This window comes from Oncorhynchus mykiss, chromosome 14 (assembly GCF_057628025.1).
Source record: "Oncorhynchus mykiss isolate SJ-2025 chromosome 14, ASM5762802v1, whole genome shotgun sequence".
Classification (NCBI taxonomy): domain Eukaryota; kingdom Metazoa; phylum Chordata; class Actinopteri; order Salmoniformes; family Salmonidae; genus Oncorhynchus; species Oncorhynchus mykiss.
In genome coordinates this window covers 14,704,141-14,848,319 of record NC_143035.1, presented here as the reverse complement: position 1 = coordinate 14,848,319, position 144,179 = coordinate 14,704,141, and the positions used below count along the sequence as shown (strand labels likewise).

General features: G+C 42.0%; 1 long non-coding RNA gene across 3 annotated transcripts; it reads right to left on the bottom strand.

Moving 5' to 3' along the window:
• Positions 1-27,855: 27,855 nt before the first annotated feature.
• On the bottom strand, positions 27,856-136,496 carry LOC149978296 (uncharacterized). 3 transcript variants are annotated; one of them, XR_016486298.1, is made up of 5 exons: positions 135,128-136,495; positions 134,803-135,021; positions 134,565-134,624; positions 29,707-29,836; positions 27,856-29,429 (listed from the first exon to the last, which is right to left on the bottom strand). It is a non-coding gene; the product is annotated as an uncharacterized LOC149978296 (long non-coding RNA). The 3 variants fall into 3 exon arrangements; XR_016486300.1 differs by lacking the exons at positions 27,856-29,429; positions 29,707-29,836 and adding an exon at positions 119,502-119,565 and having other exon boundaries at positions 135,128-136,496; XR_016486299.1 differs by lacking the exons at positions 27,856-29,429; positions 29,707-29,836 and adding an exon at positions 133,085-133,290 and having other exon boundaries at positions 135,128-136,496.
• Positions 136,497-144,179: the final 7,683 nt, after the last annotated feature.

Here is a 144,179-nt window from a genome sequence, read left to right as displayed (position 1 = left end):
AGTGTCTTCACTGTCATTTTCAACCTCTCCCTGTCTGAGTCTGTAACACCAACATGTGAACACGAGAGGTCCCTGTGCCTAAGAACACTAAGGTAACCTGCCTAAATGACTACCGACCCATAGCACTCACGTCTGTAGCCATGAAATGCTTTGAAAGGCTGGTCATGGCTCACATCAACACCATTATCCCAGAAACCTTAGACCCATTCCAATTTGCATACCGCACCAACAGATCGACAGATGATGCAATCTCTATTGCACTCCACACTGCCCTTTCACACCTGTACAAAAATAACACCTATGTGAGAATGCTATTCATTGACTACAGCTCAGCGTTCAACACCATAGTGCCCTCAAAGCTCATCACTAAGCTAAGGACCGTGGGACTAACACCTCCCTCTGCAACTGGATCCTGGACTTCCTGACAGGCTGCCCCCAGGTGGTAAGGGTAGATAACAACACATACGCCACGCTGATCCTCAACACGGGGGCCCCTCAGGGTTGCGTGCTCAGTCCCCTCCTGTGCTCCCTTTCACTCATGACTGCACAGCCAGGCACGACACCAACATCATCATTAAGTTTGCTGATGACACAACAGTCATAGGCCTGATCACCGACAACAACGAGACAGCCTATAGGGAGGAGGTCAGAGACCTGACCATGTGGTGCAATGACAACAGCCCCTCCCTTAGTGTGATCAAGACAAAGGAAATGATTGTGGAGTACAGGAAAAGGAGGACCGAGCACCCCCCCCCTATCCACCGCCATTGTTGCAACCCCTATTACCAGCCTGTTCAAACTCTCTTTCATATCGTCTGAGATCCTCAAGGATTGGAAAGCTGCCGTAGTCATCCCACTCTTCAAAGGGGGAGACACCCTGGACCCAAACTGTTACAGACCTATATCCATCCTGCCCTGCCTATCTAAGGTATTCGAAAGCCAAGTCAACAAACAGATCACTGACCATCTCGAATCCCACCATACCTTCTCCCCTGTGCAATCTGGTTTCCGAGCCGGTCACGGGTGCACCTCAGCCACGCTCAAGGTACTAAATGATATCATAACCGCCATCGATATAAGACAGTACTGTGCAGCCATCTTCATCGACCTGGCCAAGGCTTAAGACTCTGTCAATCACCATATTCTTATCGGCAGACTCAGTAGCCTCATTTTGTCTAATGGATGCCTTGCCTGGTTCACCAACTACTTTGCAGACAGAGTTCAGTGTGTCAAATCGGAGGTCATGTTGTCCGGTCCTCTGGCAGTCTCTATGGGGTGCCACAGGGTTCAATTCTCGGGCGGACTCTTTTCTCTGTATATATCAATGATGTTGCTCTTGCTGCGGGCGATTCCCTGATCCACCTCTACGCAGACGACACCATTCTGTATACTTCTGTCCCTTCCTTGGACACTGTGCTATCTAACTTCCAAACGAGCTTCAATGCCATACAACACTCCTTCCGTGGCCTCCAACTGCTCTTAAACGCTAGTAAAACCAAATGCATGCTTTTCAATCGTTCGCTGCCTGCACCCGCACGCCCGACTAGCATCACCACCCTGGATGTTCCGACCTAGAATATGTGGACATCTATAAGTACCTAGGTGTCTGGCTAGACTGTAAACTCTCCTTCCAGACTCATATCAAACATCTCCAATCTAAAATCAAATCTAGAGTCGGCTTTCTATTCCGCAACAAAGCCTCCTTCACTCACGCTGCCAAACTTACCCTAGTAAAACTGACTATCCTACCGATCCCCAACTTTGGCGATGTCATCTACAAAATAGCTTCCAATACTCTACTCAGCAAACTGGATGCAGTTTATCACAGTGCCATCCGTTTTGTTACTTAAGCACCTTATACCACCCACCACTGCGACCTGTATGCTCTAGTCGGCTGGCCCTCGCTACATATTTGTCGCCAGACCCACTGGCGCCAGGTCATCTACAAGTCCATGCTAGGTAAAGCTCCGCTTTATCTCAGTTCACTGGTCACGATGGCAATACCCACCCGTAGCACGCGCTCCAGCAGGTGTATCTCACTGATCATCCCTAAAGCTAACACCTCATTTGGCCGCCTTTCCTTCCAGTTCTCTGCTGCCTGTGACTGGAACGAATTGCAAAAATCGCTGAAGTTGGAGACTTTTATCTCACTCACCAACTTTAAACATCTGCTATCTGAGCAGCTAACCGATCACTGCAGCTGTACATAGTCCATCTGTAAATAGCCAACCCAATTTACCTACCTCATCCCCATACTGTTTTTATTTATTTACTTTTATGCTCTTTTGCACACCAGTATCTCTACCTGCACATGACCATCTGATCTTTTATCACTCCAGTGTTAATCTGCAAAATTGGAATTATTCGCCTACCTCCTCATGCCTTTTGCACACAATGTATATAGACTCTTTTTTTTCTTTTTTTCTACTGTGTTATTGACTTATTTATGGTTTACTCCATGTGAAACTCTGTGTTGTTGTCTGTTCACACTGCTATGCTTTATCTTGGCCAGGTCACTTGTTCTCAACTAGCCTACCTGGTTAAATAAAGGTGAAATAAAAAATAAATACAAATAAATTATCATCTATGGGGCTGTAGTGGGGTAGGTTGAGAGCTTCAAGTTCCTTGGTGTCCACATCACCAACAAAGTAACATGGTCCAAGCACACCAAGACAGTAGTGAAGAGGGCATGACAAAATCTATTCCCCCTCAGGAGACTGAAAAGATTTGGCAAAGTTTTTTCAGCTGCACCATCGAGAGTATCATAACGGATTACATCACTGCCTGGTATGGCAACTGCTCCGCCTCCGATCACAATGCACTACAGAGGGTAGTGCGTACGGCCCGGTATATCACCGGGGCCAAGCTTCCTGCCATCCAGGACCTCTATACCAGGCGGTGTCAGAGGAAGACCCTAAAAATTGTCAAAGACTCCAGCCACATTGTCATAGACTGTTGTCTCTGCTACCGCACGGCAAGCGGTAGCAGAGCGCCAAGTCTAGGTCCAAGAGGCTTCTAAACAGCTTCTAACCAACCCCAAGCCATAAGACTCCTGAACAGCTAAACAAATGTCTACCCAGACTATTTGCATTGCCCCCCCCCCCCCCCCCCCTTCTACGCTGCTGCTACTCTCTGTTATTATCTATGCATAGTCACTTTAATAACTCTACCTAGATGTACAGTACATATTACCTAAATTACCTCGACACCGGTGCTCCCAGCACATTGACTGTGTACCGGTACCCCCTGTATATAGCCCCACTATTGTTATTTACTGCTTCTCTTTAATTAATTGTTATTCTTTCTCTTACTTTTTTTTGTTATTTTCTTAAAACTGCATTGTTGGTTAAGGGCTTGTAAGTAAGCATTTCACTGTAAGGTCCAAATGTACAAATACAATTTGATTTGATTTGATTAATTAAACCGATGTATAGTGCAACGAGTGATTGCTTGAAGTACCTAGGAAACTGTTGTCGTGTCTTTGGCTATGCCGGATTAAGTGATATGACATGCTATTCTATTAAATAATTTCTCCGCAATTAATAATACCTGATTGAGCTAATCATGTAAATGTAATTAACTAGAGAGTCGGGGCACCACGAAATAATATTTATAGAGCTGTTATCTTCTGAATAACCTCTTAAAAACCTAGTAATATTTTACATCAATAGCAGTCAATATTAATTGTCATCTTAATTCAGTCTCGTCTGAAAGTTGTAAATGATTGGTTATCTGCACGAACCCTGGCTAACAAGTTGAATCAGCAATAGAAAATTGGGATTAATTATTTATTTACTAAATACCTTACTAATCACACAGAATTACACATACACATAATTAAATCATAACTTGATTACAAATTACGTCATAAAGGAAAACGTCCCTAGTGGGGGGAACAGATATGACAGCTTATTACACAAAAGAAAAGGGGCTGGGTTTGAGTGAAAGAGCGGGAAGACTGAGGAACAAAGGGCGAAGCTGTGCTATCGTAAATACAGTATCTTATGCATTCTAAATTACCGCCCATTTGGAAAAGGAAAATGCAACAAATATTTACTCTGAGCTGCGCTTCAGTAGGTTGGTGGTAGATGGAAGGCCGTGTTGCCCAACCAAGTCCTTTGTCCTTTGAAGAATGTCTCTGCTGGTAAATGTAATACTTTGTAGTAACGTCGTTGTGTGGTAGACGGGATACTCTGTCTGTTCCTTCCTAACCCTTGTTTGCAGCGGCTGTTGCTAACTCAACGGCTAGGCGGTATCACTTCTGTAGTGAATAAGAGTTCAAAGTTCATACCATTCGCAACCAAAGCTCACGAATTACCAAAATATAGTTCATTTCCCCCCACCTTCTGATGTTCTCAGAATCTCTATGTTAACCAAGGGTTTTTCAAATGTAACATCAGTAGGGTAGAGAGAGGAAAAAGGGGGGAAGAGATATTTATAACTGTCATAAACCTACTCCCAGGCCAACGTCGTGACACTGTGGTACAATTTCGATTGAGTAGTGTCCCCAGTTACGATGTTCTGTGCTAGGTCTTAGCAGTATTGACTTGGTCTCAGTCGTCTCTTTGCTCTATAGAAATTCCCCCACAAGGGATTTAGCCCACATGTTTCTACTTGTTATCTTATGTTCGGTCTGACTGGTTATTGCTTGTTGACCATTGCTTGTTGACAATCTCTTTTTCTATGTTTTTGTCTTGAAGCTGAGTTCATTGATAATTTGAAGGAGACCTCTCTCTGTGATGGGTTGAAGACACTGTCCACTGTAGATACTGGAGTCATAGCTGATTGTATCTCATCCTAAATCAGTGTCAACCTGAGAAAGAGATATGACTATCTTTCCAAGTCCAAGGAAAGATGACAGAAAACCCCATGGCAAATACAGTACAGAGTGTTCTTTTTTCCCAGGGGACACTACTTCAACCTTTTGCCAAGCACGGAGAGCTAGGTGGCACTTAAGTCAGCATCCCCCTGAATTAGAAAACAAAAGAAAGTGCTGAGCCAGTAATGTCACATCGTTTGACTATGTAGTGGCACTGAAATGGGATGTTTGGTACTAGTTGATGTTCACTGCTTAGCACTTAACAGACACTTCTGTTAACGTTTTCAAGAGGGTAGCGTATAAGCCTACATAATACTACCCCTTGGACTAGAAAATGTGCCAAGTCATAGAAACAATATATATTATATTCCAAAGATGTGCAGACATAGAAAAGTATGTTTATTTTTCCCTTTCCCTACAGTTTAATTAATTGATGCTTTCATGTCAGTTGAAAGGCATTGACTTGGCTGCAGTACGCACAGCATTGACAAACACTTTCGAAGGCAACGACACAGCTTTGATGCAGATGTGAACATGAACACTCCTTATTAAGATGAAGCAATAATTTGTAGATTAGTCTTTTGCTGTTATTTCACGTGCACGTATTTCACGAATGAGCCAATGATTTGTCTTCCATGTATCCATCAAGGCCTTAAGATTCTGTAAGGATACCTGAACAAAAAAAAAAGATTTAGAAAAAAAGATAGTCATTGTATGACGTTTCAATTAGTAGATCATCATCTTCAGCTTTAAAGACATGAAAGATGCCACTTCCCGGAATAGGATTTAGGATTGACCAACAACTCTTGACTCTTGTTAGTGGATAAGGATCATGGTCATATGACGATGCTTTTAATTAAAAGCCACGTAATTTAAGCTGTTATTGTTTAATCAAACACCATGACGCCCGGAATTTTAGGAATAATCAATCTTTATAAACAAACTCTGGGCAGATTTTGAAGGAACTGGATGAATTAAGAAAGGCAATTTCGCCACACCACATCCTCTTATAAACATGGGGGAGAAGTCAAAGTAAACAGAGAAGATATCAAAACAATTTTAATTTGACTTTTATTCTATGACACTTGTGGATTTAAAAATAGTTTCGCTCAGCACTAAGCTACAGTTGAAGTCGGAAATGTACATACACATAGGTTGGAGTCATTAAAACTAGTTTTTCAACCACTCCACAAATTTCTTGTTAAACAAACTATAGTTTTGGCAAGTCGGTTAGGACATCTACTGTAATTTTTCCAACAATTGTTTACAGACAGATTATTTCACTTATAATTCACTGTACCTCAATTCCAGTGGGTCAGAAGTTTACATACAGTAAGTTGACTGTGCCTTTAAACAGCTTGGAAAATTCCAGAAAATTATGTCATTGCTTTAGAAGCTTCTGATAGGCTAATTGACATCATTTGAGTCCATTTGGAGGTGTACCTGTGGATGTATTTCAAGGCCTACCTACGAAGTGCCTCTTTGCTAGACATGATAGGAAAATCAAAAGAAAATAGCCAAAATTGTAAATCTCCACAAGTCTGGTTCATCCTTGGGAGCAATTTCTAAATTCTTGAAGGTACCACGTTCATCTGTACAACAATAGTACGCAAGTATAAACACCAAGGGACCACGCAGCCGTCATACCGCTCAGGAAGGAGACGCGTTCTGTCTACTAGAGATGAACGTACTTTGGTGCGAAAAGTGAAAATCAATCCCAGAACAACAGCAAAGGACCATGTGAAGATGCTGGAGGAAACAGGTTCGAAATGATCTATATCCATAATAAAACAAGTCCTATATCAACATAACCTGAAAGGCCGCTCAGCAAGGAAGAAGCCACTGCTCCAAAACCGCCATAAGAAAGCCAGACTACGGTTTGCAAATGTACATGGGGACAAAGATCATACTATTTGAAGAAATGTCCTCTGGTCTGATGAGGACTGTTTGGCCATAATGACCATTGTCATGTTTGGAGGAAAAAAGGGGAGGCTTGCAAGCTGAAGAACACCATCCCAACCATGAAGCAGGGGGGTGGCAGCATCATGTTGTGGGGGTGCTTTGCTGCAGGAGGGACTGGTGCACTTCACAAAATAGATGGCATCATGAGGATGGAAAATTATGTGGATACATTGAAGCAACATCTCAAGACATCAGTCAGGAAGTTAAAACTTGGTCGCAAATGGGTCTTCCAAATGGACAATGACCCCAAACATACTTCTAAAGTTGTGGCAAAATGGCTTAAGGACAACAAAGTCAAGGTATTGGAGTGGCCATCACAAAGCCCTGACCTCAATCCTATAGAAAATGTGTGGGCAGAACTGAAAATGTGTGTGCGAGCAAGGAGGCCTGCAAACCTGACTCAGTTACACCAGCTCTGTCAGGAGGAATGGGCCAAAATTCACCCAACTTATTGTGGGAAGCTTTTGGAAGGCTACCCAAAACGTTTGACCCAAGTTAAACAATTTTAAGGCAATGCTAACAAATACTAATTGAGTGTATATCAACTTCTGACCCACTGGGAATGTGATGAAAGAAAAAAAAGCTGAAATAAATCATTCTCTCTATTATTATTCTGACATTTCACATTCTTCAAATAAAGTGGTGATCCTAACTGACCTAAGACTGAATTTTTACTAGGATAAAATGTCAGGAATTGTGAAAAACTGAGTTTAAATGTATTTGGCTAAGGTGTATGTAAACTTCCGACTTCAACTGTACGTACAGTCTCTGTGGGGACGACATCATCGATGCACTTATTGATAAAGCCACTGACTTATGTGGTGTACTCCTCAATGCCATCGGAAGAATCCCGGAACATATTCCAGTCTGTGCTAGCCAAACAGTCCTGTAGGTTAGCACCTGCTTCATCTGACCACTTTTTTATAGACCGAGTCACTGGTGCTTCCTGCTTTAATTTTTTATTGTAAGCAGGAATCAGGGGGATAGAATTATGGTCAGATTTGCCAAATGGAGGGGGAGGGAGAGCTTTGTATATGTCTATGTGTGTGGAGTAAAGGTGGTCTAGAATTTTTTTCCTCTGGTTGCACATTTAACATGCTGATAGAAATTAGGTAAAGCTGATTTAAGTTTCCCTGCATTAAAGTCCCCAGCCACTAGGAGCGCCGCGTCTGGATGAACGTTTTTCTGTTTGCTTATGGCGGTATACAGCTCAATGAGTGAGGTTTTTATGCCATTATCTGTCTGTGGTGGTATACAGACAGTTACAAAAAAATACAGATGAAAACTCTCTAGGTAGATAGTGTGGTCTTCAGCTTATCAGGCGAGCAAAAACTCTTCCTTAGAACCGTGCACCAGCTGTTTACATATACATATGCATATACATATGCCCCCGCCGTGTGTCTTACCAGAGGCTGCTGTTCTATCCTGCCGATAGAGTGTATAAACCGCCAGCTGTATGTTCTTAATGTCGTCATTCAGCCATGACTCGGTGAAACATAAGATATTACAGCTTTTAATTTCCTGTTGGTAGGATGTACGTGCCTTCATTTTGTCCCATTCATTTTCCAGCGATTGAATATTAGCTAGCAGGACAGAAGACAAAGGCAGATTAGCCACTCGTCGCCTATTCCTCACAAGACACCCTGATCTTTTTCAGCAAAATCTCAGTTTCCTTCTCCAGCGAATGAGGCCTGGTCAGGTGTCTGTAATATATCCCTCCCGTCTGACTCATTGAACAAAAACTCTTTGTCTAATCTAAGGTGAGTCCTCTCAGTTCTGTTGTCCAGAAGCTCTTTTCAGTCATAAGAGACGGTAGCAGCAACATTATGTACAAAAGTTACGAACAACGCGAAAAATCATTGTGTGAATTTTTTTATTTTTTATTATCACACTCACGGTTAGTCCTTTTCCATGTACTTTTCCCAAAGAAGAGACCAGTTTTAAGCGAGGTATACACAGTCTCATTGTAAAATATATCTTTATAATATTCCCTTTTTTCAGTGACTGTGAGGCCCAGACCGGACAGCTCTGAATTATGAGTTGCTGATTTGTTCTCTCAACTACAATAAGAAATGTAGAAACAGCTGCCTTCTATGTAATCACCATGTATTTCAGTACAGCATGGCTGTTATAATGTTTATGAAATCATTCTATAGGGTGATTTTACACACACTGACCTTCTGGGCAGCAACTCTAAGCAGCAACTCTTCCAGAAGACCTTTTCAATACTTCCTGTGGACTTAGAGGAATTGGATGATGGTCATAATGTAAAATACCACCATTTAATAATGTATTTCCTCGTTAGAATTTGGCTGCACTGGGTGGCATCCCAAGTAGGACTTTGGAACTCAAGTAGTAGGAGTATGGATCCCAAGTAGGACTATGGATCCCAAGTTGACCTAATTCTGTACCTGAGAGGATTTTGTACTTCAATAGTTTTAGTCTTTTTCTCTTTAACAGGCTTGCATGTACATATAGAGGGGATAAACAACATTCATGTCCAAATAAATGCTTCTCTTTAGTGTGAAGGAATGCACAGACACTTGGCAGCTGTTTCAGGCACAATAATTTTCACAAAAACATTCTTTGCCTAAATGTCCACCTTCACTCATTGCGTATACTTCAGCCGCTCCGTATCCCCTTTGGACTTTCCCATGCCCCCACTATCTTTTCTCAAGTCTTCATCTTTTCATGCTGTCAGGCGAGCTCTCGGCAGCCTCATTGCTTGTTCCAAGGTCTGGGCTTCATGCTAATTGTGTGTCAATGGCTGGGTTACCTCCCAGCTACATAATGCACCTTGTTTCCTCAGCTCAATCTGGACTGAACCATTTGTGGTCTCATTAAAATGCAGGAGGAGAAAAAAGGGACTGTATACGGCAAGCCATGCTCCGAGCATTTGATGTAAACTACGATACAAGAAAAACGTGATTAGTGGTCTTGTTTTGGAGGGAAATGGATAGCACAATTCCGGATGGGGGTCAATCAATGTATTAAGTTCTTTAAGGATGAGATTGGACATACTTTACTTTAATCCATAAGGAGTTTGTTGTATTAAAATCATCTGAGCATATCTTATTAAAAGTGCTTCACTTGTATTGACCGAATCTGTCAGTTTGAATGGCAGTGCTATCATGCACTTGATTTTGACATTATCCTTAATGACTGTATAAGATAACACTCGGAAAAGGGCTTTACCTCTTGTGCTAAGTGGAAGTTCCTAAGTGAATGGCACACATAAATTGTTCTAATTGTGTCCACATAAACCACAACCACTCAGCATGACCATCTAGTCAAGTGGGCTTCCTTTGATCTTCTTAGAAAGAGAGCAAGGGGAGAGCACAGGGATAGCAAAAAATGGAAGAGAAAAAACATCATCAACAATTAAAATGTGCCCAATTATTGGACCATAAATAAAAGCCTAATTAGCATAAATTGCTTCCACATTGTTGCTATTTTTATATTATTATTATTTATTTTTTGGGAACAGTCTCTAAAGTATTCAACATTAGTGTAATGTTTGCTTGAGTTATGATGGAGATGCTTCATTTCATAGTGAAATTGCTGCCTAATGAAAGCTGGTGGGGAAATATTTACTTCTCCCATTGCAATATCCACATCTGTTTTCGTTTTTTGGGACACAGCGAGCATTCACAACTCGTGTTGACTCAATTGCAAAAAACAGATGATTGTGTTTCTCTGATTGATGGTCAGAGTGTCGTCAAGGGTGATTGTTACGATTTTGATTCCTATCAGGGAAAACTCAATGACGCATCTGTCAAGGGTGTGCGTACTGGTAGCGAAGTCCGGTGCAGGAGAGCAGAGGGTTGTGAACAGGCGCACACTTTATTGAGGCAGGAGAAACCAACAGATGTACGCCACTGTGTCGAAACCTCCAGCCAAATGGCAGAAGTGCAAAAACACACAAAAAGTCACAAAATGTATGTTTAACAAATAAACATAGCTCGTGAACAACACGGAATATAAGAACACCAGTCAGGTGCATCACAAAATAACACAAATAACAATATCACACAAAGACATGAGGGGGAACAGAGGAATAAATACCTGCTGTGTGATTGGGGAATGTAAACCAGGTGTGCAGGGAACAAGACAAAGCAAATGGATCAATGAAACATGGAGCGGCGATGGCTAGAAAGCCTGTGAAGTCGACCACCGGACGCCGCCCGAACAAGGAGAGGAGCCGACTTCGGTGGAAGTCGTGACAGCATCAGTGACTGTGATGTATTTCTTCTATGATGTCATGAGCACGGAGGCAATTATAGAATGTTATGAGAGAATCTGTGTTGACTCAATAAATGTTCCTGATTGTAGCTCTTACCAATTGATGAAGAGCAGAGGAGACTTGCTTAAATATAGATATGGAGCAATGTGAAAATTCCACTCTCACCAATTAGACTAAAAGTAGGTGTGAAGTTAATGGTAGGCTGCTATTAAGATAAATAGGTGTTCTGTTAAGCATGATGTTATGACCATTCTAGGAGAGAACATTTAGAGTACATTATGGGTTACTTGGTTGGGATGTGAAGACACCCGTTCTATTGATTACCAAATCACCATGGTAATGGAACTTTTTTTCAATGCAAAGGCCTGTCCAAACAGAAATGTCCTCAGTAACCTCTTGTTTTCACGGACTTAACTATGCATCCAAAAATTGATAAAACATCTTAGAAAACAACTGTTTCCTAGTGATGAATTGTACTGGATATCATTAATGATAGGGCTATATAGTTGCCTCTCCTCAAAAAGCGTGGAGAATAGCATTACGTTCTATGAAGACTTCCTTTGACGCCATTCGGTTGAAACCTCAACCCAAAGGGATGGTCCAATGACTACTCCCAAACACTTAGATGGACTGGGCTGAAGTTTCAGCCTTCGACTTCCAGTGTCTTTTGTTCTCTGTTGTGGGTTTGGTTGATTTAGTTTTTATTACACGCCTCGATTCATGTAACTCCAATTTATAGTCACCAGTTCCAGCATGGCAGTATACAATAATAAGCCGTAATTCTTTTCTCAAGTTTGAATGTTTTCCTTGGTGGCTGTTGATGTCACCGGGCCATTAAAATGCCAAAAATGACTTAATTGTAATTTCCTTCCAACTTTGAGGGGAAAACCTTGCTGTTGTCCCTATTATTACTCTTCTGGCATGATATTTCAGGTCGTTCTGGATTGTAAATTCTATAGGTGTAGAAAAATTGCCTTTCTAATTTCTCATAAATTGGGATGTGGCTAAATGTGCACGAGGACATTGAGAATACATATCCTATAGGAGCCTCATTCACCTCTTGACCTTGTGATTGTAAGATAACAATGAAAGTCTGCTAAACAATGGCTTTTGGTTTGTGCCAGAAACAAGAGCCAAGAACATGAAATAGAATAGGGGACCTTGTGTACGGCATGCTTGACATTGTACACAAGGGCACCTCCACGTGTTTATCAATGAAGGCAAACTAAATTATTACTTAATTCTCTAGTATAAACGTTTAAAGTTCAACACGTCTCTTGTAGCTTCCACCGTGGCTGGCCTGAAGCTGAACTCAATTCTGTCCCATCACGATTGCCAATACAAGCAGATGCCGCTCAGGATACTGTATAGCTCTGCTATTTCAGAAGAGGATGATAAATACATATCCAATGTGATACTCTCCAATGTAATAATAACCCATGATGCTATAAAGAGCACTGCTTTATTTTCTCTATAGATTTTGGTTGCCACCCAGAATTCACAGCACCGCAGTTAAGCCTCGACTCAGGCCCACACAGTATGGAACGATTCTTGGTCCTCAATCTGCTGGTCCTGGATCAGGTCTTCATGTCTCCAGCTGGGAACACTCAGTCGTCCAAACTGCTTATGCGGGCAGCTTTAGAGAAGATCCGTAAAACAGCATCTGAATGAAATCCTCTCTCCATGGTTCCATAACACAGGTTTTATGGCATGAAAAAAGCATAAATCTTTTGTTAGTGCTGCAAGGGGATACTCTTTTATCAAAAAAGTACCCTGAGCTATAAATCAAAGACAGTTTTAAAAAGTCCCAATTAGAAATGTAATTGTTGCGGAGTTAAAAAGAACAAAACAGTGATACATGATACTGGGATGCATGCATGAATCGAAGTAAACAATGTGAAATGAAATCCTTGTTGACGTGTTTATCCACCCAAATTTCTACTCATTCACTGTACTGTTGAAGTTTATTATCATGCTGTCCTCTCTTGGCAAGGTAGAACAGACTTCTCTAAGATATTATTTCAATTCATGTTTTTCCTCAGAATCATAACAAAAAAAAAAAAATGCTTAGCCAGCCTACTTACGTCTAACTATTCCAAATTCATAGCATGTGTCATTAATGACAATGTATTTACATAGTAATTACATCTGGAGAGATACAGTGTAACTACATTGCAGATGGACATTGTTTCTTCTAACTGAGAAACCTGTTTGAGGGTTGAATAACATTTACATGTGTACGTGCTCTGTGCTGTAATTACGTTCTACCTACTTATGTAATTATTTAGTGACACTTAATGTAAAGTGAGACCAAATGGGGTACTAAAACAAGGCTACCACAGGTACAGTAAAAATATATATATTTTTTGTCAATGTTGGCTTTGGCTGTGGTATGATTCTGAAAGGCGGCGGTTCATACAGTAATTATCAAATAGCTCCGTAACGGCAATGAGCAAGTAAGAGGTTTGCCGCGGAGTTGTGTTGAAGTTCAGCAGGTTAGTCAAGGAGGCTTAGCCTGAATATTTCCAGGCTATTAAATTCAATGGTGAGATTCTTGTGAAGAGCCTCCAAACTCCAAACCTGGTTCCTATTCCACCTGGACAATCTGCTTTCTTTGGACACCACATCTTCCTCTTATTTGATTTCAGCTCTTTGAGATATAAAATACATGCTGATACTTAAGAGTGTCTTAGGGGACATCTCGAGGTAGAAAGCAGCGTTTTGAACCATTTGGAAAAGTCATTTATTATATGCTTTGGCTTCAGTGTGAATAATGCCAGAGTTAGAACTGTTCTGGATGAGAACAGAAATGCACACAGTCGTCTGTGTTACTACACAATTACTGGGATCCATTAATGCTTTTTTGTACAAGTACATCTTGGAGTCCATTCAGGTATTTTTATAAAACAGATCAAAAGATTTATGGCACCATATTTTCCCCTCACAGTTCTCGTCTTTGCGGAAGAGTGTCAGCGAAGTCATTATCTGGTCAGTTGTACGTTGTACATTAAGATGCAGATATGTACAGATACTGTATCAATGTGTCACAGTTTAGATCCTCCATAATTTCTCTAGCATGTAATGGAAGTGTCTCCAAGGATAACTGATTGCACTAAATGATGATGCTTGATGTTGTTATCTTGAGTTAGGGGGCAAACACCACATTGAGATTGGTTACGCTCCCTACTCTTGCTGGCTATGTGTTAGAGTATACCTACTCTGATAATCAATGCATAGTGAACAACTAAATAAATGCCTGTATGTGTAAATTGTACCAATCTAATCAATGCTGTGTGTTGGCCTGGGAACTGCGGTGACCTGCTTGTCTATACGTTCATTGGATGGTAAATCTGTAGAAGATACTCAATGTAGACATCTGAGAAAATAGTTTTAAAAAATAGCCTTTGTGGTTTACTTCTTAGAAAATGTAGTTGTACATTGACCACAATGATGCAATCATACAAATGTGGTCCAATAATTGGGGATACTTGGGCAGATATTATGTCCCATGAAGATTTAGCGGGCTCTGATGGTTTTCCCAAACTCTCGTTCATTGGCTTCTGAGACTAAACTCTCAGTTTCTGAGAGAATCCAACTGAACACCCAGACCATGCAAGCCAGGCACAAGCCCTGAATCCAGCTGAATACCCAGACCATGCAAGCCAGGCACAAGCCCTGAATCCAGCTGAATACCCAGACCATGCAAGCCAGGCACAAGCCCTGAATCCAGCTGAATACCCAGACCATGCAAGCCAGGCACAAGCCCTGAATCCAGCTGAATACCCAGACCATGCAAGCCAGGCACAAGCCCTGAATCCAGTTGAATACCCAGACCATGCAAGCCAGGCACAAGCCCTGAATCCAGCTGAATACCTAGACCATGCAAGCCAGGCACAAGCCCTGAATCCAGCTGAATACCCAGACCATGCAAGCCAGGCACAAGCCCTGAATCCAGCTGAATACCCAGACCATGCAAGCCAGGCACAAGCCCTGAATCCAGCTGAATACCCAGACCATGCAAGCCAGGCACAAGCCCTGAATCCAGCTGAATACCCAGACTGTGCAGGCCAGACCAAGTCCTGAGTCAGCAGTCTGGCCACTCCGTTGATGAGGTGCATCAATGAGATATTTCCTCATGAAGGCACTTTAAGGAAAGTGGACTGCTGTTTTCCTGAGTTGTTTTTCTTTTTAGCCATTGAACTTCCCCCACAACATAGCCTTTCCGTGACAGAAGAACACACTTGGTTAAGACTGTTCAAGAGATTGTTGTTTCTCTGGTAATGTAGTTGGTGGTACGAAGTACTCCACTTAGATTGTGTGAGGGGGCTGCTCTCAAACGGTCTGTAAGAGGGGCAGGACGTTTGAGAGCAGCCAAGAGGCCTGCGTTTTCCTGGCACACAATGACAGGAAACACTGCCACACTACAAATGGAAGCCAAAAAGTGGTAAAACTCAGTCAGCAGGGCCTCGTCCATTATTATAGAGGATTTATTGCTTTCTGCCACTCTTACAACAGTTCCATTGTGATGATATAAAGAGATAAAGAGAGAAGCGAATACCATGAATATTATACATGCCAACCTGGTTAGTCGCTCTCCGTGACCATGTGTGAGTGCAGATCCTCACCTTGAATGTAATTTCTTAGGGCCCTATGAAAGTCGTTATCAATGTCACCAAGTCTTATCATGTACATTGGAATAACTTCCTGCCATGACCTTTGAATGACTCTGCCTTACTGTATACAGACATCCCATTGAGTTTTGAGGCATCGCGTTTGCTTTGTTGAGCCTTGTCTCTGGCCGACGTCTCTGCTTTATAGTTTAAAGGTGTGTGGCATTCTCTCAGGAGTAGATGAAAAACCTCACAGCCACCCCAAATGTCAAGGACAAAACATAGTGATGGCGGCAGGCTAAGGGAGAGAGAATCTCCTCAGCTGAGTAGCACAGATTGAAAAATACAAGGTCGAAGACAGAGAGTAGCAGGTCCATGATTCACAACAAAAATCAACAAACATACTTTTGTTGAGTTAGTAAGACTAAATCCAAATTGCACTGGAGGGATGCTCAGAGATGTTCATGTGACCAGTCAGAGGTCTCTGTAGGGGAAAAAGGTAAATCAATTTAAGTGCCTGATATTTATCTCATCCCTATCCCTGGGATTAACCTTTGACCTTCTATGAAATGGACAAGAAAATAAGTACCATGGTAAATAATAGTTATTTTCATAATTGTATGCATTTCAGAATTCATTTTAATTCTCTGGACAGCTACTGTAAATTACACATTTGCTATCCAGTATAATATTATCTTACAATCCAAAACGTCAGTGTACTTGTGCTGTTGCATTCTTGTGTTAAAACTAACTAACTTTTGATAAATCACTGTACGACCACCGAATCCAGCAGTTTATTCCCTAGGCCTCACAATCATCTATAAAGTCAAATTATTCTACATCCATGGAGGAAACATAATATAAGACAATAAAACCATACAGCAGCTTTAGAAAGTTGAATTAAGATGTTGCCATAACAGATAAGGTGAAACGAAATGTGGCATTTCTTTATTCTCAATTACCTGAACATAGTGATGGAGACTTATCCAGGCCATCTGTTCGGACAGCATCATTCTCCGGGTTCCTATCTGCAGACCAGAGAGTTAGTTTTCCACTTTGAAACTCAAGTGGCAAATCAAATGCTGGCAAGTAGCTGCCTGCAGCCAGTGCCAAGGGTAGGTCTAGGTCAGTGGGTCATCTTGCCATGTGGTGGCACAGCGTGTCAACCAGCTGTTCCAAAGGAAACTAGTAACCAAGTACATAGGACTGACCAGGAAACTGGTAACATTCACTTAATACCCTTCAAAATGCACAAGACACCTTGTAAGATTTTACTTATTTGCTACTGTTATCACACATTATCTGCAATACATCAGTGACCATGGAAAGAGACCAGTGATGCATGAAAACACAGCAGAAAGTTGGGCCTACTGTAAGATTTATACCTTATCTCTTGAGGACATAAATCCCCCCCATCTGTCAAAGACATGTTACACTCCTTTCACAAGTCTACTCATTTTACAATAATTTAAAAAATGGTCTGCACTGCTTCACTGTTTCCTCTCCATGAATCTACCTTAGTGCCTCACTAAATGACTTCCTGTACTGGCAGGAAATGTGGGCCTATTAATCAAGGTTCCTATTGTACAGACAATGTTGAGGAATTGACCCCTCCCAAAAAGGACATGTTCAACAAATGTTCCACCACAAGTAAGATTGGCTGCAGAAACATTAATCTACTGTGTTATGCTTATAGCTGTGAAATGTTTGAACTTGATGCAAAGAGAACTGTATCATCAGCATACAAATGAACATGTGAATCTTCATTAATTAGAGATAGTTGAACATAGAACAAATAAGGGGGGCAAAACTGAGCCTTGAGGTGCACCATAACGGTGTTGGGAATATCATTGGATATTGACTCAAAGTCGCACCTGTCCTTACAGCTTCAGATTCATCCTGACAGTTTCCTCCTGACTGAATCTTGTGTGGATTTACTTTATCTGAAAATGATTGAATTGAGGCCCAAGTTAGTTCACATTCCCAGTCCGAATAAACTGCACCTGGGATTGAACCAGTATTTTTTTGTGATCAACTTTTTACTTATTTTCAAAGGAACACAGACAATAACAAAAAGCAGGTAGGTACTGTAGGTATATGCAACTACAATAGACCACATAGGCTATACACATAATACTGTCCACCCGAGCTGCATCAACCCACCCCCAACCCCTCCTGGTGACCACCCCAACACATCCAACCAGATTTCCATGAAATGAAATACAAAATCCAACAATTGTGATAGAATCATCTGGGTACACTTTTGTACATGAGACAGAACATTTACAAATGAAGAACATGCAATCTGTTGGGAAATAAACACCCTACAGTACTTATTTGATGGTTTCAGCTGCAGATAACCAAATGTCAATTGTTGCTTGGCTAGCCCCATGGATCCTAGCAGTGGATAGCTCTAAATAGATGATCCATAAAAGTGTGGATCCAATGGTGCATAGCCAAAGAATGTGGTGGTTGCCATCTTAGTGCCAACATCTTTGTAGCTGATGTCAAATCTTACAACATTATACATGTTTTCTGTCATGACATGATAAGTGATGAATTATTAAGTAATAACAATTTGGTGATATCAAGTACATCAGATAAGACAACATGTATCCACACCTGGGCATTCTGAGTTCTAGCACACATGCATAAAGGAGTCCAAGGCAACATGGTTACATAGAGCACACAGAGGATGTGTTGTGATGTAGGTGTAAGGTATACCTTGTGTATCAGCCGATGACTGGGATTCTCAGATGAACCCACTAAGTTATTCCATAATGATGTCGTCAGTAGATAGTTCTCTTATCCATTGATTCTTTACTGATTTGTAAGCTGCAACTAACAGAACCGTATACAGATCAGTAACCAACCCCTTTGTTACCATGTCTATCTAATATTCTATGTAGTTTATGCTGTGGGAGGGATGAGCCCCAAGGGACAGTAGTGGTGGTATGGTGATAAAATAATAAAGACGAACCAGGTAATTGAAATATTGCCCTAAGATCATTAAAGGCTTGCAAACCTTCATCTCTAAATATACTGAACAAAATTATAAACGCAACATGTTCATTTTTGATACACACAAAAAGCTTATTTTTCTCACATGTTATGCACACATGCACACATTTGTTTACATCCCTGTATGTGAGCATTTCTCCTTTGCTAAGATAATCCATCCACCTGACAGGTGTGTCATACCAAGAAGCTGATTAAACAGCATGATCATTTCACAGGTGGACCTTGTGCTGGTGACAAAAAAGGCCACTCTAAAATGTGCAGTTTTGTCACACAACACAATGACACAGATGTCTTAAGTTTTGAAGGAGTGTGCAATTGGCATGCTGACTGCAGGACTGTCCAACAGAGCTGTTGCCAGAGAATGTCATGTTCATTTCTCGACCATAAGCCAATCCAAAACATGAACACCCATATCCTCCCATTGAGTGAATGAAAAGGGGATACCCCCAGAAAGAAGGGATTGTGAAAAATTGGTGACTGAGAATGCCACTACTGTTGTGTTCGATTACTTTTCTACTAAGCGTCATGTTGTGAGGAAGAGGGAAATGAATGGACCAAGATGTAATTGAGCATGTTTTAATGCTCCTGCAGAATAAACGATATCCTGAAGTCTGGGTGGTAATGCCAAATTGTCTTCTATAGGTCTCCAGGAGACTAAAGCGTTCAGATCAAACCATGTTAAGAGTGGGCATAGCACAAATGTCCAAAGGTCAAAATGAAAGTTAGTCAGAGAAAGCCCACTATCTTCCTTGTTACACTGCATAGTAGATAGTTTAATTTGAGGTCGCTTTCCTTTCCATACAAATGTAGAGACTAATGAGTGGATATTGTCCCAGTATTTCTTAGGTGGAGCTAGTGGACTCATTGCATATAAAAAGTGAATTCGGGCAAGAATATTCATCTTAATGATGGATAGTCTAGCTTGTAGAGAGTTTGGAAGCTGTGACCATTATTAACTGACATATTCCTTGGAGAATCTTTAATGTCGTGTAGGAAAATATCTCGATACCCAGATATTTAAAGAGACCAATGAGATGTGATTGGGTACCACTGACGGACTGAGTCCTAAGCTTAGTGACATTATAATTTTGTACCCTGAGAGGGCGATAAAATCATCAAATGTAGAGAGTATATGGTCATGAAGAGACAGTATTATCAGTATACAGACGCGTGCCATCAACAAGGGTATGTGATGGGAGGTATTATTAAAACTATATTGGTACGGTCTGATGTTCTGTGCTAGCGGTTCGATGGAAAGAGCGAAGAGCAAAGGCGAGATTGGGCATCCTTGGTGACAGCCTCTGGTTATGGGGAATTGCGTAGAGCAATTGCCCCCTGTGGTCACCATGGCAGAAGGATTTGCATATAAAACGTTAATAATGCTGATAAACTCAATTCCTTAATTAAAGCGCTCTAATACCGACCATAGAAAATCCCACCAACCTCTCTAATGCCTTCTCAGCATCCAAGGAGAAAACGGCACATGGAGGTTTAATGTCATTAGCGGCATTAACAACATGTAATAAACAACACATTATCTGAAGTATAATAAACCCTGTCTGGTCGTGATGCTTTAGTGTAGTCATATACGACTCTAAATGGGCTGAGAGAACTTCAGCATACAAGTTAACCTCAGGACACAACAATTACATAGACAAAGGTCTATAGTTACCAGTTAGAGTGTGATCTTTATTGGATGTACTGCAATCATTGCAGAGTTGACAGTACATCATTAGGAAAATATCCATTTTCAACCGAAGTCATGTAAAAATGGCCCTCATCTTTGTTAGGGCATAGAGTAAAAATAAACAGATAGCTCTAGCTTAAACTGACAGATTTGTATGTCATTTTGGTGTTATTATGCTAATTAGATCTCAGCAGGGGCGTGGACATTGACTCTAGGGGTTTAAACAGGTTAGCTGTTAATAAATCCACTGAAATGGTTCAGAAAAAAATAAAGGTAAAACTTAGAAAAATTTGGATGCAAGGTATAGTCTAATGCAGGTCACGTGACTCCCTGGGACTGAACAAGTCTAATGCAGGTAACGTGACTCCCTGGGACTGAACAAGTCTAATGCAGGTCACGTGACTCCCTGGGACTGAACAAGTCTAATGCAGGTCACGTGACTCCCTGGGACTGAACAAGTCTAATGCAGGTCACGTGACTCCCTGGGACTGAACAAGTCTAATGCAGGTCACGTGACTCCCTGGGACTGAACAAGTCTAATGCAGGTAACGTGACTCCCTGGGACTGAACAAGTCTAATGCAGGTCACGTGACTCCCTGGGACTGAACCAGTCTAATGCAGGTAACGTGACTCCCTGGGACTGAACCAGTCTAATGCAGGTAACGTGACTCCCGGGATTGAACCAGTCTAATGCTATTCCTCAGAGTTGCTCTTCCAACATCAAGAGAAGACTGTTATGATTACTGCTGCTAATACTTTAAATAGAACCGAAGCATAAGGATTCTTGGACAGTGTGTGGAATGATAACACTATGAGGGAGGGCCCCCTCCCTTGGGTAAACATTAGCTTTGGTGAGATATTTTTAGTGAAGCACACCTGTGTCACTGCCTAATTCATAACGTGTTCATGTATTACTGAGCTATGTTAAGAACCAATTTGAAACTTAAACAAAACCAAATAGACCAATAGAATTGTTGACAAGATTTCAGTAAATATCTTTTGTACATTTTTACATCATTGACTCCATACCTCTCTGTAAATGGTCTCAGATCTGATCTGACCTATACACTTGCTTTGAAAACAGATTCCCACAATAACATGAAACAAAAACCTTCATCGCTAATAACTTAATTACTTATCTGTACTTTTTTTGCAAAGCTTTTTCTGTAAGGCGCTGTGCATTGTAAACAACACATTCTGTAGAAGGACAACCGCTGTATTTCACAGGCCTTATAAACGGCTAGTTCTAATCATCTTGTAAGGTGCTCAGAACATCAAACCCTAGCAGGGCTTCTCCACCATGTGTGAATACTTACACCTCGCTTGATGTACAGTAATGTATTGTGCCTGTTCTTGAGGCTCTTAAAAAACTTGACTGGTTCTTAAACAGGGGAGCGGATCTTTCCCAGACACTATACAGTCTGAATCTATTTGTGTCAAGAATGTTTTCTATAATAAACCCTAAAAGTACAGTTGTTTTTTTGCAGTACTATAGTTCACTTTTTTGTGTGTTTCTTCCACCTGCATGAAATGGTCTCAAGAAAAAAGTAAAAGGGGGAAACATACACACAGGTAGTGATGCTAACTTGGAAATCCTGTCCTATAATGACTCTAAAACACCTTGAATCTCCCGACTCCTGAGCTCAGTCCTACATTAGGGCCATGCCTAAAGTTTAAGCACATTGCTAGACTAAAACAAACTCATTATTTCAATTTCCCATTGAGCCCCGCTTTCTAAGAGACAGCCCAGCGTGGTCCATTATTTAAATATTTTGCTGCTTTAATTACACGTGTTAATTACCGTGATAATACACTGGCACTTATTTTCACACATGACTAGGCTTGTCATGGCAATGGTTTTCACTTCATTTGGTCTCTTCAGTCCAATCTAAAGGGAAAACAATGCTCCATCCTCCTTCAATGACTTTGAACTCCTCTCAAAACACGTTTAAGATGCTGGTTCTCACACACGATGGCCTTGGAGGGGAAATTTGTGAACGGAGACTTAGATTGAGAGCCTCCGGAAGGGAGTTCTAATTAGCTCCGATGTCCAGGACACTACAGGGCTCCACACCGCCTCGGGATGCTGAGAGGAGAAGAAAGGCGGGGGTAGCATATGAATACTAATATCCTGTAGGACTAGCTGGTCAAAGTCCAAAACATACTAAAAACGGAATGGAAATGACGATGAAGTGATCTGTTGACACGGATCAGCAAGAAAGTTGGTGTAGATTAATTGACAGGTCACAACAGGTTTACAGCATAAATTCACACGGGATGCTTTTAGACAGGGGAATTCCTGTGTTTGAACTGTATCAAGCAGTGGAGGCCTCAGGCCTTCCGAGTGGCACAGCGGCCTAAGGCACTGCATCGCAGTGAGGCGTCACCACAGACCCGAGTTTGATCCCAGGCTGTGTCACAACCGGCCGTGACCGGGAGTCCCATAGGGTGGTTCACGATGGCAAGAACCTGGAAAAAAGGGCTGAGATGTGTCATGTAATGTGGAAGTGATGTCTGGCTCTTCTGTTATGCGGTCAAGCAAAGTCAGGGGAATGATTTTTCACTTATAGGCCAGTATCCTCTCTCATTGACTTTGGTTCAGTGTAACATCGAATCAACTACATTCTCCCATTAGGAAGGTATCCTTTTTAATGTTCTTGGCTTCCAAGGCCATAGAAATTACATTTCTCAAAAATACAGTCAGAAGGACAATATTGCACGATATGCACCATAGGTCGGGGTTCCGTAGGTCGGGATGACTTGTAAGGATCCAATGGCGAGTGGGTTATCTGCCTCTGCCATCAGTCCTATTAGCCAATGTACAATCATTGGATAACAAAATATACGAAATACAATCACGAATATCCTACCAATGGGACATTAAAAACTTTAATAGCTTATGTTTCACCGAGTCATGGCTAACATGCAGCTGATGGGGTTTATGCTGCATCGGCAAGAAAGAACAGCCACCTCCGGTAAGACAAGGGGTGGCGGTCTGTGTATATTTGTAAACAGCGGCTAGTGCACAAAATCTAATAGTAAGGAAGTCTCAAGGTTTTGATCGCCTGAGGTAGAGTATCTCATGATAAGCTGTAGACCACACTATTTACCAAGAGAGTTTTCATCTATATTTGTCATAGCTGTCTATTATTCACCACAAACCGATGCTGGCACTAAGACCGCACCCAATGAGCTGTATACGGCCATAAGCAAACAGGAAAACGCTCATCATAGAGGTGGCACTTCTGGTGGCCAGGGACTTTAATGCAGAGAAAATGATATCTGTTTTACCTAATTTCTACCAGCATGTTAAATGCGTAATCAGAGGAAACAAATTCTAGACCACCTTTAATCCACACACAGAGACGTGTACGAAGCTCACCCTCCATTTGGCAAATCTGACCATAATTCTACCCTCCTGATTCCTGCTTACAAGCAAAAACTAAAGCAGGAAGCACCAGTGACTCAGTCAATAAAGAAGTGGTCAGATGAAGCAGATGCTAAACTACAGGACTGTTTTGCTATCACAGACTGGAATATGTTCTGGGATTCTTCCAATGGCATTGAGGAGGAGCGGGACTCTAACGCAGAAGCTTATAAGAAATACCGCTATGCCCTCCGATGAACCGTCAAACAGGCAAAGCGTCAATACAGGACTAAGATTGAATCGTACTACACCGGCTCCGACGCTCGTCGGATGTGGCAGGGCTTGCAAACTATTACAGACTACAAAGGGAAGCACAGCCACGAGTTGCCCAGTGACACGAGCCTACCAGACTAACTGAATTATTTCTATGCTCGCTTCAAGGCAAGCAACACTGAAGCATGCAGTGTTGCTATAACTATGTATAGTCACTTTAACTCTACCTACATGTACATATTACCTCAATTACCTCGACTACTCGACTATAATTACCTCGACTAGCACTTTGACTCTGTACCGGTACCCCCTGTATATAACCTCGCTACTGTTATTTCACTGCTGCTCTTTAATGATTTGTTATTATTATTTATCATTTTAACTTATCCATTTTTTATTTAACACTTATTTTTCTTAAAACTGTATTGTTGGGTAGTAAGGGCTTGTAAGTAAGCATTTCACTGTAAGGTTGAATTTGAATTTGGCGCATAACATTTGACTTGATCTGTACATCACAGTTATTCTTAGGTTGTTGCTGCTGATTGTTGCAAATCATCCAGCAAAATAATGCATTATTTTCATAGTACTGCAGAGAACCTTTGTTCGACTCCATACTTTGGATTAGACACATTCTTCCGGTTTGAGAATGCATGCTTGTGGATACCTTGTGGATAGTGCAACAACACTTAATGGGGGCTGCTGTTACTCAACATAGTTTATTGGAAAACCAGCTGTCTGAGTGTGAAAACAAAACAAGAGCACATACGATGGTGGTGTTGAAGAGTTCAGTTTTGTCATGCTTATGTCCCTACAGGTTAAGACAATGAATGTGCTGCTTAGGCTCTGGGCAAGTCTGTTCTACCAAGCCTACTGTGATAGCAGCCAAGGGGATTGGACCAGGTTGTATAACCAAAATACAAATAAATGTTGCCATTTAGCTTCGCTACGGTGATCAATCAAAACTTGAAAACAAGTCCAATTGTGAACGAGTGTTTCGCAGTCTGGCTTCGTCAGGTTTGGTCTCTTTTGCTCATTTTCCCCTCTCAAAAAATACTCTTAATACTACTATGATACCACAGCTATTTATGCTCTTCGAATTTGACAATATTTAAATATATTGCTTTTAGCATATTGTTTCATACCCGTGAGCATAGCCAAGTTGAACAATAAACACAATAACTTTGATGCCTCTCAAAAATTCTAAATGAGTAATTCTTCATTCTCAATTATTAATTACCCCCTTGAACCTTTTGCTGTATTCAATTATATTTTGACGACAACATCTGAAAGTTTCCTAAGTAAAAAATGAAAATAGCTAATAATGATTATAATCTAAATTCATCTAGGTCAAGTCCCTGTTGAATTTTCCCACAGAAAATATTACAACTGGGCTTTGATGGTAGTTACTCACATGCATAGGATTTTTTACTATTACACTCGCCAGAGAATGGGTGCTGATATGATCTCAAGCAGGACAAACCTTTTTAGAAATGGACATGGGAGAAAGTTAAGAACTTCTCTCTCTCGAGGAGCCCAAGGAGCATCATGTTTAAGTAAACTTAATGTTTTTCCGACGTAATGCTTTTACAATTATTTTCAGACATTTTGTTACTGGTCAATTCATTGTTCATCTGAGGTACACAGTTGTGCCGTTCTCATTGGTCACAAAGTGTCAGCTAACAATCACCGACACTGATTGAGCAGGTGTTCATCAGAATGTTCTGTACTGTTCTATATTGATGTAACTAGCACCAAAGCTAATCACTAATGGTCCTAGTAAAAGGACTGCATCAGAATGACCCAATGATGATTTACATAAACATGTGATCACACAGAAACACTCTCACACATCACCACCAATTCTTAGTGACTTGGACACCCAGCTGAACACAGTTCAACTCCCATGAAGGTTTAATAAAATGGACACCGTACATGTTGGTATTGCATGGGTTGAAATGTTGTCAATGTTTTGGGGAGACTTTTTAATGTTTCGCTCGTTCTTTCCCTTACGTTTCATATTACGTAAGATGAGGTTTGCGGTGTGTTACAGTCTGCAACGGTCTTAAGGTCAAACAAAAGGTCAAAACATTAAAGGACATCCTATAACCAAAAGCAGAATTTCTCAAAACACTAAGGGTCATATTCACCGTCATCCTCCGGTTGATTAGCATAAGGCCATTATATTCCTACGGTTAATATGAATCCTGTAATCCTTGAGGTGCTTATTTAGCATTTCTTAATTTGGGTAGTACAATTAGAATCACCCTGAACCTAATCAGATTTAAAGCTACAGAGTTCCTTTTGAAGTTCATGAAAATATGGAATCCATTAAAGTGCACACCCATTCATTTGTGCGTTCCTGGAGTTGCTGTAAATATGTCAGTGTACACGGTCGCCCTGTTTCTAGCTCGTAGCCAACTTTGCGGTATTTTGTTTTTCTTTGTGTTCTGCTGTTTACTTACTGTGTATGTGGGTCTTTCTATAAATATTGAGGTCAATGTGGTTCAAAATGGTTTAAAACCCCCCCAAAAGGATTGTCATGCAGTTCCACATGTCTACCAGAGGAATGAAAGGGAATATATGCAAATTGGCCCATAACTCCACCTATACAACAACATGAGCCTAGGAATATACATCCTTTAAGCAGGGTTCATAAAGACATTGGCAAGTCTAATTCAAAGACTTTCATGGACTTTTTCAAACACTTCATTGTACTTTTCAAGGTCCACAATGTTATAAATTTGTATAATTTAAATAAGCGTACATATTTTGGGCCTAAAATTGAACATCCCCCCCTCGTTCCCCCCAAAATTATGCATTTTTTTTTTTTTAAGTAGGCTATTACCACTTTAAGAATAATTACTTTTTAGACCTTGCCAATGCATTGATATTCAAGGGATTATTACATTCTGAAATATGTTTGAATAATGTAGACATTGCCTGACTAAATAGATTGGATGCATGGTCAGACTCTGGCGGCTCATGACAGACGGGAGACTCTGGCGGCTCTGGACAGACGGGAGACTCTGGCGGCTCTGGACAGACAGGGAGACTCTGGCGGCTCTGGACAGACGGGAGACTCTAGCGGCTATGGACAGAAGGGAGACTCTAGCAGCTTTGGACAGACGAGGCGCACTGTAGGCCTGGTGCGTTGTGCCGGGCGCTGGTGGTACTGGGCCGAGGGACAATTCCGATGGGACCGGGGACACCATGCGTAAGGCTGGTGCCATGTACGCCGGCCCAAGGAGACGCACTGGAGACCAGATGCGTAGAGCCGGCTTCATGGCACTTTGCTCGATGCCCACTCTAGCCCGGGCGATGCGAGGAGCTGGTATGTACCGCACAGGGCTATGCACCCGCACTGGGGACACCGTGCGCTCCACAGCATAACACGGTGCCTGCCCGGTCTCTCTCGCTCTCCGGTAAGCACAGGAAGTTGGCGCAGGTCTCCTACCTGGCTTCGCCATACTTCCTGTGTGCCTCCCCAATACATTTTTGGGGCTGACGGAAGCCCCGCTTCCGTGCTGCCTCTTCAAACCGCCACCTCTCCGCTTTGGCTGCCTCCAGCTCTGCCTTGGGGCGGCAATATTCCCCCAGCTGTGTCCAGGGTCCATCACCGTCCAACTCGTCCTCCCATGTCCATTCCTCCTTGTGCCGCTCCTGCTGCCGCTTCTTCTGCTGCACCTTGGGGAGGCGACACTCCCCTGGGCAAAGGGTCCTCTCCCGTCGAGGATTTCCTCCCACGTCCAGAAGTCCTGATTGCGCTGCTCCTGATGGCGCTGCCTGTCACCACGCCGCTTGGTCCTGTTGTGGTGGGTGATTCTGTCATGGCTTTCTTCCTGGGAAGGTGAGGCGGACCAAAACGCAGCGTGGTTATAGTTCGTGGTTCTTTAATAAGAAAACTCAAACAAACGACAAACCAATAAACGTGAAAACAGTAACAGTCCTAACTGGTGCATAAAACACAAAGACAGGAAAAAATCACCCACAAAATACTCAAAGAATATGGCTGCCTAAATATGACTCCCAATCAGAGACAACGATAAAAACCTGCCTCTGATTGAGAACCAATCCAGGCAACCATAGACACCTAAAAGAACACAACCCCATAAATCTACAAAAACCCCTAGACAAGACAAAACACATAAATCACCCATGTCACACCCTGGCCTAACCAAAATAATAAAGAAAACAAAGATAACTAAGGTCAGGTCGTGACACCAACAGCTACATCCAGGGTTCAAGTTAAATATCTATTTTGACTAATTAATGCTTAATAGATGATATAACGACAACTTACACTGCCATAAATGCAAGGACAGAAAAGTTGGATTTTATGTCACGATTTCAGACAAATCCATCAAGACACCAACCATGATAAAGGGTTAAACAGGGTTAAATCAACTCGTGAATTTGATTGAATATAGCTATGATCCCCCATTACATCCTAATATAGTGACATAAAAAATAAGCTAATTATCAATGACTTATCAACATCTGTAACAAGTTGTCCGGTGTAGGAAAGCCTCACTGGTGCCCTAATTTAACCCTCCTGTTGTGTTCGTTTCATGTTAATTCATTCTGTGTTCCCGGTCCAAAATGACCTCCCCATTATAGCTGACTATAAATCCATGATAATACATATATTATTACCTAATGTTGTGTTAGATCTTTTTATCAACTTAAGTTCTTGTGAACATTACAAGTTCTGAACTTCATTGACCTGAGCTCATACAACTCGTTTTTAAGTTTAAAAAAAGCATAATGTATGAATTATTTTGACTATAACAAACACTCAGATGAAACATATCGTGCTATTTATCACAGACTACTTTGCGTCAAGGTTTAACAAGGACATTTGTTTTAAAACAAATTTTCACATCTTTAAATAGTGGCACAAAATCACATCTGTTGTGTTCCCGGTCAAAACTGACCAGTAGGATTTTATTAGTAAAGAAAGGACATAGGCCCCAAACTACACATGAAAACTTTACTATATTACAAAATTAATGTCTGAACACATTAAAGAACAACAGTAACAATAACAGCATTTCTAAATGTTCACAGTCTGTCAATCAATGTTGGTTACATTTGGTGTGTCCTCGTACACATGTTGGACAATATGTGCCTTGCAAATATATGCACTGCATTTATGGTACATAATGCTCGCTTTGACATCGCTTGGTGCACACAGATTGCAACTCTTCCTTTTGTCTCTACTGTCTCTGGCGGCTGTAGATCTTCTGGCCCTTGTATATCTCTGCCACCGTGGCTTTCCCCAACTCTTCTAGGAATAGTCTCCTCTTGAAGAATTTCCCCTGCTTCCAGCCTGGATTCACCTCCATCAACACCACAAATGTGTTGTAGGCCGACACATCCAGGATGTTGAAGAACACCACCATGGGCCAACGTGCCATCATTCTCTTACAAGTGTATGTGCCATTAACCTGCAAAAGTGCAACAGTCAGTCAATAAAATAATAAGTACATACAAGTGATACTTCATGTCTTGCATAGTAACATGAAAAATTGCATCAAAGCGTTGTTTTAATTTATCACATCTAAAACATATTTACATATTCAAATGAATATAATTGACTCCATATTGTTCACAAACTCAATGAGCATTTCACCAAACAACATGTCTTATTTTTATGGTGCAGATAAAACAATCTGGTAATAGAAAGAAAAGTACATGAGACTTGAAAGATCAAAAGTAACATACCTTATGAAGGCTGTCAACTCCCCCTTTGTTCCTGTTATAACCCAGGACAGCATTGGGCTTCTTGTCCTCCCTGGTACTCACAGCGCCATCCCTGTGAAGAGTTGTCATCAGGAGCACATTCTTCTTTTTCCTAGGGCAGTAGGACACAAGAGTGTGTGTATCAGTGAAGGCAAATTTAGAGGAAAAACGATCCCTGCCCTTGGTAGTGAGTAAGGCAGGAGGCAACTGAGGCTTGTACCTTCTGACCGTCCCCACCATGGTAAAACATTTTTGGAGCAGCTCCTGACCAAGAGCATATGAGGTGAAGAAATTGTCACATGTTATGTTGTGCCCCTGGAGACCTGCAGTCATTTCCAGGATGACCCGCTCTCCCTGGTTCCTTTCGGGAACACCGTCAGCAGGTTTGCCAGTGTAAGCCTGCATGTTCCAGGCATAACTTGCTGCCCATATCTTTATTCCACATTTAGACGGTTTGCTTGGCATGTACTGTTTGAATGGTCAGCATCCCCTAAAAGCAACCAGATACTCATCCACTGTGATGCCCGGACTTGAGTTATAGATGAGTAGCAGGCGCTCCACCCATTTCCACCAAACCTCTCTGATTGCTGCCAGCTTGTCTTGTTGACGTCGGCCTGGTCTTCTATTACTGTTGTCTTAGCGAATGAACCAGGATTTTATGTCATCAACCCGGGATATGGCGTATCTCGTTGGCCCTGGGGCCGCCCTGAGAACATTTTCAACTGACAGCCGACCTCTCCTCTCAGGTGGGTATGAAGACCAGGACAAATTCCCATTCTTTGACCGGAATGTAACAACAACCTCAGCAGGGCCCTCTTCCTCATCACTGGATTGTTCCTCATAGTTTGTCTCTTGGTCTGGATAATTTTCTGTGTTGTCTTCAACTTCTGACACTTCCTCCTCTAATGCATCTTCACTGTCGGTTTCCTGGCCTCTCTGTAACGATATTCTTCATCCTCCTCTGACGAGGAGTAGGACATGTCAGACATGTGGTATGTGTTCATGATGTTTATTAACTGAACACTGAAAAAACGAAATAACAACGTGAAATAAACAACAACCGAAACAGTCCTGAAAGGTGCAGAAAACACTAGACAGAAAATAGAACATAGAATGCCCACCCCAACTCACACCCTGACCAAACTAAAACAAAGACATAACAAAGGAACTAAGGTCAGAAGGTGACACTCTCTCCTCCTCACCAGTGTCATGATCAAAGATATGATCAAGAGCCTCACATAGAGTATTTCATTTGGTCATTGTGCTGCCACAGAATTAATTGTGAGCAAGGCCTGAAAAAAGCTTTATATACCAGAGCGAGAAAAGTTCTACAGTATATATTATTGAAACAATGTTGCGATTGTTTGTGAGAAAGCCAACAGGTGTGGTTCCTGTGGGGGAAAGATTCTATTGGGGAAAGATTATATTGGGGAGTGAGGTATATGTGTGTGTGTGTGTGTGTGTGTGTGTGTGTGTGTGTGTGTGTGTGTGTGTGTGTGTGTGTGTGTGTGTGTGCGCTCAAACACAAATGCATGTGGGGGTCTGGGAGAGGATGTCATGTATTGTCATGTTGTGTCTTGTTTCTGTCCTTTCCCTTCACCCTGTCTCCCTCTGCTGGTCGTTATTAGGTTACCTTTTCTCCCCCTCTTTCCCCCAGCTGTTCCTTGTCTCCTCCTAACTACCTCGTCACCACTTTTCCCACCTGTTCCCTTTTTCCCTCTGATTAGTCCTCTATATCTCTCTCTGTTTTTGTTCCTGTCTTTGTCGGATTCTTGTTTGTGTTTTTCATGCCTGAACCAGACTATCGTCATGTTTGCTGCAACCTTGTCCTGTCCTGTCGGAATCTGCCGGTCCATCTGAGCCTACCTATGTTTTGTTATTAAAGAAGTTCTGTTTACGTTAATTCGCTTTTGGGTCCTCATTCACGCACCGTGACAGAGGAAGTGTGTCAATCTGATGAATGGGCATGTGCATCGTTGGCATCAATTTTATACACTAATTGTAGTCTCACCCATTCATTTCTAATGACTGGTCATTTTTGACCAGGAACACCACAGTCAGATTAAATTAACTACATTTTTCAGAGAGAACTTGTAAATCGGTCCAATTCGACTGGAATACAACAGGAGGATTACAGAAAGACCAATGTTTATACTGTATTCTCGACATTGCTCATCCTAATATACCTACTACTTTACATACATTACCAGTTATTTTTCTAATTATGCACTCTCTATACACACCACATATTTATATTCTGGATTCTGACACATGCTCACTCTAATATATCTATCAACCTCTGGATGATTCCTTGAACTCTGTCATTTCTTAATTTCTTGTTTAGATTTTTTTGTGTGTGTATTTTGTCACGCCCTGACCTTAGAGATCCTTTTTATGTTTCTATTTGGTTTGGTAAGAGTGTGATTTGGGGTGGGTATTCTATGTTCTATTATTTGTATTTCTATGTTTTGGCCCGGGTAGGGTTCTCAATCAGGGACAGCTGTCTATCGTTGTCTCTGATTGAGAACCATACATAGGTAGCCCTTTCCCCACCTGTCTTTGTGGGATGTTGACTTTGTTTATGGCACATAACCTTTAGCTTCACGGTTTGTTTTGTAGTGTTTATTGTTTTGTTCGGCGTCTTTTCTAAATAAAATAATATGTACGCTCACCACGCTGCACCTTGGTCCAGTTCTTTCAACGGCTGTGACATATTTGCAAGACATTGTACTGCACTGCCTGAGCTAGTAACATAAGCATTTCGCTGCACCTGATATAACACCTGCAAATTTGTGTACACGATAATAAACTTTGCTTTGATTTATACTCTGGGATTCATTCTCTTCGGTACAGACAGAGGCCGGCCTTCCAAAAACCCTTCCAGCTTGTTAGTACATCCTGCCAAGTCTACTTAATGTGCCCACCTGTTCGTTTGATAGCAAAAACACCTCTTTTTCATCTGTATCATGTTTACAGTGCCTGGTAGGCTCCAATTTCTGCTTGGTTTTCTTCACTTCCCAGGCACTTTGGATTATGAAGTAATGACCTATTATGGCTACTTTATGTCATTGACCCTCAATTTACATAGTGCTCAGTTCTCTGTCTTATGGAAATTATTTTAAGGGAGGAGACACTTGTTTGGTGATAGAACAGGTACAAGTTGTGGTGGCGGAAGTCCAACAAACAGAGGAACTGAAACATCAATGGGTAGTGTCAATGTTTGGTGAAGCAAACCTATAATTGCCAAAGAATTGTAGTATGTTTTGGCTTGTTTTATCCCCCATCGATAATGATGATGTTACTTGGATGAAAGGGTGTCCATCTTTGAAAGCAACAGAGATTAAAATGTGAAAGGGCATTACCAGCACAATTCCACATCCTTCCCCGTGCCATCTCAACTGTTTCAAAACAGTTCAAAGGTTTGGAACTGTTATGGCAGGAGGGTTCCTGCTGAGGTCTCGTCTGAACTGCACGCAGATCCCTAACTCAAACAGACATGTTAACTTGGGCAAAAGCAAAGATTTGACTACTGGCTGTATGAGCTATGAATTGAAAGCTCTTTCTTCTCCTAATTGTACATTGTGAGTGATAGAGGAGGAGACTTATGCCTCATGAATTGTTCATGCACACAGACTTTGTAGTTTGGTTTGACACCTGTGTAAACCACAACATAATTCAGGAGGAAGATATAGCCAAATCTGGCGGGTTACTGAACCAGTTGTGGTGCGTCAACATCTGTCTTTACTAATAGAATACAATATATATATATATATATATATATATATATATATGTGTGTATATATATATATATGTATATATATATATATATATATATATATATATATATATATATATATATATATATATATATATATATATATATATACCAGTCAAAAGTTTGGACACACCTAATCATTCAAGGGTTTTTCTATTTAGAAAAATAGTGAAGACATAAACTATGAAATAACACATGGAATCATGTAGTAACCAAAAAAGTGTTAAACAAATCAAAATATATTTTATATTTGCGATTCTTCAAAGTAGACAACCCTTTGCTGGTTGAGAGAATGCCAAGAGTGTGCAAAGCTGTCATCAAGGCAAAGGGTGGCTATTTGAAGAATATAAATATAAAATATATTTTGATTTGTTGAAGGTTACTTTTTAGGTTACTACATAATTCCATATATGTTATTTCATAGTTTTGATGTCTTCACTATTATTCTACGAGAGAGAGAGAGAAAGTGTTGTTTTTTGGAGGGGGGGGGGTGTGGTGAGGAGGGGGATTATTTAAGATACTCTATGAAGAGGTAGCTGTTTTTGGAAGATGGGCAGGGACTTCAGGGGTAAGCTGGTTTCATCATTGGGGTGCCAGGACAAAGCTTGGACTTGGCTGAGCGGGAGATGCCCTCCCATAGGGGTGGGAGGGTCATAAGATCAGAAGTGGCAGAATGGAGCGCAGGGTTTGAGCATGGCCTGAAGGTAGGGAGGGGAAGTTCCTCTATCTGCTCTGTAGGCAAGCATCATGGTCTTGTAGTGGATAAGAGCTTTGACTGGAAGCCAGTAGAGTGTGTGGAGGAGCGGTGTGAAAACCAGGTGGGCTGCAGCTTACTGGATACATTGCAGGGGTTTCATGGCACAAGCAGGGAGCCCAGCGAACAGCAAGTTTCAGTAGTCCAGATGGGGGATGACAAGTGCCCGGATTAGGACTTGTACTGCTTCCTGTGTGAGGTAGAATCGTACTCTATGGATATTGTAGGGCATGAACCAGCAAGAGCGAAGCAATACTTTGATGTTTGCAAAGAACGACAGGGTGTTATCCAGGGTCATGCCAAGGTTCTTTGCACTATGGGAGGGTGACACTGTGGAGTTGTCAACCGTGATGGAGAGGTCTTTGAGAGGGCAGACCTTCCCCGGGAGGAAGAGCAGCTCCGTCTTGTCAAGGTTGAGCTTGAGGTGGTGGGCCGACATCCAAGCTGAGATATCTGCCAGGCACGCAGAGATGCGTGTCGCCACCTGGGTGTCAGAAGGGGGAAGGAGAAAAGTAGTTGAGTGTCATCTGCTTAGTCATGATAGGAGACACCATGTGAGGATATGACAGAGCCGAGTGACTTGGTGTATAGAGAGAAAAGGAGAGGGCCTATAACCGAGCTCTAGAGGACACCAGTAGTGAGAGTACGTGGTGCAGACACAGATCCTCTCCACATCATCTGGTAGAAGCTGCCTGTCAGGTAGGATGCAATCCAAGAGTGTGCAAAGCCTGAGACACACCGTGCTGAGTGGGTGGAGAGGAGGATCTGATGGTTCACAGTGTTGAAGTTAGCAGATAGATTTCGGAGGATGAGAACAGAGGAGAGAGAGTCAGCTTTGGCAGTGCGGAGAGCCTCCATGACACAGAGAAGAGCAGTCTCGGTTGAGTGACCGGTCTTGAAGCCTGACCAGTCAGGGTCAAGAAAATAGTTTTGAGAGTGATAACGAGAGAGTCGATCTGAGACAGCTCGCTCAAGTGTTTTGGAAAGGAAAGGAAGAAGGGATACAGGTCTGTATTTTTTGACGTCAGATGAGTCAAGTGTTGGTTTCTTGAGGAGGGGAGCGACTCGGGCCATTCTGAAGTCAGAGGGGACACAGCCAGTGGTCAGGGATGAGTTGTTAAAGGAAGTGAGAAATGGGAGAAGGTCTCCAGTGATTCTCTGGAGAAGGGAGGTGGGGATGGGGTCGAGCGGGCAGGTTGTTGGGCGGCCAGAACTCACTAGTCGCAGGATTTCATCTGGAGAGTGAGAGGAGAAAGAGGTCAAGGAGTAGGGTAGTTAAGTGTGAGTGGGACCAGTGGTCTCAATAGGCTGAGTGATTGAGGAGCAGAGGAGGGAGGGGGTGGAGGATTAAGGAGGTAGAAGGTGGAAAAGAGTTTCCTAGGGTTAGAGGCAGAAGCTTGACATTTAGAGTGATAGAAAGTGGCGTTAGCGGCGGATACAGAGGAAGAGAAGGTAGAAAGGAGGGAATCATAGGTCCTCTGGAAGTTTAGCTTTCCTCCATTTCCACTCAGCTGCCAGGCCAGGAGGAAAGGGGACAGTGCAAGTCATAAGATGTGAAAAGGGAGGAGAGAAGGGTCGAAGAGGCAGAATCAGAAGACAGAAGGGAGAAGGATTTACCAGAAGGGGGAGATGATAGAGGGAGGAACGAGAGCGAAGATTGTGACGGCACATGACTTGGGTGACCGTATTACCGCCACATGGCTGGAGTAATGGCTGGAGTAAAATTCTATGTGACGGTTTGAGTCACTGTAATCTCCTTTTATGCACTCTGGACATGCTTTGGTAGTAACCAACATGCTAACTATCTTCAGGTCCAAATGGCCTGGTACTTAGGGATCTATTGTCCCTCTGACCAGTCTGACATCAATGCAAATGCATCGAAAATCACAACAAACACATCAAAACAATAGGCCTACCTTACTTTTAAAACTCACTCACTGTGATGATCAATATGAAGAAAGAAGTTCAGCAGCAGGTTGAAAAAGTGTAAAACATGGTTGTTGTGGATGTTGTTTCAAAAGCCTAACACAACAGAATGGACAGCGCTTTCTAAGGGATTCATTCAAAACATCCATACGCATATTAGAGTTTATACATAGCCCTGAAAAAAACGAAACAATTAAAATGAGGATTGTGCCGTTATAAAATATGGAGCCTACCTGATATTATGCTTGGCAGAAAAACATAAAACAAAATTGATTTAAGATGTCTTTGGTACATAATTGGTCTAGCCTTTGATTGTGGACTGAGTTATTATGCAGACTTGTTACCTTATAATTCCAAAAGGTCTATCCATGAGTCTGGGAGAGAACTCATAGCCCTAGGCCATGCTGTTGGTTCATTTATTTTGCAGGTTGGCTTACAGTTAGCCTACAATTTGTGAATTTGTATTTGAACAGCCTAGTAATAGGGCATTTTTAATATTTTTATGATTAATTGGGTGACACATTACCTTTAGCTATACAACATAGCTCACCATCATGCGTTTCCACCTTCCACCTCCACCTCCCCTTTATTCCTTTTTGGAGTACGCAGACGGGCTGTCAACAGTTTAGGGAAATACGTTTCCTTGTGAAAACACGTTACTATCGATGTTCCCAAACAGATTTCACTTGCTCTCCCAGCTTCAGGAAGAAGGTTGGAGAGAACATGGCATACAGAGTTTGAGCAGAACATCACCTGTTGGGCAGCGAAAGCATGCTCCTCAAACAGTGGTTTATGGCGAAGTAAGTGTCCTTATATTTAATTATCAGCTGCTCATATTAAGCACATGCTCCGCTATAAAAACCAAAGTAGCCTACAAAACAGACCGTCGTAAAAGCGCATACAGTGCATACAGATGAAATGTATTTTTTACCCTGCCCATTAAATTAAATTGAGAACACTCTGATGGGTGAAAATATGACCACTTGACAAGAGAACAGCTGTGCAGCACGGAACAGAGAAAAAGCTTTGTTTGCTACTTTCTCAAATCATCAATAACCTATTGTCGCACCATGCAGCCCATATACGTTTTGATTTCTAAAACATTCTAAAGTTTATATCCTTCACAACTAAAGTTGCCAAGTAACTCTAAATCTAGCATATAGGGCCTGTTTCAAATTATCACTTTTACACTCAACATAGCCACTTCATATGTACACACGCTCCTTAAAACTTCTTAGGGTTACAATCCCGTTAACGGAATTGATATGACAACAGCCAGTGAAAGTGCAGAGCACCAAATTCAAACAACAGAAATCTCATAATTAAAATTCCTCAAACATACATGTATCTTATACCATTTTAAAGGTAATCTTGTTGTTAACCCCACCAAAGTGTCCGATTTCAAATAGGCTTTACAGCGAAAGCACCACAAACGATTATGTCAGGTCAGGAGGAGTCACAAAAAGCACAAATAGAGATACAATTAATCACTAACCTTTGATGATCTTCATCAGATGACAGTCATAGGACTTCATGTTACACAATACATGTATGTTTTGTTCGATAAAGTGCATATTATATAAAAAAAATCTCAGTTTGCGTTATGTTCACTAGTTCCAAAAACATCCGGTGATATTGCAGAGAGCCACATAATTTTACAGAAATACTCATTATAAATGTAGATGAAAATACAATTGTTAGACATGTAAATATAGACACACTTCTCCTTAATGCAACAGCTGTGTCAGATTTCAAAAAAGCTTTACGGAAAAAGCAAACCATGCAATTATCTGAGAACGGCGCTCAGAAAACAAATAGAGATATCCGCCATGTTGGAGTCAACAGAAATCAGAAATAACATTATAAATATTCACTTACCTTTGATGATCTTCATCAGAATGCACTCCCAGGAATCCCAGTTCCACATTAAATGTTTGATTTGTTCGATAATGTACATAGTTTTTGTCCAAATAGCTACTTTTGTTAGCACGTTTGGTAAACAAATCCAAAGTCATGAAGTGCGTTCCCTAGTTGCAGACGAAATGTAAAAAGTTATGTTACTGTCCGTAGAAACATGTCAAACGATGTACGGAATCAATCTTTAGGATGTTTTTCACATAAAACGTCAATAATATTCCAACCGGAGGATTCCTTTGTCTTCAGAAAAGTAAAGGAACGCAGCTACCTTTCATGTGAAATGCACGTGACCGGCGTGTGACTGTTGGCAGACCTCTGACTCATTCCTCTCTCATTCGGTCCCACTTCACAGTAGAATCCTCAAACAAGTTTCTAAAGACGGCTGACATCTAGTGGAAGCCGTAGGAAGTGCAACATAACCAATATCCCACTGTGTATTCAATAGGGGCTGGGTTGAAAATCGACCAACCTCAGATATCCCACTTCCTGTTTGGATTTCTTCTCAGGTTTTTGCCTGCCATATGAGTTATGTTATACTCACAGACATCATTCAAACAGTTTTTATCCAATACTAATAATAATATGCATATATTAGCAACTGGGACAGAGGAGCAGGCAGTTTACTCTGGGCACCTCTGGGCACCTTTCATCCAAGCTACTCAATACTTCCCCTGCAGCCATAAGAAGTTAATGGGAGAAATATCCTTTCTATTTTATTCAGCTATACAATCATATAAAATAATGTCACAGGACTTAAGCATATCTTGGTTTTTCATATCATAATGTTTCTTTAGAGCTGACTATAATAAATAATATAATAAATAATATTATGATGGTGTTTATTAAATTGTGTCACGTATACTCCCTCTCCGGCCTCTAGGTCATCAGGCTGCTGATTATCCTGCACACCTGTCACCATTGTCTTGCGCATCTGCGGCTCATGACACTCACCTGGACTCCATCACCCACTTGATTATCTTCCCTATATTTGTCACACCCCTTGGTTCTTTCCTGAGGTGTTATTGATTCTGTTTTCATGTCGGTGCGTTGTTTGTGTTTCGTGTTCATTGTTTATTTTATTTATTAAAACACTCACTTCCTGAACTTGCTTCCCGACTCTCAGCACACTCGTTACAAATGGATTTATTCAACTTTTTTACATTTAAATGTTTCAAAGGTGCATCAGTGGCTTGTATGCATGGAGGCCTGGAGATGCTAAAGGTGTTTTGCATGACAATAACCGGTTGACCAAATGTCATGACCGCCACAGCCCTACACATGCCCATCTGGGTGGGGGCTGAGTGGTTAGGGTTGGAGGAAAGGGAGACAGAAAAGGAAACAAAGTAGTGATCAGAGACCTGAGGGGGGTTACAGTTAGATTAGTAAGCGAACAGCCTCCAGTGAATATGAGGTCACGCATATTGCCTGCCTTGTGAGTGGGAGGGGACTGGGAAAGGGTGAGATCAAAAGAGACAAGGAGGGGAAAGAGTGAGTTGGAAAGAAATTAATCGATGGGAGACATCAGGAGGTTGAAGTCGCCAAGTACGCCATCATCAGGAAATTAGCTTATCAAGGTGTCAAGCTCATTGAGGAACTCTACAAGGGCACCTGGTGGGCGATAGATGACCATGTTCAGCTTGAGGGGACAACTGACAATGACAGCATGCAGTTCAAATGAGGAGATGGACAGGTGAGAGAGGAAGTAAATATAAAATCTCCAGTTAGGAGAAATTAGTTAACCAGTGCCACCACCGCTATGACCAGATGCTCTTTGACTATGAGAGAAAACAGACGAAGAAAGAGCAGCTGTTGTAGCAGTATTCTCTGGGGTGATCCATGTCTCCGTCAGGGCCAAAAAGTATAGGGACTGAAGGACAGCATAGACTGAGATGAACTTGATTTGATTTGATTCTTGACCACATTTCGGCAGTTCCAAACTCTGTTCCAAACTCTGCCAAAGATCCAGAATCTAACATGGGTTGCACAGGGTACACTAAACTAGAAGGGTTTCAGCCAAGGAAATGTCTGTAAAGCCTACAGGAAGAGGAGCCAACAGGTATAGAAAGTTGCCAAAACTAGAAAAGAGTCTAATGAGATCATCACAAAATAACTAGGTAAGATACTCAAGTGAGAGATTGATGTGGAGCCTTCATCAAAGAACTCTGCAGAACGGTCTTAGTTTCGGCAATGGTCTTGGTTTTTCCGACGAGACGGCCACTGACACGACCGCCGCTTACAGCTGCCGCTGAGAAACCAGGGGAGACTGAAGCACTAACATTAATTGTTAATAGCCTAACAGAAGTGGAGAGCACACATCCCTGTACTAATTGCAGATTTCCTAAGAGAGGAGAAACCACTCCCCCTCCAATAAAGCCACTGATTACCAAAACAAGTCACAAATGGTCCTGCCCCTTGATCCTGGTTGATGTGTCAACAACTATCTGCAAGTTATGAACAGTTAGCAGTTTACACACCATGAAGGTCACTGGGAATACAGACAGCACTTAACACTAGGTTGCAAAAAGACTGTACCAGACCACAACATATTAAAACAAAAAAGGATAAGTTTTCCTCCTGGAGATAACCAGGAGTCCTCAAGCTATAGAATGAAGCATATATATTTGTGTACATGAACTTGCCAGTTTTTCCCCATATGCAGACTAGTGTGACAGGAGTTCATAGTCGATTGTCTGTTAATGAATACTTTGCCCAGCACAACAGGGAGAGATTTGCTACAGGCATAGCCCTGTAGTACACAACAGATACAGATGTGGTATAACTAAGTCATGGAGCATCAGATCAAACTGTACTCAACCCTAAAGAACATTTTACATAAGGAACAATCCTCTTGGAGATCGTTCTCAAGCTGCATCATTTTATACTGTGATTTCTTCTCTCGCAAAAAATTGTTGACATCATCATCTAGACGTATCATAATGGGTATTAGGTGGTTGCTTGGAGATGCTAGCGCTGTAGACACAGGCCTCTCCATTAGTCTCATATGGTTTCATATACAGTAGATACAATCTGTAACTGGGATCCAAGAGAAAGATCTCAACCCAGTAGTTAGCTAGTTCACCTTGTCACCCTGCGTCTCTCCTGTTTAGATACGTTGTTTAATGTTCGTTCTAGTTAATCCAGCTCTAAGTAGTTTATCCGGAATACTTCCACTGTGAAATCAGAGTAGTAGCACTCAGTAAGTCAGTAAGCTACGAATGAGCATGGACATGGGGTTCATTTATCACTCTAGTCTTCAGGCCAAAGGGAGAGCACATGGACTTCCACCCTGCACAAGAGCTCAGTACAGGTGTCTCACAGCAAATGGCCTGCTATCGCTGACATGCAATTCCTACATTGAAATAGTGCATGTATCACTTGAGTCAATGAAAGGCAATGCAATAATTCAGTATTATTTGTTAATGACTGGACCTTTAGCCCAAGTGGACACAAATGGATCGTATTTCAAAAACGTGCTAAATTTGAGGTACCAGTATAACTTGTCTACAGTTAGCCACTGACTTAAAGTACACACAAGATGCATCGTTAAACACAAAAACCCTCAAAGGGTCATAGGGTCTTAGAGTAGAGAGAGGTCATATTGGATCCATCCAATATTTTGAGAGCAGTTCAGCATAGATAACTTCCTATTAAGAAAAAACATTCTAAAAGTAAAATCAAATGTCTTGACAAGTGGCATACAAAAGGAAACATGAGTCTTGCAGTTCAACATCATTTGTTACTTCAAAGAGATTAATAACTTTAGCAATAACAAGACCCACCATGACCGCCCATTAGCTCACGCTTGACTGAGATAGCATAGAGGAGATCTAGTTATGGTGTTCTGAGCAACACCCAATGTGTGGAGTGTCCTAGTGTGTCTCGCTATGACCGAGCACAGTAGTCTTCTATGGAAGCTCAACCAACTCCACATTTGAGGGCACGGATCGTTAACCTTTCAACAGGCTTGTTTTATACCACTTTGGGGACGAGTTTGGAGACAAAAACACACATGCATATGGTATGCTGACCACCTCTCTTCCACAATATTAAATCACAATTCTGTATTTGCTTGTGGTTACTCTAAATATCGGTACATCTCAAAATGATTTGGTCTATAGAGTTCATGTTGACTAACCACCCAGTAGCTCAATGTGTTGTTGGGGACAGGGTTCACTTGTGGACCCATTTCAGAGGGTCAAAGCCAATGACTCTTTACAGTGTGGAACATTAAGAAAAGGAGCCATCAGTCAAAGCCTGATTACTGTTGCTCATGGAAGTGCATGATATATCATTGCCACAGGTGTAACCCAATGTAACTGTATTGTTCAGGCTCACTAGTTCATCCATCTTACAGGGAAGGAAGGGTAACGGCCTGCCTGATTACCCAATGTCAATGTTTTTCATTCATTCATGGGAGCATAGACCCATCCTATCTCCTTAAACCAAATCAACGTTAAGGGCTAAATGAACCCTTGACTGAATCAACGTGAGACCCTTGTCTAAGTCATGCATGAAAGGGTTAACCACTCAGGTGGAATGAGAACCAGAAGGACATGGTTCATGATGAGAGTCACTCAGGGAAAGTACTTATTTCTCATTAACACGCCACCGAGCGAGGACTTAACTTCCACCTTTTGCCCTACCTTACCCTGCCGGACACCTGACATGACGCGTCCCTTATCCCCTGTCCCGAGGGAACCCAATGCCAGGTGTTACCCTGCACGCGCGTGATGCCGCTGCTCCATATAACTACCATAACGCTCCCTCTTTATTGCCTTCCCCTCAAGTAAAACAATGTGTTTTTGACCAAATTTACTGAAGTCAAGCCAGCGTGACTAGGATTTCACACATGCTCCATTGTTAGGGCCCTGAGCGGGTGATCCAGGCAGGATATACCCTGGCTAGGCCGGAGGAAATCCCTGGCGAACTCATGCACACATCTTCCATTCAGTGGGCGACGAGGGGCTTATTTTTGTCAAAGGGTGCCCACACACACGTAGCATAGCATGCGTCCTTGTTGCATTGCATTTAGGCATGAGTCTCATGAATAATGAGTTTGCAGGTTCAGTGCTGGTTTGATTTGAGCGAAGCTACTACTTTAACAGAGAGAATATTGGGCTTCTAATTTAGTCAAGCATATCAAGGCTCAGGAGAAGACCCAGATGCAGACAGTTCGAAGTAACAAAAGTTTATTACAAAAATAGGGGGCAGGCAAATGACAGGTCAAGGGCAAGCAGAGGTCAGTAAGCCAGAGCAGAGTCTGAAAGGTGCTGAACGGCAGGCTCAGGGTCAGGGCAGGCAGAGGTCAGTAATCCAGGGCATTGTCACAAGGTACAGAACGGCAGGCAGGCTCAGGGCAGGCAGAATGGTAAAAACAGGGACAACTAGAAAACAGGGACTAGATAAAAACAGGAGTATGGGAAAACCTCTGCTAGGCTTAATGAGACAAGACGAACTGGCAACAGACAACACAGGTATAAATACACTGGGGATAAGGGGGAAGATGGACGACACCTGGAGGTGGGTGGAGACAAGCACAAGGACAGGTGAAACAGATCAGGGTGTGACAAAGCCATTACTCTAACAGGGAGAATTGGGCTTCTAATTTAGTTAATCCATGACTCTAACAGAGAGAATATTGGGCTTCTAATTTAGTTAATACATTACTATAACAGAGAGAATATTGGCCTTCTAATTTAGTTAATCCATTACTCTAACAGAGAGAATATTGGGCTTCTAATTTAGTTAATCCATTACTCTAACAGAGAGAATATTGGGCTTCTAATTTAGTTAATCCATTACTCTAACAGAGAGAATATTGGGCTTCTAATTTAGTTAATCCATTACTCTAACAGAGAGAATATTGGGCTTCTAATTTAGTTAATACATTACTATAACAGAGAGAATATTGGGCTTTTAATTTAGTTAATCCATTACTCTAACAGAGAGAATATTGGGCTTCTAATTTAGTTAAGCCGACGACAACACCTGATTAAGACTATGATTCACGGCAGGTCTCTTGGACCTACCGCACAGGGATCATGCATAGCAGTGGGAATAATTCCCCCAATGTTGTTGTAATATCCCTGAGTGAGGACCAATACTGTGTCCAAAAGGCTGCGAAAGCAGTGAGGACTTCAGCCACAAAGAACAAAAAACAGTACGGGAGCTGTGCTTTATTTTCTCATTTGAAAACAGAAAAAAACTTTGGCCCTGAGAGCTTTACTGTTGTTACAAATGAGGCTGATGCAGAGCACAGCAATGTTTTCCATGCGTTTCTAGAGTCCCATTTCCTCTGGTCTGTGTGACCTCCGTTCACCCCCCTTTATTAGAAGTGAGACAGCCCGCCCAGTGGTGGTAGCGGAAGCCCATTCAACCCAATGGGGCAGCAAGCCAGACTCTCCAACCACATGCCAGCTGCCCCAACTCAATTTATCAGATGATTCCTTTCAGCAAATTATTTTGGGAGAGATAGAGATTAAACCAGAGACTTGAGCTCCAGCAACTCAGGACGTCGGGGAGATTATGTTCCTGTGAATGCCTGGAAATAGAATTCATCCAGAAAATGACAATGTCTCTAGATCATTAAGAGGTAACAGGTAATGTCATACCTGAGGTCTCCCTGTTTGTCCCCACAGACTTAAACATTTATTTTAGACTTCCCCTCTAACTGTTAGAGAAATTAGGGGGGGTTGTATGTGAGAGTATATGACATATTTCTGGGATTCTGGGATTCAATGCTAAGGCCTTTTAGTGCAGTGCACTATACAAAATAATCCTTAAGAGTTTATTGACGAACCCTAAGTCACATAATAAAAAAGTCCCCATCAAAACCAGTCAGTTTAAGCTAGAGATATCTGTTTTTTTTTTTTTGCATGGGCTGCGTCTCAATCCACCACATCCGCCTATGTCGGCCTTCCTCATCTGTGGTGGAAAGTGGCAGAGCTACAGTGTTGTTATTCAGACCAGGAGACATCCCGAAAATTGGTCTTCTTACGAATCCTCTGTAGCGTCCGAACGATGGTGTTCTCTATTTTGCTCTACGACCCCTATAAACCCAACGGGACTCGTCTGAAGGCGGTCCCACTAATGTGACATATTCTGTCTGTAGTGTCTGAACAGTTTGGGCTACAAACTAACACAATGGTGTTCTCCGTTTTGCTCTAGGACCCCCACAAGTGTCATGGGACTCGTCTGAAGGTAACCCAGTACCGTTTTTAAAAAATGTATGGAAGTATGGAGGTAGTTTTATGGCCCCCCCCCAAAAAAAGGGGTTAAATATGTGCCCCAAAAAAACTAAAATATTTCCTGAGCTGTCTTATATTTCCTAGATATAGGACAGACACTTGAAAACCTCAATGACTGCCTGTTTTGCCATTTATGAATGTGTTAATTAATATGTTCAATTTTATTTTATTTTATACAAATTATTATATTTTTCGAGGATACCTACAGAATAAAATAGCTAAATGACCATCTTAAAACAAATGCATACGTTATCTTAGTAGAAACGACTCTTCAAAAGCTTTTAGAAGTAAAGGCATTTTCCTCGCTGTTCGTGGAGATCGCATTCATGATAAATGCTGCGCATGAAGGCTGAAGTGTAAATTACCTTTAATAGTCTGTTATAGTGCACTGCGCTATAATGTGCCTTGCATTGAATTAGTGTAGGCATAAACCCCATAGGGCTATTGACTGCATTCACTGGTAAAGCAGCTGTGAAAGCAGTGACACACAAGTATTTCTGCAAGTGAACACTAAGGACATGACCTTTTAAAAGGTGTGGAGTTTGGAAGATTGTTTTTCCCCACTTAAACTGTAGAGGGAAAAAAACAAATCCATTTTCCATTGGTGGAATACAAACATAGTGTATTGTTTTGGTTGGCAAAGTGGAAGAGAATAACTTACGCTTAGATTCTTAGGTTTCTATGCACAATCACTGTTCAATGACTATTTGAGTATCAACACATTGTTCTGAAAGATATGGGAATTGATGTTGTTAATGAAGGACAGTTCCACTCATTTTGATAATGCTATAGCATGAACCATCACTGATGGTCTGAACTGTAAATTAAACGTTTTCTCTGTGTGCTTATATACAGTATGCCAGTTGATATACACTTAAAACATTTCAGAACTCATATGTTCAAGATGCTGCCCTCATTTAGACATTTCTTTAAAATGCTTCAAGCAATTGGAACTATTTTTCCAAACCACTTCAGCCATCAGCTGTTGCCCCCTTTCAAATGTGTCTCAATGCTCAGCAAAAAAAACAGATGTTTTACATTTATTGTACAATTTCTGTTTGTTTTTGTTTCTTCTGATAAATGACTAATTCCGACCTAAGAAAATTAGAATAGATAATTGTACTGTTTTCCAAACCCATTTGCAGTTCTGTGTGTTGACCGAACCGAATTTAACAGACAGTTTGTATGAGTTCGCTAAATTGCTGTTGTCTCAAGTATCATACCTCATGCCAATTATGTAAAAACTGTAAACACACCCAGTAGGATAATGATAATAGGATAATTGTGCTGTAGATCTCTTTAGAATAACACACATCCTGCAAAGGGAATGCCTCCATCATCACAGAATTGAAGTGAAGCACTGTCCACTATTCTCAAAAATGAAATTAAAGGGAGTTGATGGACAGGACGTGTTGAGAAGTAATGAAGGACTACTACAATAAAATGTTGGCAACACTTTACTTTACACGCAGTGTCATAACACGATATGGAGCGGTCATAACCATGTCATAATGTCACATAACGTGTCATAATCTGTCATAATATGGTCATAACACTGTCATGACCCATATATTTACTCATGTTGTGACATATATTGTGTTATTTGGGTGACTGGTTATGACACCTACTTCAGAGTGTCAAAAACCACATTCATTCAAATGTGTTTTTTCCCTGCCAAGAAGTCTCCTTTCGTTTGAAAGTTTGTTTCTTAAATACTTTGTTGTTGCTGTAATGAATTCTTTACAGTCACTTTTTTTCCCATCATATTTTAAATACACGTTATGACACTGTCATGAAGCATTATGACCATCAGAATCATATAAGCCAGATAGCCCGTTATTGCACTTATGTCAGTCATCAGTCAAAAACAAGGTGTCTTGTCCTGCTCCTGAAATCTGCTCCTGCACTCATTCCAGTCATCAGCAACAGAGCATTGGGGTAGGTGCATGTCTGACATCAATGTGTGCACAATGATTATTTAATGTGGTCAATAAAATACAATTATATAACAAAGCATACTGTTGACACGTAGGCTATGGTGTAATGGAGTGTTTTGCCTTGTGTGGCACTGTAGGTTTTGTGTGTTTTGACACCCTTATGTGGGTGTTTTCTAAAATTCATTTCAGCTTTATTTAACCAGGTAAGCCAGTTGAGAACAAGTTCTCATTTACAACTGTGACCTGGCTAAGATAAAGCAAAGCAGTGCGACACAAACAACAACACAGAGTTACACATGGAATAAACAAGTGTACAGTCAAGAAGAAAAATAAAGTCTATATATAGTGTGCGCAAATGGCGTGAGGAGGTAGGCAATAAATAGGCCATAGTAGTGAAATAATTACAATTTAGCAGATTAACACTGGAGTGATAAATGAGCAGATGATGATGTGTGAGTAGAGATGCTGGTGTGCAAAAGAGCAGAAAGGTAAATAAATACTACATGGGGACGTGGTAGGTAGATTGGGTGGGCTATTTACAGGTGGACTATGTACAGCTGCAGTGATTGGTTAGCTGCTCAGATAGCTGATGTTTAAAGTTAGTGAGAGAAATATAAGTCTCCAGCTTTAGTGATTTTTGCAATTCGTTCCAGTCACTGGCAGCAGCGAACGGCGGAGAACGAAAGGCGGCCAAAGGAGGTGTTGGTTTTGGGGATGACCAGTGAGATATACCTGCTGGAGCACGTGACCAGTGAACTGAGATAAGGTGGAGCTTTACCTAGCATGGACTTATAGATGACCTGGAGCCAGTGGGTCTGGCTACAAATATGTAGCGAGGGCCAGCCGACTAGAGCATACAGGTCGCAGTGGTGGGTGGTATAAGGCGCTTTGGTAACAAAACGGATGGCACTGTGATAGACTGCATCCAGTTTGCTGAGTAGAGTGTTGGAAGCTATTTTGTACATGACATCGCCGAAGTCGGGGATTTTGGATTGGAGATGTTTAATATGAGTCTGGAAGGAGAGTTTACAGTCTAGCCAGACACCTAGGTATTTGTAGTTGTCCACATATTCTAGGTCAGAACCGTCCAGGGTAGTGATGCAAGTCGGACGGGCGGGTGCGGGTAGCGAACAGTTGAAAAGCATGCATTTGGTTTTACTAGCGTTTAAGGGCAGTTGGAGGCCATAAAATAACGCAATATATGTCACATCAGGTCTAAATATCTGTGTCATGACAGTGTTATGACCATATTATTACAGCTTATGACATGTTATGTCAGCTGTTATGACATATTACAACATGGTTTTGACTGTTTCATAGTGTGTTATGATGCTAGGCGTTAAGTACAGCGTTACCAAAATGTTAATACAGTAGTTCTAGGCATGTTAAGAAGCTGCATTTCCTATTAAGCCATTTGATTGCATGTCCAGGGCAGCTCTCGTCCCGCCTCCCAGGGAAGTGGCTGGGACTGGTGTGTTTTCCTAATCAGTGGTTTGGATAAATATGAAGTACGAGGGAGAAAAACATACTTTAGTCCTAAGGTTGTGTCGTTATGAAGATCTTGGGATCTCATTTTTGGCTTCAGATCCATTTAGAATTTCATTTTCTGCTCTCTGAATGGAATGGGCCTCTGAAACTGCCACTGGGTGCATGTCACTGGAAGGGTCACTCGCTGGGTCAAAATATGACCAACAAGGCACCAAATAATTTAGCACTATCAGATCTTGGTCCAACACACACAAGGATGAACAAGTGATACAAAAAAAGTGGTAGTTCTGGGGCCATTAGGCTAAGAACAAAAATGAAATGCCAAACATGTGCTCAGTATTAATGACCAGCATCTGTGATGTTGAGAAGATACATAAACCACTTGCATATTAAACAAAGACACGTACATGGCAGAGGGTTAGTGCAACAAGTTCAGCCAAACATACAAGCCTGGCATTTTTCACTGGGCATTTAAAACAACCATGGTCTGTTGGAAAGAAGTGACTCAACACGGGGCAGCTGCTTACTGATTCAACTCTAAACACTCAAAATCCTGCTAAACTGCTGTTTAGCCCAAACCGAGTTTCACCCCCAACCGTTATTGTTTGCCGTGAACCAGATTGAATGTGGCCTCAATCAGCATATGAAGTCACTGAGTGATAATGAGAAGCACGATGGACTCATCATTTCAGACAACTGCAATGTTCATCCTCGTGTTGAGAGAGAGCGGGGCAAATGACATGAATGTGCACTTGTTGAAAGTGTTCTTCTTTCTTGATGTTCTGTTCCAACAATGTGATGGCCATATCAACATAGCTTTAGACGAGATAGTATCAATGTCAATGATCAGCCGTTTTTTGTTGAGAGCAATGTTGGCACGGTCTTTGAGAGTCTTGTCAAATTGCATCAGAAATAACAGCAGAGAAAATCGCATCTGACTTTTTTAAAGAGGGACATTTATGTAAAAGGCATACTTTGTACTGTACCAAGAAAGAAACCATGGCTGTAGTTGTTTTTTCACATTTCAGAAGGGCTTTCATGATCTCACTCAGAAGCACCATCTCTCACTGCAGTTGGTTGCCATGGACTCCTCTTACTTCGGACATGAGTAACAAGTTGAGTTAGGTTTGTATCAAGGCTGTTGTTTTTATCGCTTTCCAAATGTGTTACCATAGACCCCCATACAACTCTAGTAGGCTATAGCACCCGTTTCACCAAATGATGGACTGACTACCATCGATCTTTCTAGTTTTATCCAAAATATTACATTTTTTGTCTTCCATGGAAGATGCCGCATGGCTAAAACGGGATCTAGTGGGATCCAGGGAGGATGAGAAACAGAATAGTCTGGAAAAAGAATGCCAGCTGGGCTAATCTGGTCCTGGATCAAGAGCCGCACTCCAAAGCATAACTGTCTAATTTCTCAAAGCAAGTCACCACATCTTGATACCAAAATGATGCGTGAGTCTCAATGTGAACATTCTCATATTAGAACATGATCTGGTTCCCATCACTGTTCAATTGAACTTGATGGATTTTGTTGTCAAGGCACTTGTCATAGAATCCACAAGTGTTTCGCAAAGAGACTTTCAAGACCTATGCAAGAATACAATGGAGAGGCAGTCTTGATCTGAGTCCTCTGTTGTGATACAATTTTGACATATCTTTGTTTAAAGGTGCAATATGCAGAAATTGCTCTGCCATTTCCTGATTGCTAAAATTCCTTTACCAACACCTACTAACAGTTACTGTGTTTTCACACAGTTTTCACAAATTTGCACACTGACTCGGTACCGGTACCCCCAGCCTCGTTATTGTTATGTTATTGTGTTACTTTTTATTATTTTTTACTTTAGTTCATTTGGTAAATATTTTCCTAACTCTTCTTGAGCTGCACTTTTGGTTAAGGGCTTGTAAGTAAGAATTTCACGGTAAGGTCTACACTTGTTGTATTCGGCGCAAGTGACGAATAAAGTTTGATTTGGTTTGTGTTACTAACAGTTCCGGTGCTATTGCCAGTTACTGTGTTACTAACAGTTACTGTGTTACTAACAGTTACGGTGCTATTGCTAGTTACTGTGTTACTAACAGTTACTGTGTTAGTAACAGTTACTGTGTTTCTAACAGTTACTGTGTTACTAACAGCAAACTATTGCCAGTTCTTTTCTGTGTGGAAAAGCAGAGTATTGGACACCATACAAACTCCCTTCATTCAGACATGCAAATAGACCTATCCCCGGTGCTTCATTTTTCCCCTTCCTTCGAGTGTCCCACATGCTTTCTTTTTCAGTGACCTCTCTTTCAGTCCTCTTTCAGACAAACTTTTCTAACAGACTCTAGACAGTTTTGGCTGTTTGTAATCGTACAAATCTCATCTTGACAAGGCACCTCTGTAAAAAAAAAGAGAGAAAAAAAGGAAAGTTATCGCATGTTTGAAATTAGTCTGAATTCTTCCCCGGCCAGCAATTTTATTAAATGTACCCTCAAAAGTGTGATCAAGTGAGAGAAAAATCTTACAGCTACCACATGCAGTGGACAAAGTCCAAACCAAACACTCCCACCGGTGTGTACACCAAGACAGATGACTATAGGACTCAGGGCCTGGCTAGCACAATGTAGCCCTATTCAGTATTTATTTTCATAGTTCAAAGCACTGGCAGCAACCCACTTGGTGTCTGCAGTCCAGACCAATACACTCCTGATTGCAACAGTGAGCTTTTACAGGCCACAGAGGAATATTCCAAGTCTTGTGCCATCTACCAACACTGCACCTACCCGCTCCCCAAAACATGTAGGGCTTAAGGGTAGGGGGTAAAGGGATTCCATTGTAAACATACGTTGCTGTGGGCAAAACGTCTGCTTTGAGCAGTTTGACATAATCACAGAAACCACATTAAAGGGAAAGGTCAACAAAGCAATGATAAGTAATGTCTCACAGGCTTATCCCTGTACACTGTACTGGGTTATCCACACAATCCTCAACTCCAGGAAGCCCAAGTGATATACTAGCTACCGTATATAATAAAGAGAAACACTGGTTAAACAGACGACTTGTGTTTCTGAAGGCATATTTTACTGTCTGGGAATTCCCTCACTCTATCCAGTGATTTAATTCAGGATGGATAAGGAGGGGAAATCAGTTCAATTACCAGGTTGGAAATGTTAAGGAAAAATATTGCAAACATCAGCACTGTACAAGCACAGCATGACACTGGATAATTCATATGTGGGTCATAACTCGCCCTATAGAATAATAATCGTATTGTAATACAGACAAATCGTTTCAGAAATAGAATCTGACTGAGACAATAATTGGTCTAGTGTTTTTATTGGAAGGTTTTGGCTGTCTCCAGCACCAAGATTATTGTAGATATTCTATGCAAAAAACAAACATTTTCTGTCATTGTAAATATTGTCCATTGCATCCTAATGCTAAATGAGAGTTCATATTCAGCTAAATAAATAATTTAATCTTAACTGTTTGAATGTGCTTTTTGTGTTTCTAACATTCCATGTTTTGCTGATCAAGACCTTACCCAAATAGACCATGTAGGCCATTGAGGTGCCCAATTTCTGCAAGAACTGAAAACTGGCCAATGCATACAGACAATATTTGTATATGCAAAATCAGCCAGAGTGTACATTTAGCATGAAAAAGGGCCTACCGGTTGTATTTCTGCCCTCTTTGCCATAGCTCAGATACACATGAAAACAGGAAATTACCGCGAAAATAGTTGGAACATTGCACAGAGATGCACAAATACGATTTAACATTCAAAATGGGTAAATATTTCATTTAAGTGCACACATCTTGATCACTTCATTCTAGACATTTTCTCATTGAGAAGAACCAACATGCTTTGCTGTTAATCAGCTGTTAATCAGCTGTTAATCAGCTGTTGAACCATGTGTTGGTAAAGGCCTCAAACCACCAGAAAGTAATTTGTCAGATCATCAGGAAAGCCTGTGATTAAGGTTCTATCCTCCTTGTCCTACTTTCTTCTGCCAGTTTGTTTGGGAAAACTTTGAATGCCAAGAGTGAAATCTTTGTGATTATATGGCAATAAAGGAGAGATGAAGTAATCCCATTGTGTAATCTCATTGAGAGCAACAGGAAGTTGGTTTTCCCATCGCTTTGTGTCAAACACAATGCTTTATAGTCACGATGACTGAATATAATTGAAACGATTAAGGGCAAAATAACATTTGTTGTGGAGAAAGTATTGTTTTGGTTAACACAATAATAATAGCTCATTGTTCTGTTGACAGCTCAACTGGGAATATTGTCATCTATCTTCATTTCAATTTATTTAGCCAATTATCAGATTTAACATAGGAATTTTTATGTCAGTGTCAAAACCAAGAGATTACACCTCAGATATGTCTTCAATGCATTTCTCTGCATTTACTATAGTCTCCTGGGAATCCACAATGGGAAGCACATTAAGTTTAATTCAGACCCAGATTTAACACACTGCTACGTCAGGCAGACTTGTGAAAGGACAACGCAAGCTGAGCGACAGATGTGCAGAATGCATGTAATTTAGCATGAAGCCACCAGCCCAAGTAATTCAGAATCTGAGTATGTTCTCACTTTCCTTAACAAGCACAACTGTGAGTCCTGTTCAAAGCTTGTGATTTTTGTCAAACTATCCAGGTCTGTGCCCAAACAATTCGAGCTTCTACTTTTAAAAAGCCACCTTTCCAGAAACAAGTCTCTCACCATTGCTGCTTGTTATAGACCCCCCTCAGCCCCCAGCTGTGTCCTGGACACCATATGTGAATTGATGGACCCCCATCTATCTTCAGAGTTCGTACTGTTATTGTAGGTGACCTAAACTGGGATATACTTAACACCCATGCCTTCCTACAATCTAAGCTAGATGTCCTCAATCTCACACTAATTATCAAGGAACCTACCAGGTACAACCCTAAAGCTGTAATCATGGGCACCCTCTTAGATATCATCCTGACCAACTTGCCCTCTAAATACACCTCTGCTGTCTTCAACCAGGATCTTGCATCCTGTAGCACTAATTCCAAAAAGTTTTGGAAATAAGAGCACCTCCTCCCAGCTGCCCACTGCACTGAGACTAGGAAACACTGACACCACCGATAAATCTATGATAATCGATCATTTCAATAAGCATTTTCCTACGGCTACCCCTACCCCGGCCAACAGCTCTGCACCCCCTGCAGCAACTTGCCAAAGTCCCCCACGCTTCTCCTTCACCAAAATTCAGACAGCTAATGTTCTGAAAGAGTTTCAAAATCTGGAACGCTACAAATCAGCTGGACTAGAGAATCTGAACCCTCTATTTCTAAAATGATCTGCCGAAATTGTTGCAACCCCTATTACTAGCCTGTTCAACCTCTCTTTTGTATCGTCTGAGATCCCCAAAGATTGGAAAGTTGCCGCGGTCATCCCCCTCTTCAAAGGGGGAGACACTCTAGACCAGAACTGTTATAGACCTAAATCCATCCTTCCCTGCCTTTCTAAAGTCTTTGAAAGCCAAGTTAACAAGCAGATCACCAACCATTTAGAATCCCACCGTACAATCTCCACTATGCAATCTGGTTTCCGAGCTGGTCATGGGTGCACCTCAGCCACGCTCAAGGTCCTAAATGATATCAAAACCGCCATCTATAAAAGACAGTACTGTGCAGTGTCTTGGTCGACCTGGCCAAGGCTTTCGACTCTGTCAATCACTGCATTCTCATCGGCAAACTCAATAGCCTTGGTTTCTCAAATGACTGTCTCGCCTGGTTCACCAATTACTTCTCAGATAGAGTTCAGTGTGTCAAATCAGAGGGCCTGTTGTCTGGACTTCTGTCAGTCTCTATGCTGGTGCCACAGGGCTCAATTCTCGGGCCAACTCTTTTCTCTGTATATATCAATGATGTCTCTCTTGCTGCTGGTGATTCTCTGATCCACCTCTACGCAGATGACATAATTCTGTATACATCTGTCCCTTCATTGTACACTGTGTTAACAAACCTCCAAACAAGCTTCAATGCCATACAACACTCCTTCCGTGGCTTCCAACTGCTTTTAAATGTTAGTAAAACTAAATGCTTGCTAATCAACCGATTGTTGCCTGCACCCGCCCGCTTGACTAGCATCACTACTCTGGACGGTTCTGACTTAGAATATGTCGACAACTACAAATACATAGGTGTCTGGTTAGACTGTAAACTCTCCTTCCAGACTCACATTAAGCATCTCCAATCCAAAATTAAATCTGGAATCGGCTTCCTATTTCACAACAAAGCCTCCTTCACTCATGCTGCCAAACATACCCTCGTAAAACTGACTATCCTACCGATCCTTGACTTCGGCAATGTCATTTACAAAATAGCCTCCAACACTCTACTCAGCAAACTGGATGCAGTCTATCATAGTGCCATCCGTTTTGTCACCAAAGCCCCATATGCTACCCATCACTGCGACCTGTATGCTCTCGTTGGCTGGCCCTCGCTACATATTCGTTGCCAAACCCACTGGCTCCAGGTCATCTATAAGTCTTTGCTAGGTAAAGTCCCGCCTTATCAACACCCACCCGTAGCACACGATCCAGCAGATATATTTCACTGGTCATCCCCAAAGTCAACACTTCCTTTGGCCGCCTTTCCTTCCAGTTCTCTGCTGCCAATTGCAAAAATCACTGAAGCTAGAGCCTTATATCTCCCTCACTAACTTTAAGCATCAGCTGTCAGAGCAGCTTACCGATCACTGTACCTGTACACAGACAATCTGTACATAGCACACCCAACTACCTCATCCCCATATTGTTATTTATCTTCTTGCTCTTTTGCACCCCAGTATCTCTACTTGCACATCATCATCTGCACATCTATCACTCCAGTGTTAATGCTAAATTGTAATTATTTTGCCTCTTTGGCCTATTTATTGCCTTACCTCCCTACTCTTCTACATTTGCACACACTGTACATAGATGTTTCTATTCGGTTATCGACAGTACGTTTGTATATGTGTAACTCTGTGTTGTTGTTTATGTCGCACTGCTTTGCTTTATCTTGGCCAGGTCGCAGTTGTAAATGAGAACTTGTTCTCAACTGGCCTATCTGGTTAAATAAAGGTGAATTAAAATTAAACATAAACAAATATCACAGATTGATAGTGGGGCATATCCAGTATATTAGACAATTTGGTTAGGTTCGCCAAGGTTGGTCCACTTTTAAAGAATGGTTTATCACTGATCAGTGTTGATTAGCTTTGGTGCTATCATGTTAGCTCTACATTATTCCCTCTCTGAGTCGTCATTGTTTTGATACGATTTAGTTTGAGCCTGTGAGCAGTTTGGAACCCTTCATGTCCACAGCCATAATACTCATAGGCCAATATTACATCAGAGGTTCTAAAAGTGGACCCTGTAACGCTAACATTTCAGTCTTCAAATTATGCTCCCAAAAGTGTTGTATCCCTCGACTTTGCTTTAAGCTCCCAGTTATGTTGACCCTCCTCCTATCTGTCCAAAACAATAAAAATGTACCCAATCCTGTACAGGGGGATTGGAAGAGCAAAGAGCTACAAATTCCCTGTTACAGATAGGATGTGGAAGTCAAATTGAATTTATCTACATGGAGCCTCCTTGTTCGCTGACAGAACTATCAAGGGAGGAGGATTTGTCCATAGTCATTTATCACTCTCACAATTGGCTCTATATTTTAAACACCACTCTGGAGTAATGGACTGGTTCCAAATTATGATCTAAACACACCAAGGTCTGCTCATTTGGGATATATAAACAGGTGGTGATGACTGCACATCATATTGGCTTCTTAACACTGTCATATCTAATTATGGACGTTGGCGTCAAGCCATTATTAACTGTGACATCGATTATAGCCACTTGATTCATGCATGGTAAAGCGTTTCGCCTATTTATTGTTACGTAACATGGCTGGGATATGCCCTAACTTAGCTAGCTACCTTGTCATACGTAGGCCACCTCCCACAATTATTATGGGCTTGTAAGGAAAATGGATGGTGGGTAAAACATTAACAGGCAAGACTGCAGGCCTAAGAAGTGTTACAAAGTGTAAGAGCTCCCACCTACTAGAGTCGCACCCACGCACACTTCCCATCACAGTGTGGCAATTCCTCTTCCTCTCCCAGTGCATTGTGGGTACATCTGGATAAGCCATATAATTAGGGCTTCACAGGGGCAGAGAAGTGTGGAAACATGGTGTTTCCCGAAGACTGCAGAAGTGCTGACAACTGATGTTCCAGTCGAATTCAGATGAATTATTATTGGTGGTGGTAATCTTGGTCACACTTTTCAATGTAGGATATAAAACGGTGGATGTAAATGATGACTTTTAGGAAGACATGAAACTATTCCAAAACGGGTGAAACAGAGGCCCTCTGTATAAGGGGTTACAGCATGTTGCATTTTGCTGATAAATTATTCTGTTTTGGGTTCTGCTTTAAAATGCAAACAATACTGAGTGTATAATCTACCAATTTCTCTGCAACTATTTTAAAATAGCAATGCCACTGAGCCAAAAGTGCCAGTCCTTGCAGAGAACTCACAGACACCAACAAACAGCCATGTCAACTCCTCTTCGTCTTCAGGCAAGACACTTTCTCATTAATAAACAGGGGCATCTTCTGTAACAAATAACATCAGGATATCCATAGGCTGTCCCTTAGTTTCTTGTAGTTTTTTCTCCTCCCATCTTCTCGTATTTTATTTTCCAAAGAGGATGACTAGTAGAGGACGTAATCTCTGCCAGCTGTAGACTCCCTCCTATCTTATCTTTGCATGAGATGAAGTTTCCTCTCACAGGCTGCCCCATCCTGTGCCCGCTGTTAGGCAGAGATACAAGGAGAAATTCTTCCTTTAAGATTCAGCCTCCATGAGAGGTCCACCACAAGTGTTGTCCATTTCCTTTCCTTAGCTACAACTTTGACAGGCAGGGGATATTGACATTTTCAGAGGACGCTTAATTTATTCATGTCTGTTGTACATTCAAATGTTGATGATTTAATATGTCAGCATAAATCTGTCATTTTAATAAGAATTTGCTTTCTGACACACAGTATACGATCAGCTCCACAGACAAAGATTAGAACGGCTGCTCTCCTCCCAGGACTACATTTCCCAGAGGCCTCTTCATCTACGCTCAGTCCAGCTGAAAGCCATTCTGAATCATTAAAGATTGTCTCATCGAAGCAGATGCCAGTAATTATGGATCGATTAGGCTTGCCCTAAATAAACTGACAATGCAAAACTAGTGGCCAAGTACTTGTCAACCTTTGGCAATGCTAAATACAGTAACAGGTGAGCCTTGCATTATGTAAAAGTGTGATCTATTTAACTTTATAGAAATGGTCCTGGGGAGCAGAGGGAAGATGGATATGGATGGAGAGGAGCCATAAGGCTGACACAAAGCGTGCCCCTTCCCCACTGCTTCTCCTTTCATCCAGCATTGTACAGTTAGAGACTGCACCAAAATGTGTGTATAATAACCATGAATCACACTAATTCTTGTACCATGATGCGACCGCAGGGGTAAACTCTTTCCATGCTGCAGTGCACCACAGTCCTCAAGCACAACCGTTCCTTTAGGACACAAACCAGAACAGAGCAAAATAGTTTGTTTCTTCTTCTCTCTCCTGGAAAATGAATAGAGAGCCTTGGTTCAAGTTTCGAGCAGCACTCTTGGACAGATGCTAATTAATTACAAAAGGTTTATTCAAACAGATCTTGCCAATCCAAGGACTTGGTCGTGGAGTGTCTCCAGGAGATACGTGCTGTGCTGTGACAGGGACCTCCTGGGAGTTTGGAGCAGACCCCACAGCTCCAGATGTTCTCCAAAGCACTGGAGAAGAAGCCCAAGGAGGGTTTTGCACCATTTGAGCTGCTGTGATGTGGGCAGTGTGAGGAATACAACAGATGAACCCAGTGTGTCCCATGTATCCTTTGGCAAGACTACAGTAATGGCTTTTAAGCATGACTGGAGAGAATTAAAAACCAAGAGAAATGTCATGGCTCAATATTTTGTGATTTTCGAAGCTGAAATATTGGCTTGGCCAATTTTGAGAAAACGGCACCAGTCACGTACGTACAAGTGAGTTACAGATATACTTTGATACACGCCTCATAAATTAGTCCAAGTACACACAGACAGACAGCCCGCAAAACGCATAATTTCTTAGTGGGGATGGTAATGGATGTCAAGAAGATTTAAGTAACCATATGGTCTAGAAGGCCATATTGGAAATAAAATGGACAAATTGCAATCTCAACAAACTTTATGTTCAATATGTGCCACTCATAACCAACTTTTATGCTCAATATGTGCTATTTCTCTCCTTTTCAGTCTTCATAATTCAAAGTTTACAACATAGCTACTGGTGTATCAACCAAAGACATTAAAAGTGAATTACATGAAAACTATTCTTAATGTCTAGAATGTTATGAAGCGTACAGTATCTTCACGTATATAGTGAGGGCTATGAGGCTTTCCAAAAGATGATTTCCACATTATGTCCAATCCCCAGAAATGAAATAAAAAATCCACAAAATTCTCCAAGTCTATGACTGATACAAATCACTCAGTATAGTGCTCAATGTCTGCATTCACACAGGCAGCCCGATTCTGATATTCTTTCCACTAAGTTGTCTTTTGACCAATTACATCAAATCTTTTCACATCAGATATTTTTCATAGTTGATCTGATTGGTCAAAAGACCAGTTAGTGAAAAAAATATCAGCATTGGGCTGCCTGTCTAAACGCAGACAATCTCACCCATATGGTCATATATGGTCACATTAACACATTAGGGTCATATGAAGGGTCTTCGTAACACTGTACACTACTACAAACCAAGGGAATCATTAACGAACACAGACAAATCTCTCAGCCAAATGTTTTTGCAATTAGTCCTCTTTGACTTTATGAATGGTTTCTGGAGGTAATGTCCCCCCAGTTCTAAGCCTTCTGATGGCTAGTAGTTTCCAATCATGTTTATTTGTTAATTTTATTCAGCTCCCAGGAAAACATTGTAATCTTGGTAATCATTGTACTTGATGTAAGGAAGGTCAGTTGCGGGCATTCGTGTCAGCGAGCCAAAGAAGCTATACGAAGACATAAGAAGCAATGTTGTTTCCATTAACGACCCAACACATAAACATGCTTTCTCTCTGCACCTCATCAGGACATGGCGAGGCACCACATTTTACCAGAGGAATTACCACAGCAAGCATGTTCTCACCGACATCAAACCTATTCAGTAAACAATTTGGGGATGAATTACATGATAGATCGTAGCGGCTCGGTGTAGAAATCTTGTTCAGTGGGCTTCTCTGGATAAGGTCCATCTCTTCTATCATCTCAGGGTCATTGACCATGACAGCAAGGCACTTGAATTGGGTACAGATGTGCCTATCCTCTGTGGTTGATCACTGGGAAGGGATGAAGACAAGTTGATTAAACATGGATTATGATGGGTTTAGGGACCTGATAGGATTAAATGCTTGTTGAAGCTAATGAGTGTAACACTGGAGATGTTAGACATGTAGCTGAGCGAATCAGATTGCTAATCTTACTCAGCTGTGTGGTCAAGCTGGAGGTCTATAGATAGCTTCAGTATCTTTGCTTTTGCTAAAAGCTCTCCTTTTCACCCCACACCATCAATTCACAATTGAATTGTGACCTGTACTTGAATATGTTCATTGCAGGTGCGTGGTTGATCTAATCATCGTGGCCAAGTTTCGTGGCCAAAAGTTTTGAGAATGACACAAATATCAATTTTCACAAAGTTTGCTACTTCAGTGTCTTTAGATATTTTTGTCAGATGTTACTATGGAATACTGAAGTATAATTACAAGCATTTCATAAGTGTCAAAGGCTTTTATTGACAATTACATGAAGTTGATGCAAAGAGTCAATATTTGCAGGGTTGACCCTTCTTTTTCAAGACCTCTGCAATCCATCCTGGCATGCTGTCAATTAACTTCTGGTGGCAGCCCATTCTTGAATAATCAATGCTTGGAGTTCGTTAGAATTTGTGGGTTTTTGTTTGTCCACCCGCCTCTTGACGATTGACCATACGTTTTCACTGGGATTAAGGTCTGGGGAGTTTCCTGGCCATGGACCCACAATATCGATATTTTGTTCCCTGGGCCACTTAGTTATCACTTTTGCCTTATGGCAAGGTGCTCCATTATGCTGGAAAAGGCATTGTTCATCACCAAACTGTTCCTGGATGGTTGGGAGAAGTTGCTCTCGGAGGATGTGTTGGTACCATTCTTTATTCATGGCTGTGTTCTTAGGCAAAATTGTGAGTGAGCCCACTCCCTTGGCTGAGAAGCAACCCCACACATGAATGGTCTCAGGATGCTTTACTGTTGGCATGACACAGGACTGATGGTAGCGCTCACCTTGTCTTCTCTGGACAAGCTTTTTTCCGGATGTCCCAAATAATCGGAAAGGGGATTCATCATAGAAAATTACTTTACCCAGTCCTCAGCAGTCAAATCCCTGTACCTTTTGCAGAATATCAGTCTGTCCCTGATGTTTTTTCTGGAGAGAAGTGGCTTCTTTGCTGCCCTTCTTGACACCAGGCCATCCTCCAAAAGTATTTGCCTCACTGTGCGTGCAGATGCACTCACACGTGCCTGCTGCCATTCCTGAGCAAGCTCTGTACTGGTGGTGCCCCGATCCCACAGCGGAATCACCTTTAGGAGACGGTCCTGGTGCTTGCTGTACTTTCTTGCGAGCCCTGAAGCCTTCTTCACAACAATTGAACCGCTCTCCTTGAAGTTCTTGATGATCCGATAAATGGTTGATTTAGGTGCAATCTTACTGGCAGCAATATCCTTGCCTGTGAAGCCCTTTTTGTGCAAAGCAATGATGACGGCACGTGTTTCCTTGCAGGTAATCATGGCTGACAGAGGAAGAACAATGATTCCAAGCACCACCCTCCTGTTTAAGATTCCAGTCTGTTATTCGAACTCAATCTCCAGCCTTGTCCTCATCAACACTCACACCTGTGTTAACGAGAGAATCACTGACATAATGTCAGCTGGTCCTTTGTGCAGGGCTGAAATGCAGTGGATTTTTTTGTTGTTCAGGATTCAGTTATTTTGCATGGCAAAGAGGGACTTTGCAATTAATTGCAACTCATCTGATCACTCTTCATAACATTCTGGAGTATAATCAAATTGCCATCATACAAACTGAGGCAGCAGACTTTGTGAAAATTAATATTTGTGTCATTCTCAAAACTTTTGGCCATGACTGTATGTACAAATTGTCATAGTATTTATAAATGTACTTTTACTATTTAATGAGTTATCATTGAGTGTGGAATATCAGGCTATAAAACAATAATATTGTGAATGGCCATTTTCCTGGGAAAGAGCTTTTCAAGTGTAAAGGCATACCTCCGAACCAAATTTTCTGGGAAGATACAGTTTTAACTGAGGAGCTTCTTAAAATATTTTTTTAATGTAGTGTTGGTAGTATTATGTGTATATCTGTTTCATGCTTATGCAAATTGTTTTTTATTTGGATATGTTTATGGGCCGGACGCTATCCAATAGCATTCATTGAACTTGATTTAACCATACAATACAGTAATTTCCCGATATGGACCAACTGATTCTCAGTTCACTTTCAAACAAGAGGAAGTTCAATTTATTCCAAACACTCTTTCGGTTGAATATTGGGACTTACATATGGAAGTGTTTTATATCTGTTGTCCACTTGCTGAGGAGCAACACATTCAGCCATACTGTCTACACTGGTGATGATGGGTTCTCTGGCTTCAATGGAATAAAAGCCACATCATATCTGTTCAACAGTTTTGTTTGGTTTTGGTTTCAATGTTTTGTTTAAGTGATTATAAAAAGTTATCCCAAATACAAACTTAAAACCCCTGAAAATGAATAAGCAAAGTTTTGCATGCAAACATTTGACAAATGAGAGTCTCTATGACTAAGGGGAACGGCAATGTGAAATTATGATTTCAAAAAATTTAAGTAAACCTTGGAACAGTTTCAATAGGTTTCTTTGCCAGGATTGTGCTCAAGTTATTTGTCAAGTATAGGGATGTTAAGGTTGTCACAAGCCAAAATGCTTCACAGATGTTTTTCAATGAGTTCATATCTGTCAACAATGTAGATGTTTATGTTGCTCATAGTGCATATTGTATGACAAACTGGGCTTGATCAGTTGATCATGTAGACATTTTCAAGGGGGATCTTCCCAGAAACAAAGTATCACAAACATTTGTTTCTGATTATTTTGTGAGGGCCATTCCACCGCTTTAGACTGCCACAGCTGAATGGTTCACTGGGGTACAACCATGTTTTCTTTGAGCTCTAGGATACCTCTGGCAGGCCACCCTCAGCGGATCGATCGGACACGGATGCATCCGGTTTTCAGGGGAAATGGAAAGAGAGCCTTGGACGCGACTTGCTCTTTTGGACGTTACCAAGGCTACTCTCCGTGTTAACTTCTCCATATTTAATGGGTTGGTTGAATAGTGCAGAAGAGAACCTCTCAACAGTTTTTATTTTCTTGTCAGGACCAGAATGAAATAAATGTCACTCAGGTGTTTCTTTTACGCCTGCTATGTTAGGTTACTGGCAGGCTAACTAACCCAAGCACCACCCATCACTAAGCATCCAGGAGCTCCACTGTTAGCCAATGAAACAAGACATTTTGGTAAAAATGCATTTTCAGAAACGAGCCAAAATGTACACATTGTTCCTGTTGTCATCTGCCTGGCAGAGCCACTGGTTGTGCCTTGCGGCGATTGGCTATCGACTATGAGGGCTGCGTTTGGTAGCGCTCTCATTGGAGCAGGAGTTCACGGTGAGTGTAGTCAGACCCGAAGGGAACAAAAAGCTTCATGCAGTTCTGCGGTTATTTGATATTGTTTCCAGATTCCTGCTAGCAGCTTGCAGGGTGAGTCGGGAGTTCCCTATTGAAGTTTTCAAGAGCACACAGAGAGGCAGAGTCATAAAACCATAGACAATGAAAAAGAAGCTGGGTGGAGAGAGAGAGGTCCTGTTATCTAACGATCTCAGCAGGCCTCGAGATCCATGTTTAGTTTTCCCTAAAAAGCCTGGAACAAATGGAAGTGGGGATAAGGCCGGAACCTCACACTCATTTGGAAGCAATTCTGGGATCTGCCATCTGAAATTGCTTGGCTGTGATACCATCGCACATTCCCAAAAGTAACGGTTTTCAGGAGATCTTGGGAGACAAACTTGTCCCCTTTTTGAAGATTTGAAGATTTGATTTTGAAGATCAGTATATATATTTTTAAATAGCTTACAGAAAGGACAAATATATGTTTTAATGTAATAATGCTTAATTATTGAGTTCTCCAGATTTTCAGGATTAAGGGCGGTGTTCATAATGGCCTTGACACTAGGACCATTCCCACTGGGAACACCAATGTGATTTATGTGATTTAATAATTTATTCACCCACTCAAGAAGTTTGTTGAGTTCAAAATGTGTTATCACTATGCTTTCAACCATCTAAAAGCACAACCAAATTCCAATGGGAATACAATGTCAAATATTTTGTATTTATACAACAACAATGTATTCTCTTATGACTGTTTCATCTAAAAGCACAATGGAATTACCTGCAGTTGAATTGACATTAAAAGTACATTGTGCAAGTGATCAATACCGTTTGCGATTCTGCACATATCATTATTTAATGCACGTTAAATAAAGCTTGATTTGATTTAGTCCTATACCTTAATTTAGATACTTGGTTGAGATGGAAACGTGAATACAACATTAATTATTAAATTGAAGACTGCATTTGAAATCAACCAGTGCTTGAAACGCTAGTCCTATTGTAATTGTCTATTTTTAGTTGAATCATGGGTTGAATTGAAAAAAAATAGCTGTTGATGACTTTGCAAATGCTATATACGTCTAAATAGTATTATTGATGATATACAGTGCATTCAGAAAGTATTCAGACCCCTTGACTTTTTCCACATTTTGTTACGTTACAGCCTAACTCTAAAATTGACTAAATTGTTTTTCCCCACATCAATCTATTCACAATTCCTCATAATGACAAAGCAAACAGGTTTTTAGAAATGTTTGCAAATGTATAAAAAATGTCAAACTGAAATATCACATTTACATAAGAATTCATACCCTTTACTCAGTAATTTGTTGAAGCATCTTTGGCAGCGATTACAGCCTTGAGTCTTCTTATGTTTGACTCTACAAGTTTGGCACACCTGTATTTGGGGAGTTTCTCCCATTCTTCTCTGCAGATCCTCTCATGCTATGTCAGGTTGGATGGGGAGCTTTGCTGCACAGCTATTTTCACATCTCTCCAGAGATGTTCGACCGGGTTCAAGTCTGGGCTCTGGCTGGGCCACTCAAAGACATTCAGAGACTTGTCCCGAAGCCACTCCTTTGTTGTCTTGGCTGTGTGCTTAGAGTTGTTGTCCTGTTGGAAGGTGAACATTCACCCCATTCTGAGGTCCTGAGCGCTCTGGAGCAGGTTTTCATCAAGGATCTTTCTGTACTTTGCTCCGTTCATCTTTCCCTTGATGCTGCCAGCACCATGCTTCACCGTAGGGATGGTGCCAGGTTTCCTCCAGATGTGTAGCTTGGCATTCAGGCCAAAGAGTTTAATCTTGGTTTCATCAGACCAGAGAATCTTGTTTCTCATGGTCTGATAGTCTTTAGGTGCCTTTCAGCAATCTCCAAGCGGGCTGTTATGTGTCTTTTACTGAGGAGTTGCTTTCATCGGGGACCTTCAATGCTGCAGAAATTGTTTGATACCCTTCCCCAGATCTGTGCCGTGACACAATCATGTCTCTGAGCTATACGGACAATTCCTTTGACCTCATGGCTTGTTTTTTTGCTCTGACATGCACTGTCACCTCTGGGACCTTATATAGACAGGTGTGTGGCTTTCCAAATCATGTCTAATCAATTGAATTTACCATAGGTGGACTCCAATCAAGTTGTAGAAACATTTCAAGGATGATCAATGGAATCAGGATGTACCTGAGCTCAATTTTGAGTCTCATAGCAAAGGGTCTAAAACGTGTGTAAATAAAGTATTTATGTTTTTGATTTTTTATACATTTGCAAAAAATTCTAAAAATCTGTTTTCACTTTGCCATTACGATGTATTGTGTATAGATTGAAGAGGACAAAAAATGATTTAATCAATTTTAGAATAAGGCTGTAATGTAATAAAATATGGATAAAAACAAGGCGTCTGAATAGTTTCCGAAGGCACTGTTTGACTTGTATAGTAACATTGAATATTCTCTGTTAAACCTCCCCTTTGGAATTACTTTGATAGCAACAGTAAAACAATTTAGTTATTAAGAGATCTCCCAAAAATCATTCTTATGATAGCACATTTGTAGTAGTCAGTGACAAATATCAACGCTAAACAGGACTGGGCTTGGTAAAAAACCTGAATGGGAGACCAAAGTGTAGCTGTAGGTAAATCAAAGGTTTGCTGTAGATATAACGTTGAAGATCTGACATTGTTTCATAGGTACAAATTCAACATATTTTATACAAGGTCAGTCTATGTTGAAAGTTGGTTACCAAAAATATACTATCATGTGATTGAAATTTCACCCTCAAAACAACAGTTGATTACTTTTTTCAAGTCCAATGTATTTTCCAAATAGATTCCACCTTATAAATACGTTGACAAATTACATTGAAACAATGTTGATTCAACCAGTTTGTGCCCAGTGGGATTTGACTATTTACACTGTGTGGTTTCGTAGTGCAGGTTGGATTACTATCACATGACCTTAAATGACTATGCTGAACTGTCTCTTTGTGTTAAGTTAGAAGCAAAAACTTCTGGTTTAATACAGGAAGAGCCAAACCCAGGGGACATGTCTCCAAGTGTCTGTAAAGAAGCGGTCCAGGTGCACCGTACAGCTCATCGATCAAATGAGGCCTACAGTACTTCCCATCTGCTGTGGGAAGATACGTGACACTGCGTTTTAAAAGCCGCCCTCAGGACTTCCACTTAATTAAGTTCACTATGAGATCCCCTGACTGTCAAATCCCCACTAGTGAGTGCAACCCAAATGGATTTACACCTGGCAGTCTTAAGATTCTGAAATATTAAGAATTAGGTACTCCACTCTGATTCAAGTCTAAGACAGAAATTATTGTCCATCATATTTCCTCACATCTTGTGAGCTGTGGTACTGTATATGCAAAGCTCCATCAAACATATGATATGCATGTGGTGGATGTTTCTGCAAGGTTACTGCTGGGATTTAGCCATTCATGTATATTTTTGGTATATCTGCTTTTCAACAAAGTGTGTGAGATTGAATCTCATGCCATCGACTAGTCCTCTTCCTGAGAGAGGGACAATTATGTAGTGGGTAACATGTGCGCTATATCGCTTTAATAGCTGGGTGCTCTGCCATATATAACAATAACTTCAAATGAAATCCCAAGTCTCAAGAGACGTCACCTCATTTCACCTTTTAATTTCACCAAGTGCGGTTCGGCAGTTTTGCCTTTATCAGAGCATCAAGAGATGTGCCAAAGCCATTGTTAATTACAATTGCCCTCACCTGTGGGAGGGTGGTACATAGTGGTAATAAAATAATTAGTGAACGAACAATTATTGCAATATACATACAAATACATATACAAATACTCAGATCAGCATCTAGGTGTGATGATGACATATAGGAAATTAAAGACAGTTTTGTTGTATTTAGTTACTTCCTATTGCACAGTAAAGCCTACAAAAATAGATGCTGGATAGAAAGATTGTAATTGAATGTAGGAAAACATCCATATACATAAGCATTCAAAATACAGCGCTGCCATATAATCTACAACAAAGGTCAATGATAATTTAGACCTTCAGGATGTATGGTATCTAGTCTATCAAACCAAAAAATCTCTCGTTGTGAGAGCATTTTTAGGTATGTTATTGCCTCTAATAGGTGTGATCTGTTCTAGGACCACAAAGCACAAAGAGCACCTGCAGCAACAGCCTCCATTAAAGTTGGAGTGATACTTTTTGAATTGTTCATTGTTTTAGATGCTCCCGGGTAGCCTAGTGGTTAGAGTGTTGGGCCAGTAACCGTAAGATAAAAATATGTCATTCTGCCCCTGAGCAAGGCAGTTAACCCACTGTCGATTATGGCAGCCCCCTGCACCTCTCTGATTCAGAGGGGTTGGGTTAAATGAGGAAGATGCATTCAGTTGTACAACTGACTAGATATCCCCCTTTCCCCTAAAAACATAGAAATGTATACAATAGTTATGCACTCAAAACATTTTTTGGTCGATTTTGGCACCTTCCCCAAGATACACATCACTATTCATTGTGAAATACTTTAGAGATGAGTGCATTTTTAAAAGGACAACCATTGTATTAAGACATTACTTTTGCATAAAACACATCCATCTGTTATCAACAGAAACTTCACTGGTAGTTGTAAAAAGCTAGGCCTACATCCTCTCTCAAAGAATTCACACAACTGCTTTTGTAATCATGGTGCACCGACACATGGCAAATCACTCAATTTTTTTGTATTTTTTACAATGAAAATAGCTTAAAAAATGTCCAGCAACACCTTTAAAACAGCCGCCCCCTCATGGCCTCTGAGCATGCCTGTTTTCTGTTTCAGACTCAAAGCGAACGCACTTCCTCTGCTTAGCCTCGCAACACAACTGGTTTTGAAAATGGCCAACGTCAACTGCAATCTAAAGGCTGTGAAAATATTTATTCTCAATGGGTGATCAGGTTACTGTGAATTTGTACTGAGTGGGCATCAAGGATGCTGTGAGTACTTTAAGTGTTTTACTAGTCCCGCTTAGTACCAAGAATTGGTCTCGAAACTTTATGTCCAGCATGGAATGTGAACGGCTCATAGCCTTACATTAAAGCCGGGGCCATTGATATCAGAGGTCCCTTCTAACTATAAAGTGTTGCCCCCAACTTCAAATCAAATCAAATGTTATTAGTCACATGCGCCGAATACCGCAGGTGTAGACCTTACAGTGAAATACTTACTTACGAGCCTCTAACCAACAATGCAGTCTAAAGAAAATATGGATAAGAATAAGAGACAAAAGTAACAAGTAATTAAAGAGCAGTAGTAAAATAACAATAGCGAGACTATATACAGGGGTGTACCAATACAGAGTCAATGTGCCGGTTAGTTGAGGTAGCATGTACATATAGGTAAAGTTATTAAAGTGACTATGCATATATGACAATAGAGAGTAACAGTGATGTAAAGACGGGGGGAGGGGCAATGCAATTAGTCTGGGTAGCCATTTGACTAGATGTTCAGGAGTCTTATGCCTTGGGGGTAGAAGCTGTTTAGAGGCCTCTTGGACCTAGACATGGCGCTCCGGGACCGCTTGCCGTGCGGTAGCAGAGAGAACAGTCTATGACTAGGGTGGCTGGCGTCTTTGACAATTTTTAGGGCCTTCCTCTGACACAGCCTGGTATAGAGGTCCTGGATGGCAGGAAGCTTGACCCCAGTGATGTACTGGGCCGTTCGCCCTACCCTCTGTAGTGCCTTGCAGTCAGAGGCTGAGCAGTTGCCATACCAGGCAGTGATGCAACCAGCCAGTCAACTGGTAAGTGTCTTCACTGACATTTCAACCTCTCCTACTCTAATTTGCATACCGCCCCAACAAATCCACAGATGATGCAAAAAGGAACACCTATGTGAGAATGCTATTAATTGACTACAGCTCAGCATTCAACACCATAGTACCCTCAAAGCTCATCACTAAGCTAAGGACCCTGGGACTAAACAGCTCCCTCCGGACCTGGATCCTGGACTTCTTGACGGGCCGCTCCCAGGTGGTAAGGGTAGGTAACAACACATCCGCCATGCTGATACTCAACACAGGGGCCCTTCAGAGATGTGTGCTCAGTTCCCTCCTGTACTCCCTGTTTACTCATGACTGTATGGCCAGGCAGGACTCCAACACCATCATTACATTTGCCGGTGACACAACAATGGTAGGCCTGATCGCACAACAACAATGAGACAGCCTATAGGGAGGAGGTCAGAGACCTGGCCGAGTGGTGCCAGGACAACAACCTCTCCCTCAACGTGATCAAGACAATTCTCAACGACGGGGCTGCAGTGGAGCAGGTTGAGAGTCCACATCACCAACAAACTAACATGGTCCAAGCACGCCAAGACAGTCGTGAAGAGGACACAACAAAACCTATTCCCCCTCTGGAGACTGAAAAGATTTGGCATGGGTCCTCAGATCCTCAAAAGGTTCTACAGCTGTTGTATTTGGCGCATGTAAAAAATAACATTTGATTTGATATAAAGTGACAGATAGTGCCCTCTTTATGACTGTGTGGGTGTGTGTGGACCATGACAGATCCTTCGTGATGTGGACACCTATTACCTGATATATTATGTAATGACAGAACCTACGTTCATTAGGGTGCCTATAAAGATGGATTAACAAGGGGAAATTATTATGAACAAATGATTTGATATCGAATGCCAGTAAGGCATGCCATAATGTGAGAGCCATGAATGATCGCATGCAGTGGTCTGGCATTTTCGGGGTTAGACATGGTTGACTTTGCTGGATTACCTCTAATAATTGAATTGGTCTCTGAAAACAAGCATGATGGATGTGGTGGAGGGTCAAAGATGAAACAGAACAAGACGTTGACATACCCACCCCATTTAAATCATTTATTTATAGATGGTGGTACAGATGTAGTATTTCAATTTGATTACTCTTTTGTTGCTGATCATTTTCTTGCACAGCAGGTATTGCAAACGTGTAGTGTGTTCAAGGTTTAAAAAGGCTTTGTTTGTAATTTCCACTTTAAAATGTCAGACTTGATTTGTCCGAACGAAAAAACACAACCCCTAGAAAACAAGTCCATTAATTAATACACGTAATTAACATTTCCTGTTGCTGCAGGATTGTTTTCATGCTGTAGCAAACTGGCTCAAATTAAGATCCTACATCTGTAGATGCTGGCGAAATTATTTGGAGAAAACTGACAATGAACATTGACCATGTTTGTTTTTGTTTCCAATGAAGAGTTTACTTCATTACAGTCTTTGTTCCTATTTTTATATACACTCTATACAAGCAAAACTTAAGTGTATGGTGTAGGAAAGTGTCAGCCAACTGCTATTAGCTTCTTCAATTGAAGGCCTTTCAACACTGTCTACATTATTAGAGAGGACAAGGAGATATTTTCCAGGTAAGATGAGGATAGCCTTCTCAGAGCCGCAATGTTCCATTACATTCACATCTGGTCTCTGACCTTTGGGAAGTAATAAAATATCCTGTCTAAGCCCTCAGAGACAGTGGATGAGGAATAAACGCTAATACGACAAAAGCACCTCAAGATTTTAAGAATGTCTCACTCTTGGAAGAAAAAAAAAATCTCAGAGTGACAGTAGTTTATGTTAATGAAATGAACATCGAAACACATGAAGGATTACCATTCACAGAGGATTATAATAATGTTCTGGATCTCCGGCTCATAGTGGTGAGGAATTTAATCCGGTTGACAATAGAGAAAATATTGTATGAAAACACATTCTTTGTTATGTTCAACATTACATTTTGCCCCACAGCTAAACTATAAAGCAAATCATAGAAATAAACATTCAACCATTGATGCTCTGTAAGCCATAAAACTGCAGGCTGGCCAGATGGACCAGCCTCTTGTCAGAGCCCCACATAGTTTCTGAATCAAGTGAAATTAGCTTTAAAACTGCAACATTTTCTCTCAACTTCATGGCAAAATGTGAACAATGGCATGAGATGAGCTACAGCATAAAACAACACATTTTTTCTCTAGGACCCATCGCAAAAAGTGTAGAATTGCAGGTAATTTGTTTTAAAACGGCAGCATTTTATTTTAGCCTCCCCCAATCGACCTCCGACGGGTCCTGTAGGTCGGTGCCCATGGGCCCCAATTGCGGTTGTCCAACCCTGAATGCATGTGGACATATTAAGAAGGAATGCCCACCATGTTTTTGCTGCGGGATTTATGGCTTGTGAAAACAAAGCTACGTTTGGACATCGTTATGAGACAGACTTCCATCCAGTGTTTATCTAGTGACTAGACGTAGGCCCCGGAGCAGGCCTGCACCGAGAACACCCTTTCTGACCCACAGAGAGCACCAGTCCACTGGGACCCAGAGGGCTTCACCCGTACCAACGACGGGCGGCGGTCCTGTGAAAAGGCAACAATGCCACACAAGTTGAAAGGCTAGCAGCCGCCTTCTAGCGAAGCAAACTAAAAATATTATGATTCCGTTCATAAAGCTTTCACTCTTTTTGACAGGCGCAGGCCGTCGAACAAGGAAGAGTTGTCTCTTTTCCAATAACTCATAACACACCGGTGAAATATGGGCTGATAAGTGATATGAACTGTGGCGTTTCTTTCAGTTTGTTGCGCTCCATGTACACCTTTGCTGGTCAGGCTGATGGATCCACTGAACAGGCCATCTGAAGAGACAGCCTGTTGAACCTGAAGGACCCCATAGGAGAGCGATTCACCAGAGACAGCAATAAGCAATAAACAGAGCCCTTAAGAGTACCTGGTTTGAGGAGTTAGCGAGGTAACTTTGGTCAACTCCGAGTTCAACTCAGGATAACCTGTGGCTCTCCTTTTAGCCTGGTAAATGCATATGACAAAGAATGCCAGAACTAACCAGCTCTGAGACAAACTAACTCATAGTTAACTCCATGTATCCTGAATGAAGTGTCTGAGCAGCGAGTTGAGGCCCAATGAAATCATACTCCCGCCCTCTCTCAAAGATTGTGTCATCATCCCTTCAGTTGAAGAAGATGGCTGATTAAATATAATTTTTGTTAAACATTTTAATGTTAAAAATACTTATCAATTACACATTTAGTAATGACAGTAAAGATGTATTTGAAAGGTCACACATAGTAAAACACCAAAGACGGAGTTAACGATGAGTAATAAAATAAAGACATAACCTTTCTAAAAGCTAGAGTTAGCGGCAGGCGGACAAGCAATACCGTCGTAATATGGATGAAGCCTGAGCTGCAATGTGAATCTAACTGGAGCCAGCTAGCTTTAGAAAACCCTGAGTAGATCTCGCTTGCATCATAGCAAACCCTCAGGTTGTCAGCAGCCACGCAGTGCCTTTATTCCAATAGAAGGTAATCCCTCTGATGCGCTGCAGTGCCCCTGTCCACAGGTATTTAAGGAGAGCGGGAACATTTGTCAGTAGAGCCTTTTAATAACATCATAAATATTTATTGGGTTTTGGCTCTGTACTCCAGCACTGTGGATTTGAAATGATACGTTGACTATGAGGTTAAAGTGCAGACTGTCAGCTTTCATTTCCATCCATATTGGGTGAACCGTTTAGAAATTACAGCACTTTTTGTATATAGTCCCGCTCATTTTAGGGGACCAAAAGTATAAGGACAAATTCACTTATACGTGTATTAAAGTTGTCAAAAGATTAGTATTTGGTCCCAAATTCCTAGCATGCACTGATTAAATCAAGCTTGTGACTCTACATATTTGATGGCTGCATTTGCTGTTTGTTTTGGTTGTGTTTCAGATTATTTAGTGGCCAATTGAAATTAATGGTAAATAATGTATTGTATCATTTTGGAGTCACTCTAATTCACAAGCTTGATGTAATCATTATCTGCTAGGAATATGGGACCAAATACTACACTTTTGACTACTTTAATACACATAAGTTGTTACGGTGCGTGAATGAGGACCCAAAAGCGAATTAATGTAAACAGAGCTTCTTTAATAACCAAACAAAGGTAGGCTCAGATGGACCGGCAGATTCCGACAGGACAGGACAAGGTTGCAGCAAACATGACGATAGTCTGGTTCAGGCATGACTAACACAAACAAGAATCCGACAAAGACAGAAACAAAAACAGAGAGAGATATAGAGGACTAATCAGAGGGAAAAAGGGAACAGGTGGGAAAAGGGGTGACGAGGTAGTTAGGAGGAGACAAGGAACAGCTGGGGGGAAAGAGGGGGAGAAAAGGTAACCTAATAACGACCAGCAGAGGGAGACAGGGTGAAGGGAAAGGACAGAAACAAGACACAACATGACAATACATGACAGTACCCCCCCACTCACCGAGCGCCTCCTGGCGCACTCGAGGAGGAAACCTGGCGGCAACGGAGGAAATCATCGATCAGCGCACGGTCCAGCACGTCCCGAGAGGGAACCCAACTCCTCTCCTCAGGACCGTACCCCTCCCAATCTACTAGGTACTGATGACCACGGCCCCGAGGACGCATGTCCAAAATCCTACGGACCCTGTAGATGGGTGCGCCCTCGACAAGGATGGGGGGGGGGGGGGGGAAGACGAGCGGGGGCGCGAAGAACGGGCTTGACACAGGAGACATGGAAGACCGGGTGGACGCGACGAAGATATCGCGGAAGAAGAAGTCGCACTGCGACAGGATTAATGATCCGAGAAATACGGAACGGACCAATGAACCGCGGGGTCAACTTGCGAGAAGCGGTCTTAAGGGGAAGGTTCTGAGTGGAGAGCCAAACTCTCTGACCGCGACAATATCTAGGACTCTTAGTTCTACGCTTATTAGCAGCTCTCACAGTCTGCGCCCTATAACGGCAAAGTGCAGACCTGACCCTCTTCCAGGTGCGCTCGCAACGTTGGACAAAAGCCTGAGCGGAGGGGACGCTGGACTCGGCGAACTGAGATGAGAACAGCGGAGGCTGGTACCCGAGGCTACTCTGAAAAGGAGATAGCCCGGTCGCAGACGAAGGAAGCGAGTTGTGGGCGTATTCTGCCCAGGGGAGCTGTTCTGACCAAGACGCAGGGTTGCGAAAAGAAAGACTGCGTAAGATGCGACCAATAGTCTGATTGGCCCGTTCTGCTTGACCGCTAGACTGGGGGTGAAAGCCGGAAGAGAGACTGACGGAAGCCCCAATCAAACGGCAAAACTCCCTCCAAAATTGAGACGTGAATTGCGGATGTAAAACTATTCTTGAGGAGATCAAAAGCTCCCTGGGCGGAAACGGACCACTTAAAGCACGTCTTGACAGAAGTAAGGGCTGTGAGAGGAGCTGCCACCTGACCGAAATTACGGATGAAACGACGATAGAAGTTCGCAAAGCCGAGAAAGCGCTGCAGCTCGACGCGTGACTTAGGGACGGGCCAATCAATGACAGCTTGGACCTTAGCGGGATCCATCTTAATGCCTTCAGCGGAAATAACAGAACCGAGAAATGTGACGGAGGAGGCATGAAAAGAGCACTTCTCAGCCTTCACAAAAAGACAATTCTCTAAAAGGCGCTGGAGGACACGTCGAACGTGCTGAACATGAATCTGGAGTGACGGTGAAAAAATCAGGATATCGTCAAGGTAAACGAAAACAAAGATGTTCAGCATGTCTCTCAGGACATCATTGACTAATGCCTGAAAGACAGCTGGAGCGTTAGCGAGGCCGAAAGGAAGAACCCGGTATTCAAAGTGCCCTAACGGAGTGTTAAACGCCGTCTTCCACTCGTCCCCCTCCCTGATGCGCACGAGATGGTAAGCGTTACGAAGGTCCAACTTAGTGAAAAACCTGGCTCCCTGCAGGATCTCGAAGGCTGAAGACATAAGAGGAAGCGGATAACGATTCTTCACTGTTATGTCATTCAGCCCTCGATAATCTATGCAGGGGCGCAGGGACCCGTCCTTCTTCTTAACAAAAAAAAACCCCGCTCCGGCGGGAGAGGAGGAGGGGACTATGGTACCGGCGTCAAGAGCTACAGACAAATAATCTTCGAGAGCCTTACGTTCGGGAGCCGACAGAGAGTATAGTCTACCCCGGGGGGGAGTGGTTCCCGGAAGGAGATCAATACTACAATCATACGACCGGTGTGGAGGAAGAGAGGTGGCCCTGGACCGACTGAACACCGTGCGCAGATCGTGATATTCCTCCGGCACCCCTGTCAAATCACCAGGCTCCTCCTGTGAAGAAGAGACAGAGGAAACAGGAGGGATAGCAGACATTAAACATTTCACATGACAAGAGACGTTCCAGGAGAGGATAGAATTACTAGACCAATTAATAGAAGGATTATGACAAACTAGCAAAAACAACAGGTGTAAAAGGTGAACGAAAAATTAAAAAAGAAATGGTTTCGCTATGATTACCAGAAACAGTGAGGGTTAAAGGTAGCGTCTCACGCTGAATCCTGGGGAGAGGACTACCATCCAGGGCGAACAAGGCCGTGGACTCCCTTAACTGTCTGAGAGGAATGTCATGTTCCCGAGCCCAGGTCTCGTCCATAAAACAGCCCTCCGCCCCAGAGTCTATTAAGGCACTGCAGGAAGCTGACGAACCGGTCCAGCGTAGATGGACCGACAAGGTAGTGCAGGATCTTGAAGGAGAGACAGGAGTAGTAGCGCTCACCAGTAGCCCTCCGCTTACTGATGAGCTCTGGCTTTTACTGGACATGAAGTGACAAAATGACCAGCAGAACCGCAATAGAGACAGAGGCGGTTGGTGATTCTCCGTTCCCTCTCCTTAGTCGAGATGCGGATACCTCCCAGCTGCATAGGCTCAGCACCCGAGCCGGCAGAGGAAGATGGTAGTGATGCGGAGAGGGGGGCAACGGAGAACGCGAGCTCCTTTCCACGAGCTCGGTGACGAAGATCAACCCGTCGCTCAATGCGAATAGCGAGTTCAATCAAGGAATCCACGCTGGAAGGAACCTCCCGGGAGAGAATCTCATCCTTAACCTCTGCGCGGAGACCCTCCAGAAAACGAGCGAGCAAAGCCGGCTCGTTCCAGCCACTGGAGGCAGCAAGAGTGCGAAACTCAATAGAGTAGTCTGTTATGGATCGATTACCTTGACATAGGGAAGACAGGGCCCTGGAAGCCTCCTCCCCAAAAACAGATCGATCAAAAACCCGTATCATCTCCTCCTTAAAGTCCTGATACTGGTTAGTACACTCAGCCCTTGCCTCCCAGATTGCCGTGCCCCACTCACGAGCCCGTCCAGTAAGGAGAGATATGACGTAGGCGACACGAGCAGTGCTCCTGGAGTAAGTGTTGGGCTGGAGAGAAAACACAATATCACACTGGGTGAGGAACGAGCGGCATTCAGTGGGCTCCCCAGAGTAACACGGCGGGTTATTGATTCTGGGCTCCGGAGATTCGAAAGCCCTGGAAGTGGCCGGTGGATCGAGGCGGAGATGGTGAACCTGTTCTGTGAGGTTGGAGACTTGGGTGGCCAGGGTCTCAACGGCATGTCGAGCAGCAGACAATTCCTGCTCGTGTCTGCCTAGCATCGCTCCCTGGATCTCGACGGCTGAGTGGAGAGGATCCGAAGTCGCTGGGTCCATTCTGGGTCGGATTCTTCTGTTACGGTGCGTGAATGAGGACCCAAAAGCGAATTAATGTAAACAGAGCTTCTTTAATAACCAAACAAAGGTAGGCTCAGATGGACCGGCAGATTCCGACAGGACAGGACAAGGTTGCAGCAAACATGACGATAGTCTGGTTCAGGCATGACTAACACAAACAAGAATCCGACAAAGACAAACAAAAACAGAGAGAGATATAGAGGACTAATCAGAGGGAAAAAGGGAACAGGTGGGAAAAGGGGTGACGAGGTAGTTAGGAGGAGACAAGGAACAGCTGGGGGGAAAGAGGGGGAGAAAAGGTAACCTAATAACGACCAGCAGAGGGAGACAGGGTGAAGGGAAAGGACAGAAACAAGACACAACATGACAATACATGACATAAGTGAATTTGTCCCAATATCTTTGGTCCCCAAAAATGGGGGGACTATATACAAAAAGTTCTGTCAGTCTGCACTTTAACCTCATAGTCATTGAATATATTTTTCTAAAATGCTTCACCGTTCCCAATAATTAAGGAGGGCACTGTCTGTCTACTAATGTCTCATGCAACCTCCAGTAAATTTAAAGAAACTGTTGTGAGATTTTCACCATAAACCCTCTTGTCATGTTGGTTTGAATGATTCGGGAGACAGACGCAGGAATGCGTAATATGGGTTTTTATTTCACCCAAATTACGGCGTGCCGTGTAAAGGCACGGGTACGAAGACCAAAGAAACACTATACAAAACACAGGGTAGAAACCCAAACAAAAGAGTGAGGAGTACCTCGAATAAATAACACAAGAGCACAATGATTAACACACGGGACGACACCCGTAATCATCTGCGCAATGGCACGAAAGCCAAAACACACAGCACAGGTACTCACAAGTTGTAAACAACCCTAAATCGTACTGGAAAGGCTGAGAAATTTTTGCAAAATTCAGGTGGTAGTCAGAAGTGTTGTGCCAACATATTTATTGTAATATTAGACATGTTTTACAACTCCAGAAATCCCTTTAAAAGAATGACATTATCCAAGTGTAGATCAATCAAAGAAGGTTTGGCCTGTCCAAAAAAAAACATTAAACGGCAAGCTGTTAAAATACAAAATAATTTAAGGGAACCGTTCATTTTATATAAACATGAACTTGCGTCTCTGGAACAATATGTAATCCTATGGTTGCCAGCCAAGTGGTGTATTGTTCAAAGGCTTGAATCCTGGACGTGTTTTTGTGTTTTTGCATGTTTTGGCTCTTTAAAACCTTAGCCGGATGCCAAAAGCTATTCATGGGCATAAGTTGCAGTGTTTCATGGAAGTAGAAATATCACATTTGGAAGCAAGGCACACTGGATACTGTTAAAATGGGTAGCAGTAAAAGTAGCGAGTGCTTTCTTGACCCTATCCATTCTGAACCCATTGTGTGCTTGTTACTAATAACGATGCTGAACTGAACTTTCACCCATTACTCTGGAGGGTGCAATTGAAGTGCCCTCACATGGAAGTGTGGCTTGTGAGTTTTGACGAAGCGCTGTGTTACTGATGAGGTGCAATACTTCTGGAATGTTGGCTTGAGAAGGAGGCCCATTGTAAAAGTTGGAAGTTTCGCCATATGCTCCAATCCAATTGTCATTTGTCCACCGTGATAGAAACTTCTTCAACGTTCTGCTCTGAAAAGCTCCTGGACAAATGAGAATTGGATTGGAGCATACGGCAAAATGGTCTCATACTATGTACTGTGTGAGAGACCATGATGATCCTCACGCTTCACTTTTGGCTGGAAGTATACATGGTGGATCAATGGCAGAAGCTGCAGCTGGAATCCAATATTTATCCAAGCCACTGAGTGCATAATGCATGAGACCACCACCCTACACCAGACACGATGATAAAAGACAACTTCTCAGGCGACTTATCAATTTTAACTTCTGAGAGATATTTTGTAAATGAAAAAGTAAAACAAAAAAAAAAGATTTCACTGGTGGTTAATGGAGTGAGTGAGTTAATGAGATAATTGCCCTTGGAAAGAAAATTTTATTTGATAGGGCTTTGACTAAAATCATTCAGTCCCTCAAAGTATAGAATAGTGAGGTGATCTTCTATGCTACAACATTTAACCAAGCAATAAATGATGCATCAGTAGGCAGAAACTGTTTACTGACATATTTCCTGTGTAAAGCAGGGATCCTGCGATGCAATATTTACACAAAATATCTCACATATGATCTGGATTGTTGGACAGCTGCTTTCAATCGCAGGAGCGCAGCAAAAGATACACTGAAATCATTTTTAAATGAAGAAGGAGGGATGTGAATCAGAAACCATCTATACAACCTTCCAGATTTGATTCCTGAGAAGTGTAATGTTTGGTCAAAAAAAATTTATGTTTCTCCTTCCTGTTATTGTACCCACATGCCCATGTGCATGCAACATCAAATTCCACAGGAATCCCAGAAAATGATGTAACAATGTACCACAACTAGAATCTCAAGCAATTTTTGAAATTATTGCATCATTAGATCCCTATGGAGTCCACTACTTTTGACCAGGGCCCATAGGAATCTAGTCGATAGTAGTGCACTATAGGGAATAGGGTGTCTTTGGAGACACACAGCCCTAGATACATTTCCAGGAAGTCGGTCTGCTTTGCTCTGACTCATAGTGTGCTTTGGGAACACCAATAGCTGGTAATAATTTGGACAGTAGTTACCACATTCAGAATATTTGTCATTTCCACATGCAGGGGGTCGAACTGTAATACTTTGTGGCTGTGGTAGCCTATGAGCATTTTTTTATTTGAGCAATGTGTTTGATAATACAGCAGCAGCTAAGTAATTTCAATTAGGATTGTTCTCTATTCCTACACTTGGAAAGTCAGGAGATGGATCAGCTGAATGTGACTAGAGATGGATAGATGAAACTCTCAATGAGGAAACCACGGTTAGCTTGGGTCAGGGCACAAAACTGCTACTAAAACACTTGCATTTGCGACTCTTTGACTTGGCAGTGCAACACGCATTATTATTGGTCGCTAGGGTGCTAGTGAAAAAAGGCCGGTCACGTTCGTTTTTGGTTCACAATTTGCACAGTTTTGTTATTTTCAAGTTTTATTCAAACAGCAATGGTTATGCAACAATGGGTATGCAGGCTAGGTATACCAAAAGTTTGGTAAGAAGTCTTGGTTGAATCTTTGTGATGCACAATTCAGTCATCATGACTGTTTGAATAACATTTTTGAAAGGTTTTCCCAAAAATACATCACAATTGACTGCAAAGTTGGCCTACTTGGGAGAATGATGTAATAATGATTTACATCATTCAAAATCTCTGAAAATAACACCCTTTTTGAGATTCAAACAATCAATGTAAATATGATATTGTCAAGTTAAAATGATTTATGTATGGAGGGTAGGATAGGTCATTATAGGCTACTTGCTTATTAAAGATAACATTTAAATTATGTGCGCATCATCCTCTTTCCTGGGCCAGTATTCAGTGTGCCACAGGCAAATTCACCTGAATGTCAAACCCTGCAAGGGCATGCTAATTTCTAAAATGGCTAGTCATAATTGGCCTGGTTCTGTATGGAATGCAGGTACATTATGGGACACAGGCAGGGGTTGGAACCGGTTCAGCGAACAGAAGCCATAAACCGGAAAATAACAACATTTTCCAAGGAAAAGAAACAGAACTGGGAAAAAAAGTGATCTATAGTGTTCCGGAACAAAACCCTTATAAAGTTTAAAACCTTTTAGGGCGATGCGTCCTGCTAGTGGGACAGGTTCCGGTGAAACTGGAGGGTGCCATTTCAAATAAATAATCATAAAAATGATGGAAATTAAACATTTATGTACATATAGGTTTTATATCGGTTGAACGTTTAAATGCTTGTTAATCTAACTGCACTATCCGATTTACGATAGTTATTACAGCAAAAACATGCCATGTGATTGTTTGAGGACGGCGCCCCACATCAAAATATTTTTCCACCGGCACAGGTTTCATAAATTCACAAATAACATTTAAATATTCACTTACTTTTTGAAAATCTTCCTCTGATTTGTCATCCAAAGGGTCCCAGCTCTAGCATGTAGTGCCGTTTTGTTAGATAAAATCCTTCTTTGTATCCCAAAAAATCTGTTTAGTTGGCGTCATGGATTTGAGCAATCCACTCGTTCAACATGCAGAGAAAGGAATCCAAAAATCTACCCCTAAACTTTGTTTCAACAAGTCAAAATACGTTTCTATCTACTCCTCAGATACCCTAAAATGTAATCCAACTATAATATTTCTTACGGAAAGAAGTATGTTCAATAGGAAACCGATTTTAGCAGGTGTGTCCTGTCTTCATGGCGCGCAAACATGAACCTCCAAGACTGTCCATGTACTAAAACGGATATTTCTTATTAGTTTTTGAAGTTACAAGCCTGAAACCTTGAACATAGACTGCGGACACCCTGTGGAAGCCATAGGAATTGAGAACCCAGGGAGCTAATTGTCAGTATGACCTTATACTTGCCATTGTAAGAGGACAGTCTCTCTCAAAAACAAAAATTCAGGTTGATTTTTCTTTGGATTTTCTCCTACCATATCTATTGTGTTATATTCTGCTACATTATTTTAACATTTCTACAAACTTCGAAGTGTTTTCTTTCCAATGGTACCAGTTATATGCATATCCTGGCTTCAGGGCCAACAGGCAGTTTACTTTGGGCATGTCATTCAGGTGGAAATTGAGAAAAAAGGGGCCTAGCCCTTAAGGATATTAGCTAGTTATCACATTTCTTATTGGATTTATTTTGTTTTGAATTCTGGTGCCACTGTACACACAAGCTTCATAGCTAGCTCTGGGCCAGGGCGTTGAGCTAGCCTCTGCATTGAGCCAACTCCCGGACGTTCAAGTTCCTCCATTATTAGCTGCTCCTCTGTTGGTATCTAGCTAGTATGTAATTATGTAATTCAGTGAAGTAATGATAGGCCTACTACTAATATCCTAAACACATTACAATGAACATCATATCATGATGCCCAGCGCTTCAAGCCAAGCCTTCTCCATGTTCCCTCTCTCCCACCCTGCAAAATGTCAGTCGCATCTAGAGCCCTACACTTGTTTGTCCATCAAGCATGTAAACAACTAGCTTGCCAGCTCACTAGAAAGCTGCTTTTTCTGCACCGATTGGTGGATACATTTAATGAGCTAAATGTAAAAAATAAACTCACCAAAAAAAGAAACGTGAAAAAAAAATGTCTTTCAAAGATAATTCAAAAAAATCAAAATAACTTCACAGATCTTCATTGTAAAGGGTTCAAACACTGTTTCCCATGCTTGTTCAATGAACTATAAACAATTAATGAACATGCACCTGTGGAACAGTTGTTAAGACACTAACAGCTTACAGACGGTAGGCAGTTAAGGTCACAGTTATGAAAACTTAGGACACTAAATAGGCCTTTCTACTGACTCTGAAAAACACCAAAAGAAAGATGCCCAGGGTCCCTGCTCATCTGAGTGAACGTGCCTTAGGCATGCTGCAAGGAGGCATGAGGACTGCAGATGTGGCCAGGGCAATTACAATGTCCATACTCTGAGACGCCTAAGACAACGCTACTGGGAGACGGGATGGATAGCTGATCATCCTCGCAGTGGCAGACCACGTGTAACAACACCTGCACAGGATCGGTACATCCGAACATCACACCTGCAGGACAGGTACAGGATGGCAACAACAACAGCCTGAGTTACACCAGGAATGCACAATCCCTCCATCAGTGCTCAGACTGTACACAATAGGCTGAGAGAGGCTGGATTGAGGACTTGTAGGCCTGTTGTAAGGCAGGTCCTCACCAGACATCACCGGCAACAACGTCGCCTATGGGAACAAACCCACTGGACCAGACAGGACAGGCAAAACGTCTCATGTGGTACCCTTGTGGTACCCTTCCTGCAGGCTCATCCTGATATGACCCTCCAGCATGACAATGCCACCAGCCATACTGCTCGTTCTGTGCGTGATTTCCTGCAAGACAGGAATGTCAGTGTTCCGCCATGGCTAGCAAAGAGCCCGGATCTCAATCCCATTGATCACGTCTGGGACCTGTTGGATCCGAGGGTGAGGGCTAGGGCCATTCCCCCCAGAAATGCCTGGGAACTTTCAGGTGCCTTGGTGGATGAGTGGGGTAACATCTCACAGAAAGAACTGGCAAATCTGGTGCAGTCCATGAGGAGGAGATGCACTGCAGTACTTAATGCAGCAGGTGCCCACACTAGATACTGACTGTTACTTTTGATTTTGACCCCCACTTTGTTCAGGGACAAATTATTAAATTTATGTTAGTCACATGTCTGTGGAACTTGTTCAGTTTATGTCTCAGTTGATGAATCTTGTTTTGTTCTTACAAATATTTACACATGTTAAGTTTGTTGAAAATAAACGCAGTTGACAGTGAGAGGACGTTTCTTTTTTTGCTGAGTTTAAGTTGATTTCACAAGTTTAAAAAAAGGAACAGAAAGGAATGATATAAAACTGTACTTTTTCTGGTTTGAACCGGTTCAGAACTTTATTTGGCTGGTCAGAACAGCGGAACGGAACAGATTGGAAAATATTTTTGGTTTCAACCCCTGGAAACAGTTCAGGTCATTAACTGGAAACACAAATTGGTGCGACCAAATCATGTTCTGGTGTCATCAACTGAAAAATGTGCCACCAGTAGAAAAAGTTAGTCTAGAACCCTGCTTGGGTGACAATACTAGTTACTTTTATTTACTCTTCTTATCCGTATTTTTTTTAACTGCATTGTTGGTTAGGGCTCGCAAGTAAGCATGTCACAGTATGTTGTATTTGGGGCATGTAATATATACTATTTGATTTGATGTGCTATTGGTCTGTAAAATGAAATAAAATAACTGATGAGTATTAACCTATGTGATGTACGACAAAAAAGTCGACATCCATATGTCATTGCTAACTGCTTCACTCATTCAAGGTTAGTAATGGGTTAGTGGGTACAGTGAGTCAGCCTATTAAACTCAAGTTACTCTCAACGCTTTGTGATTCAATGTGATCCTCTATTGGTCTGCACTGCTCTTCATCAGAAGACTGTATGAATCATTGCTGTTGAAACTGCATTTCTGATTGATTATGTAAGATGGCATAATTCCTTTTCCATACAGTCATGACTCAATCTTAGCAATAGTTATTCTCTAGTAGACTGTAAAGAATCGTTCCTGACTGGCTAGAAGGGCACTCTAGAATGGACATTAAAACCATATAACGGGACAGTTGGAAAATATATTGGGACAGTTGGAAAAGATATCGGGACCTTGCAATAATGACGCAATAAGTGCCTACACATGCAGACCGTACTTGCTACAAAGTTACAGAAAGCTAAACCAACAACCACACAAACCGAAATTAGATTAAACTTAAACACACGTTTTGTGAGGAAAAATGAAGCTAGCTAGCATTGATTTGTTTTTGCAGAGACATACAGTACCAGACAAAAGTTTAGACACACCTACTCATTCAAGGGTTTTCCTTTATTTTTTACTATTTTCTACATTGTAGAATAATAGTGAAGACATCAAAACTATGAAATGACACATATGGAATCATGTAGTAACCAAAAAAGTCAAAATATATTTCATATTTGAGATTCTTCAAAGTAGCCACCCTTTGCCTTGATGACAGCTTTGCACTCTTGGCATTCTGTCAACCAGATTCACTATTGAGATAGTTTGGGATGATTGAAGGCCTCTGCTGTCTTCAACCAGGATCTCAGCAATCACTGCCTCATTGCCTGCGTCCGTAATGTGTCCATGATCAAACCGCCACCCCTCATCACTGTCAAACACTCCCTAAAACACTTCAGCGAGCTGGCCTTTCTAATCAACCTGGACCGGGTATCCTGGAAGGATATTGACCTCATCCAGTCAGTAGGGTATGCCATGGTTATTCTTTAAAAGTGCAATCCTTAACATTTTAAATAAGCATGCCTCATTCCATTTTTTTTTTAACTGAGAACGGATATAGCCCTTGGTTCACTCCAGACTTGACTGCCCTTGACCAAAACAAAAACATCCTGTGGTGTACTGCATTAGCATCGAATAGCCCTCGTGATATGCAACTTTTCAGGGACGTTAGGAACCAATATACACAATCAGTTAGGAAAGCAAAGGCTAGCTTTTTAAAAGAGACATTTGCATCCTGTAGCACAAACTCCCAAAAGTTTTGGGACACTGTAAAGTCCATGGAGAATAAGAGGACCTCCTCCCAGCTGCCCACTGCACTGAGGCTAGGAAACACTGTCACCACCGATAAATCCACGATAATCAAGAATTTCAGTAAGCATTTTTCTACGGCTGGCCATGCTATCCACCTGGCTACCAACAGCTCTGCAACACCCACAGCCTGTTGTCCGGACCTCTGGCAGTATCTATGGGGGTGCCACAGGGTTCAATTCTCAAGACTCTTTTCTCTGTATATATCAATGATGTCGCTCTTGCTGCTGGTGATTCTCTGATCCACTTCTACACAGATGACACCATTTTGTACACATCTGGTTCTTTGGACACTGTGTTAACAAACCTCCAGACGAGCTTCAATTCCATACAACACTCCTTCCGTGGCCTCCAACTGCTCTTAAATGCAAGTAAAACTAAATGCATGCTATTCAACCGATCGCTGCCTGCACCCGCACGCCTGACTAGCATCACTACTCTGGACGGTTCTGACTTAGAATATGTGGACAACTACAAATACTTAGGTGTCTGGTTAAGCTGTAAACTCTCCTTCCAGACTCACATTAAGCATCTCCAATCCAAAATGAAATCTAGAATTGGCTTCCTATTTCACAACAATGCCTCCTTCACTTATTATGCTACGCATAACCTCGTAAAACTGACTATCCTACCGATTCTTGACTTTGGCGATGTCATTTACAAAATAGTCTCCAACACTCTACTCATCAAATTGGATGTAGTCTATCAGTGCCATCTGTTTTGTCACCAAAGCCCCATATACTACCCACCACTGTGACCTGCATGCTCTCGTTGGCTGGCCCTCGCTTCATATTCATCACCAAACCCACTAGCTCCAGGTCATCTATACGTCTTTGCTAGGTAAAGCCCTGTCCTTATCTCAGCTCATTGGTAAAAAAGTAGAAAAGATTTCAAAAGTAACACAAAATAACAGTAACAAGGCTATATACAGGGAGTACCAGTACCGAGTAAATGTACGGGAGTACAGGTTAGTCGAGGTAATTTGCACATGTAGGTAGGGGTGAAGTGACTATGCATAGATAATGAACAGTGAGTAGCAGTCCCAGGGTTGTTAGCTTAGTGATGAGCTTTGTGGGCACTATGGTGTTGAACGCTGAGCTATAGTCAATGAACAGCATTCTCACATAAGTGTTCCTTTTGTCCATGTGGGAAAGGGCAGTTTGGAGTGCGATTGAGATTGTGTCATCTGTGGATCTGTTTGGGCGGTATGCAAATTGGAGTGGTCTAGGGTATCCGGGATGATGCTGTTGATGTGAGCCATGACCAGCCTTTCAAAGCACTTCATGACTACTGACGTGAGTGCTATGGGGTGGTAATCATTTAGGCAGGTTATCTTCGCTTCCTTGGGCATAGGGGCTATGGTGTTCTGCTTGAAACATGTAGGTATTACGGACTCGGTCACACAGTTGTCCGGATGCTTCAGTGTTGCTTGCCTCGAAGCGAGCATAAAAGGCATTTAGCTCGTCTGGTAGGCTTGTGTCACTGGGCAGCTCACGGCTGGGTCTCCCTTTGTAGTCAGTAATAGTTTTCAAGCCCTGCTACATCCGATGAGCGTCAGAGCCTCTATACAAAGAAATATCAATAGAAAACAGGTAGAATGAACCATAGTGCAACTAGTTTGCAATCTTTCCAGCTTCAGTTAGAAGTGATTGTGTTAGCTGTGTTGTTGGCTAGCTCCTCTGAAAAACAGTGTCCTGACGAGAGACCACATTTTCTATGCCAGGTGAAATCGCGCCTCATTAGCTCATTGTTATGGATTTATCCAAATAAAAATCACTAGAAAACAGCTTAAGCAAATGCAGCTACTTTGCTTGAATAAATTAATTAAAATAACATTCTTAATAAAAATATGTAAATCAATAGTTGAATATATGTTTGGTAACCCGTTGTATGAAAGTGATAATGCCCACGAAGCCGGTGTTTGGAGGATATATTGGCACAGTTTTCCGGCTCTTGAATATGTCTCGGGCCTAAAAACACCTGTACCAAAATATCCTCCAAACACCAACTTCTCTGGCATTTTCACTTAAACAGCCACCCTGTTGTAGGAGGATCACATGGGAAAAGAGAATCTAGATAATCTATCTTGGTGTCAGTCATGCCAGTTAGGAGTCTATTAAAAGTTTGGAGAAAGGCTGAGAACCGACTTTAATGAAAGGATGTATCCCAAGTTCACTGATAAACATACACATAAGACTCCTGAACATCTAATCAAATGGCTACCCAGACTATTTGCATCCCCCCGTCCTCTTTTACACTGCTGCTATTCTCTTATGTTATTATCTATGCATAGTCACTTTAATAACTCTACCTACATGTACATTTACCTCAACTAACCGGTGCCCCCGCACAATGACTCTGTACCAGCATCCCCCTGTCTCGATATTGTTATTTTACAGCTGCTCTTTAATGACTTGTTACTTTTATTTCTTATTCTTACTCATATATATATTTTTTAACTGCGTTGTTGGTTAGGGGCTCGTAAGGAAGCAGTTTGATTGCTTACTTACGAGCCCCTAATTTGATTTGATTTGAAGTACTATGGAAATTGAGTGCTGTGAAATTAAAGCAAGAGGACCAATACTTGCGGATGGCAGAGAATTTAGCAAACAAGCTGTAATCCACAACCCATTGACATCAGGGGCCACAAAACAGTCATTTTGAAAGGTTCCTTTATATTTTTTGTACTGGGAGCTTTTAATTTACTTAGGGGTTTTCTACATCAAAACAAGACAGTATTTGAGTAGCTAGATATTCATTACATTGGACTATTGTGGTATTTTTTTCAAAAGCAACATATTTTGTTTCTGGGGTTTGACTGGGTAAAATATATTTTGACATTCAATACATTTTACTAGAGGTTGTGTCAAAATACCTCTAATTCAAGTTCACACCATTATTATGACAAGTAACATACTAACATTGTACAGGTTGTTTCCTTTGTCATCTTGCACAGATGTAGGATCTTACCTTAGGCCATTCTGCCCCCCTCTCCCCTTTTTGTCCTCAGACAGCCTCAATTTGTCTGGACGTGGACTTTAAAAAGTGTCGAAAACCAATGTTGACTCCAATACTTCCCACAGTTGTCTCAAATTGGCTGGATGTTCTTTGGGTGGTGGACCATTCTTGACACACACGGGAAACTGTTAAGCATGAAAAACCCAGCAGCGTTGCAGTTCTTGACACAAACCGGTGCGCCTTGCACCTACTACCCTACCCCATTCAAAGGCACTTCAATATTTTGTGTTGTCCCTTCACCCTCTGAATGGCACACATACAGTATACAATCCATGTTTCAATTGTCTCAAGGCTCAATTGTCTCAAGGCTTAAAAATCCTCCCTTAACCTGTCTCCTCCCCTTCATCTACACTGATTGAAGTGGATTTAACATTTTCATAAGTGAGTTCTGAATATCTCTAACGGTCGCACCAGCGTGAGTTGTTTTATGCACGTAGTGTCAGAATACACTCACTGTTCCAAAATGTGATTGTTACGTAACAGCACAGTTAACACACGCTGCCTGTTAAATTATCTATAGGCTGTTTCAACTTGTCAATTTCAAAATATTTGATAACAAGTTGTATTTTCTAACAACAGTTTGAATTCAGGTGCGTTCCGTCTCCTCATTAATTCGCATAGAAGTAGCCCATTTCAGCGTTGTGGACAATGTATGTTTGAGGCTTTACTTAGTCGACAAACTTCTCTCTATGAGGAGAGCCCACACACTTCAGTTTTGCACGAATTGGCACAATTTCTGGCTGGCGCTCGCATAGCCTTCTTTGTTGTTTTCCTTACAAATAATTACTTTGGATATGTGTGAGTTCCTATCAAAGTAAGTGCCTTATTTTCTGGAAATCATGCTGTCGTTTCTACTGTAGGAGCATACAGTATGTACAGTGGGGAGAACAAGTATTTGATACACTGCAGATTTTGCAGGTTTCCCTACTTACAAAGCATGTAGAGGTCTGTAATTTATTTTATCATAGGTACACTTCAACTGTGAGAGACGGAATCTAAAACAAAAATCCAGAAAATCACATTGTATGATTTTTAAGTAATTAATTAGCATTTTATTGCATGACATAAGTATTTGATACATCAGAAAAGCAGAACTTAATATTTGGTACAGAAACCTTTGTTTGCAATTACAGAGATCTTACGTCTCCTGTAGTTCTTGACCAGGTTTGCACACACTGCAGCAGGGATTTTGGCCCACTCCTCCATACAGACCTTCTCCAGATCCTTCAGGTTTCGGGCTGTCGCTGGGCAATACGGACTTTCAGCTCCCTCCAAAGATTTCTATTGGGTTCAGGTCTGGAGACTGGCTAAGCCACTCCAGGACCTTGAGATGCTTCTTACGGAGCCACTCCTTAGTTGCCCTGGCTGTGTGTTTCGGGTCGATGCCATGCTGGAAGACCCAGCCACGACCCATCTTCAATGCTCTTACTAAGGGAAGGAGGTTGTTGGCCAAAATCTCGCGATACATGGCCCCATCCATCCTCCCCTCAATACGGTGCAGTCGTCCTGTCCCCTTTGCAGAAAAGCATCCCCAAAGAATTGTGTTTCCACCTCCATGCTTCATGGTTGGGATGGTGTTCTTGGGGTTGTACTCTTCCTTCTTCTTCCTCCAAACACTGCGAGTGGAGTTTAGACCAAAAAGCTATATTTTTGTCTCATCAGACCACATGACCTTCTCCCATTCCTCCTCTGGATCATCCAGATGTTCATTGGGAAACTTCAGACGGGCCTGGACATGCGCTGGCTTGAGCAGGGGGACCTTGCGTGCTCTGCAGGATTTTAATACATGACGGCGTAGTGTGTTACTAATGGTTTTCTTTGAGACTGTGGTCCCAGCTCTCTTCAGGTCATTGACCAGGTCCTGCCGTGTAGTTCTGGGCTGATCCCTCACCTTCCTCATGATCATTGATGCCCCACGAGGTGAGATCTTGCATGGAGCACCAGACCGAGGGTGATTGACCGTCATCTTGAACTTCTTCCATTTTCTAATAATTGCGCCAACAGTTGTTGCCTTCTCACCAAGTGCCTATTGTCCTGTAGCCCATCCTAGCCTTGTGCAGGTCTACAATTTTATCCCTGATGTCCTTACACAGCTCTCTGGTCTTGGCCATTGTGGAGAGGTTGGAGTCTGTTTGATTGAGTGTGTGGACAGGTGTCTTTTATACAGGTAACGAGTTCAAACAGGTGCAGTTAATACAGGTAATGAGTGGAGAACCAGAGGGCTTCTTAAAGAAAAACTAATAGGTCTGTGAGAGCCGGAATTCTTACTGGTTGGTAGGTGATCAAATACTGATGTCATGCAATAAAATGCAAATTAATTACTTAAAAATCATACAATGTGATTTTCTGGATTTTTGTTTTAGATTCCGTCTCTCACAGTTGAAGTGTACCTATGATAAAAAAATTACAGACCTCTACATGCTTTGTAAGTAGGAAAACCTGCCAAATCGGCAGTGTATTGTTCTCCCCACTGTATGTATGTATGTATGTATGTATGTATGTATATATCTATCTATCTATGTATGGAGCATAATGTATTTACAGTTTTATTCCCATGTTTTCAAGTACTGGTGAAAAATAATGCATTCCGATTATTGCATAGATTGAAATGGACACCTATGATGTGTGTAAAATGCTTTTTTGAAGGTTTGTACTGATTATAATGAGCTAATGCTAAGCTATTTGCCAACTATGTGTGGCGCACGTTTATTGACATTATACAATGCATTGTGGGTGTCACGTAAACGTCTGTCAGACCAAAGAAGATATAATGAGATGAAATAATGGTTCACTCTTCTTTCGGGTAAACTTCAAGAAGTGAATGAAGGGAAGTGAATGATCGTAGATGACACACCCGCATTCAACATGCATACTGCAAACAGACCAAACTCATCTTGTCTCTTCTTATCTTTGGTTGACACGAAAAACAAACATGGTGACACGCACAAACTACCCATCATCGGATTACTTTCGATTTCTATAAAGTGTTTAATCAATTATTTAGATCAGTGTTGAGCTCACCTGTGATGTGATTCATTATAAATAGTAATTGTTATTAGCTAATTCATGTTGTTGTTTCTGTCAGCCGAGAGTTATCTAAATATGACCTATTGTGATACGTCAATATTTCCTCAGTTAGTGCTTGGACTAATGTAGCTTACATTTTCCAGTTTGGATGATTGTGTATGCTGCTGCTACTTCTGTGAATGTCTGAACATTGCATCCAAAAATGTGTTTGTGCAAAAGGTTTCTTTGAAAAAACAGTGTGGCTAGCTCAAATGCTGACTGCTGCGTCAATCGAAACTGGACCTTCTAAAAAAGTGTTCTAATCAAACCGGTTTGAGCGTACGCCACAGCATATGTGTGAAAAGGATAACAAGTGACATCAGTAAGGCATCATAGCTTTCACCTGGATTCACCTGGTCGGTCTATGTCATGGAAAGAGCAGGTGTTCTAAATGTTTTGTATACTAAGTGTAATTAATGGAATCTTTATAGGAGTTGATCCATTTTTCGTTAGGGCAAATCAAGTCAGAAATGTCTAAGTGGAAATTGTAAACTTGGAATAAAATCAAACACACCACAAGTTTGCATTTCTTGCTTTGCAGGAGTGATCAAATTAATATCCTACATCTGTATGTAACAGATATAAATCACACCAGAACTGAACCTTGAAATCGCTCTTCGACTGAGGTTCTGCAGTTTCGCCACTGCATTTTCTCCACCTGGAGAAAACCAAATGTTTCTATTCATAAAGAATGGAAGGTTTACTTTTTTAAAGCATCTGAATAGACTGACCCAGAGACTGACCCAGAAACTGACCCAGAACAACTCTCTCTTAAAACTTTCAGGTGAGGATGATTTTCCTGAAGGTTATACAACATAACGGTTTGAGGTTTGAACACTGAAATACGTTTGAATGTACTGGACGATAGTAAATGCCATTAAATACAGCTATCATAAACACAATAGGCCTATCATTCTTGAATTATTTAACCATAATTCCACAATGGAATTAACAGTTGCAAAAAAAACAAGTATGTTACTGACATTTTTATGAATAGCAAATACTCGTTTGAAATCAATAATGCCTGTCCACAGTACTGCAAGTCTGCTGCCTTTTAACGAAAACGATTGTCCTGTGGGACACTGTGTGAACATCTGTTGTGGTACGTTCCCTGCCATCAATATTGGCCACACAGGACGCTACACGTTGAAGGCCTGAAATTGGTCACAACCTTTTCCTGGAAAGATGTTCCCTAAATATCCTGGTTGCGTGAAAGTGTCCACCCCTGTTTTGCCACTGCCTACAAATCTTAGTGAAATTATCCTGACAGGATTGCTCCAGTCAAACCAGTGTTGTACTGTACTGAGACCTAGAGGATGGAGAAGCCACAGAAGGATAAGGGTTGCAGGTTACATTGGCAGCAGCGGAGTCATTTTGACTGAGATTTTCATTCTTCTTTTATTTCATTGGCCAGTAAGGCCTACAAGGAGAAACGAATGCCTGATTTCAGGCCCTGCAGAGTACACCCAGGTGGACCCTTATGAGGGGAAGCCGTATAACCAAGCGGAACTGATTTCCTCGTACAAATTTTCCCATGCAATGCAGTTCCACATCAAATTTATTTTTTTATTTTTTTATATAGCCCTTCGTACATCAGCTGATATCTCAAAGTGCTGTACAGAAACCCAGCCTAAAACCCCAAACAGCAAGCAATGCAGGTGAAGAAGCACGGTGGCTAGGAAAAACTCCCTAGAAAGGCCAAAACCTAGGAAGAAACCTAGAGAGGAACCAGGCTATGTGGGGTGGCCAGTCCTCTTCTGGCTGTGCCGGGTGGAGATTATAACAAAACATGGTCAAGATGTTCAAATGTTCATAAATGACCAGCATGGTCGAATAATAATAAGGCAGAATAGTTGAAACTGGAGCAGCAGCACAGTCAGGTGGACTGGGGACAGCAAGGAGTCATCATGTCAGGTAGTCCTGGGGCATGGTCCTAGGGCTCAGGTCCTCCGAGAGAGAGAAAGAAAGAGAGAATTAGAGAGAGCATATGTGGGATGGCCAGTCCTCTTCTGGCTGTGCCGGGTGGAGATTATAACAGAACATGGCCAAGATGTTCAAATGTTCATAAATGATCAGCATGGTCGAATAATAATAAGGCAGAACAGTTGAAACTGGAGCAGCAGCACAGCCAGGTGGACTGGGGACAGCAAGGAGTCATCATGTCAGGTAGTCCTGGGGCATGGTCCTAGGGCTCAGGTCCTCCGAGAGAGAGAAAGAGAGAAGGAGAGAATTAGAGAACGCACACTTAGATTCACACAGGACACCGAATAGGACAGGAGAAGTACTCCGGATATAACAAACTGACCCTAGCCCCCCGACACATAAACTACTGCAGCATAAATACTGGAGGCTGAGACAGGAGGGGTCAGGAGACACTGTGGCCCACTCCGAGGACACCCCCGGACAGGGCCAAACAGGAAGGATATAACCCCACCCACTTTGCCAAAGCACAGCCCCCACACCACTAGAGGGATATCTTCAACCACCAACTTACCATCCTGAGACAAGGCTGAGTATAGCCCACAAAGACCTCCGCCACGGCACAACTTAAGGGGGGGGGGGGGGAGCGCCAACCCAGACAGGATGACCACATCAGTGACTCAACCCACTCAGGTGACGCACCTCCTCCAGGGACGGCATGAGAGAGCCCCAGTAAAGCCAGTGACTCAGCCCCTGTAATAGGGTTAGAGGCAGAGAATCCCAGTGGAAAGAGGGGAACCGGCCAGGCAGAGACAGCAAGGGTGGTTCGTTGCTCCAGAGCCTTTCCGTTCAACCTCCCACTCCTGGGCCAGACTACACTCAATCATATGACCCACTGAAGAGATGAGTCTTCAGTAGAGACTTAAAGGTTGAGACCGAGTTTGCGTCTCTGACATGGGTAGGCAGACCGTTCCATAAAAATGGAGCTCTATAGGAGAAAGCCCTGCCTCCAGCTGTTTGCTTAAAAATTCTAGGGACAATTAGGAGGCCTGCGTCTTGTGACCGTAGCGTACGTGTAGGTATGTACGGCAGGACCAAATCAGAGAGATAGATAGGAGCAAGCCCATGTAATGCTTTGTAGGTTAGCAGTAAAACCTTGAAATCAGCCCTTGCTTTGACAGGAAGCCAGTGTAGAGAGGCTAGCACTGGAGTAATATGATCAAATTTTTTGGTTCTAGTCAGGATTCTAGCAGCCGTATTTAGCACTAACTGAAGTTTATTTAGTGCTTTATCCGGGTAGCCGGAAAGTAGAGCATTGCAGTAGTCTAACCTGGAAGTGACAAAAGCATGGATTAATTTTTCTGCATCATTTTTGGACAGAAAGTTCCTGATTTTTGCAATGTTTCGTAGATGGAAAAAAGCTGTCCTTGAAATGGTCTTGATATGTTCTTCAAAAGAGAGATCAGGGTCCAGAGTAACGCCGAGGTCCTTCACAGTTTTATTTGAGACGACTGTACAACCATTAAGATTAATTGTCAGATTCAACAGAAGATCTCTTTGTTTCTTGGGACCTAGAACAAGCATCTCTGTTTTGTCCGAGTTTAAAAGTAGAAAGTTTGCAGCCATCCACTTCCTTATGTCTGAAACACATTCTTCTAGCAAGGGCAATTTTGGGGCTTCACCATGTTTAATTGAAATGTACAGCTGTGTGTCATCTGCATAGCAGTGAAAGTTAACATTATGTTTTCGAATAACATCCCCAAGAGGTAAAATATATAGTGAAAACAAAAGTGGTCCTAAAACGGAACCTTGAGGAACACCGAAATTTACAGTTGATTTGTCAGAGGACAGACCATTGACAGAGACAAACTGATATCTTTCCGACAGATAAGATCTAAACCAGGCCAGAACTTGTCCGTGTAGACCAATTTGGGTTTCCAATCTCTCCAAAAGAATGTGGTGATCGATGGTATCAAAAGCAGCACTAAGGTCTAGGAGCACGAGGACAGATGCAGAGCCTCGGTCCGATGCCATTAAAATGTCATTTACCACCTTCACAAGTGCCGTCTCAGTGCTATGATGGGGTCTAAAACCAGACTGAAGCATTTCATATACATTGTTTGTCTTCAGGAAGGCAGTGAGTTGTTGCGCAACAGCCTTTTCTAAAATTTTTGAGAGGAATGGAAGATTCGATATAGGCCGATAGTTTTTTATATTTTCTGGGTCAAGGTTTGGCTTTTTCAAGAGAGGCTTTATTACTGCCACTTTTAATGAGTTTGGTACACATCCGGTGGATAGAGAGCCGTTTATTATGTTCAACATAGTAGGGCCAAGCACAGGAAGCAGCTCTTTAATGCAACATCTAATGTCAGGTCACTTCCATTAAGTAGTAAAAGTTAACAGTAGAGTTCATGCGCATGAGGAGGAAGGACTGAGTGGAATATCTTGCGTTTGGTGTGAGAGCGTGAGAATCTGTCTAACGAGCTCATCTGCTGGAGCAACATGAGAACTGCAGTCAGACCATGTTAAACGGGCATATTTGACAGGCCGTTGGTGACTCATGAGAGGAAATAAAAACTACTTGTATGTGCCGATTGGAATGTTGTCCATTACACAGAATGGGTCCTTTCCCACAACAAAGACCTACAAACTAATATGCTTCATTCGCTCTGTTTATTGGAGCCCTGCCCACTGAAGATAAAAGACAGATGAATGCTGATTCTAACATAGCAGCTGAATAAATCAATGGTATTCCTCTTTAATATTGTTTATTTAATTGGCTGAAGCTGTGGCTGTTTCACTAACACCATAACCCCAACTTATGAAATGAATTATCTGATTGAGTGTGAGGTGAATTAGGGTCAGGTCGAACATAATGCATTATGGGACCTCTTTTGAGGTAAACACAGAAAAAGAAAGAAAATATTTTAAGAAACACACAAGGGTTTAAATAGGAAATGGTGAAAGAACAGTAATGGAATGACCTTGGATAAAACAAGGCAACACACATTTTGACCCCCACAGCAGCCTCATACTGTTCAATGTTCTCTACCTATATAGTTATCTAAATACCTCCATTCAAACCAATGAACATTAAAGCCAATTATATCAAAATCATATATTTGCAGATAGAACCTTATAGTCCCAAGCTCACAAATAATTGTCTACCCCCCTCCCTAAGAAAATAGATACAAATAAAAGTCCTGAAAAATACAAAAAAAGAGACAATTCAGCAGGCTAAAGCCTACTGCAGGCCTAAACAACAGTGACATTTAGCATGTTCCCCAAGAACATGCTACACATAGAAACCCATAGAGCCAAAACGGCCCCGCATTTTGTGGACAATTCCACCACCTCCAAAATCCCAAATGAACTACCAACGGCAGGGGCAATGGTAGTCTCATGAGCGTGAAAGCAGTGGAACTGGCGGCTTAACAGGACAGATGTCTCTCTGTTCTCACACACTCTTGAAACCATAGATGTGTATGGCTTTCTCTCTCGACTATGACCAAAATGATCCCCGGATTTACCTCCAGGAGCTAAATGAGCTTCCTGTTGGCAATTAATAGCATCTGTTGCGAAGGGCTTGCGTTTATTAGAAACTCTTGCATGCTCTCTAAACAGAAAACAGTTAGACTTTTCTTATGAATTAAAAAACCCTAAGGAGCTGAATACAGGAACAACACAGACACAACCCACTTGGCAAAAACAGGTTGAATCATTGTTGTTTCCATGTCATTTCGACAACCGAAATTCAATGTGATGACATTGAATCAACATAGAAAACTGATTGGATTTGCAAAAAATCATCAACATATGGGCTTTTTTTTTTTTGTCACCTAACTTTTAACCTAGATTCAAAGGCATGGAGAAATGTTTAGTTGATTTCACAATGAATTCACGTTAGTTGGCAACTCAACCAAATGTAAATCAAAACTAGATGTTGAACTGCCATCTGTGCCCGGTGGGAAGTTGGGTCATAATGGTATGAAATATTGGAATTAAATACAGATTGGAATTGTTCTTTCTTGTTCTGAGGGAAGCTCTGCCTCAGGGGCAGAAATGCATGTGATTGGTTAAGTTTAGGCTTTATCGGGGGGTTAGGCAGGCTTCGATCATCATAATAATATAATAAGGTACATCATCTCTCCCATGCACCATAATAGACATCATCGTTAGCTTTTGAGCACCATAACAGAGACTCTGACACGCTTATTAAGATTCATAGCTCACTGACCCTCTGTGATATAATCCACTGAACAGGTGTATCCCTCTCCTCTTCTTAAGTGTTACCAAATGTTATCAAATTTGTTCCATGAAGAAATGACGCAACCATAGAGGAAGGAGGAGGGAGTGAACTCTGGGAGACCAGATGCAGTGATTACACATGTGGAGGAGAAAACGCACATCTTCCTCCTCATGCACTGCACTAAACCACAGAATGTTAATACACCCACCTGCCGCTGATGGCGCCTTTGATGGTGCCAGTGTGACATCGCCCTAGTTGGCAGGTACTCCCTTTAAGAAGGCCCTTCCTTTCTGTGCATTGGGTAACACTCAGGCTATAACATCCGGATTACTTGTGGGTGGATAAGTGAGATTCTCCATGCAGATTGAGGAATATGTTTTGTACTCTGATAATGCATAAAGGTCTGAGGAGGCAATATGCCTCTCACTGGTGCTAAGTGGAAAGTGCTTAATGAAAGTTAGGAGTTTGGCATAGATGTATTCTTCCAAAGTGAAACTTAACCGTATATGCACCAGTGTCTGGGTAAGAGAGACTGATCCGTATATGGACCAAGGTGTCTGGGTAAATGAGACTGATCCATATACAGACCAGAGTGTCTGGGTAAATCAGACTCATCCGTATATGGACCAGAGTGTCTGGGTAAGAGAGACTGCTCCATATATGGACCAGAGTGTCTGGGTAAATGAGACTGATCCGTATATGGACCAGAGTATCTGGGTAAATGAGACTGATCCGTATACAGACCAGAGTTTCTGGGTAAGAGAGACTGCTTCATATATGGACCAGAGTGTCTGGGTAAGAGAGACTGATCCGTATACCGACCAGAGTGTCTGGGTAAGAGAGACTATTCCGTATATGGACCAGAGTGTCTGGGTAAATGAGACTGATCCGTATATGGACCAGAGTGTCTGGGTAAGAGAGACTGCTCCGTATAAAGACCAGAGTGTCTGGGTAAGAGAGACTGCTCCGTATAAAGACCAGAGTGTCTGGGTAAGAGAGACTGCTCCGTATAAAGACCAGAGTGTCTGGGTAAGAGAGACTGCTCCGTATAAAGACCAGAGTGTCTGGGTAAGAGAGACTGCTCCGTATAAAGACCAGAGTGTCTGGGTAAGAGAGACTGCTCCGTATAAAGACCAGAGTGTCTGGGTAAGAGAGACTGCTCCGTATAAAGACCAGAGTGTCTGGGTAAGAGAGACTTCTCCATATATGGACCAGAGTGTCTGGGTAAGAGAGACACATTCTTGGGCCAGGCACCCCTGTTGAGAAGAAGAAATCACCATAATTCCATTTCCAACCACTCACTGCCTCCACCCCAGAGTTGGCTAGCAGAAAGGTAGCTACGACAGCATTTGTGTGAAATAGCCTTTTTTTTAAGACATCACACATTCCTCACTGCAAACCACTTTCATGCACAGAGCAAGAAAAAAAGTCTGATCTGCACAAACGTTTTGACATTTTCCCATGAAACATGAAACATCTCTCTCTTGGAACCGACAACTATGAAGTGGTAGTAAATACAGACATCAAATCAATCACATCGGTGCAAATCTAATCAAGACTGAAATCTTTTGACTTTCGTCTTCCATTTTCAATGATCTCAACTCTGCGGCTGGAAAAGCCAAATTGCATCCGTTTCTAATCAGGATTACATCGGGAGAGGAGGAAGAGAGGGAAGAAAGAGAAGAGAGGAAAGAGCAACACATGAATTAAATAGTTATTAAAAGGCTTTATTGTGCCTCACAGCTGTTTTGGGTTATATAATAAACAGTTAATATAGAATTAGATCAGATAACCCCAAGGGAAGGCTAATTACCATATTTTAAAAAAATAAATCATTACCTTCAGTAGTTACATCTGTTATTCACTTGGTGATTACTCTTCTGTAAACTTTCATCCTTAAGTTGTGCCTCACATTTCCCCCTTTTGAGTTCCTGTAGTGGAATAGTTTAGATGTTCCTGCAATACTTTGCAATAATTTGAGATAGGCTTCGTTGACAATGGATGTTACTGAGGAGGGGTCAATTCAACTCAGCTTCCATTTAAACTCAATCAAGAACAGGAAGAGAATGGTGTAAAATACAGTGGAAATCACATGTACACTTCAGCTCATCAATTGACATACTACATAGCGTCAAATGACAATGTGATGCCATGTTTAATCTCAAATAACCCTATCATGAAATGTGCTTTGACTCGTCTCCCCCTTATCCCTATACGCAATACCACACATTTTGGTTGTAAGAAAGTAAAAAAAAAACACATTGTTTGCATTGCCCAGTATATTGCTCAGTGCTCTTCACGTCATAAATCACATGAACTGTTACACGTAAGTAATGTGAGCCTTTGTGCAGAATAAAAGAGGAGCTCTGTAACCTTTGGACTGTCTTTGGTTAGGCCTCCTGTAATGGATTTATAATGACAGCACAGACCTCCTAAAACATAAAAAAAATACTGACAAAAACAGATGTAGGACGTTAATTTGATCACTTCTGTTGTTGAGAATTTTACTGCACCGCAGGAAATGCAGATTTATATAAATTCACTAAAAACCCACACGATTATATTAACAGTATTTCCCTTTGTCATGCAGTCTACTTTTGGCCAGCTAATAGCCTAACCACCGTTCAATCCACATTATGTGTCTAAACGTTCAACGGTCATCTTGATGAAGATGGCGCTGCAGTGTCTGGTAAGAGAGACTGCTCCATATATGGACCAGAGTGTCTGGGTAAGAGAGAGTGATCCGTTTATGGCCCAGAGTGTCTGGGTAAGAGAGACTGATCCGTTTATGGACCAGAGTGTCTGGGTAAGAGAGACTGATCCGTATATGGACCAGAGTGTCTGGGTAAGAGAGACTGATCCGTTTATGGACCAGAGTGTCTGGGTAAGAGAGACTGATCCGTTTATGGACCAGAGTGTCTGGGTAAGAGAGACTGATCCGTTTATGGACCAGAGTGTCTGGGTAAGAGAGACTGATCCGTATATGGACCAGAGTGTCTGGGTAAGAGAAACTGATCCGTTTATGGACCAGAGTGTCTGGGTAAGAGAGACTGATCCGTATATGGACCAGAGTGTCTGGGTAAGAGAAACTGATCCGTTTATGGACCAGAGTGTCTGGGTAAATGAGACTGATCCGTATATGGACCAGAGTGTCTGGGTAAGAGAGACTGATCCGTTTATGGACCAGAGTGTCTGGGTAAGAGAGACTGATCCGTTTATGGACCAGAGTGTCTGGGTAAGAGAAACTGATCCGTTTATGGACCAGAGTGTCTGGGTAAGAGAAACTGATCCGTATATGGACCAGAGTGTCTGGGTAAATGAGACTGATCCGTATATGGACCAGAGTGTCTGGGTAAGAGAGACTGATCCGTTTATGGACCAGAGTGTCTGGGTAAGAGAAACTGATAGATGCAGTATTTGTTTTTTTACGCTGATATAAACTTTTTCGGAACATAATATTTCCAGATATAATTTCCTATGATCGAAAACAGCTTGTGGACATCAGAACAGTGACCACTAACCTTGATTTGGATGAAGATATCTACGATTTCTACTGTGGACGTACTGCTCATTCCGGAGCAGGCCCTAATCCCCAGGACTCGAAAGAGGAAGTGACGGCGCAAGAGAGGCAAACGAGCGGGCTCCCTGACGAGACTATGTCAGTGAGTAAATAAACTGCCTCTACCCTCAGTTCTATTGGTGAATGTACAATCACTAGAGAACAAACTGGATGAGCTCCGTTCAAGACTATCCTATCAACGGGACCTGAAGAACTGTAATATCCTAAGTTTCTCTGAGTTGTGGCTGAACAAGGACATGGATAATATACTGTACATCTAGCTGGTTTTCTTTGCATCGTCAAGACCTAACGTCAACTCTGGGATTCTAGGTTTTGCTTGCCTGAGTTAGAATGCCTCATGATAAGCTGCAGACCATGCTGTTAACTGAGAAAGTTTTCATCAGTTTTTTTCGTAACTGTCTATTTACCACCACAAACTGATGCTGGCACTAAGACCGCACTCAACGAGCTGTATAAGCCCATAAGCAAACAAGAAATGCACATCCAGAAGTGGCGCTTCTCATGGTCTTTGATTTTAATGCAGGGAAACTGAAATCCATTTTACCTCATTTGTGCCAGCGTGCAAAACTCTAGATAACCTATACTCCACACACAGAAACTCATGCAAAGCTCTCCTTTGCCTTCCATTTGGAAGATCCTCTTGATTCCTGTTTACAAGCAAAAGCTCCAACAGGAAGTACCATTGACACCCTCAATGTGGAAGTGATCCAATGAAGTGGATGCTAAGCTACAGGACTGTTTTGCTAACACAGACTGGAATATGTTCCGGGATTCATCTAATAACATTAAGGAGTTTACCACATCAGTCAACGGCTTCATTAACTTAGGGATAGCCTCCTTTAATTAAATTTTCACCTAAATGACATTCCAAAATCTAACTGCCTGTAGCTCAGTCCCTGAAGCATGGATATGCATATTCTTGGTACCATTTGAAAGGAAACACTTTGATGTTTGTGGAAATGTGAATTGAATGTAGGAGAATATAAAACATTAGATGTGGTAGAACAAAATACACCATCTTTGAAATGCAAGAGAAAGGTCATAGTTCTAGCCATCACTCTGGTTGTAATTCTGATAGTGTCCACAAGGTGGGAGCAGTGTATGTGCAAAGTTTAAGTGAACATAAGTGAACATCAAGACTTTTAGTGTACATTACATGTACATTTGCGCAAATCGTGAAGGAGACATTCGTATTCACATTCCATTGTTCTGCAAGAATATCGTTAAATCTGTATACTTGGACTTGATTTAGCTTTCCAAGTATTAGTAGCCATATTATAAGTTCAACATTTGCAAAATAGATTGTTTTCATATCTTCATAACTCTGAATATCCTTAGAATTTTTCTCCAAAATGCATGCTGTCGTACAAGGTTAGTAGCTACATTTTACAACATATACATGGTTTCCGGATACCCCTGTAAAGCCCAGCTCATTATCCAGCTAGCTTTGCTTCACCTCGATCGGTGCTTATTTGACAAAAATACAGTCGTTCAAGTGATGGCCGCCCGCTTCATCGGCGTGCCATGAAGGCGTCGCTCTCTGAACAAACATGGTGTCCTATAGGATATACTATACCCCTAATGAAATAGTGAAGTCTTGTTACCTTCAAGGATCTCTAAGGAATAGATACGAACGTGATTTCACTCGTTGAAACAAGGTTATGGGTGAGATTTTCATAGATTGTTTTCTTTGCAAATTGAACGTGTGGAAATACAAAATCGATTGTGCATGCTATATGGACCTTTTTAGGATATAAAAAAATGATTTTATCTAACAAAACAACACTTCATGTTATCTCTGAGACCTTTTGGATGGTAAATCAGAGCAAGATTTCAGAATGTAAGTACACATTTCACCTTCAGAGGTGAATTTATCAAACCTATCGTTTGTGAAAAAAGTGTTTTGTTGTTAGGAGCTCTCCTCGAACAATAGCGTGGCATTTTTTTTGAAGTAATAGCTACTGTAAATTGGACAGTGCAGCTATATTAACAAGAATTTAAACTTTCAGCCGATATAAGACAGTTGAAGTCGGAAGATTACATACACATAGGTTGGAGTCATTAAAACTCGTTTTTCATCCACTCCACAAATTTCTTGTTAAAACTTCTTGCTCCTACCTGAGACGCAGATGTCTCAACTAGACACCTGGAAATGCAAATGCGCTACGCTAAATGCTAAATGTACTCGTTTGTAACGGTTTTCCGTATGAGAAGGAGAGTCGGACCAAAATGCAGCGTGTAGATTGCGATCCATGTTTTAATGAACAAACGTAAAACACGAATCAATGCAAACACTACAAAATAAAGAACGTGATGAACGTAACGAAAACCTAAAACAGCCTATCTGGTGAAAAACACATAGACAGGAACAATCACCCACCAACACACAGTGAAACCCAGGCTACCTAAATATGGTTCCCAATCAGAGACAATGACGAACACCTGCCTCTGATTGAGAACCATATCAGGCCGAACATAGAACTAGACAAACTAGACATGTAACATAGAATGCCCACTCAGATCACACCCTGACCAATCAAAACATAGAAAATACAAAGTAAACTATGGTCAGGGCGTGACAGTACCCCCCCCCCAAGGTGCGGACTCCGGCCGCAAAACCTGAACCTATAGGGAAGGGTCTGGGTGGGCATCTGTCCGCGGTGGCGGCTCTGGCGCTGGACGTGGACCCCACTCCATGACAGTTTTAATCCCCCTCCTAAACGTCCCTAAATAGGTTACCCACCACAATGATAACATGGGACAGAGGGACAGCTCGGGACAGAGGTAACTCGGGACAGATGGGTAGCTCAGCACTGAGAGGAAGCTCAGCACTGAGAAGAAGCTCAGCACTGAGAGGAAGCCCAGGCAGGTAGTAGAAACTACCAGAACCTGGCTGGCTGGCGGTTTCAGCAGATCCTGGTCGACTAGCAGATCTGGAAGAATCTGGTCGACTGGCGGATCTGGGAGAATCTGGTCGACTGGCGGATCTGGGAGAATCTGGTCGACTGGCGGATCTGGGAGAATCTGGTCGACTGGCGGATCTGGGAGAATCTGGTCGACTGGCGGATCTGGGAGAATCTGGTCGACTGGCAGATCTGGGAGAATCTGGACGACTGGCAGATCTGAGAGAGTCTGGACGACTGGCAGATCTGGAAGAGTCTGGTCGACTGGCAGATCTGGAAGAGTCTGGTCGACTGGCAGATCTGGAAGAGTCTGGTCGACTGGCAGATCTGGAAGAGTCTGGACGACTGGCAGATCTGGAAGAGTCTGGACGACTGGCAGATCTGGAAGAGTCTGGTCAACTGGCAGATCTGGAAGAGTCTGGTCGACTGGCAGATCTGGGAGAGTCTGGTCGACTGGCAGCTCTGGCTGCTCCATGCTGACTGGCTGCTCCATGATGACTGGCAGCTCTGGCTGCTCCATGCTGACTGGCTGCTCCATGCTGACTGGCAGCTCTGGCTGCTCCATGCTGACTGGCTGCTCCATGCTGACTGGCAGCTCTGGCTGCTCCATGCTGACTGGCTGCTCCCTGCTGACTGGCTGCTCCATGCTGACTGGCGGCCCTGGCTGCTCCATGCTGACTGGCGGCCCTGGCTGCTCCATGCTGACTGGCGGCCCTGGCTGCTCCATGCTGACTGGCGGACCTGGCTGCTCCATGCTGACTGGCTGCTCCATGCTGACTGGCAGCTCTGGCTGCTCCATGCTGACTGGCTGCTCTGGCTGCTCCATGCTGACTGGCTGCTCCATGCTGACTGGCGGCCCTGGCTGCTCCATGCTGACTGGCGGCCCTGGCTGCTCCATGCTGACTGGCGGCCCTGGCTGCTCCATGCTGACTGGCGGCCCTGGCTGCTCCATACTGACTGGCGGCCCTGGCTGCTCCATGCTAACTGGCAGCTCTGGCGGCTCCTTGCAGACTGGCAGCTCTGGCGGCTCCTTGCAGACTGGCAGCTTTGGCGGCATCCTGCAGACAGGCAGCTCTGGCGGCTCCTTGCAGACTGGCAGCTCCTTGCAGATTGGCAGCTCTATGCAGACTGGCAGCTCCTTGCAGACTGGCAGCTCCTTGCAGACTGGCAGCTCTATGCTAACTGGCAGCTCTATGCTAACTGGCAGCTCTATGCTAACTGGCAGCTCTATGCTAACTGGCAGCTCTATGCTAACTGGCAGCTCTTTGCAAACTGGCAGTTCTGAACAGGCGGGAGACTCCGGCAGCGCTGTAGAGAAGGAAGGCTCTAACAGCGCTAAACAGGCGGGAGACTCCGACAACGCTGGAGAGGAGGAGGGCTCCGACAGCGCTGGACAGGCGAGGCGCACTGTAGGCCTGATGCGTGGTGCTGGCACTGGTGGTACTGGGCCGAGGACACGCACAGGAAGCCTGGTGCGGGGAGCTGCTACCGGAGGGCTGGGGTGTGGAGGTGGTACTGGAAAAACCGGACCGTGCAGGCGCACTGGAGCTCTTGAGCACCGAGCCTGCCCAACCTTACCTGGTTGAATGCTCACGGTCGCCCTGCCAGTGCGGCGAGGTGGAATAGCCCGCACTGGGCTATGCAGGCGAACCGGAGACACCGAGCGCAAGGCTGGTGCCATGTAAGCCGGCCCAAGGAGACGCACTGGGGACCAGCTGCGTAGAGCCGGCTTCATGGCATTAGGCTCGACGCTCAATCTAGCCCGGCGACACGCGGAGCTGGAATATACCGCACCGGGCTATGCACCCGCACTGGAGACACCGTGCGCACCACTGCATAACACGGTGCCTGTCCGGTCTCTCTAGCCCCCCGGTAAGCACTGGGAGTCTGCCCAGGTCTCCTACCTGGCGTAGCCATACTCCCTGTTAGCCCCCCCCAAGAAATTTTTGGGGCTGCCTCTCGGGCTTCCTTCCGCGCCGCCGTGCCTGCTTCGCCAACTCCATTCTCTGATAACCTTCCGCGCACTGCTCCATCGAATCCCAGGCGGGCTCCGGCACTCTCCCTGGGTCGGCCGCCCACCTGTCGATCTCCTCCCAAGTCGTATACTCCATACTGTACTCCTCTTTGGGCTGCTCCTGTTGTTTCTTCTCCCGCTGCACCTTTGGGCGGCTACACTCCCCTGGTTTAGCCCAGGGTCCTCTCCCGTCGAGGATTTCCTCCCATGTCCAGAAATCCTTATTGCGCGTCTCCTCGCGCTGCTCCTGCCTGTTGACACGCTGCTTGGTCCTTTTGTGGTGGGTGATTCTGTAACGGTTTTCCGTATGAGAAGGAGAGTCGGACCAAAATGCAGCGTGTAGATTGCGATCCATGTTTTAATGAACAAACGTAAAACACGAATCAATGCAAACACTACAAAATAAAGAACGTGATGAACGTAACGAAAACCTAAAACAGCCTATCTGGTGAAAAACACATAGACAGGAACAATCACCCACCAACACACAGTGAAACCCAGGCTACCTAAATATGGTTCCCAATCAGAGACAATGACGAACACCTGCCTCTGATTGAGAACCATATCAGGCCGAACATAGAACTAGACAAACTAGACATGTAACATAGAATGCCCACTCAGATCACACCCTGACCAATCAAAACATAGAAAATACAAAGTAAACTATGGTCAGGGCGTGACATCGTTAAAACTCAAACGTTCATGAAAACACACATGCAGGGTATTGAATTAAAGCTACACTCGTTGTGAATCTAGCCAACAAGTCAGATTTTTAAAATGCTTTTCGGCGAAAGCATGAGAAGCTATTATCTGATAGCATGCAACACCCCGAAATACCTGAAGGCGACGTAAACAAAAGAATTAGCGTAGCCGGCGCTACACAAATAGAAGAAATAAATTATAAAACATTCATTACCTTTGACGAGCTTCTTTGTTGGCACTCCTATATGCCCCATAAACATCACTATTGGGTATTTTTTTCGATTAAATCGGTCCATATATACCCAAAATATCCATCTATAGAAACTGTGTGATTCAGAAAAAAACACAGTTTCAAAACGCAGCGTCATTTTTTTAAATTAAAAAAGTTGACGATAAACTTTCACAAAACACTTCGAAATACTTTTGTAATCCAACTTTAGGTATTAGTAAACGTTAATAATCTATCAAATTGAACACGGGGCGATGTGTATTCAATAGCTCCACGTCTTCAAATCATGTTCGGGAAATCTCTCTTCCAAGACGTCCTGTCGGAGACCGGATGGAATGGAATCCTTCTCCTTTGTTTGACCAAGAAATAACTCCCAGGAAATTGCAATCTCGGCCCCATTTAATTTGGTGTCCCTTAAACAATACATGCAAGTGGCGCATGGATATTTTTTTCAGTTTTCAGTGACCAGTATTTCTTGCACTTTTCGATGAAACCCACGCTCTGTTATAGTCACAGCCGTGATTTAACCAGTTTTAGAAACTTCAGAGTGTTTTCTATCCACACATACTAATCATATGCATATACTATATTCCTGGCATGAGTAGCAGGACACTGAAATGTTGCGCGATTTTTAACAGAATGTTCGAAAAAGGAGGGGGTAGACTGAAGAGGTTTTAACAAACTATAATTTTGGAAAGTCAGTTAGGACATCTACTTTGTGCATGACACAAGTAATTTTTCCAACAATTGTTTACAGACAGATTATTTCACTGTATCGCAATTCCAGTGGGTCAGAGATTTACATACATTAAGTTGACTGTGCCTTAAAAAAGCTTGGAAAATTACAGAAAATTATGTCATGGCTTTAGAAGCTTCTGATAGGCTAATTGACATAATTTGAGTCAACTGGAGGTGTATCTGTGGATGTATTTCAATGCCTACCTTCAAACTCTGGGCGTCTTTGCTTGACATCATGGGGGGAAAAAATCAGCCAAGAACTCAGAAAAAAACATTGTAGACCTCCACAAGTCTGGTTCATCCTTTGGAGCAATTTCCTAATGCCCGAAGGTACCATGTTCACCTGTAAAAACAATAGTAGGCAAGTATAAACACTATGGGACCACGCAACCATCATACCGCTCAGGAAGGAGACGCGTTCTGTCTCCTAGAGATTAACGTACTTTGGTGCGAAAACTGAAAATCAATCCCAGTACAACAGCAATGGACCTTGTGAAGATGCTGGATGAAACAGGTAAAAAAGTATCTATATCCACAGTAAAACGAGTCCTATATCCACATAACCTGAAAGGCCGCTCAGCAAGGAAGAAGCCACTGCTCCAAAACCGCCATTAAAAAATCAAGACTACGGTTTGCAACTGCACATGGGGACAAGATCGTACTTTTTGGAGGAATGTCCTCTGGTCTGATGACCATCCCAACCGTGAAGCACGGGGGTGGCAGCATCATGTTGTGGGGGTGTTTCGCTGCAGGAGGGACTGGTGCACTTCACAAAATAGATGGCATCATGAGAGTGGGAAATTATGTGGATATATTGAAGCAACATCTCAAGACATCAGCCAGGAAGTTAAAGCTTGGTAGCAAATGGGTCTTACAAATGGACAATGACCCCAAGCATACTTCCAAAGTTGTGGAAAATGGCTTAAGGCCAAGAAAGTCAAGGTATTGGAGTAGCCATCACAAAGCTCTGACCTCAATCCTATAGAACATTTGTGGGCAGAACTGAAAAATTAATGTGCGAGCAAACAAACCTGATTAAATTACACCAGCTCTGTCAGGAGGAATGGACCGAAAGGTTGCAAGTTCAAATCCCTGAGCTGACAAGGTACAAATCTGTCATTCTGCCCCTGAACATGCAGTTAACCCACTGTTCCTAGGCCGTCATTGAAAATAAGAATTTGTTCTTAACTGACTTGCCTGGTTAAATAAAGGTAAAATAAAAAATACAATTGTGGGAAGCTTGTGGAAGGCTACCTGAAGAATTTGACCCAAGTTAAACCTGTTATGGATGATGTGAATTTTCGCAGCTTTTTGTTAAAAATCGCGCAACATTTCAAAGTCCTGCTACTCATGCCAGGAATATAGTATATGCATATGATAAGTATGTGTGGATAGAAAACACTCTAAAGTCTCTAAAACTGGTTAAATCGGGTCTGTGGCTATAACAGAACGTGTTTAGGAGTAAAAATCCCTGGTAAAACTGTTTACCAAAAACACAAAACAAATATTCGTCCGCCATTCAATGCATTCAATGTATTGTTTAAGGCGACCTAAAATAAATGATCCGCTGTAAACGCCTACAGCTTCCACACGATGTCACCATTGCTGTCATTTTCTGACTTATTTATCCTTGGTTACAACACGAATAAGCCCCTCCTTTCTTGAGTGGCACCACAGTATGTTGTGAAACTGAAAAAATGGACGATGATTTCCAGACTTGCTGCTATCGAATACAGATCGCCCCGTGATCAATTTGATACATCATTAACGTTTATTAATACCTAAAGTTGGTTTAGAAAAGTCGTTTGAAGTGATTTGTAAAAGTTTATAGGCGACTTTTGTAATTTTAAAAAGTGACGTTGCGTCTTGTAAATGGGCTTTTTGCAGCATCAGACTGGCCTTCAGCAAATTACATTTTGGGTATACAATGACGGATTTAATCGGGAAAAATACCCAATTGTGATGTTTATGGGACATATAGGAGTGCCAACAAAGAAGCTCGTCCAAGGTAATGAATGTTTTATATTTTATTTCTGCGTTTTGGGTAGCGCCGGCTACCGCAAAATCTGTTGTTTACGTGTCGTGCTGGTATTTTGGGGGGGGTGCATGCTATCAGATAATAGCTTCTCATGCTTTCGCCGAAAAGCATTTTACAAATCTGACTTGGTGGCTAGATTCACAACGAGTGTAGCTTTAATTCTGTAGCTTGCATGTGTATTTTTATGAAAGTTTGAGATTTATCGAGTACTATACTCGAGTACTATAGGTGGCGCTCTGACATTTCCGCTGAGCTGTCCCTGTGCAGGGACCACCTCCATAAGAAGTTTTAAACAATTTAAAGGCAATGCTACCAAATACTTATTACGTATGTAGATTTCTGACCCACTGGGAATGTGATGAAAGTAATAAAAGCTGAAAGAAATCATTCTCTACTATTATTCTGACATTTCAAATTCTTAAAATAAAATTGTGATCCTATCTGACCTTACACATGTAATTTTTACTAGGATTAAATGTCAGGAATTGCGATAAACTGAGTTTAAATGTATTTGGCTAAGGTGTATGTAAACTTCCGACTTCAACTGTATATATATGTACAGACATTTATTATTTCTCTAAAATCTGCAGTCTTGACATAACGTGCTGCATGATTTACAACTGTCCCATTAACGGAATGCCGATCCTTAAGAAGTGCATCAATGACGTTGTCCCCACAGTGACCATATGTACATATCCCAACCAGAAGCCATGGATCACAGGCAACATCCGCACTGAGCTAATGGCTAGAGCTGCCACTTTCAAGGAGTCCGGACCACCTCTGTTGAGCCATCAATTCCACTACGACCACTGCCGAGCCATCAAACAGTCAAAACATCAGTACAGAACTAAGATTGAATTCTATTCGTCAGCTCTGATAATCGTTGGATGTGGCAGGGCTTGCAAATGATTGCAGATTACAAAGAGAACCCCAGCCGCGAGCTGCCCAGTGACACGAGCCTACCAGATTAGCTAAATTCCTTCTATGCTCACTTCGAGGCAAGCAAGACTGAACCATGCATGAGAGCACCAGCTGTTCTGGATGATTGTGTGATCTCGTTCTCTATAGCCGATGTAAATAAGACCTTTAAACACATTAACATTCATATGTTCAACCTCTCCCTGACCCAGTTTTTAATATGTTTCAAGCAGACCACCATAGTTCCTGTCCCCAAGAATGCCAAGGTAACCTGTTTAAATAACTATTGCCCTGTAGCACTCACATCTGTATGTGAAATGGTTTGAAAGGCTGGTGATGGCTAACATCAACACCATCATCCCAGACACCCTGAACCCACTCCAATTTGCATAGTGCCCCAACAAATTCACAGATGACACAATCTCTATTGCACTCAACACTGCCTTCTCCCATCTGGACCAGAGGAACACCTATGTGGAAATACTGTTCATTGACTATAGCTCAGCGTTGAACACAATAGAGCCCTCAAAGCACATCACTTAGTTCACATCACAAATGCCACACTGACCCTCAACACGGGGACCCCTCAGGGGTGCGTGCTTAGTCCCCTCCTGTACTCCCCATTCACCCATGACTGTGTGGCCGCGCATGACTCCAACATCATCATTATGTTTGCTGACGACACGACGCGGGTTGGCCTGATCACCGAAGATGATGAGGCAGCCTATAGGGAGATGCCAGGACAACAACTTCTCCCTCAACGTCAGCAAGACCAAGGTGCTGATCGTGGAGTACAGGAAACGGAGGCTGTAGAAGACGGGGCTGTAGTGGAGCAGATCAAGAGCTTCAAGTTCCTCGGTGTCCACATCATCCACACACCAACACAGTCGTGAAGAAGGCACCACAATGTTTCTTCGCGAAGGCACCACAATGCCTCTGACAATATTCAGCATGGGCCCTCAGATGTTTTACAGCATCTTGACTAATTACATCACTGCTTGGTAAGGCAACGGCTTGCCATCCGACAGCAAGGCCCTAAGGAGGGTATAAAAAGCGGTGTCAGAGAAAAGCCCTATAAATTGTCCGATTCCAGCCCCCCAAGTCATAGATTGTTCTCTCTGCTACCGCACGGAAAACGGTATCGATGCTGATGTACCAAGTCTGGAACCAATAGGACCCTGAACAAGCCATAAGACTGAGTAGCTATTTGGTTAACTATTTAACTATCTGCATTCACCCTTTTTTCACTAACTCTTTTGACTCATCACATACAGTATGTTGCTGCTAGTATTTATTATTTTTCATGTGGCCTAGTCACTTTACCCCTATGTATATGTACATACTGTATCTACCTCAATTACCTCGTACCCCTGCACATCAACTCGATACTGGTATCACATGTATATGGCCAAGTTATGGTTACTCACTTTGCATTTATTCCTTGTGTTATTTTTTCTATTATTTCTTTTTTTTCTTCTGTCTGCATTGCTAGGAAGGCCCTGTAACTAAACCAGGACTATTTTGCTGTGACAATATAAGTCAAATGAAGATCCCTTGTCTGTAGCCATGCCATGTGGAGCCCCATTCCTCTTCTCCGAATTGGAGATAAAGGGAATGGATTCATTCTGGAGTTTTGTAAGAAGGCCAACAAATCCAAACCTATGGGACATTTTCAAACAGACAGATCTCCCAGAAGATGTTTTCATAATCAATTAGTAATTCTGTCTTGACTATAAATAGGGATGGAAACCATGAATAAACAGAGTGGATTATTAGTCTGCGGTAACTATTGGATGCTAGACATCCAACATCATCTGAAATGCTGACAAAAGTTGGATAATCTTATTAGGTTGGTGAAATACATTTAAAAGTATGTATGTAGAGATTGATAGACAAGAAACACTAAATAGAGCTACATCGCTGCTTATAAATTCATTTAATTTTCAAGTCTTGCACTTCGTCAGTTTGCGGTATTATTGCTCATAGAGATTAACCTACATAGGAGCCAGCCTGAGATTTTCATAAACAGATTTCTCAGGCTAGCCCCAAGGCATATATCCACAGTAAAAATCCATTGAAATTATAGCTTTTGAAAGCTGACCTTTCCATTACACCCTATCCGCAGCCCATTATTCAAAGAATATTTTAACCATGTTTGAATTAAAAGAAAGCCTTGAAGTTGATACTGTGGCCCTCAACAGCTGGAAGTGTTAACTCTAGTGATGGCTGGACAGGTGTGTGGACATGAACACCCATGAAACACTGCTTTCATGTAATGTATCATTCCTGTAAGTTCTATGAAATGGGTTTTAGCAGGTGTGGCTGATGTTGAAGAGTCCGTCTGTTCAACTTGTGGTACTTAAATTATGAGAGGTGCTTAAATCATGGGTGGGCAGAGTGAAGAGTGTTTAGTGTATTTAGGTTTCAGGATACAGGATACAGATACAGTCAAAATTGACAGTTATTTTCATACAGTGAAGCCTAGTTTATTTTTTTTAGCTAATTTCAATACATTAGCTAGCGTTCGATACATTCAAATACTGTACTACTAAAATCAATCAAATGCTTACAGTGCAGCACGCAAATGCTTAGTACATTTTGTCACATAGTATCCCACTGTCAAGGAGAAACATTTGTCTCACCGCTCCTCCTTACTAAGTCTGATTTAGTAGGCAACTGTGAGCTCTGTTAAGAGGCCATTTGTTATTCTGATACACAATCAAAGCAGAAGTTCTGATGGATTGGTGTGTCGTCCAACAGCTAACCCATTGTTTTGGTCCGCATGGTGCCCACTTCAAATATAAAATGTGATCTATGGGTGTTGACCTGAGAACCTGGATCAAAGGTCAACCATACCATGAAAAATAGTTGGGACCTTGTGAGAAAAAAAAAACAACAACAAGCGGCTTCTCAGTTTATCTGTCTGACAAAACAAAGCCATTAAGGAAGAAGGGTGCGGGACTAAGGAGGGTTTTCCCAGGAGTGAGATCCATAAATTAGTGTACTTTATATTCTTATCCCAAAAGACAGGTAAGGATTTACACAGCAAATTCAAACAGAGTTGAATAATTTACTGTGCCTGCTATCCGTACGGAACACCAACTAACATCCAAATGCTTCAGTGAAGGGAGTCCACAGAGGAATGAATGGCCTTGAATATCAACAATGATGTGTAAAATCTTATTTGAAATGGAAAATAAAACAGCACAGGCCTTGGCTCGGATGTTCTGATGATCAAATCTGGAGTAAGAGACAAAGGAAAAGAACATCTTTTAAAGCATGTTTTATTGAAAGCTATAAAAAGGTAGTCTAGATGAATTGTGCCTCTGGGGAATCAGCAGAGATATTTGTGGATATAAACCATGGACCTCCCCTTGAAGTAAACAAATAAGTGTGATTCTCCCTTTATTGGAATCAAGGGAAACTTAGAAGCAACAGAACAAAATGACTTTAGGCTTTGCTCAATGGGAATGTTTTGCTTAGTTTTGGTCCCGCGGAGAGCAAGTTTCTTTTAATTGACATACTGTGGTTTTCCTTACTGTCTACGGGCATTTGTTGGATCTTTCTTAGATATATGCACTTCCAACTCCCCCTCTAAGTGTGTGCCGTATTTCTTGTCCATCCTTCAGGAGAGTGACCTCAAATTCCAATGGAACTGATTCAGTGGGGAGGGAGTGTGGAAGCATCCCCAGCCAAGTGCCAGCTCCAGCCTTCACTCCACACAGGGAATAACATACAGGAGACTGGGGGTATGATGGAAGCCAGACGTGACGTCCCACCTTATCACTCCTGGGTGTTTCCATTCAAACATCACTCCAACATGTAAAAGATAGAAGAAGAAAAAAAAATCCTTTTTTTTTCTATTTCCTTCCTTTGGCTGGATTCCTATAGTTTGTCCTTTGTCCTGACGAGGAAGTTAGTCAGTTCTGCACAAGGCAGTGAAATGTGACATGCAGAACAGCCTGCAGGTCACATAGTGAACCAGTTTGCTCACAACTAAGAAATGGCCAAACTCTATAGTACAAAAAGAGCCAGATTCCAGAGTTAGATTTTTTTGTATGACTTGCCCACTCACTCTCTTTCTCTGCAAATCAATATTCCGGTTTTCCAGTGGTTGAATGGAATGCCTATTGATGTACACTGCTGCCATCTAGTGGTGTGAAAATGCAACATTGACAAAGTTACACTACAGTAATGGAGCTGTGAAAGTATGCTGTTCTTGTGTCCTTTCAATGTATAGGGGCTTAACCATTAGGGATTGGAGTTGGATCCTCAACTTAATGTCTATGTACTGTAGGCATTGTCATAACATCAGTGAGGTTGGTCAATTTGTAGGATTTGTACAGTTGACAGTCTACGTCTTGATCTAATTTCCTACAAAACTTTTCCTAGATGGTGGGATACCATATCAATGAAAATGATTGAGTTCGTATCCCCGCATCTGCTGTAGAAAGCTTGGTGTTTTCATGCCCTTGACCATAATGCAGTAGTATATTGTTGAGAGAATTATGTTGTTACGTTACAATTTATTTTTTATTTCCAAACCATAATGAGATTAAATTATTGGAAGCTTTCTACTGTCTGACATCATCCATGAAAATATGCATTTTCCATGTTAGCTTGCAGAACACGGAGCTAGAATTTTGTGATCCTCATAACGTACATACTGTAATAATTTTGTCCATTTAGTTTAAATTTTTGGTCTTCTTTGAGTCTTCCCTTGAGTTGCTTCGCCATTTCTTACTGGCACAATAAGTTATCATCATCTGAAAAAGCTATAAGAGCACAAAAAGGAATGTGTGAACAAATTAGTTACAAACAGATCTTAAAACCTCAAACTAAGACTGAATGTGTTTGTTTGAGTGTGTGGCAACGTGCTGGAGAGGACAGCAGTTTTCAGCAGAGGTTAGTTAGGTGTTCTTGAAATAATGTATCAATGTCAATTCAATGGATCCAAGATTTTCCCCTTTTCGCTACGTCTATCAGGGCCAAGAAAATACCTCACTCTTAGGCCTAGCTTGAAAACTCAGTGCTGTGCAATTCTCATATCTGCAATTTGTGATTTACCTTATCCTAAATCATTCAATTTGATATTACCTCACCCCCATCTACTATCCATAAATGCACACCTAAAGTACAAATAAATTATGTGTCTCCTGATGTAGGAACAGGCGGGCAGTGCCATTAGACCATTCCGTCTCCTCCCATCTATATATTTATACCCCATAGTATAAGCAGCCCAGTGAAATATTTTAAAGGACTTTTAAATCACTTAAGCTGAGCATAAATCTTTACATTGCCCTCTTAGCCTGTGGCACGTTGGAAGGGATTTGGATATTGTGCGGTTCCTGAAAGAGAAGCGGCCCTGTCTTTTTCCAAAGTTAAGCTGAACTTCTGCTGAATGTGGGAAAGAAGAACGAAAACAGCCTTGTAGCCTGCAGTAGGAAGCAAATTCAAATCAAATCAAATCAAATGTATTTATATAGCCCTTCGTACATCAGCTGATATCTCAAAGTGCTGTACAGAAACCCAGCCTAAAACCCCAAACAGCAAGCAATGCAGGTGTTGAAGCACATTGGCTAGGAAAACCTAGTAAGAAACCTAGAGAGGAACCAGGCTATGAGGGGTGGACAGTCCTCTTCTGGCTGTGCCGGGTGGAGATTATTACAAGACATGGCCAAGATGTTCAAATGTTCATAAATGACCAGCATGGTCAAATAATAGGTCTGGGACAGGTAGCACGTCTGGAAGCTGAGACAGGAGGGGTCAGGAGACACTGTGGCCCCATCCGATGATACCCCCGGACAGGGCCAAACAGGAAGGATATAACCCACTTTGCCAAAGCACAGCCCCCACACCACTGGAGGGATATCTTCAACCACCAACTTACCATCCTGAGACAAGGCCGAGTATAGCCCACAAAGATCTCTGCCACGGCACAACCCAAGGGGGGGGCGCCAACCCAGACAGGAAGATCACTGTGGAAAGATCCGCGTTTAAGGTGAGTGGTCCATGCCTGTTTAGAAAAGGGCCACCGTTTTTATGGGGGACCCAGACCCCCAATGAGGACCGCCCTGACTACACACCAGGCTCCAGGACTCCCAGAATAAGAGCATGTGGTCTGGGGCTGGGGCTAACCCGTCAAAGACATGAGAGCAGAATGTTGGACAGGGTTAGGAGTTTCTGGCGGAGCAGGCCCTAACTCAACATGGATATTATTTGGGCATTGGGACTGTGGGATTGTGAGACTGACGACAAGCTCTCAGAGTTATAGCTTAGCGCAGGAGAGTTCATTTAACTGAGTCAGCTCAACTTAAAACCTATTACTATGTTGTATGGGTTAGCGTGGTCAGCAAAAGCTCTCCGTACTATTCTTAAAATCATACCAACTCTTATTTTAAAGAACCAAGTGCAATCTATAATGCCTTCTTGAAAATATGAAGTGTAGATGAATCATCACCATAACACTTTTGTAAGAACCTGTTACATGATTGTGGCCTAGGTCACCCATAGTACAGTGTGATGTAGTACTGCATGTCTTCTTCAGATAGCAGACTGAGGAACATGGGTAGCAGTCACACAGTGGTCACAACTGGGCTTGCCCTGGTTCAGGCTCCCTGACCCACCCGTCTATCCATCCACGACCCGACTGTACGTGTTCATGTCCAAGACACAGAAGCAGGCCACAAAGCCTCTAGTATTCCTTCTTTGGTATTGGACTCCTGCCAAGCTCAACCATCTATACAACACACAAACTGGAATGTCACGAGCGTCTGAACGCAGACGAGGATAAGCAATTAAGGGCTTGACAGGTCCCAGTGGACCGTAAGCCCTGGGTACCTAGAGTATTGAGGGAATATCCTGCCTAGGGTCAAAGGGCAAGGTTACACAGGGGTGAAATTCTAAATCAAAGTGAGGAGTAGCAACTTGGGGAATAACAGGGTACTCTTGGGGCTATAATATCAAACAAACTATAGGATAAATAGGAGGACCATTGTCAGCATATATTATTGTTAAGCCAGGAAATTAGCTCCTTACCGGTTGGTCTAACCATGATACTTGGGCCAGAACGATCACGGCTGACAAGCTACAGCTGTCACGACTACTCCAATGTGATAGCACTGGTGGTGCAATAGCCTATAGATTAGTGTGGAGGCCTGCTATAGCCTATAGATTAGTGTGGAGGCCTGCTATAGTCTATAGATTAGTGTGGAGACCTGCTATAGCCTATAGATTAGTGTGGAGGCCTGCTCTAGCCTATAGATTAGTGTGGAGGTCTGCTATAGCCTATATATTAGTGTGGAGGCCTGCTATAGCCTATATATTTGTGTAGAGGCCTGCTATAGTCTATAGATTACTGTGGAGGCCTGCTATAGTCTATAGATCAGTGTGGAGGCCTGCTCTAGCCTATAGATTAGTGTGGAGGTCTGCTATAGCCTATATATTAGTGTGGAGGCCTGCTATAGCCTATATATTTGTGTGGAGATCTGCTATAGTCTATAGATTACTGTGGAGGCCTGCTATAGTCTATAGATCAGTGTGGAGGCCTGCTCTAGCCTATAGATTAGTGTGGAGGTCTGCTATAGCCTATATATTAGTGTGGAGGCCTGCTATAGCCTATATATTTGTGTGGAGATCTGACCTGCTATCGTCTATCGATTAGTGTGGATGCCTGCTATATTCTCTAGATTAGTGTGTAGGCCTGCTGTAGTCTATAGATCAGTGTGGAGGCCTGCTCTAGCCTATAGATTAGTGTGGAGGTCTGCTATAGCCTATATATTAGTGTGGAGGCCTGCTATAGCCTATATATTTGTGTGGAGATCTGACCTGCTATCGTCTATCGATTAGTGTGGATGCCTGCTATATTCTCTAGATTAGTGTGTAGGCCTGCTGTAGTCTATAGATGAGTGTGGAGGCCTGCTATATTCTCTAGATTAGGGTGTGGGCCTGCTATGGCCTATAGATTAGTGTGCCTACTCTATGGGCTGGCTTGCGACTTTTTTCAAATCATCATTAGAGTCCCATCATGCAGCCTTAGAACGTATAAAATATCAAAACATATAGCCCAACATTTTATCACAACTACAGTTGCATAAATAACTAAATTAAGCATATAGGAGGACCAGTTTTGTTGTTAACCGCTCAACACAGAATACCCACATGTGCTTCCTTTGAAATCACTTCGAGAAAATGTACTAATGGAGTCCACATCCGTATGGCATAGCCATATCAGGGTCTAACATAAAGACTACTCAGAGCATGCTATTTTGTTATTCAGAAATAGACTACATTTTATTCATATCACGTTTTCTTTGGACCTGTCTAAAACAAAACATGGATTTATTGATGATGGTGTAGGCCATATTAAACGGATTTGACTTTTTAAAATGATGTAGATGTTCCAAAGGCCCTGCATCAGTGGTTTGTAGGCTATACTTGCAAGCCAGGAGATGCTAAATGTGTTTATGCTAATTAACGGTCAGTTACCGTGAGACCGGCAGTTATTTGCTTGACAATCACAGGCTCACACGCCACAGCAACCAACCCCTGACCAACAATTACAACTCAGAATAATATCTGCCATAGCATACTTGTGATAATCAAGATGGCTGTCATTTGAAGCACTATCTTCTCCTCTCTCATGTCCATACCAACAAAAAGAGTTGGGCAGGACAATGATAATGATGCATCATGCATAACCACTTACTATTGTAGATGAATCAGTCCTCCGTTCCGCACTCTTCTTGACTGTCCAAGAATTTTCAAAAACTGCGTACAAAAACATGGATCACTTTCAAAAGCAGTCAGACATACAGTAACGCACAGATGGATGTGCTTTACTGTCTCAAATTAATTTAGAGCAAGTCAAACTTTTCATTAAATCAGCCAATGGAGTGTTGCAGATCCCACATATGTTTCCCAAATAACTTCAAATCACTTTACCTAGTTGTTATCACATTATATGGCTATAATATAGTTCTGTGAAGCAAAAGTAAACATGCTTTTAGTTAAATTGATTAAGAATATGCATAGAAGTAGTATATTTCTTAACCCTGCAGACCTGGGCTGTTGCCGTTTTGTGTATGTTCAAGGTCAAATTGGAAGTGTCTCAAATCACCTTCAATTCTGGTAAATGTATTTGGTTGGTCCATGGTGTGATATTTCTTAAACTGAATAACATGTTTTATCACTTAAAATCACGAAAATGTTTTCCAACCAACCATTGTACCCTGGGTGGCCCGTATCAGACATACTTTCAAGTCTCACGTCCATTTTACAACCATTTAGCCTTTGCCTGTCTGCCAAACTGTTGTTTTTAAAGGTACAACAACAACATAACTCAATAGCAGGAAGCAGTGGCCTGGTTGCCTGCATTGCACTTGGCAGCTTGCCAAATATATTTTTTTTACCTTTATTTAACTAGGCAAGTCAGTTAAGAACAAATTCTTATTTTCAATGACGGCCTAGGAACAGTGGGTTAACTTTGTCAGTGAAGATGATACTGTTTGTAAAATTGTGTAATGTGATTTTGGACTGTTTAATGAAAACTCCAATTCCCTTTTGAGTTTAACTAAATCAGAGGACCGCCCGTGAGCCCAGTTCGGACCTGGTGTCATGAGACAGCCTTTTTCTGCTCTTCCGAATAAAACCCCCACTTTGAGAATTTCTCAACAGACCATGTTTCTCTCCATTACGAGAGGACAAAGGTTGCAGACCAGCTTACCTCGATAACGAGAGGGCCAAGGTTTGACGAGAGGGCCAAGGTTTGAGACCAGACGGATTAATCTTTTAACCATCCCTCGTGGTTAATAAACTCTTAGACTATCGATACTGACCGAATAAGAACAAGTCTTTGATATTAATTACTAGTCTGCAGCTAAGAATTCGGTATCATTGAACGCGAAGACCGACAACCACCGAAACATCCATCCATAACGACATGAATGAATGTCACTCTGAACTATCCATTCTAACCACGACAGAGAGAGAGAGAGGGCGGACAGGCTCTCCAACAGAAACTTTTCAACAGAGATCCCGACTACACACTGAGCGTAAATATATATTGATTGCAATTGTTCCTGAATGAGTGAGCGTTCATGTGCAAAGGATTAGCATTTCAATTGTTATAATTATCAACTGTGTGTTGTCTTATCTCAGTTGACCCCCACTTCCCTTTTGTACACCAAGCCGCGATGCCGGTTTATCCCACTAGGGAAACTCATTTCCTTGTCACTATCTACTGGTTGTTTATGCATTTCTGTGAATTACTTAGTTAGTAAATAAATGATTTAAGACAATTGATGTATGGATGACTCATAGTGAAGAATGGGTTCGTGCAGATAACCAACAATTTACGCCGTTTGGAATGAGACTAACGTGAGGTAAAATAAATAAGTCATTAATCAGAAGACTAATTGATCAGAAATAAAATATCTGAAAAGTTATATTAGTAAAATTATAACTTCGTAATCTGAATATTTTGCTTGGTGCCCCAACTTCCTAGTTAATTTGCCTGATTAGTTCATTACGAAATGCTAATTACAGTGAATTTTTTATAAAAACTTAAAGTCTTCAGTTAATGATAGTAAAGACACAACAGTACATTACATGATTGACGTAGCTTATCGTTTGTGTTGTGTGTTGAGCAGCAAGCTAAATTTGCAAAAAATCCACAGTTACCTCAGAAATGTATTTAAACCTGTCAGGTTTTCATGCCAATTCATATCAGCAATAAAGGTGTTCATAAAATACTGACATCTCAGAATCACTTGATAGATGTCACGACTTCCACCGAAGTCGGCTCCTCTCCTTGTTCGGGCGGCGTTCGGCGATCGACGTCACCGGCTTTCTAGCCATCGCCGCTCCATTTTTCACATATCCATTTGTCTTGTCTTGTTTCCATACACACCTGGTTTTCATTTCCCCTATCAATCTACTTGTATTTAACCCTCTGGTTCCCATCATGTTTTGTGTGTAGTTGTTTCATGTTATGTGGTGTTAGTTTACGCGCTTTACTTTTATGTTCTGTTTTTTTGAGCACGTTTGATTTATATAATGCTCTCGTTTTTTGGAACAATAATAAAAGTGCACCTGTTCATTATACTCTGCTCTCCTGCACCTGACTTCGCCTGCAATACACCATTGACAATAGAATGCTTCTTTTACACTGTGACTTGTGAAACAACAGTGTTAGACTAATATCTTTGGTTCCGGCTCATATTTCTGGGTTCATTAGGTGAAAAGGATTGAAATGGAATTTAGGATGTGTGTGGGAGCTGTCTTTAGAAACACTGTTTTAGAGCAATGTGCATAAAAAGCAGAATGAACACAAAGATTACTGATTGAAACTGTCTCAAATCGATGCAAACTATTTCTGTTGAATTCCAGCTCTTCCAGTTTTCTGTTAGGTAGTTGGCCTGGCAGTGCACACAGTCTTGGCATTGTCTTTCAGTTAGAATAGGTAGGAAACAGCAAATGTGAAATTGATAAGAGAGGAACATTATTTATATTATTAGTTTAATGTTAGCCATCTCGTTAATTGACTTTTCATCGCTTCCACAGAGGAGATGATTTCCCATCATGCACTCAGAGTGTATACTTGCATCTGGCTATCAGCACCTCTGCAGGCAGCGCTGTCCCAGGAAGAAACTCCATTTATGTTATGACTACAAAGACTGACTGAAATTGTGTGTTCATTCCAATTTCACTTTGTGTATATGCTTGAGCTACTACAATGTACCCATGTTTAGCCTGAGGGAAGAGACGTCTTTATTTTATTAGACCTAGCCACCAAAGTTTTGAATATCTTCATGGCCATTTTATGCAAACGTGTGTCAAAGCTGAATGGAAGTCAGCCCTGGAATGAGACATTCTTTATTGGGGCGTTGGCATGTTGAGCGAGTTAGATATATGAGGGGAAAAGCCATCAAAACCCTGTATTTTATCACTTTTCTAATGAATTCATTGGGATATTTCTAGCTTGGCGTTCACCTCACATTTATTCTACTGTTTGACTCCTGCTGTAAGATGGAATAAGTCCCTGCTGGTGGACCTTGAAACAACCCTTCGAAGAATGTGACAGTCACAGAACGGTCTGGTCGGTTAAGGAAATGCATGATTTTATTCTTGGATTTCATTTCAGGTCGTTACAGTACCACTTCCCCAATTAAATGGTTATCTTGGTGTCTGATTTCATTTTAATTCTATCACTTCCATTTGACATGGAACATATTGCGGTGGTATTTTACCCATTTCCCCATTATATGAAGTGAAATAGCATGACTTAGAAGTCTGTGGCTCCAAGTGTTCTTTATCAAATCCAGTCTACTGTTTTCTAATGAAGGAAGATTGTATTTTCCTTGGGAAGATGAATCTGGTTAAGTGTCACAGGATAGAAGGAGCCATAAACACAACAGACATTTATGAGACATGTATAAATATGAAATCATGAATAATGATATTATCTGCCTACAGAAATATTTAAGTTTATCATATCTAGTGTGCACACTGTCAGAATGTCTCAAGTGACTTAAACCTTGAGGCTTTCTGAAAATGAGCCGTGAAGTGACATGGCAAATTGCTATTTTATAGGAGTCTCCAATACTATGTAACTTCCTCTTTGGTGCACTTTCCAAGTTGATGTTAATCAAAATGAAACCCATCCCTCTCAGTCTGTCACACTTCATAAATCAGTCAGCTTTGCGCTATAGGTTTGCATATAAAATAATATCTTAAAAAGGGAATGTCAATTGGTGTGGTTGACTGTAATTTGAATTACCTCAAATACAGGTGAGAGGAGAAAGTCCAAGGATTCCACCTTCAACTCCATTCCATCTTCATAACATTATACTGAGGTCATTCAATTAACCATCCCATCATGCAATGCATGTAAAATACATTATGCGTTACTGAAATTTCCCAGACTTTAAGTAAAATGTGATACAACTACATCTGCTTATTAAAGGAAACTGAATATCCATGACGTTCATCAATCAGACAATCAGTCAAAAACCCAGAGCAGTATATAATATTTCCAAACCATACAGCCAAGGAGTGTTCTTTACAACCAGAGACAAAGGAAAGACTGGTATCCAAGTAGAGGTTGACTTTGACTTGCAATCGGCACAGGTTTTCAATTCAACCAATAGTAATCAGTAAAGAAGAATTTAGTGTAGTTTATGATTTTTAATGAAGACTTATTAAAGGCTTACAAAGTTGACATTTTGTTTACATTACCAAATATTTCGGCACAGTGGAAACATCAACCCACTGTCAATCCATTGGTCTCAGACATAGCCCAAGAAATTATAATTTAGGTGTTTTATATATTTTGGCTTCTAGTCACATGGCACAAGAGCCATAGAACAGTGGGAACTCCTTGTCACACAAGTATGCCAAATATAAGTTTGATCCATAATATGAAAAACTTTTTATAGCCACATGACCATTAGAAGTGACAATGACAGATGACTGTTAATTTGCAGCGCTGTTTTCAGAACAAAGCCTTCATTTGATAGAATGACCTGAGGTTGCCAGTTGTAAAAATCCAAAATAAGCACGATATTTATTTTCCTTGGTTTCTTGGACTGTGATTCCAGTGTTTATTTTTCTAAAACATCCACACTTGCTTACCTTCATGCATACCAAATATGAATTATGGTTGAGTTTGGGTCTGTATTTGGTTTTAAACTGACACTGGTTTCATCCTAAATGATTGTCAGTTCAACAAATGGCAGTAGACATATCCTTAGCAGTTTATTGGTGCATACAGTATTTAGCCAAATGAGTCAAAATGTCAGCATATTAATGGGTATGATAAACGTTTGGCTTGTATTTTCATTTCCCTTAATTTAACTTCCAAGGGAGAGACAAGGAAGGCTAATACAGCACTCTTTCCTACTGACCCATTCTAATAGGAAAACAGCATTTTAAGGAAGTAAATTACACAGTTTTAACAGGTCAAAGGGTATTGTGTAATATATGGGCAAGAATATTTCTAGTGCTTTGACTGGGGGCAAAGAAATAGGTCATTTAAAATGTTATTAGGCCACATTTATTCCCAACGGTTTATGGACGCCACTTGACCTTCACTTAAAAGTATTTGTGGAAAATCAGGACAACATTGTAAAAAGAGAGGTTAGTTATGATTTAGGAGTTTAAAACGTGAATGTGTCCCAAGTCTGCACATATACTGTACAAGCGTGTAAACACTTTGTTTGATAAAATCCAATGAAATGGCTTTTAGATCCGTTTCATGTTTTTGGTCCACATCATCATGTTGTTGAATCTTATTTTTCATAATCATTGTGCCAGAGGATCAGTTGGATGTTTATTTTTAACTGTGGTATCCCACACATGATTTTCTTCCACTCTGTAAGATTCTCATTTCCTAGCCAGAGGGGGGAAAATCTAATTAACGGGTTTAGATGTTTTAAGGGCACTTCACTGTATCATTTTGGTACAGTGTCCTTCATAAAATATAATTCCAACCTTCAAAAATGTACTTTTGTATGGAAACATTGCAGTAATCATCCACTGGAGATTCATTCAAGGTCTTTCCGATACCTGCTGTCATACCCTCTGTGTTATGCAGAGGCAAAATGAACATAGCTAATTATATTAACCATTACACACCTACTTTATTCATGCAGCTTGATGCTGGGAACTGGTAACTGATGGGGAGAATTACATAGCAAACCCACATGAAGCAACATGAAGAACGCCATTACAGAGTGAAGCTGTCCTCGGTTTATAAAGTAGTATTTTTCTGGTTGATCCCTTATTTAATGTATAAAGACAGGCCTGAAGTAGGATACGTGTGGTGCACACAGTGTTTATTGCTGGATTAGTATAGCATCTGACTCTCATGTTTCACAACTGCAGAGGCTAAAAGACCTGTTTAACCATTAATATTTCATCTTCCTTCAGCCTAAGGCTGTAATTCATGTGATGTGGTGAAAGTAAACTGAACCAGTGCATACCAATGCAAAATAAGGTACAATATGGTCAGTACAGAAAGCTAAACACTGTATTTACCACCACTTTTCCAGACGTGTCAACAGGAAGCATGTGGATTTAGGCCAGCCATTGGTATTTGTACTTGGCTTGGACTTAATAGTGCCCCTGTGCATCAATCAAGTAGTTCCCTTTGTTAGGTGGAGATTGTCTTAAAGCTGTCTCTCCTGAGGGAGCAGGCACTTTTCATGTCCTTGAGTTCGGCTAATGGTTTGTCTTCTACTTATATAGTCAACACGGTTGACTTGGGCCGTTACCTTAATTGGAGGCTCATCTGGGATTTCTGATCTGATATATTTTAAGAATTCATCTAATCATCTACAATCTACCATAAAGATACAATTATCTTTAGCTAATCTTTTTTTGCACCTACGATACCACATTTCTAATGGCACCCACAATTCTTTGCATCACAATGATTGTCGGCAGTAAAGTTGGCGTGACTATAGTATGCATTGGTTGAAGCTCAATAAATTTGCAAATCAACAAATCAACTTCGCAAATCATCTCGTCATGATCCGTTTGGCCGTTACCCAGAACCACTATATCGGATTTTTGACTATCAATAGGGTCTTCTAGATGTCGAATTAATGTGACCATTAGACTTAGATCCATTTGGACAAAACAAATTTGTAGTTTTTCTTAAATTCACAATTTATTGCTCTCACGTGCATATTTCTGCCCAATAAAAAACAACAATGTGCTTCCTTTTTCTAGCATTTCTGACAGTGCTAACATCTTTTCAGCTGAATCTCAGAGTTCTAAACTGGTCGAGCAACTTGTTTGCTGCGCAACAATAGCAGCTAGCTGGTAGAAGGCTAGCAGCTGTAGCTAGCTAACCAACACCATTTGGATGAGAAGCAAAAGCAAGTTAGCTAGCTAGCTATATTTTGCTATGGAAGGTTTTTCATATGGCTGAAGACAGTCGTCTGTCTAAACTACTGACCTGGGCACTTGCATGTAATCAGAGCACAAACAAATAAGCTAGTGAATGTCATTGGCTGCAATTATAGCCAGTTAGATACACCAAACTTTGGGAACTTTGTGAAAACTGCCACACTGAGTTTCCCAAAACACCACGCAGAGAGAACGTCGTTGGAATCATGTGTCAATACTGATAGGATCAAAAGAAAGCAAGTGCTGCTCTCGGATCAGCGTTCTCCATTCAAATCTTTCCTATTAACATTACATTATTTCACAATATTGACGACAGATCAGCTCCTAGAGAGATATTAGCACCTATGGCTGCAAATATTGCAGCGGCTTATTCTAATGCTTACCCAATAACAATGCACTAAATCACCAATTTGGCACATCATTGCATGTTAGGCTACACATCATGAAATATATTGAGACAAATTACAGACCGTAGCCTACAAGTAGTAAAATAGAACTCAATTGATTTTACATTAAATGTATTGTATTTCAATATGATTGAAATAGGCCTATAGCTCACTGTTTATATTTGAATGCATTCATCATTTTCATTTGAAGCAAATTTTTATACGTTCCTTGTTTGCATCAACTGCAAAGACATTGGCAACTTTGTATTTGTAGTCAGCTCTGTTCTAAAGTTATTGTGGTTGCAGAGATATGGTTAAACCATGTGATTCTATGTTTAGAGGAGATATTCTGTGTATTATGCGGGAGGGGAAAAAGTATCTAATGATTTCAAGTGCAACTTTAATAACGATGGTTTAGATAAACAGCTCTGAGATTTAACGATGCTCCTACAAAAGTTGTTACGATAAACGTAGCCTTTAGATGCTCTTGAGATGCTCTCAAACTCTGCTCCCATCTGTATTCATATTTATACTGCCATTTATAAATGTGGGAATGAGTGTGTGCTCTTTTGCTGGAGTTGGACAGCTGTGTACAGCATTACTAATAACATTTGTACAGTAGTTAAAGGATTTAGAGCACCTATCCAATATCCAATTTGTAAATATTGTAGCAGGCTCAAGGTTTTGGGGTTTCCACATCACCGAGTTCAATTAAAAAAACATGCACCAGTAGCACAACTAGAATGCAAATCGGGAGTTTTGGGGCAGGAAGTCCATATAAGGCTCGGGGGTGGAGCCAGCGGGCTGCCGAATATCTCCCCTCAATAACCATTTCCCTCACCTCTCCATGCCATCTGCCGTCTGCCACACCCCCACCCACTCCAGCTCCCTAGAGCATCCCCCCTGGAGGCACCATTTGCTTCTGTAATGATTTTAGAAAGGTAAATGAAATCTCAAAGCTCGACACCTACCCCATGCCACGAATTGATTAATTAATCGAACGGCTCAATTTATCAGCACACTCGACCTAACGAAGGTTTATTTGCAGGTTCAATTAGCTCCCGAGGCACGGGAAAAAACTGCTTTCGCCACCTCAGACGGATTGTTCCATTACAAGAAGCTGCCCTTTGGGCTGCACTGGGCCTTGGCCACCTGCCAGAGGTTGATGGACCGGGTTCTCCGACCCCATTGGGAGTATGCGGCGGCATACATCAACAATATTGTGATCCATGGGAGCAAGTGGGAGACACATCTAAACCAGGTGAGCGCGGTATTGCCGGCCTTATGGGAGGTGGGGCTAACAGCAAACCCAAAGAAATGTTGGCTTGGCATGCTGAGTACCTGGGGTACACGATGGGCAGGGAATGTGTCAAAGAAAGCGGAGGCGACTGGCCCCGGCCCCTCACCAAGAAGCAGGTACTCACGTTTGTGGGGTCGACTAGTTACTACCGTAGATGTATTTCCCACTTTGCCTCCCTACCCATCCCCCTGTCAGATCTGACCAGGAGCCGTTTGCCTACCCAGGTGACGTGGACCGAGGAGATGGAGAAATTCTTCCAGGACCTAAAGGGAGAACTGTGTTCTGGACCCCGGAATTCTCCAAACCACTGGTGGTACAGACCAATGCGTCCGAAAACAGGGGTGGGTGCCATCTTATCACAGCTACAAGAAGGTGAAGAACACCCAGCTGTTGCCACGGTGGAGAAAGAATGTCTAGCGATCAAGTTGGGATCCTCCAGTTGGGCTGTGCCGAACCAGCCCACTAGAGAGGGCTCTGCAGCCACCTCGTGGTCCATTTTGAACACGTCTTCCAGACTCGCCACCTCTCCCTCCAGTCTGGCTTCAACAGAGTCCCCATCCGAGAGGGGTTTGGTTGATGCCTGGGAGTCCACTTCCTGGAATCCACACATCCGGGCATCCCTCCTTCTGGCGTCCCTCCCACCTCTCCGGCTTCCTCCTCCATTCTGGTCCCCTCAGTTCCCCACGCCTCTGGACATACTGGTCCACAGTTGGCGGAACATCATGAAATCCCTCCCGATAAGAACTGGCATAGGCAGGTTTGGGACGACTCCCACTGGTTCTGTGTGTTGTCCCTTTGTGATCTGTAGGTGGAGGAGTGTGGCAGGATAGTCCTTGGTCTCACTGTGTATGCACGAAATGGCCATGGTGTCCGCCAAGTTCGGGGACTGGGCGACGTCCGGTCTGATCAGGGTCACCATACTCCCAGAGTCCACATGTGACGTGGTGTCCTTTCCGTTGGCTCTTACCGGGGTGACAGAGGAAGGACCACTCTCCCTAGCCCAGCATGCCATCAGCAATCCGCAGGGCCACCCATTGGCTACTTCATTGGCTGAGGCCGAAGGCATCGGGACATCGCATTTTGGACAGTTCCAGGCGATGTGTTCCGTCCCGCCACACTCGTAGCATTTCCTGCTGTCCAGGTTCAGGAAGGGGCTTCGACTCGGGTAGCTGACTCTGGGTGTCCCCTCATCCTTGGCCGGGATCCTGGCGCGGTCCTCCTCCCTTAGTCGCTACTTCACTGCGCAGGACCTCCAAAGCCACCTGTTGTCCTTCCACCAGCTGATCTGCGCTCTGCGGGTTAGCTTAGCTGGCTAACTGTTTTAGCTTAGAACGGGAGAGAGCGTATGAAGTTATCTATGACCACTGTCTCGATGGGCGTGAGCATCAGGGATTCAGCAGTTAGCCAACTCTTGGCCAGCCTAATTAGATCATGCATTTGTGATTGGGTGGACGCTGTAGGATCATACACCCAATCATCTTTGTGCCCTGCTAATCAGGGTGTAACCATACCGGTGCAGAATTTCCTTTTTCAGCACCTCATAATGCGTTGCCTGGTCAACCGTCAGATCCTGAGAGGTCTTCTGTGCCGCGCCTGACAGGATGGGTGCTAGCATGCTGGCCCATTGCTCATGGGGCCATTTTCCCTAGCCGCCATCCTCTCGAAGGCTTGTAGGTAAGCCTCGATGTCATCAGCCTATGTCAGCTTCAGTATAAACCTACTGGGTTTGGGACAAGAGACTGCTGTACCTGCCGCCCTGCCAGCCTGGGCTGCTGTCAGCTGGCTGAATTCAACTCGCAGAAGAGCGGTCTGCTGACGCTGTTCCTCCAGCCGCTCCCGATGCATAGCCTGATGTGCTATTTTTTTTAAATAAGTATTTTACCTTTATTTAACTAGGCAAGTCCGTTAAGAACAAATTCTTATTTTCAATGACGGCCTAGGAACAGTGGGTTAACTGCCGTGTTCAGAGGCAGAACAACAGATTTTTACCTTGTCAGCTTGGGGATTCAATGTCCAATTCTCAAAGTCCAATGCTCTAACCACTAGGCTGCCTGTCGCCCCAAAAATGTTTGCCTCCATTAGCTGTTTCACCGATGCTTCCATTGTGCTCTGTGTCTGTTTAGTTATTGAGCTTGGTTTGGGTTGCCCACATTCTCCACCATATGTAGCAGGCTCAAGGGTGTGGGGTTTCCATGTCACCAAGCTCAATAACAAAACACACACCAGTAACTAGAATGCAAATGGGGAGTTTATTTGGGATTTTTGTACACTGGTGAAAAGGGGGGAATTCACCAACTATTTCACAGTCCACAACCGGTCTTGCTGTCCGTTCCGTTCTCCAGGGGTAACCCTAAAACTCGGGTCCTCAGCCAATCCGTTTCGGTACACAAGGGGGGTAACCACACAGATATTTCTCTCTTTTCACCCACTCTTCATCATGCACGCTTCTCTCTCCATTCTCTGCCCCTTTGTGCAGGCTGCTTCCTCTTTTATCCCCAAGCACTCCCTGGCTTAATGATCTACAGCCTCTCCTCGTTTGGGAAGGAAGACCATATAAGGCTCGAGGGTGGAGCCAGCGGGCTGCAAGATATCTCCCATCAATAACCACTGCCCTCACCTCTCCCTGCCGTTTTCCACAATATGTACTCTTAAAAGTGTTTTGTACTTGTCTAATGACTTTGTATTTTTATAGATGTTTCTTAGCAGTTTCTCATTTGTCACAGTGTTTGTGTCAGGAGTTACCAAAATCTGACAAGATTATGCAGACTGTGTAACTTAAAGTTATGTGTGTATTTATTTTAATAGCAGGACACTGTAAAGTCCATTATCCTTCTGAAGAGAATGAATTAGACTGATTGAGAAGGTTTGAATCCTAAGCAACCCACCTACACATTGTTGTAAGTACAATAGACCAACATAGCTACTGTAGAAGCTGTGTGCTGGAAAACCTTGGTAGAGCATGGGTGTAATAGGCATTGTGGTGCTCATTTGAATTTCCTTTCTTTTTTGGCTTCTGACCAATGCCTACCTCTCACTTATCAAGTCCCCATCTGCATTGAGACTTCTCCACTCTTTTCCCAGGCTTGTCTGTATGAGGTAGTAACTACAGTACATGTGTGGCTTCTTTGTGTAGTGGGTAAATTAATATGGTTGTCTTAACAATTAAAACCAACAGTCAATCAATGATCAAACTGGAGCATGTTCAATGCTACTAGCATTCATGAAACACAGTTCAAGGCTTTGGCAGAGGTCTATTATAATTCCTCATTGTCGGGCAAAATCAACTTTACCAATAGATAGGCTTCCATACAAATGACAGATTCTCCTGCGAATCTTCTCAAATCTGCACAAAAACAATATGTGCATTTTCGAACCAAAGAGGTGTTTGCATCAAATTGACTTGTTGCGGTTGAAAGGCTGTGCGTGATGACATAGTGCACAGAAAATAACTTTAGTGGTTAAATTCCCCAGTTACCGAATAAAAAAGTTAAATGCGTTTCCATCGCATTTACTGATAGTTTTGTCACTTAATTAAATGGTACATTGCGGGTATATCCTACATGAGATTATCATGGACAAAATAGATCATTTTTTATTTTCCAACCATCGATCATCATGTCACCAGAATAACACCCTCAATATTTTATTGGAAATGAGCATCAAGCTCATCACCGTGCACTTTCGTGCACCTTATTCATACCTTATTCAATCTGTAGCCTAATAAACTGCATGCTTTCACGAGTTGTAGTGGGAGGACCACACAACATAATTGCGTCACTCCAAGTTTACTTCTATTTGATGGTTAGTATATACATTTTTGTCCATAAAAGCATTTTCATGGCCATTTTACCAACACAAAAATATCCCGTTGTCTAGCGTATGTAGTTTTGTCCACATTTGGAAAGTTTACCGACAAATTTGCTGATTGCATCAGGCCTGGCGATGTACTTTAGTCACAGAAGAATGGAAACCTGGTTTCTGTGTGATGTCACATCCTTGAAAATGAATCCCAGTAACCATATCATCCAGACACAATTAAACTCCTGAGTCAGTCAGTAATAAAAAATAGTGGGATTTTCTTAATGAAATAACAAGTTTGAGAGAGAGAGAGATAAATAACGATTGATATAGGAGTATTGGTGTTACTATGGTCACCTTGCATAATTAACTTCAGAGGATTTGGCATTGATACAGCTATCTTCGTAATGTTGATCTCTGCAATGTGATATCACTTCCCTATCCAATAAAACAAAGATAGGAACCAGACAAAGTTGATGTTTCTATATCATATAAACATTGAAACATGGCTTTGTGAGGGACTTGATTTATGCTTCCATCCACAGCAACCATCTGAAAAGTAGATTTAGCGATAAACTATCTGTATGGGTACAATGTTTTCATAAACTCATTCTACAGGACCTACACATACATGGTATTGCAATTTGGTAGTGGGGTTAGACAAATCATAAGTATTTGGGGTGTTTCAAAATGTTGCCTGTTCGCTTTAACGGAACCTGATATACACTGATATACACATTAAGAACTCCTGCTCTGTCCATGACATAGACTGTCCAGGTGAATCCCGGGGCAAACTATTATCTGTTATTTATGTCACTTGCTAAATCCACTTCAAATCAATGTAGATGAGGAAGAGGAGACAGGTTAAAGAAGGAGACAACTGAGACATGTATTGTGTTTGTGTGCCATTCAGAAGGTGAATGGGCAAGACAAAATATTTATTAAGTGCCTTCGAATGGGGTAAGGCAGTAGGTGTCAGGCGCACCGGTTTAAGTGTGTCGAAAACTGCAACGCTGCTGGGATTTTCACACTGAACCGTGTCCCGTGTGTATCAAGAATGGTCCACCACCCAAAGGACATCCAGCCAACTTGACATAACTGTGGGGAGAATTAGTAAGGAAGGTGTTCCTCAACATTAGGAAGAAAGGCGTTCCTAATGGTTAGTATAGTCAGCGTATATGTTGTACATGTCTATTCCAGCCAGCTGACGATAACAGAGGGAATACAGGCATGAGATAATGTGTGAATTTGTAATTGCTCAGAATTCTAGAAATCAATTCATGTTCATCAAACTATGGATATCTTTGATGAAATACATGAATAACCTCACAATGAGCACTAAGACCTATTTAATTGATTTGAACAATCTCTGTTTTAACCTAAATATTTTCAAGTACACAGTACAGCACTTAATTTTATGAAACAGTGTAGGCTTGTAAAATCAGCTCTTGCCAGCTGGCCTGGAGCTTTATAGCAGTGTCTCAGTGGTGCAACACTTTAAATGCTTTCTTATGGTTTTACTGCCTAGACCTACAAAAAAAAGAAGGTGTGTGGGCACTGATAAAGTAGTACCTCTTGGGTCAAATGTATTAACACCAGGGAGCACAAACACAGGTATTTGCAAAAAATTGTCTTAACAATTGACTAGTTTTGGTGTCCTTTATTAAATTAGCCTGATGATGTTGAATGTTAAGCACATACTAAAGAACACATAATGGACATTTTATAAAGTGTCGATAACAAGAGCTACAGCTGTTGCTTCATTCTCTTGTAGACCCCATAATGCATTGAGGGTGATGTAAAAAAATAAATATCCATTGCAGTGATCATAGGTTGCACTCCTGCATGAAGCAGTTCATTTTTGTCACAGTGATGTGGCATCGCCTCAGGCCCAAAGATACTGAAGTCTCATGAACTTACTACAATCCTTAGCCTGTTACAATGGTGCCGTGACTCGTATTAGCCCTAAGGATAGTTGCTAGGCCAGATTAACTTCTCCAATACTTTTGTGGTCTAGAGATAGATTTGTGCCTGTTACACACACATCTTTGGTTGTGATACTCTCATTATAACTTGGGGTATTGTTATTTGAATACATTAACAGGGGATAATACCTTTAATGTAGCTTGCTGCCCGTCAAAGTTCAGATATGAAAAATACGTTATGCACGTCAAAGATTGTAATCCAAGTCAAACAAACATCTGCATTGAGGGGTTTCACAGCCAATAAAGGGCTCCAGGAGTGGACTAATCTTTCATCAAGAGAAATCCACATTATAGCACTTACATTGTTTTTGTAGTAATCGAGCCATACTAAATCAGTGCGATTCATTCAAAATCTTATGATTTAGAGGGTGATTTTCCAGCACTCACCCAGAAACTACAGGCTAGGGTCTTCAATCATCATCCATAGAAGGTACAAATCCTCCAAGTCTAGAAGAGAAATCCATTTGTTACAGCATGTCACCACCAATGGCTTTTGAAAATTATAGTCTGCCATTTGTAAAACTGCACATAACGGCTACCAAGATAACAAATAATACTGGGTGAAATCATAAATCATAATCATGAATCAAAAAATAGGATTTTCTGTGAACTTGCTTGTACATACCTAATAACCCAGAGAAGTGATTGACTAGGTGAATAAGATCATTAGGAATTCCTATGTCTGGAGAAGAATGCAATTAGCAGGTATCCTGAGAAACGCTAGCTTCCTGAAGTAGAAAGTATTTAGACAAATGTCTTCATGGCTCAAATCTGAAGTAAACAAGAGGAGTTGCCAGGACTTCACAGTGCACCACGTCAACATGGAAAACACGGAGTGTTGTTTCTGTTCGGAGAAAAACACAATTAGGTATTTTCTCAGCATTTATAATTCAGTTTATTGATGAGGAGAGATTATCACACGTCTGAATAACAGGTAAACTGGTCCTTACTGCAAAGAGTAGTGAATCCAGAGAACATGCCTACTCCGACCTTCCAACAGAAAATAGGGAAAAGAAAATGGGGGGGAAATTTGGGAGAACGGGTTGGGAGAACATAACCGCAATTATTAGCATGGAATACATCTGTATTCTCTTTCATAATGCACAGTAAGGGGGTTCATAATAATTGCCAAGTGCATTATTTAATGTTGCGACGGGTATGCCAACCTCAGGGTCTTTCCAACTTCTTAATAAGCCACACTTATTGCTCACAATTGATTGGAAATAACACTATTAAATGCCTTGTTCCTGCATTTAAAATGGTGTGTTGGTGGCCCCTGATTTGGAGTCTACGTTAATTGGGCTATAACTTCACTAATTGGCATGAATCTCATTGCCTAATTATTAGCCTCGATATTATTGATCAAACGTCATGGAATTGAGCGTGATATAAATCTACATCTCTCTAGGTTAGCCTAAGGTGGGCAGAAAGCTACTGAGTATGCACATGTTCTTATTTGTTTCAGATTACTGTAAGACTTGTAGCATTATCCAGATTTTCCTTAACTTTCAGAAGAGATGGCAAGCCAAAACTGTAGTTGGCAAGTTTCACCAACATGTACATAGATTGGACTAACAAGACATGTAGTGTCAAAGGTTATGAATTCATTGTTTGTCATGGTATTCGGTATGTGGACAATTGACTTCAAATTCTCAGAATCTAAATAAGGATATGATGTGATGAAAGAGTGCCACAAAATGTTCTGTGGCTCCTGCGTCTTGCCAAAAAGCCGTACTAATCATAAAAAAAATATAAAATAACTGTACTTAGTGTAAATAAAGTAAAAATCTGCTCTTAAATTGCAGTGGGTTTGTCTAACCCCAACAGGAGCTAGATATGCTTTGTTCAGGTGTGTGTGTGAGTGGGTGTGTTATTGTAAGTGTATACCTTTCAGCATATGACATAGTGTTTCTATGGCTTTCATTCCCAACACCAAAAATGAACCCCAGTTAGGCCAAGTAGTGAATTAAATTACCTTACTATGGACTCATTGAGGTAGAGTGAAAAACCAGAGACCATCCAGCCCCTCAGGACAACTGGCTGCCTGTCTGGGTTTTACTGGTGTTTCTGTCTCCTTCACCTGACCCTCTACCTGACGCAACAGAACAGACGACCAAAGGCCTGGCAAGAACAGTAATGATTTTGATAATGCTGGTGACTAAGTTTAGAGGTCTTGCATAGTGTCAATGACAGCACATGGAGAAATGACCTTGAAAGAAACCCAATTTTTGCACAGCATAACATTCTTGGTAACAATGTATTTTTTTGTTGAGGCTAGACTTTTAAAAATGGCTCAAGCTGTGTGGGTTTGCTGTTAGCTCCTGGCAAATGTAAAGACAGTGAATTTCTGATTGTAAAATCAGTAGGGGGCTGGAGAATTGTCAAAACAAGGCAAATATTGCTCTACTTTGAAATAGACATCTAATTTTATGTCAGCAGAGTTCCATCCAACAGTTACACATTATTTAACTCTTCATACAGGCTAGAGCAAAGGGTCACAGTATGGGCTACAACTGGTAACCATGTCAGATAAATGTCCACTTACTCACACGTTGAGACAGAGCACCACTGTTACCTACATTCTTTTAGAGTAGTATTGAAACATGGGCATGAAACACGTTTGATTAATCTGCGCTTGTGTGAACCATCCATAGAATACTAAACTATGAAGAATGCTATGAACAGTGCAGGTGTGGTAAATGTCTGTCAAGCCTGCTGCCCCTCAGTAGTGAACTTGGAATCCAACCAAACATGTTAACTGCAGCCAATTTGACAGTCCTAAATTATATGCTTGCTTAGAAAAATGTTGGGAAAAAGGAGTAAAGGGGAGATTTGCCAGGTGAATCCCCTTAGAAAAGCTGGGTGGACTGTCCCCAGCTACTTGCTCAGAGATAATGTTTTACAGAAGAAGAAACGCAGGAAGATGAACGTTTCTCTGTCATCCACACAAAGACAAGAGTTTCTAACTGTCACTTAAGTGGATCAAATTGGAGCTGACAAAAAGGTGAGGAAGACATTGCATGAGTATGCAAAATCTTCACAAATCACATTACCATTTTTTATGGTTTATGTACAGATGTAGGATCTTAATTTGAGCCACTTTGCTACAGCAGGAGAATAATCCGGCAGCAACAGGGAATGTGAATTATTATGTGGATTATAATTAATTAACATTTTTTTTGTAGTGGTTGATACATTTTTTCTGACATTAAGTCAGACATTTTAATGTGGGATTACAAACTTTAGAAGCATTTTTAAACCTAGAATTTGCATTTCCTGCTATGCCGGAAAATTCTAAGCAACAAACGCATGATTAAATTAAAATCCTACATCTGTAGATTTATTTGTAAAGTGAATAATCCTCCCCTATTTCATCTGTAGAATGTAGCTCTAAGGAACAATTGTACAGGTCTATATTATGGCACCTCATATTTGAGCCTGATTGAGGAGAAAAAGTGACAATTTCAAAGCGGAACTACAGTTGAAGACTTATTTCATATACTTGGATAACATATAGGTGGTAGCATGACATAACACCCTCACGGTAAAGTTATAAATGCCATGACAGAACCAACCAAGTCTTATGAGCTATGTATGTTACGTAGGACAGAACATACTAATTGACTAATGCTTACACTGTTGTAATTACCTGAATAGGTAAAGCTGTCTCACTGCGAAGTAGAACAATATATTCATTTGTATGGTCATGTAAAAGATATGTTTCCCATACTGATATAGTCAAATCAAATCAAATTGTATTTGTCACATGCGCCAAATACAGCAGGTGTAGGTAGACCTTACAGTGAAATGCTTACTTACAAGCCCTTAACCAACAATGCAGTTTTAGGAAAAATATGTGTTAAGTAAAAAATACATAAGTAAACAATAAGAAATAAAAGTAACAAATAATGAAAGATCAGCAGTAAATTAACAATAGCGAGGCTATGTACAGGGGGTAGCGGTACAGAGTCAATGTACGGCAGCACCAGTTAGTCGAGGTAATTGAGGTATTATGTACATGTAGGTAGAGTTAAAGTGACTATGCATAGATAATAAACAGAGAATAGCAAGAGCGTAAAAGGGGGGGAATCAATGCAAATAGTCTGGGAAGCCATTTGATTAGCTGTTCAGGAGTCTTATGGCTTGGGGTAGAAGCTGTTGAAAAGCCTTTTGGACCTAGACTTGGTGCTCCGGTACTGCTTGCCGTGCGGGAGCAGAGAGAAAAGTCTATGACTATGGTGGCTGGAGTCTTTGACAATTTTAGGGCCTTCCTCTGACACCGACCTGGTATAGAGGCTGGAAGCTTGGTCCAGTGATGTACAGGGCCGTACGCATTATCCTCTGTAGTGCTTTGCGGTCGGAGGCCGAGAAGTTGCCATACCACGCAGTGATGCAACCAGTCAGGATGCTCTCGATGGTGCAACTGAATAACTTTTTGAGGATCTGAGGACCCATGCCAAGTCTTTTCAGTCTCCTGAGGGGGAATAGGTTTTGTCGTGCCTTCTTCACGACTGTCTTGGTGTGCTTGGACCATGATAGTTTGTTGGTGATGTGGACACCAAGGAACTTGAAACTCTCAACCTGCTCCACAACAGCCCCGTTGATGAGAATGGTGGCGTGCTCGGTCCTCCTTTTCTTGTAGTCCAATCACAATCACAATCACAATCACCTCCTTTGTCTTGATCACGTTGAGGGAGAGGTTGTTGTCCTGGCATCACACGGCCAGGTCTCTGACTTCCTCCATATAGGCTGTCTCGTTGTTGTCGGTGATCAAGCCTACCACTGTTGTGTCATCAGCAAACTTAATGATGGTGCTGGAGTCGTGCCTGGCCATGCAGTCATGAGTGAACAGGGAGTACAGGAGGGGACTGAGCACGCGCCCCTGAGGGGCCCCCGTGTTGAGGATCAGCGTGGCAGATGTGTTGTTACCTTCCCTTCCTTGGCCCGTCAGGAAGTCCAGGATCCAGTTGCAGAGGGAGGTGTTTAGTCCCAGGATCATTAGCTTAGTGATGAGCTTTGAGGGCACCATGGTGTTGAACACTGAGCTGTAGTCTATGAATAGTCTATGAATAACACATAGGTGTTCCTTTTGTCCAGGTGGGAAAGGGCAGTGTGGAGTTCAATAGAAATTGCATCATCTGTATATATTTTGGGGTGGTGGTATGCAAATTAGAGTGGGTCTAGGGTTTCTGTGATGATGGTGTTGATGTGGGCCATGACCGGCCTTTCAAGGGTCTTCATGGATACAGACGTGAGTAGTCATTTAGGCAGGTTACCTTAGCTTCCTTGGTCACATGGTGGTATGCTTGAAACATGTTGGCATTACAGACTCAGACAGGGAGAGGTGAAAGTGTCAGTGAAGACACATGCCAGTTGGTCAGCGCATGCTCAGAGCACACATCCTGGTAATCCGCCTGGCCCTTCGGCCTTGTGAGTGTTGACCTGTTTAAAGGTCTTACATCGGCTACGGAGAACGTGATCACACAGTCAACCTGAACAGCTGATGCTCTTGCGCATGTTTCCGTGTTACTTGCCTCGAAGTGAGCATAGAAGTAATTTAGCTCGTCTGGTAGGCTCATGTCAACTGGGCAGCTTGCGGCTGTGCTTCCCTTTGTAGTCGGTAACAGTTTGTAAGCCCTGCCACATCCAACGAGCGTCAGAGCCGCTGTAGTACGATTCAATCTCAGTCCTGTATTGATGCTTTGCCTGTTTGATGGTTCGTTGGAGAGCATAGCAGGATTTTATTTAAGCTTCCCGGTTAGAGTCCCGCTCCTTGAAAGTGGCTGCTCTACCCTTTAGCCCAGTGCGGATGTTGCCTGTAATCCATGGCTTCTGGTTGGGGTATGTACTGTACGTACAGGATTGTGGGGAAGACGTCATTGATGCACTTATTGATGAAGCCAGTGACTGATGTGATGTACTCCTCAATACCATCGGAAGAATCCCGGAACATATTCTGGTCTGTGCTAGCAAAACAGTCCAGTAGTTTAGCATCTGCTTCATCTGACCACTTTTTTATTGACTGAGTCACTGGTGCTTCTTGCTTTAGTTTTTGCTTGTAAGCAGGAATCAGGAGGATAGAATTATGGTCAGATTTGCCAAATGGAGGGTGAGGGAGAGCTTTGAATGTGTCTCTATGGAGTAAAGGCGGTCTAGAGTTTTTTTCCCTTTGGTTGCACATTTAACATGCTGGTAGAAATTAGGTAAAAAGGATTTATTTTTCCCTGCATTAAAGTCCTTGGCCACTAGGAGCGCCGCCTCTGGATGAGCGTTTTCCTGTTTGCTAATGGACTTATACAACTAATTGAGTGCGGTCTTAGTGCCAGCATCGGTTTGTGGTTGTAAACACACAGCTACTAAGAATATAAATGAAAACTCTCTTGGTAAACTGTGTGGTCTTAAGCTTATCATGAGATACTCTACCTCAGGTGTGCAAAACCTGGAGACTTCCTTAGATATCGTGCACCAGCTGTTGTTTACAAATATGTAGACCACCACCCCTCGTCTTACCAGAGGCTGCTGTTCTGTCCTTCCGATACAGTGTACAACCCGCCAGCTGTATGTTATTCATGTCATCGTTCAGCCACGACTCGGTGAAACATAAGATATTACAGTTTTTAATGTCCCGTTAGTAGGATATACATGCTTGTAGTTCGTCTATTTTATTATCCAATGATTGTACGTTGGCTAATAGGACCGATGGTAAAGGCAAATGTCCTTGTCCAAATAAAAACTTGTGATCATGCGAACACATATACAGAGAACTCAAACTGAAATCAGCGCCTCCGAGCCCAGGACCATTTGGGGGAGTGTTGGGTTGCATCGTCTCTCGCAGGCCTGTGGTTAACCTCACGCGGCAGTCTGCAATGCCCCCAGGCTCTGTCCTCCATTTAACCATCAGCATGGGAGGAACGCAGCCTGGTCCTAATGTCCACTCACACAGCAAACACAGACCTCCACTGTCCCAGAGTGCACTTAGATTCCCACCACACTATCCTTGTTTTTGCCAGTCAGAGAGAGAATCTTTGACAACAAAATACACAGAGTACAAGTTAAGACCTTCGCCACTATACTGAGAGCTTCGCCATTTCTAAAAGGACATTTTGGAGCTTTTGTTCATGTTTCTCCGGAGCCCCCATGCAGCAGAACGAGCAATGAGGAAGTCTACTGTGGGTGGTCTACGTTTATCAAAACGAAAAGGAATCGCCAATAAAGTGTCTGGAACCACCAAACAGAGATTTGTGTCAAAAATAGCAAACCAATCCATTAAAGTAATGATGTTGTGATAACAAAACTACATGCATCAGTTTCTATTGAACTTCAAAGCAACAGTTTTCTCATGGGGAAAGTAATGGAAGAAGGTGCGTGATTACGTATGTATCTGTCAATGTTTTTTACATTGACTGTCTAAATAGAGATTTATGACATGCATTTGTCATACTTACTAGAATGAAATATGAGTGAAAGCAACACCCCAATGGCGAGTGAAGGAAACACAGGTAAAGAGCAATAACTCATCTTACAACCAAAATAAGTCATCCGTGCAACACATTTGTAAGGCATATTTACAGTGAATCAAAAAGCACATCCAAATGTGCTTTCAACATTTTTATCCATCAGGGAGAAGGTGAATGCATCCAAGTTTGGGTTGTCACATTAATATCAGGATAATCTTTGACATTCAAATTGTATCTGACAGTGAACTTCCGAGGCACAGATGTGTCGGCTTCAGCCCAAGCAGACACTCACTCCCATACCAGATAACTGATCAATCATTTGGTAACACCGGCAACTGTGAGCTTTTCATTATCAACCAAACGATTTTAACCTTTTCATAATCTTTCATCGGCCCTGGCTTTGGTGATGAGACCAGATGACTGCACTCACACATATTGAACTTTGATATAAAGCATAAAAAAATACAAATCCCTGTTTTTGAGCATGGTTGGGGAGCCTGGCATGGGGCTATGCCTTGTTACTTCTGCATTGGTTTCTGGGGGCTTAGGACCCTCTGGATCTAGCTTCTGAGTCCATCTCTGGCCATAGTCGTCTGCACCCCACTCTCACGGCCTCTGCCTCTCCCTTTCTCTCGCACTCTCTCTCTCTCTCTGTCTGTCTCTCTGTCTGTCTCTCTCTCTCTGTCTGTCTCTCTCTCTCTGTCTGTCTCTCTCTGTCTGTCTCTCTCTCTCTGTCTCTCTCTGTCTCTCGCTCTGTTGCGTGCTCTCTCTCTTTCCCTCTTTCTCTGCTTCTCTCTCTGTCTCTGTGAGCCTTGCGCCCGTGCTGCCAGGGCTGACTCTTTTGATTTGAGTGCAGTACATGTGGTTGAAATCAGAGGCCCTCCCCACTGCCAAGCCACAGGCCCAGTAATGGAGCACTGGTACAGGAGAATGAGCCATTGTCCTGGGTGCAGTTTGGAGGAGGAGCTCCATAAGTCTCTAAAAAAAGAAGTAAAAAAAAAAAAGTAAACTCTTGCTGAGCAATGCTCCGGGGTCAAAGGGGAGGCTCCACAATTTCCCAGTAAATCCCGCTCCGGCTAACAGCAAAGGAAAAACCATCAGAGTCATTTTCAATGCAGGACACAGCGTTTCCGGTGCTGTCTGCTGTTTACCTGCTGTCATTTTTAGAACGGGGGACTGCCGTTCTCTCCAGGTAACATAAGTTGTTTATGCTGTATGCTTAGGGCCAGTGCCAGGTTGCATGAAATGTGTTCTTCCAGCAGTGTTGGAATGTGGGTAAAATACAACTCCAGTCATGTTGTCAACAGTACACTTTAGAATGTCACCAGGGACATTTTCCAGTGACTTAAAAATATTGTGGAAGCCTAATCCCTAAGAGATGTAACCAAAGCCAAACAAGCTCTATTGGCTGATCTGTTGTTGTCAGGTCACAGGGGGCGCTGGTAAGGTTTGGATGTTTCTCTGCCACATCCAAGTTCTTCCTCAATATTTCACTGCTTATGCTCAGACCAAGACAAGAGTTCACAAGGTCACAGGCTCAGCAACGTACTAAAGGGCCATAAAGTACAATTCAAGGTAATGGTTGACATTTTGCTAGGTTAACCCCCGTGTCAGTAACTCTTCATCTTTATCCAATATACAGCCTACCTGCTGATCTTTTAAAGAGCTGCCTGTAGAGGAAAAACTTCATAAACACCGCCCAGTTCAGCTACACTGTTTGACCAACGTATAGGCTGCTCTAAAACATTTCTATTCAGAGGGAAACATCTGGAATTGATCCCCATGTTGTTCCACTGTGTGCACAAACCAGCATCAGGATGTAGCACCATGGTCCTGACGATTTTTCGACTTCATTAAAACGTTTTTATGACTGAAGGGAACAGTGACTGTGCAAATATTGAGCAGATTGCTCATATAACCATTAGACCAAAAAGTCCCCCCAGCAGACATGTGGGTGTAATAAAATATATTTCTTGTTTTTGAAATCTAAAATGGGCTCTGAGGCTTGTTTACCTCATGGTATACTGCCAAACCATTAAAAACAAATGCAATGGCCACTCGTGGCATTCTCATTAAAATTAACATTCAAATGTATGCAAGTGGATCAGTGGAAACTCAAGCACTGTCATGTTGAATTAGGACAGTTGCTTAAGACCCTTAGAATGCTTGGTGCCATTAGCTCCTGAGATTCCCTTCACAGATGTTCCCATGAAATCACTGCAGACCTTAGCCTGCTCATCAGAACAGCACAGAACACATCAAATGAACCACCATTTACACCATTTACACCCATCGCCATAAACATGAATGTATTTAGTTGAAATGTTAATATCCGTTTTTGCTGTAAAACTCAGTCGAGGGATGCCCTTCCTATATGATTTGACTTTTATGACATTGGCATGATAATAAAACCATTTATAGCGAGCAGGATGTTGGAAGGCGTCTAATGTAGCTGAGGACAAACCACCATGAAGTGAACATTCAGTGCTCCATCATATTGCCATCCAGTGTGTTTAATGTTCTCTCGTAGAGTGTAAATGTGCAA